The sequence below is a fragment of the Sipha flava genome, unplaced genomic scaffold (genome assembly GCF_003268045.1).
Source record: "Sipha flava isolate LNK unplaced genomic scaffold, YSA_version1 80_pilon_pilon, whole genome shotgun sequence".
NCBI classification, from domain to species: Eukaryota; Metazoa; Arthropoda; class Insecta; order Hemiptera; family Aphididae; genus Sipha; species Sipha flava.
In genome coordinates this window covers 1,144,189-1,266,084 of record NW_020273622.1, presented here as the reverse complement: position 1 = coordinate 1,266,084, position 121,896 = coordinate 1,144,189, and the positions used below count along the sequence as shown (strand labels likewise).

Genomic DNA, 121,896 nt, shown 5'->3' with positions numbered 1-121,896 from the left:
TTTTAAAGTTTGTATCATACATATAGATATATTTATATATTAAAGAGCAGTTTAGAGTTCAAATTTGTATTCTAAACATTGTATACATGTATATAATATGAACGCATTGTACATTTGAATACTTGATACTATAACGAGTATCAATTTTTTCTCATTTCTCATTTTGAAGTTTTAAATATATTAATAATATACACACATACATTGATATGTATAAATATAATAATAAAAAAAAAAAAAAATAATTATGATACCTAATAATAAAAAATATTCTAAAACACTGTCATTGTTTTCAACTAAGTCGTATTTGTTTAACAGAAGATTTCATAATTGTTTGTCAGAATAGTAAACATTGTATTTATAAAATATGTATATTTTATATACTATTTTGATAAAAAAGTAACCAACTAAAACAATGTAAGCGGCAGGTACACCATACTAGGTTTTACAAATGATTACTTATTATTTTACCTATTATGATGTACCTGTGATACAACAGTTAGATTTCGTTTTAGTACAGGTATTGTAATGAACAACATTAATAAATTGGTAGTAATTATTATAATGTATAGTATTGTTTTGGTCCCACTAAAGTATCTTTAAAAAAATAAAATAATAATAAATAATAAATACAATGTTATTAAACTATAATGTGTCTATGCAAGTATATATTGTATATGTGGTATGACAGTAGGTGCAACAATAAAGTTAGGCATTTATGTTGTCTATTTATTATAAATTATACATAACTGGGTGGGTAAAATAAAAATATTATGTTAAGTTGTACGTATACATAACTCTAAACTAAAACAGAATAAAAATTAAAAACATTTTGTTTTCTACAATACAAGTATGAAAATAAATAATTATTAATCCCCTCTTTGTTATAGCTACGTTCTATTTCACTGGAAAGACCGAGCGATTTGACTTGAAAAGCATGTTAGATTTGTTGAATTAAATAATAATTAAGTTTTTAGTTTGATTGATTTTATTTTTAATCAATTTTGATTATCTTGCACATCAACAACACCCAAATCGCTCTGTACAACCACGAGATAGAAGTATTACAAATTATACAAAATGTAATCTTACAATTGATTTACCAACAAATACATAGAAATAATATCTAAATCTAATTGTTTTGTTAAAATATTGTCTAAATTCGACTTATCTATATAATTAAATTCTGATTATTGAGCATTACAAAAGACAGAAATTGTCTGTACAGCTATATATTTTTAATAACAATAGATATTAAAGTAATTTCCATTATTATGTAAGATCGTCCTACTTAAATTTATAAATATATTAATAATAATAATAATGTATAAATTGCAATGAATATATTATATATATAAATAATTAATATAATAATATATATATATATAACTATATAACATAGATTGTATAAAAAAACAAGATAACATTTATTTTAGAATATATTATTAATTATTGCTAAAGAAAAAATTGTACAACAGTCGACTACAATAAATGGCCTTGAATTAATAGATATTTATTTCGATAAAAAAGGGTTTAGTCAGTTTTGAAAAAAACATCTATGAAAAATAGTATATAATATAAATATAAACACGAGATGAATATGTTGAAAAATTATTACTGCTATATAGATAACAATAACATGATGCATAATATTGAGAATCAAGGGATAAGATTGAAATATTTTTTGAAAGTTTGCACAAAACGCTATAGTCACAGGCAAATTTGCTGACCACTGTAATTCATTTACTGTAAAGGTATTGCCTACTGTTGCAATTGTTATAAAATATATATATTATACAATATTTATATATGTAGTATAATGTATCTGTATATACATATATTTAAATAAAAAACGTATTGCTTTATATGTATAAGATATAAAATTTCTTTTAAAAGAAGATAAATGTATAAAATATATTAATAATATATATTGAAAATGCAATGATAATGTTCAAAGTTTAAAAAGTGGATTGTCAGGTAAATTTAACTTACTTTGCTATGAAACTAAATACAACTCGTGTAAATAATAATCAATACACATATAAAAGCACCTAGTAGTATGTTCTATTAATTCGATTGTCAAAAGTAAACAAACATATTTTAATTAAATTTAAAATTTAAATTTATTTTATTTTAATAATTACCTACAAAGTTATTGGCAAAATCGATCTTAATCTTAATTTTAATTTAGAATACTAATATCGAATGTAATGAATTAAAAAAGAAAAGAAAAAAAACAAAATACATGGCAATAAACAATGTGGTCCATTAAATATGCTTACTACAAAACGCAATACATAGCGATGGGAATATATATGGAGTTATGGTAATACATTATCTCATCACTAAGGTATTATTTTGTTTAACAATTAACTCTGTATATGTATATATACATAGATATATGTTTTTTATATTTGAAGCAATAAAGTAAGGCACTGCATATTATATTGAAAATTTAAAATGAGAATTCAGGGTTTGGGTATACATAATAAAATCATTAATGATTGTCAAGTTGATTTTAAATTGTTTACAAATGTATTTTAAAATATTAAAATTATGTAAAGAAATATATAACTTGGCTGTTAAGAAATATGAATCAAATAGCATGTTAAAACTTTTGCTCCAAACATAAGAATAATGTTGATGTATTGATTTAATAACAAAAATAATAATACAAGAAAAATAATTATCTAGAGAAACTATCACGTTGTTATCATCTAAAATATGTAAATAATAACCCTGTACAAGTAACTAATACAAATATTAACTGTGATGATGTCCAAGTGTCATGCCTGCTTTAAGTAAATATATATAAGAAGATAAACAATTAAAAATATAATTATGTATATGGCTATCTTTGGTTTCTGACACAGATCATAAATTACATTATAATATAGTTTTGATATGCGCAATTAGAAATGTTAAAATAGATACAATAATGAATATTGGCCAGAGTATACAAGCAGTAAAGGCATTTTTCAAGAAAGTTAGTAAGTGGCAGTGCAAAATTAAAATTCAACAAATGTATACAAAGAAAAAGGTCTAACATAAAAAATTTGATCAAACAAAAAGTATTCAACAACAATAAACATATTATATATAACAATAACAAATTGAAAAGGTTAGAAATTATATTGTACACATTAAAAATCTAACTGGTATAAAAAAAAAGAAGTTCGAGAATTAGGTTGAAACAAGAAATTGTGAAATTGAAATTTTAGTCCTCAACAGCTTCTTCATTTTCAAGTACATGTTTGAACCAAAATGGCTGGAATGCATGCCCGTTGCCAACGTAGAACTTGCTCATGAATTCCACCCTAAAATAATAGAACTTATTACTATAATTATATACAACTGTATGATAAACTGGTCATTAATTTTAACCAAAGTCAATAAGAATAAGAGTTAATTTGTCTTATTTGTATTTAAAACTTTAATTCTAATTTGTCATTAGAGGGTATAATTGGGGTTATATCGTTGAACTATATACAAAGCACATGCAAAGGGAATGTTGGTCAACTTTAGATTGTTTAAAGGTTAAATATCCAATTAATTGACATATTTAATATATTTAATAATTCAAATTTTTAAATTTGAGTTTAATTTCAAAAACGGTATTTAATTAATTCTATTATTGCATAAATGCTCATAATAATAACACTGCTAAACTAAACGTAGTTACCAATGTGATAGAAGAAATTAAATTAAACAAATAAAAAAATATGTACCAGTGCAATCGGAGTGTATGTAGGAATGCTGATAGGCCTTCCATCATGACCAATATGGCTAGTGTAAATAGAGACCACAAACCAAACATTATATACAATTTGATAGCACCCCAATGAGTGTCACTGGTCAAACCCATCCTCAAAACCATGTTCCACAGTACTTCGGACAATTCTGTAATATATAAATATTTAATATTATTAAAAAAATTGGGAACTCGAGTCGTATGCTATCTACCTGTACTTTAATCACGTTATATGTTATCTACCTTTCGGGTGATAACTACTTTGTACGGAGACTGATATTGCAGGTATAATCGTATAATTATAAACATCAACACTCTACAGCCTACACTTTACACATATCATAGCTAGTTGACATATGACTTTCAGTTTGTGCTTAAATTATTTTCAAATTAATTTGACGTGTCAAAGTAAAACATGGCATAAAAACACGTGGTGCCACTAACTTATTGGAACGGCAGTTGATGGAAGAGTGGTGACGTTCACTCAATGCATCAAAAATCATTTTGATCAGTTTTTTGAAAACATGAAAAAAAGTTCATTAACGTAATAATGTATAGATGCCCAGACAACATTTACAATCTACAGATTGCGAGGTGGAAAATTTTAGATAACATACAACGCCAACAAACAATTTTGGTAGATACATTTCTCATGTAGATAGCATACGACGCAAGTTCCAAAAATTGTATTTATTCATTGCTACCATTATACTAATTCATACATGTAGTCATCTTAGCATGTTTTATTTATATAAGTTATGAAATAAAATTATTTACTTATTATTTTCATGATTGGATTTAGGGTTTTAGATGTCCAAACAATTAATTTATGACTATGATGAATTTTAAAGCTTTTCAACAATTATAATGCTTATAATTATTATTATTTTATTGGATTAACAAATCTAAAAAAATAGGGCTTTTATAACACAATCAAATCTAGCAATGTTATCTTTAAATGACAAAAATCAGTACTTAAATGAGAAGATGATTAATTTTTAATAAAGAATAACTCACGTGCATGAGCTAAAGAGAGTGCCCAAAGCCTAAGGTATGAGGCTGTATGTGAAACAGTACTTAAAACATATTCAATGGTTTCAATTGACTGATGAATAAATATTTCTGAAGCAGGTTCTTCTTCTTCATGGCCAGCCGCCTCATTAAGCATGCCACTTAATTCAGTCTCTCTCAATTCGATGCTCCCATTCAGTTCTCCGGAGCTATCTGACTATATAAACAAATATTTTTAAATTATAATAATATATTGTGATAATTATTAAAAAAGTAAGAAAATTAATCTATAATATAAACCTTATGATGCCGTCTCTCATATAAAATTATGTACAATGGTTTGCCTAATAACATCACAGGAATACACAATATTGCAATCACAACAAATATCTTTTGTAAACGATCCTAAAATATAATATTAATTAATAAAATATTTGATCAGTTATATTTATATCATAATTAATAGCTTTACTTGTCCTTCAAACATGTATTCATCACATCCATCAAATGGTTTTGTGTGTTTAAAAAGCATCATATTGATAAACATAATTAACACAGACGGTGCACATCTAGGACTGGTCTTTAAAGCTATACAAAGAAGTATTTAAATTTTAAACCAATGTAAGTATTCAAGAAAGTTGATGATAAAAAGATTTATTTATACGTACAATTTTTAGGACCATACCAAATCCATTTCATAAACATCAAAGACACCATATATAAAAATAATAATACCAAAAATAACATTTGTGGTATAAACTGTAGTAGTATGTTGATTTTTTTGTTGAAATGGCTATGAATAAGAAAAAATTATGATTAATATAAACTACAAGCAGTAAAATATTTTTTTTTTACTACGTACACGTGATTTACAACACTGAGTACAACACCAAACATCATATGGACAACTCCAAAAATTATTGATAGTTTCATTTTGTACGAGTTAAGAAATATTATTTTATTGATAGCGACCTTCAAAAACATAAAATGTTAATTAAAATATTTTATATTAATTTTGTTACTATTGTAATGTTTATTATTAAAGAAATAAATATAGCTTTAAGTTTAGGTTACCTGCCAAACTGGATCAAGTCCCAATGGATATGGTTTTTGAGAATAATCGTTAGTAGCAGGGTCCAATGTAATACTTTTGTTTCCCATTATAGAACTTGTACTTTCATTGATGGACCAACTGGAGCCAAATAAATTTACAGACTTAGAAAATATGTCGTTGTATACAATGCCAGTATATATTGAGAAGAATCCCATGAGCAAGATTATGTAGCGACCGCCAAAAAATATGTTCCATATCTAATAAGTTTAAAGAATTTAATAAACTTACATGACAAACATTAAAACTTTTTTGTTTTGATATTTATAAAATAATAAACCAGTTTCATTCTCAGAGGTACATATGATGATCTCGAGGAGAACATAAAATGGGTATAGTGGAAAAGTAAAGAATTAAATTTTAAATTCTGTTAATTTCGGAAATAAACAATTAGAAATAATAATTACTAAAATTATTGGTTTTCAATAAAAATATTTAAGTATTAGTATGACTAAAGTAAAAAGTTATTTATTAAGTTCAAATTACTGTCCTTGAAAAAGGATTTATCCATAAAGCAAGGATTAAAAATAGTATAGCTTATGTTAGCCTAATATAGTATTGTTCAAATGAAATGCATACATATTAAATTAACTAACACCTTTCACCAATTTAAGTTTTAGAATATTAAATACAGTAATTTAATTTTCTTTGAAAAAATACCTATAAATACCAGAACCGCAATAACTTGTACTTGTTGTATTATACTTATATGAGTACTGATGTTCAGTAATACTTAATTTTATCTTAGTCATGAGTTTATGGTAAAAAAAAAAAAAAAATTAAAATCTTAAAAATATCACATGTATACATTAAACAACAATTAGGATCATAACTGGAAATATTTTTTGTTTTATTAAAAATGATTGACATTTTGACAAGAACAATTTGCAATTATGTAAACTTCTAATATGTTTATAACATAGATTAATTAATATATTATAAATATTATAAATAGTATTTTGGAACAAATTTACAACTGAAGTTATTCATAATCATAACATTTAATGTGACTACGAAAACATAGATATTACCTATGAAAATAATAACATTTTTTATCTATTTAGAACACAAGAAGTACAAGTAAGTACTTAGTATTTAAATCTATGTCATAACATTAGAAAGTTGTAAATACATTTTTGTTTTATTTTTATATTTACTTCATTTGAAGATTTTGTTTTGGACAGTTGTTGTTCATAAATGACCATATATGCACTAAACACTGTTAAAATGATCCCATGGCCAGCATCACCAAACATTATACCAAAAAGAAATGGAAATGTGATTATAGTGTATAATGCTAAATGAAAAAAAAAATTACTAATTACTGTACACAAATAAATAAATTATATAATTAAGTAAAATTAAATTAAAATTCACCAGGATTAACTTCTCGATAACCAGAAACGCTATATGAATCCACCAAGTTTTGGAAGCCCTGCGTGAACCGATTAGTTCGATTAAACGTTGGTGGTTTTTCATTAGTGTCAATTATATTTAAAAATGAAGGTATTGAGCTGCCTACGGCTTTCTATATAATGAATATCAGAACTAAAATTAAAATGTTGATAAATAAAACTTATTAGACATTATGATCTTACACTGCCTTCGGCTAATGTGTGTCTGATGAATGTTAAATCTTTAATTGGTATCCAGCATTCACCAATCAGACATTTTTTGGTAACATCCATGTTGAATAGGTTAAGAGTATGATATATGGCTTTCATTTTGCGTACCATAACACCCCAATTGTGCAATTCTTTTGCTACAGTAGTCAACACACGTTGCCTATGGTCTCTAGTTTGATTTAGCACCTATAAACAAATAATATATAAATTACAAAATAAACAAATTACTATCAGTAAGACAATTTACCATATTTAAATCTTCTAGTCTAGTTTTTACGCCCTTTAACATTTCTTGTCTTTCAGAGTGCGCACTTGGACAATTATAAAATGACGCATGGAATCCAGAACAAACTTTTTTAACACGGGATTTAAGCTGTTCCCCTTGAAAGAATGCCACAAACACAGTTTTGAAAATTTCATTTCCCTAAAGCAATTGAGTATTTATTATAATTTATTCATTATACCAAAAATAGTAAGTAGTTTTAAAAGTAAATACCTAAAGCTAAGATAAAAAAAAAAAAATCTTTTAACTTTCATCATATTATTGCATGTTATACAACTAAAGTAATAGTAAAATCATTGATTTTATAATATACTATAACTATATACTTTGATAGTCTATTATAAAATAAATGGTAAAAGTATAATTTATTATAATTAAATCTTACTGTAGCTGGGTCTTCAAGGGATTCTTCAAGTTCAGCTCGTCGTAAAAACACATTGCCTCGACTTATACGCCATAACATACGCTCAAAACCAGGTACTCGCTCTCGGGGCACGACTCCGGCAACAAACCTAATGTATTAAAAATACATAATGTAGTTAATTAATTTTAAAATATAAATATTAAGCTTAAAATGAAGAATAAAAACACATTTTTATTAAAAAACTGAATTTTACAGGAATATATAATAAACATGAATAATTGGTACTTACTTAATATATTTAATTAAAATATTAAAATTAATATTTTAAAAATATTTTATATACTAAAAATTATTAAAGATGATTTTACATTGAATTCATTTTTTGATAGACAAAATGTACAGATTATTTAAAAAATATCATTCTATATTTAAATTTTAATCATTGTTAATTCTATTATAATTATAATATACAAAATTAATTTATAATAAAAAGAAATTGAAAACGATTAAGAATTTGTTTCCAAACTTCCTAGCTAGTTAAGAAATTAAAATAAGTACTTAAAGTACTTTAATTACTTTTGGTTCATTTATAGTTAATTTATCTGCCATAAATAATATGCAATAATAAAACCAGTCATCTTTATGTTACACAAACATAGTTAAAATAATCCCTATACTTCATTTAAGTTCATATGTTATAGATTGTTATACAATTAGCCAAGAAAAATGTTATCAATATTTTGTTAAAAGCTATTTTAAAACTTATAATAATTTATAAAATGGTCCCTTAATTTTAACCATGAGTTACAATAAGAGATAATCAGAAATCAGTTTAGAATATTGTACGTAAAGATAAAGATTAACTAACTTAATTCCACTGGTGGAGACAAAGGTAGGTATGTAATTTATTATATAAGTATATAATACAATCTTATGATCAAAATATAATTTTAAAAATATCTTATACTTTTATGGTTATTTTTTAATACATTATATACTTTTAATTTAAAGGGTTAATATAATGAGTAATAAATTGAGTAGCATTAAAAAATGTGTAAATAATTAAGTGTACAAATATTCAATATAATAAAATCTGAAAAATGAAAATTAATATAAAATATACAACTAAACATACATTCTTAATTGATAAATAAATCCTCACATGTTAATTAAATTTAAAATATTTTAAATCTCGGTCCTAGACTTCTAAAAATTAATTTTATAATAATAATAATATACAAATATTGTAAAATTTAAATTCTAGAAGATAACAAAGGCAAACAGGAAATTCAATTTAAACAAACATAATATAATATTTATAACTAGGATTGCCAACCGGCCGGTATTTCACATGTTTAGACTTAAAAAGCCAGTTCCCGTTATTAACCTATACAAAACCGGTATTTTCAAAGTAATGTTTAATGTAATATTTTCAAATATAATATAGTTATCACATGTTGCTGTCAATAAATCGTATATCTTAATGACTTCAGATATCCATCGTCTACTTTGAAATTTTTATGAGTAGTACCTATGATTAGTATGTACCTTGTTCCTACTATGCCGTACTCGTATGTGAATATATGATAGATGATTCATGATAGAGTTCAGTTTCGTTATTCTGTTCGGACTGTTCAATAGTATTATTTTTACATTGCAAATACACGAGTGAAAAATTATACGCATTTTTAAAATGAACGAAAATGAAAATGAAACAAAAAAAAAAAATTCATAATTGTGTTTTTAACGATGAATGGTTAAAAGATCGAATATTTTCTGATTGGATCTCTAAACACAATAACCCTAATAAAAAGCACGATATTTATTATGTCAGACAGTTTTTAGTGTAAAGTATGATGGCATTAAAGCTGTAAAAACACATCAAGAATCAATAAAACACGAAGAATCCGTCAATTCTATACATAAATCGTCCACCGTAAAAAAGTTTTTTCTTACAAAGAATTATAAAGATGAAAACAAAATAGCAGCCGTTGAACTGAGTAAATGTTTTAATGTAGTTAAACACCATTATAGCTATCTTTCTAGCGATTATGGAGTAAAATTAGAGTAGAAACATTTCTCAGATTCAACGATAGCTAACAAAGTCCACCTGGGTAGAACGAAAATGGAAACTATGTCAAAAATATACTATGTCCGTTCGCTACTGAAAAAGCGGTAATAAAATTCAAATGTCCTACTCCTATTCCCTTTTCTATATCTACAGATGCTTCAAAAAAAGGGAAATAGAAAATTGTTTTCATTAGTGGTTAGGTTATTTAATTTTGAAGATGGAATGAAAGATTATCTTTTAGACTTTTACGAAGAACCGAACGAATCTTCACAGTCAATTTTTGACACGATTACTTCTGCAATTGAATCGCTTGGCTTAGATATACAAAATATAACAGCTTTTGGTGCTGATAATGCCTCTGTTAATTATGAAAAAAATTGTTCGGTCTTCAAAAAATTAAAAATAAAAAATCCAATATAATTAAAGCTAATTGTAACTGTCACATGATTCATAACGCAGCAAAGCATTCCATGAGTTATAAAATACGATGTAGAAAGTTAGTATTAAAAATTTTTAATGAATTTTCTATGAGCTCAAAAAGAGTAGATGAACTTAAAGAATGTTCCGAATTTGTACAACAGGACTATCATAATGTATTGTGACGTATTCCTGTGAGATAGCTTAGTTTGTTTAATGCCGTGGACCGATTAATTTAAAATTGGAATGCAATTAAAACTTATTTTATAAATAAAGGAAAAATGAATGTGATAAAATCATATGGAAATTTATTGAAAATCAGAAAAATTAACTTTCTGAACAGTTAACTTTAAGTGAATGTTACATTTGGTTTGTTCATCATGTGTTATCTATTTTCAAAAACATATTTTAATATTAGAAAAAAAATAATTTAAACGCTCCAGTAGTCTATGATGTAATGTTAAGTTTAAGATCTCAAATTTTAAATCGTAAAAATGATAATTTATTTGGAATTGCAGTAACTACACGATTACTCAATCTTACTATCAAAGAAAACGATGTATTTAAATCTGATGCTCTAAATACTTACAAACGTGGATTGGAATACCTCGAAAAAATAGTTTGATTATGAAAATTCTCCATTTAAAATGTTTTCATGTTTGAAATTAAGTGAATTACCTAAATTAACAGATTTACTTGACTTGGCCAAATTAATTAAGGTTCATGACAATGGAGATAAACTGTATGAAGGGTTAATTTAATAAAGTTATTACCAAATGATATCCTAAATAACATAGAATTCACTAGTTCGGAAAAATGGGTAATATTTTTCCGATCATCTACCGCACAATTAAAAAATATTAAACAAATTATACAGTATGTATTATCGGTGCCATGTAGCAATGCATTTGTTGAACGCGGTTTTAGCCACATGAATAGTTTGTGGACAGACGAGCGCAATCGATTAGGAGTTGATACGGTTAAAGTCGAACTAGTTATAAGAAATAACATAACATACAATTGTTCGGAGTTCTTTGATGAAATACAAAATGAAAAACATTTATTAAACGCCGTGAAAAATGCCGCTAAATATAAATTTAAAAGTTTATAATAGTTTAATTTATAAGCTTATAATTAAAGTTTAACATAATGTAATACTCGTATTAATATTATTAAATTTTTTATTTTAACGTATGGAATTAATTAAATGAATTATACTATTCGTCAATTTATTATATTAATATTTAAAAATTCACTGAAAATGATGACTTTTTTTTTTGTACACTTGGGCCGGTATTTTCCAAATTTAAAGTTGGCAACCCTATTTATGACTAAAATTAAAGTATTATTGACTCATATTATAATAAATAAATGGATTTGAAAGTACAATATTTATCATACTACTTTAAGTCGGTTGATATAATTTTATAGAACATTTTTGGATAAAATCTGAAAGCTAATTTGAATTTTAAGATTTACTATAATGATAATGTATTAACTATATTAGATATCCATATAATCCATACAGTCAGAAATAAATTATCCGAACTTCAAACAATTAAAATCATAAAATTTAAATTTAAAATTTTTTATTGAAATATAAGCTGTATAAAACAAGTAATAGGGATAATTATAACATATCATATAATACAACTTTATAAACACAATTCATTGTACTTTCAAATTATATTTGTTTAATAATTTTCATAATTCTTATACAATATAGGTATATTTATAGTAGATATTATACTCTAAATTAATTAAAGATTTTAAATCATTAAAAAAAAATTGGTCGTTTTTTACAGAAAATAGTACATTTTGTTATAGATTAACATTCGTGTATAAAGATATTTAATTGTTATGCTTGATAGTGTATTAATTTATTTGGGTCACAAAAATTATCAAACTAGTCACACACAAACATACACACATTATAATATTGATTGTTAACACAACATGCAACATCAATAGCTGGGTAAAACAAAATATGATATACCTAAAGACTGAACTGTTTTCATATATTGTTAATAATGTGAAATATTTTTTGAGTTTTGTAAAACTAAATAATAATAATTATATAAAATATTTAATAAGTAGATAAGTTTAAAAATAATTTGAAATTAGACTTTTGAATAAAATAACAATAGTTATAAACATAATCTGATCTTTAAAACTTAAGTAGTATGTTAATTACTGGTAAAATTGTTTCTTTTTTGTGTATATTAAACTTACTTTTACCCCATGAAGAATTAATGAGTTAATACAAATTACATTTTGTGTTTGTAAATAATGAAAATAAATCACTACTCACCCGAGGCGGCCCCGAGTGACTTGGGACTGACTATTAAGAGCTTCATCACTGATAAGAGCCTTTGTGAGGGAATCCGTGCCTGATGCGCTCGTACCATCTTGCTGTTGAAAAGAGAAACTCTAAAGGACAAATCAGAAAAACGTCTATGTCTATTTCAACACTACAGTAACTAATCTACACAAAAATTTAACTACTTATGAAGCACATGTAATTTAACTAAAGTAAAATAAGTATACCTATTGTATGACAGTAATTTATGTTTGTAATCTTAGTAAAAATATCTAAAACAAGTGCGAGTTTTAGCAAAAAACAAAGAATTAAATTGTGGTCATTTCAAATTTGGTACACAAAATATTTTTGAAATCAAAAAATTTTAATAGCAAAATGTAAGCATTTTATAAAACTATATATTATCTAATTTCTATTCAGATTTGAAATACATCAAGACCTAGAAAAACATGCATTTTAGACTAAACCCAAAGTTACTTACGTCTAAGAAATCCATATCAAGCTCAATTGATGAACAAGAAAAAAAAAATCTAGTTAGAGACATTGGAAAAATCAATAATACTATTTAATTTAAACAACAATTGTTGGTATTTAATTACAAGTAATTTTAAAAATTCAGAGATATTATAAATGTTTATTATATAAAATGCATTTTACTGTAATGCTAGGTACTAATTTAAGACATTTTACTTGAACTATTGATATAATATCATATGAAAATATAACATTATAATAATTTAAAATAAAAATAGGAATAAAATATTTTATATATAACAGGAAACTTATACTTTAAAAAAGTATAATTTTATTTATTTACTAACAATAGGTATACATAAAGTATAATTAATATGTTTGAATAATTTTAAATATATAAAACATATTTGTAAAAGTGAAATTTAATTTTTTATGAATTGTAATAAAAAAATTAATCTTATTGTAATGTATACCTATTTGGTTTATTAATTATTTGTAAATTATTTGATTTAAATAAAAATATAATATACAAATAAATTCCTATAAATAGAATTTCTAGTAATATCAAACTATACACAAAGAAATATAATTTATAATAATTCATTGTTGACTATTTTTAAAAGGGTAGTTTAAAATAATATATTTTTAGAGTTGTTTGATAAAGTTTGTGTACCAAATTAGATTACATAATAATATTTGTGACATTTAAGTACACAATGAAAATTATTTTCAAAATTAAAGAAATAATATAATATGTAACAATTGAAATATGTAATCATTAATCATGTCTTATGATAAGTAAACATTTGCATTAATGAAATTACTTTAGATAAATAATTTTGTAGATAAAACATTAATTAATTAGTTACCTTTTTGTGTATCTTTATTTTGATAAGAAATTTTTAAGTTAAACGATAAATTTATTCATCAAATGTGTTTAATAAAAATATATATAAATAATTTTTTAATATTGATATTGCAATCCAATAGATCTCGAGCGAGAGGACTTCTCTCCTCTCAGAGGGGAATTTAGATCCGTAAGAGAAGCAGTATAGTGATGATGAAATAACAAGATTTTATTGTAATTTTAAAATAACTTAACAATTTTAAAGTTAGTTAAATTAAAAAATAAATTAATTTTCGAATGGTAGCTCATCAATAAAAATATTACGAGTATTGACCTCTTTGCAGGTTAGGTTACCACTTATCCAAAAGTAAGTGACAGAAAAAGATTTCCGTGCATTTATTCCATTTCTATCTACTTATCTTTGTGAGTCTGGTTTTTCCATACTTTTGCAAATAAAAAGCAAATAAATCAGCTGAATGAAAAAAAATGATATGCATTGTACATTGTCAAAAATATCCCCATGGATTATGGACTTGATGACAAAAAATAACCCAAAATTTATTATTACATTTTTTTAATTATAATATTTAGTATAAGAATATATAAAATTGTATTAAAAAAATGTAAAAAATAATATTATTAAGTTGATTTATAAAGTTTATAATTTATATTTGATTTTAGAATAATGAAAAAATGTTTGTCATTATGACTATTTATATAGTATATTGGTATTATGTATCTCTAAAACGAAAAAAAAAGTTTTTTTAAAGGGAGGAGGCATAACATTTTGAAAATTTACTAGGGAGCATAGAATAGAAAAGCTGTGAACTACTGCGGTAATCTAATAATCATATAAAATATAATTATTAAAATTCCTAAGTTAAAAAAGTTTTAAATTAATCACCCAGAATTATTGTCCATATTGATATTTATATAAATATTAAATAGTTAAAATAACATTTTCATTAATTTAAATCTGGAAAATTACAATTACATAATAATATAAAGAAAATTAATTTTAGTAATACACTGTATTTGTACAAACCGAATTTAAAAATTATATCTTATGTCAATACATTTTAGATAATAAATACAAATCCTAACCTAAGTATTTATATTTCTTAATATACCTATGTCTAATAAAAATGAATTTTAAATAATCTCTCCTAGAATTAATTATCTCGGTGTAAAATACCCACTTTTTCCATTTATTCCTTCCTTTATTTTTTCATATTCAGTCGCGATTGTATTGAGTTTTTACATATTTCACGATGCATTTTTAATTCGAAACCGGTCATACTTTACAAATATAAAAATACTCCAGACTAAGCATTTATTTATTTATTTATTTATTTTCTATAAATATAAATGATTTGTTCATTTATATATTAATATTTATTATCAGTGGAACTAATTGACTAATGAAAATCAAAGTCAATTAACCAATGCGTAAATGCATAAGTAATATTCTATAATACTAATAAATTAAAATAAATTTTTTTTTTTTTTATTTCTAATAGTTACCTCTTCAAAAAATGCATGTGTTTTTTCAAGAACGTGCCTGAGTTCAGTGAGCTCAAGGTAGTTAGATTTTAGGTTAACGGCATTATGGCTAAGCTCTAGAATTTCACTCTCTGTGCGTTCTAATTGTGACTAAAATAAGAAATACATAGATATTAAAATACAATGGGTATAAAAATTAAGACGTGATGTTTAATACCTCTAGGTTAATAATTTCTCTAGGATTTGGAGCAAATGGGAAAACGCTGCTTTCGGGTACAGGAACGTGCACATGGTCTTTGTGCACTTCAGCTTGAATGTAACGTAATTTGCGTTCTAGTTCATCACAACGCCGTACTTCGCTGACGAATTTTCGCTGGAAGACGTTCATTTCGCTATTTAACTGTAAAAAAAAAATTCAATCAATTGTTATTACTGATTACGATATTCGATTATAATAATGACGGATATTAAGAGGTCCTTCAACGTACGATTTATAGAATTTAAATGTTACTAAGTAAAAATAAGGGCTTGAATAATACAAAAGAAAAAGAAAAAAAATTATTTTAATTGAAACTACAAAATAAGCTACTTTTTGCGTGTCTGAGTTTGTATAATTTGTTTTGTAATCGATTAAAATAATAAAAAAATTTAATTTTAGTATAAATAAACTTTTAAACATTACATTCACAACATATGGACATTTATTTTAAGTGATGACATCGAATATTAAGCTAAAATATGAAAATAGAATCTTAAAAATGCATTAACGTTCAAAATATAGTAAACACCATTAAGCATTAGTCTAAAAGAAAAATATCACTACCTGTCTACAGTGTTATAAAAATAAAAATAAACTAGAAAAGAGAGATAAACATTAAAAATATGTAAATTGTTTGTTCCGTAATGTCAAATTGACCACAAGTCAAATGTTCTAAATTAATATTTATTAATCGTAAGACGGTAAAGAATTTTATGATTTGCTGTCAAGTCAATAATGAAAACTTAAAATGTTTGATTATTATATATTACTATTTTAATACTTCATTATTAATTTTTTTTTTTTTTTGGATTTTTAATATTATTATATATAATTGTTAGTGGTTTACATTTAAGAGGTTTGAGGTATAATGGATAATTATAAAATGAAGTCAGTAAAATTTTATAAAAGAAAGTCAGTTTAGATAACTATAGTACACTTCATAGGTTTGTTAGACATACCAATATTATTATTTATTCATCTATCAAATACATTATCAAATGCACGCAATAGTTTACAGTGACCTTTATAACTAAAATATTACATTAGTTATATAATTTAATGATATAACCATACAGAGTGCAGTTAAAATCTATTTCAGATATATTTTATATTTATCATTTTAATCATGTGACTAAAATTAATTCTTATAAATTATTAGTGGATATTTAGTTCTAACGTCCTTATAGCACAGAATAAATAATTTATAATTGTATACTGTTTCTCAAATTCTAGTCAATATTTTTAAAATTTGTACGTGAAGATCAATTTTTTTAATAAATATTTAATGATATCATACTTATGAAATTATAATAAATAAGTTCAACGTATTATTAAACAAATTATAACATATGTAATTTAGAAAACTCATGTAAACTATATGCTTAACATTCTGTATACATACGCATATCGAATTATAGTAGTACAGAAGGGTAGTAGTCCAAGATAACTCATTAAGATAAAAAAATAATCTTTAAATACATTCGGACTAACGAGATTATCCTAGGAATTTAATACCGTTATTAATTTTCATGTATTAAAAATGAATATATTGTTAAAGTATGTAAGTATGTTATTAATTTATGAGGCAATTAAAAGTATTATTTCTTCTTATTCTGGCTCTAAGAGTTTTTGCCATTATTAATACATTTCTACATTTAACTATCATTAATAATTGTAAGTACTGGTGATATTTATTTTAAAGATTTAATATGTTTTATAAAACAACATTAATACATTTTGTATTAACATTAAGTGCAACAGATAAATACAAGTTGTAAGCTATAAAAATGTTTTTATAAAATATAAAATATATAATATAAATATAAAATTAAAAAAATAAACTGTTTTAATTAATAATAATGTAAAAAATAATAATTCAAATTTTGTTAATTTACAAATTATTTTTTCAAATGTTAGAACTCGGAACTCCATTAAAAATTGGCTCTTAAAAGTTCAATAGTTATTTTTAAATTATTGGTCATAAAAAAATCTCAATAATGATGTATAACTTGCTGTGTAATAAAATTTAAACATCATTAAAAGTTTTTCATTCTTAATTGTAATAAAAATACAATTTCGATAAAAAAAGGGCAGTGTAATGGTTTATACAAATAGTATTACTGTACGTAATTCTTAATTTATTTATATGTATTTTATACTCATATATTCACATTTTTAAGAATGAGATACACATAAACGTTATAATATTGTTTTTGTAGTAACCACTCAACATTTGTATTCAACGAAAGAATCAAAGGGTTAAAAGTATCCAAGCTGCATGACTTCAAGCCATCCAATCTTATAAAATATAATTTTACGAATAGGTCAAAAATCCTAGATCTAGGCTAAGAAAAATAATAATTTTTCAAAAATATGGCTTGAATTTACATAAATTTCTTAGTAAATACCAAAATATGTTGGTATAATTAAATGAAGCTTTTAAAACAGTTATTTTTTCGAAAAATTAGAGTTAGTAAAATCAAACATTCTGAAAATCCAGTAACTTTGATTATTTTTAATTTAATTTTCTCACAGAGAGGGATAATGGTATTTTTTCCTGTTTTTTAAAATATAAGGTTATTGTTAAATTCTTATGTTAAATAATGTATTGATTTAATGTGACTAAGTTGTATTGTTATAATTGGTGATATCTAAGAACTATGCTTTAAAAATTCTTTTAAAATTAGGAGTTATTCTATTAAGTACTATAGCTTTTTTATTATCATTGTTAATAAAAAAAATACTATAAATTAAAAATATTTAAATACGCCCTTATGATTAAACAAACAGTTGTTCTTAAGATAAAATATATTTAACTGGGATAGGATTAAAATAGATTTATATTTTAAATAAACAGTACACATTCACATTTCATAGTGTACAAAGTGTGTCGTAGAGCACCAAGATATATAACTTTTGGTAAATCAAATCAATTGATTCAAGAGATTTAATTCAGAGAACAATAAATGTACTGTTATTTTTATTTCATATTGATAATAAACCAATGATATACGTATCAGTGGGAGCAAAATTCTTCAAATATGCCAACTGCAATATAAAAATGGACCAGAAAATAATAATCGATAAGATTTTACAAAAAAAATCTATAAGTTAGACCATACATACAATAATTTTCAATATTTTGAAAGCTTGATAATTAGAAAAAAAAAGAATAGTGTAAAAATATATGTGTTTATTTACCGTTATATAATTAGTAAAGTATGATAGAGTCATAATTTTATAATAAAAGATTGTAACCATCACAATAATTTAAATTCTATAAATAACATAGAGATAAAGGCAAGAATAATAAAGTATATTGTACATAAATTATAAAGCAATTGGATTTTATTCAAGTCACTCATATTGTTTTGAAATAATTATAATAGTTGACTCTTTTATCGATCATAAATCATGATTCGTGATCAATCAAAATTTTTACTATGTAATTATAATTGCTTTATGCATTTTGACATCGAGTTAATTAATAATCTATTGTTTTGCATTTCAAGAAATAGTATACGAAAATATCAACATGGCTGAATTTAAGAAGAACTATATTTGACTAATTATAAAACATTAAATCTATAAAAAAAATCTATATATATATATATATATAAAAAAAAAAAACAAGGAATAGATTATAACGTACTCGTATTTGATTATAATTTGTTTTACTCATGGATAAAATTATAAAACTAGGAATAGATAAAATAAGAATCGATAAAATCTAACTAATTGCGTTGTTCACTTTTAGGTCAATAATTTTCTAGATAAAGATAAAACTTCTTATAGTTAAGAAGCGTTTTCATAACAAATCAAAAGATGATTTAAGTAATTAAAAAATACGACTGAATGACCCAATATGATGTGTAGTGTTAGATGCAAAAAAAAAAAAAACGTGTTAGTAAAATTGTTCATTGTTTTTGAGATATAATGGTCAAATACTAAAATGAACTTACATAGAACATATATTGTAAGACATTCATAATATGGATATAGTCTTATATAGCATATATAATTTATTAATAAATCAGTAGAACAACATACTAGCATACACAATTGACAAAAATATAGAAATATGCACTATAAATAAATATATAATATATATAATATTATAATATAATAATATTATTATTACAAGATCATCCAGAAAGCTTATTTTCATTTTTAGAAATTTTAAGTAGAATTGTAAAATAAAATCGTAATTGATTAATTATTGTAAATCCATAAAACAATCCTTAACTTGATAATATTGTTAGATAAACGTATGTGACTAACTGGAAATTAAGCTTGATAAGATCTACAATGTATTGGTATCTTATTTTATATACATATTTTTATGTTAAAAATAATGTTGGTAGTATATTTTTAAGGTTTAGAAGATAAACTACTGGCTTATATTGGTCCTTAAATGTTGACAAAGACTATGATACATGAAGAATTTGGTACTTATTTTTTAAGCGATAAAATATAAGTACAAGTAAAAACTGAAAAATTCTATTGAAGAGAAAAAATGTATTATCATTATTCATGCAACTTTAGTAATCGTTATTAGTCAAACTTGTGCTACTTACGTCTCGAAATTGTACAACACCTTCTTCCCCCATTGTGGCCACAGATGCATAAGCGGCTTCAGGCTGTATGAAAAGCTGACATAAGGCCATTTCCTCACTCCTGAACATGGATCCCATTTTCTGTCAATGCAAATAGTTAAAATTATACATTTTTGTACATTAAAATAATAATAACAATTATTAAAAATAACTAAAAACTAACCAGAGTAACGTTGGGAAAATCAACTAGTAAATACAATAAGTATTTCAGTCATAAATATGCAAATAAAAATAAGCTGACATCAACGTACTGGTTTATCATTACAATATGTAAATTAAATAAAACAATATATAAATATAAGAAAACAAACATAATTTATTTAATATAATATATTCGTAATCGTATACATATAAATTTACTAGGTATAAGTATTCATATTTAAGAAAATAAAGCATACACTGTACATATGCACTCATCTATGCAAACATCTATGTTTTATTTGATTCTTTATAAATAGGAAATATATGTATTAAATAAATAATATATAAGTATTATATATGTATTACCAAAAATAATTAATTGTAATTTAAAAGTACCTGCAATTGTATCTCTCGAATGTATTTTTAAAATATTATTTAATCCATTATAACGTATTTTATATTTTATGAAAATAAATATTGAGCACTTTTATAATAGATAATGACTTAAAAATACTATATCTTAGTTATATACGTTTTATCTGGTTTGTTTTGTATAGGACTATATAAAACATAATATAATAACACTAATAACTAATAAAATATAAGTGAGTCCAGAATATATGGACTATGGTCTTTGGTTTTTTTAATCTTTTAGTAAACATTAGATATGTATTATATAAATATATAATGTACATATTATAAACATTATTTTTTCTATATTATACATTGCTAAAAATTAGCAAAATTGATATGTTATTTTTATTTTTATATAAAAATTTTTTTTATAAGACCATAAGTGTTATTATATTATAATACAACCATGTTATGATATATAAACCTATATTATAAACATAAGTTTATAACATTCACAGACCCTTTCATTTTATAGTTCTAAACACGTATGACTCCTAATATTATAACTATTGATTATTTTTAATAACTTGATCAATATATCATTATTTTCAACTAAAATATGTATAAAGTTATTAGTTTTAGTTTTAATGGTGAGTTTAAGCCACAGACATTTTGGGTGTAGATGAAAGGCTTTAATATAAAAATCATTTTACATGAAAAAATCAACGGTTGCCGAAAGAAGTAATAATAACAGCTTAAATAATTGTTATTTATATAAAAGCATAATAGATTTTTGTAATTATTTTCTTTTTCATAAAACACGCAAGCACATATATTTTAATTTTTTTATTTTATAATGGGTGAAAAATACATTTTATATGTTCGAAATAAAATAAAAGCGATTTTGTAACATTCACAAAAAAAAAAAAAATAAAATAATTTATGGTATGTATATGCCTTAAGAGCCCTTATGCTTAAGACCTCGGAGCAAATATCTGGAAGTGCTGGTAAATCACTAGGGAAAATTATTTTTAGTTGGACAAAATTATATTATTTTTTTAAAAATAACTACTTACACAAGAAATTGAGAAATATATAAATAAACTACATAATACCATTGATTATAGAATAATTATTCTATAATCAATGGCAGGGCCAACAAGAACTTTTGAGAGTCCCGGGACTGATCGCTTTCAGGCCTCCTTTACTTCCCCTTATTTGGCCATGATATACATACTACTTGTTTATAATTTATTTTTTATATTTCATACTTAAATAAAAATATTGTATAAAAAGCTGGGACGACGGGCCTTCTCGGATATACGGGCCCCGAGGCTCTCACCTTCCCATCATCACCCTCTCACCGGCCTTAATCAATAATACTATTCTACACTGTAGTTTTTATATATGAATTGAAAAATTAAAAACTTTTCAAATTGTCATAATTAGTTGTCTAATTTTTGTAGATACAAATCCCAAAAATGAATACATAAGAGAATTTATCTCGAAGATATCACAATAAACAGCACAGCAAACTCGTATGAACGATAAATTATTACGTTATAAGTAAAATTCATCTGAATTACCGACTTGCACGAGATAAATACGAATCAATAGATCACTGCTTCCAATCCCCAAATTGAAACATTGATAAGTATTTATATTTTTTAAAATATTTAGAAATTAAAAAACCGTGTAAAATATCCGGGACATGTTTAATAAGGTTTTTATAATTTTATAAGCAAATAATCTGGACGACTACAACTGATTACAAAAATTATAATCGTGTTGTTAAGGTGCACGTGATTAGCAAACTATTCAACTATAATGTTATACGTAGAATATTATCAGCTTGTTCAAATACACTCTTGATACAAAAAATAGGCTATTTAAACTAATACCAGAATACTGAGGAGGGGTTTACGTGCGTGAATTTATACATAAGGTGTGCATGCACGAAGATAATACATAATTATTTTATATACTATTAAAATGAACAAAACGAATTATTATATTTTTACGATTTTAATTTTAACAAACTTGTATTCATCGTTAATATGAGAATATGGGCTTACATTAATGCAACGTTCTTTTGTCCAACTACCGTTAACAAAAGATAAAAAAAAAACTTGAAAAAAGCCATTTAAACCTTATAGTCTATAAAATAAAATCGCACCACATAATAAAACGGTGAATGCTTTTAAGTTTTTTTCCATATAATATGAAAAAAAATACTTTTCCGATTCCACGTAGTCGATTAAAAATTTCGTCATAAATACATTAAAATCAGGTATATTTCAGTTTCTATAGATCGTTTAAAATTAAATACTGATTATATGGTATTGTTTTTATTTATTGAAAAATTTGATATTAACCTTTTATTAATACATTTTCTTTCCTTTACTGTACAGACAACACCTAATTATTTCCAAATCAATTATTCGAAGTTTCATATATCTTAAAGTATATATTATGTATTATATGCTAAAATTTATGTTCCACAGGCGCAGATCCAAGGGGGGCTAAGGAGCTTTAGCTTCACCCTTTGAACGTATTATATATTATGTAAGTATGTAATAAATATTTAATAGTATGTCTTTAATTGGAGATTAGTCAAAATACTAATGAATTTATTAATATTTCATATTTTATAATTTTAAAATATATTATAACTAATTTATACAAGTATTTACTAAAATTATATACTTTATCTTTCGTTAAATACATATTACTCCCCTCCCCCTTACTTCTTATTTTTTGATCCACCCCTGATGATATATAATAGATTTGTCTTAATTAAATGACTATTTTGAAGCCAGCGTCATAGGTACTGATATTTATTATAAATTAATAATAATACGAGTAAATATTAAAATATAAACATTTATTAGTTAATTTGATAACTGACGACTTCCAGATATTTTCTAAATTTATATAGACACTTGCCAATCATAAACTAAAAAGTATTTATTTTATACTCAAAACAGGTACATAATATATTAACTATTATACTGAGTTTAAATTTTTAACATATTGTAGGCCTAATTTTTAATGTTTAACTGTTTGATACAAACAAAAAAAATTATATAACACAAAGGTAATTTTAAGCAAGGGTTTAAAAATATACAATAGAAATGTCCAATACAAGTTAGACTACCTTAATAATAAATTAATAATAAGCTATAGAATCAATACACAAAACACATTTTACTATATATGTTAAGACAGAATGCACCTTTTTAATTCGTTACAAAACTGATGAATCCGAAAGATTTTTATACGAGTACGTCTATCCACATTAGCAAGCAACGACGGAAAAAATTAATTATTCTTTCAATAATTCATCACTCAGTATGAGTATATATTATGTTCAATATATAAATATCAAATAGAAGTTCATAGTATATTATTATTATTAATAGCAAAACAAAATATAAAATTGAATTTCTCAATCAAGATACTCCATAAGGCTTTAAATTAGTCATCATATTTTTACATCATCTTTTTTTTTAGCAATAGTTTTGTAATATTTTATAAATTAAAATAAAACTTGACAACAATTTGTAGGCAGAATATTCTAATAATAGCATATAATTGACTAAATTTCAGTTATGCTTTCAGTATATTAAAAAAAATTATTAAACGAACTTAAATAGTATACGAGTATATGTACTTACGAAATATTATCTTAAAAATTACTACCGACCTTTTATGAGAAAAAATGAACACATATAAATAAAGTCAAGAGTTCAATTAATAAGTCATTTTTAATAAGTAAACATTTTAAATTTGATCATATTTATAATTAAATTAAGAGTAGAGTAAACATAGTTATAAATATGAATATTATTTCTATTATCTACTCAGAATACCGAATTTTAGATTTGTCCTGCATTATATCATAGTCTAACTTTTTTAATGAAATCATTAATTATAATAATTTTAAGATAAATTCTTTAAAAAATGTATCAATTTTTTTTTTATATTTACTATTGAATAGTAAAAATATATAATTAAAATTATCAACCAAAGAATCTATTGGTCTGAATATCGATGTATAATGAATTTATTTGTTTACAAAAAAATGTAGGAAAAGGAGAACTAAAAGAGATGGTTGGATACGATTGAGAATAATTTAAGTGTTATTGGTGTGTGCGTAGGGGATGTAAAAAATCGAGATGGGTGGAGGTTTAGGACAAAGGTGGTCGATTATAAATAGTTGAGAGAAAGGCGAAGTAGAAGAAGATTCATATACAAATCAATGAGACAAAATCTATTTTATTTTCTCATTGCTACAAAATGTTCAAAAGTAAAAAAAAAACCTAGTTCGTAAAGTTTACCAACAATATTTTTTATAAAATATTGATGGATAAGATTATATAATGATTTAATGATTAACTTAAACAAGTGTTTAGTAAGTAATATAAAATAAGTATATACAACTAATTCAGTTATACTCGTATACTATTCAAAGAAATGTTATTAAAATATTTTAAGTCGCAATGAAGAAAAAATTATGAACCACATAATAATCATAAATTTGTCAATAATAATTGACTCTTATACAAATTTCTAGACATTTAACACTCGTATTAAATTTTAATTGGCATTTTTTTAATCAACAAAATGGCAATTTATTTTTATTGAATGACACAAACTATAGGAAACATAAAATTAAAATGATACTTTAGAATTATACACAACAATTATACATTACAAAATTGTAATTAATTGGATGGTATTATTATACTTACACGCATGGATAATTTAATATTTGGATAAATATGCATATATATATATATATACATACATACTTGCGTTGGATAGAACACCACGTTGAGCCGTCCAACAAGCTAAAATGCCAACGGGACAAGTGGGGTAGCCTGTTGACGTCACAGGACACTTCCTCAGTCTGGGTCAAAGGGAGAAAGCGTCCACCCAGGCCAATCCGATAATACGGCATTCACTACGATTTCATTTACGTGACACTAGTTGTTATTTGTTTTTAGTTTATTCGTTAGTTATAAGGTGTATTAGTATATGATTTTTCTAATACATATATATATATATATATATATATATATATAAATATATGTATTCATGTATGTATGTATGCGTGCGTGCGTTAGACATTTTAATACATATAAAGGCAAGTTTCAATAAAAACATATCCATAGAAGGTTGAAATATTTAAACATTTTACGACTGATATTGGTATAGGTAGGTAATAGAGTTGTTGAATAGTTATATATAGAAACTAAAAATTAACTTTTAATACATTTTGTTTAAGATTTTAATTATTTATAAATAATCGTATAAATTGACGAAAATTTAAGCTTCTAGTATATTGTAAAACATATATTTATATTTATGTCTTCGTTTAAAAATGAAACATTCAAATTTTAAGTCCGGTAATCAAAATTAATGTTTCAATATTATTTTAAGTGATTAATGATGATAGCGTTAAAATGAATAATTCACACTAATCACTAAACCTGTCACTTTGGTGAAAAAAAATGAACTAAGATGTCGAAAGCAGACTGTTAATTCATTAATTTTATCATTGATCATTGATTATAAATACTTGTATGAATAAGCAATGGTTTTATTCAACACGTTACATGTATGTAACTTATCAAAAAAAAAAAAAAAAAAATGCTGTGTTACATTGATAAATATTTTATAACATCAAATTTTCATTTCGTGTAATTTAACTTCTATATTTAGTTTAAAATCTTTTAACTAAAACACCACAAACCTACTAAAAGACAAGGAAATTATGACCCTGGTATAAATTGTTCTATAATTTTCATTAAGCTTCATTTGTACATGCTTTTTAATAGTATGGGCACTAAAAACATTAGATATGAAATTCAGGTCCATTTAATTTGATATATTTTTTTTTTATCGAGATATATATACCTATATATGTGTGTGTATCCAAAAGTTTATAATCGAATAATGAAATTAATATTTAATAGTTACTTGAAACAAAACAAATCATTAACGATACCTAATAAGTTAAAATATTAATTCTTTTTAGGTTTTATTGCTCATTCGGGGTCTTGATTTTTCTACTACTACTTCGCGCGATCTTTTTCATCCCTAATCGCTTCAAGTTTAATATCCTAGATTTAAATTAAAGTGAAGACAAATTAAATATAAAATATATTGGGAGTTGACTACTTATATTTAAAGGGATACTCAAGTTTTAAAATCTATAGACAGAAATAACTAGGTATGTCAGTAAAACGTTGTTATCATGTTTTCGGTGCATTTGATAAAAATACCAATGCATTTTTTATGAAACTTGGCACGTGATGTCAGTCGCTAAATATTGAGTAGTAGTTTGGCGACATACCTAGTTAATTAATCATGAAATTGGTTATCTTCGATTAACATGTGTGATATTGTACAACACATGTTCGTTCTACTGAATGATCTTCAATAGTATAATCCACTACTAATAAAACCGATTGTAATTCGTATAATTATTTTAACTTATTTTGTTAATATTTTAAAATATAAATAGGTTTAGTAGTCAATTATTATTAATACAACGTTTAATAAATCAAACTACTAGTAAAAGTGTCTTAAAATCGAATATTAAAAAATATAATAGTTACATTATTTTAGAAATTAATGTTTAAAATAATATATAAAAAAAAGGTCTTTTCATAAAGAATACCTATTAAATGAGTTTAAGAGACAAAATATATAATTTGTATTACTTATAAGAATCGACCATGGGTATTGACTTTTTTATAAATACATCAGACATTGTTTAAAAGTAATATTACCTATATATATATTGGAAAAAATAAATGCACATTGTATTTTCTTAGGTATTTTTAAAGATTCTATGTATTTAATTAAATGTAGCCTACCTTTTAAGTTAAAATATAGTGTTACAATTTTAGTATATTGTATTTAACGATCCGTTATAATACAAATTAAAAGTTTAAACAAAATTAATCAATTATATTAGTAAAATATTACCTTCTACTTCATTAGCAATAAAATAACTATAATTTATATTTTTTCGTCTTAAGTATGATAAAATCCTGTTTCGTATCGTCTATGTAATACATAACATTATCTCTCAAATTATTATTATAAAGCTGTCTCCAGAACACAATATAGTATACTTCATAAGAATTGTACGTTGTAACTCAATAAATTACTAAGGACATACAATAGAGATGTTATTTTATTCGTTAATCATAGAAATACGAAAGGGAAAATAAAGACGGAAATACGAATTAAAGCATCAATTATTAACAATTTAAAAAATAAGTACAGTTAAAAATGTTTACGTTATTTAGATGCACAAGGGTTTTGAATAATCATTTTTATAGATAAAAAAAAGTATTTTCGAAAACAATCTTATAATTTTAATTTAGTTATTTTATTTGATCTTAAATATATGAGCATTACACTAACATTTAAAATACTTATCTTAGTTCTAGATCAAATTTAAACATAATTATCGATACATTTATTTTTGTGCTTATAGAAAATGTCTTAAATTAAAAAATATATATTATTTATTACGACAGAAATCTGTAAATATTAAAAAAAAAAAAAAAAAAAAAAATACCAAAAGTAGAAATAAGATATTCAGTGACCTCAATCAAATAAAAAAATTTTAAGTCAAAATAAAATGATTTAATTTTTTTTAATTTATAATGAAAATTCAACGTACCTACTTGCAGGAGTTTAACATTCATTTTTATTTATTAACATATTATTGTGTAACAACGATAGCAACTGTTTTTGGAAGCGAAATAAACTTATATGTACATTCATACATAGTACAAACAAAACAATATTTTTATTGTTTAGTAACAGATAAATACATTAATACACCTCACTTGAACAAATGTTTGCATAGAAAGAACCTTGAGGAGCTGATAATATATTATATAACCTATAAACTATATTTATATATTTAATGAACTATATATATATATATATATATAATATATAACACACGTTTATACATTTTGAAAATATTTATAGTCAAATATATGTTTACTAATAGGTATGTATAATTGAGACTTGTTAAGTATTTTTATCATGAAAATGTATAAATTAAAGAACAATATAACTGAAATAATCAAAAATATCACGGTTATTAAAGCAATGGTTAAGTTATTAAGTATTCAGGTGTCTTTGATTATTGACGTAGTAGGAAGGCTTGGGCGGGTCCTATTAAACAGTTCTAAAATCATGTCAAACATTTCGAAAGTATTATAAGTATAAATTACCTTCTATTTACCATATTGAAGAAAATATATTTATTTTGAAAAATATATTGATTGAAAATCAAATTTCCGAAAATTATTAAATACCTAGTTATCTTATTAAATATAATACCTACTACTAAAAATATAAAATTACCTAAGTATCTAATTGTTTTGGGCACAAATATTATTTGAGATAACTTTTAAATTATTTTGCTTAGAACATTTTATAATAATGTTATATAATAGGCTTTTATACATTTTTTCAATATTAAATTGTGTTTTGTGAAAAATTAAACATTTTTTTATTATTTTAAAGATGAAGTTTATTTTAGATATATTTTTAATACCTAGTTAGTTTAAAATATTATGAATATAAATTATAAAATCTGTCACAAGTTATGACACATTAGACAGAGTTGATTAAGATTCAGAATAACATTGAAGTTTAACACGTAATTCGTTACCTATAGTTAAATACCCCATTTCTTAAATATATTTTAATAGTAATAAGTAGCACATCACGAAAGAATTACCATAACATGACCTTGTTTGATTAGTAAAGGTTTGAACATTAGTATTGACCAATTGGGGATGGTTATGAGTTATTAACCAAAGTGGATTACCGTACTGCACATGCGAATATCCTTAGCTGCTCATTAAACTTAGAGGTCGCTAGTCTCGTAAAATCGTAGTGTTTTTTCGAATAGGTCATTGACATTAAAACATAAAAAAAATATAACGTGTACAAATTTTTAGTTTTATATCACTAGTCAGTTAAATGGACAAAACTAGAAAATGACGAACAATACATCTTTGATTATTATGAGGTCATTATTAAAATTCGTATTAAATCAATGAATACACACATTTTTATGGAAAGCATACAAATGGAAATAATAAATATTTTGATAAAAATGACAAACTAATAAAATATATTAATTTATAGCTTATTAACCGAAGATGAACAAAACAACAAAATACACCCATGAATAATATTAAAATATTATTACTAAAATACAATTGGTAAAATAATTTAATATGGTAAGATTATCTTATTTATATATACGAGAATAAATAAAAAAGTATACTTGACTGCGACAAATAATTTTTAAGTTTAAAATATTATTTTATAATATATATATATAATAACTATACGATATAACGGAACACATTAAAATCGAGATTAAAATAAATATTTCTCAGTAGACATAGATAAATCAGTAAATATGTAATAAATAAGTACTACTACGGACATACATATTATGTACTACGGACAGGGCCGTGGAGAGAAATCAAGGGCCCTAGGGGCAAATTAATCCAGGCCCTTCTCATACGAGGTATTTAAACTTGCCACTGACATCCAGTGTCGTCTTTTAAAATGTGTATACCAAGAGATAACGTAATCGCAGTCACGGTTATTCCACAGATTTGATGAAAATAATTATTTATAGCCTATAGGTCTTTTTTGAAAATGTTATTTATATCAATATTGTAGTGTTCACTTTATTGTAGACTCGTTATAACTAAACAGCATACGTTATAATTATTTGGGTAGGTTATTAGCACGATTCATGTTGGTGATCCATAAATAGCTCGACACCATGACCGAGACGTAGTGGACTTGATCAGGCCCCAGAACCCTGGGTTACAGCCCCTGCTACCCACCCCTCTCGTCGGGCCAAACTATGGATACATGTGATACATGTAAAGTGGTATCACAGTCAATGCATATACATATAACGGATAAGTTCACATGGATAGGCTTAGAAATCCGTAAATATAAATAGTATTTATTATTAGTAGATGTAGGCACTTATATAATAAATTAAAATATTAATCAGCGGATGGGCATACAATAGTAAGTAGGTATGGACCACATACAAAATAACATCAAAACAGTAATGATTAAAAATTAGTCACATTATGAATTATCAGGAAAACAACTCCATACACGGGAATTATATATCACTGCCAAATTCTGTGTTGGACATGTGTTCACATAAGATCAGAGTATATAAGAAGGTCCTGAACAGACCCATTTTGAAATATATTTTAGTCCGATTGTAACATCTTCACGGCAGTCAACTTAATAAATTAAATGTTTTAGACTTAGAAAAATTTTTATGTACTAATAAAGTAATTAATTGAACTTAGAATATTTTACAATAAAAAATAGTAACTCAATTTAAAAATTGAGTTATTATTTAAAATACAAAACTTTTGACTTGACGGCACGCAACACAATTTGACTAATATACTAAATTTGTGCTAATATTGAATTTTCAACAATTGTCATTATACATACTTGTAATTTTTGGCATGTAATATTCGGTTCCCTTTCAATACGAATAAATCTTTTGCCTTGGCATAGAATGAATTAAAATTCCGATTTTTCGGGAGTTTTAGGAAAAGATACTCCCGAAATCTTCCTTTCCGATTTCACATATGATATTAATCAATAGATGGGTGCACCATGTAATTTATAATATATTTGCGAGCTATTATAATATATTAATGAACATAAAATTAAGTAATTAAGGTATAAATTAATGAAAAATCATTTGATTTCCTGCATTTTTTATAAATATTAACGGCACTTTATTTACAATTTCATCCCTCTCCGTAAAGAGTTCATATATACTGCAATGTGTGCAAGATAGTCTCAAGGGTTTAAAATATATACATTTTTAAAATAAATTAACTCGTTAAAAAAACACAGCATGATACCTGTACTCAATTTTCATTTCACACCCTAATAAAATTTGGCAATTATAAAAGCCTCAGGGAAAAAAGGTGAAAGGTATAAGGTAGAGCAGTCAGAGTACAATAGAATAACATTTATAATATAAATTGTGAAAGAAATATTTTATCATCAAAATCTATTTTATCAAAATAAAAAACGTATACTATATATGCTTTAAAATAAACAAAAATAAGTTTTTTTTGATTATTTTAGTAACATTACTAAAAATATAATATAATTATAATTCAAATATAAGTTCTCTTATAATTATTTTAGTACTTAAAACGGATTTATACGATTATTCATAAAATATCATATGATTCTTAAAAAAGTATAACAATATATTTCACGGTATTTACTTATTCAGTTTATTTTCTAGTTTAATGAAAAAAATAAAAATTAGATTTTGTATTAATTTAGATAGAATTATTAATTTAAAACTTTTAATTTTGTTATTTACATAAATCATTAATAACATAATTTGAACAAAAAAAATGTAGGAAGGGAAAATCAAAACAATAACTTTAAAATTAGATTTAAAATTAAAAGCTGAAAAAATCAAACAAGTATAGTTAAGTAAAAAATCAGTAACTTGAATGTGAAAAATAAATGTAGGTGTCTATCTAACAATCTAACCAAGAATATTATTAACAAGTTTTTCATTTGTAGGTTTTCAGTTATTACATATGCTTAGACGTATTACATATAATACTGTTTTCAAATTAACATAATGGCCGTTAGTTTAATTTATTCTAGTATTTTTAGATAAAAGTCATAGTAAGTAAAAAGTTTTTTTTTTAATTAGCTAAATAGTATTAAAATGTTCATCATTATAATTATTTGAAACCGAGATAAAAACCACTAAACTCAATTTGTGCTTCGATGTTTAGCAAATTAGTGTAAATATAATTATTAAAAGTAATACTCTCGTGGATAATACATGAATATTTAGTACTTTATAAGAGTAATTAAGTATTTTATAAAAGACGAAACTCAAATAATATCTAAATCTTTCTATAATCTGAATTAATTTTAAGTAAAAATGTAGTTATTAAATCTGTTTTGAGTTAATTCAATATTCAATATATATTTATATATATTATTTCTTTTATACAAAATTAATTATATTAAGGTATTACAGGTATCCTAGGATTATAAAAATGAAAATTCTTATGATTAATAATAATAATTAATATGACAATAATTTTTTAATACATACATATCACACGTTGCAAAATTATATTTTAATTTTTTACTTTTAAGTATGTACATAAAATAACAGTAAATTTATTTTTACATTTTTATTAAATTAAAAGTTATTGTAATGAAAATAAACCTCAAGTGATAAATACTATACATTTTAAATTTTAGTAAAAATATAGGAATTTCACAGCGTTTGTTAAGAACCTGGTTAAATATTTAAAACTATAAAATACTTATGCTACATGAGCATTGTGTAATTTTGACATGTCTATAGTCCAACAAGCTATATCCATCATTCAATCGATAAAAAATGCTACTAGGACAGCGTTTAGGGTATTTCACTGCGTAAAATAATTTATTACAAAAGAAGCACACGACTCGAAAACCAATAGTTTTCTTAAATTTAAAGAATGCAATTCAACAATAAATAAAATAATACCAGATTTAAATTACAGGGAAAAATAATTTCACAAACCTGGGGTAAAAATTCTTAAAGTGAATTTAATTCAGAATGTCAAAATTAATTAACTAAAACGGGAGTATGCATCATTACATCATATTACGAACATAATATACTAACTTTAAATGAAGGCATACAATACAGTTTTATTACAATAAAGCTATAATAAAGATAAGAATTAAAAAACTACAATAGGTTAGAAGATATTATAATTTATAATCCCAATTATAATCAGTAAATTTTATTTTTTAGCTTTTCGTCCATTGTTTTTCACTGAAAGCTTAATAACGAGCTTATTATTGAAATATTTATACATCAAAAGTTCTATTTCCTACTTTAAATTTTCAACTAACCATTATTTTAGCATATTCGTAAATTAATTTATAATAAATATTAAAACTGCAAATATTTCAAAAAATAAAATTTAAACAATATAATATAATGATAATAGGACGCAACCTCGGACTAAAATTATTATTGTTTCTATAAATATTTTCTACGGAGTATTGGTACCACCCGTGTCTGATTTTAAATTCACAAATATATTTACATTATATTTTCGAATTCTTTTATATTTGAAAATATAACAGTAATAACAGTTAATCTAAATCTAAATCTTTGAGATATCAATAAAAAACAGACACATAGTAGATTATATTTTAATTCTATAATATAATTAAAAAATATTAGTGCATATGATTAATTAATATATTATAAGAGTTTACTAAGACATGTAGTATTACTATATTTACCACTTCACTATATAATAGGTTAACTATTTTATCTAAGTAGGTACTTAATTAGTCATCTTGACAAAAACTACGGGTATATTTAATTATATTACAATTTCATTTAAGTATTATCATTGATTATAAATAGTACTATTTAGTTACTCTTTATAATCAATCATATTATTCATAACCTAGATGTTTTAGTCTTTGCTAATTTGTTGAACTTACGTATGGGTAATATAGCACAATATACAGGGGCATAATATTCAGAGATAAAATACATTAAGAAACTGTAATACTTTTCTGTTGTAGTTCTTTCTTATATCAATTTCGATTATTATAATTTATTTCATTACGATAATAATAATTTAGATCCATTCAATTAAATAGGTTTATTTTATTAAGCCTATTAATATTTACTTTCTTACCTATTTTGTTGACCATATGAGGTTTTAAAATTAATATACTCGTAACTTACCGTTATAGTATTTTTAAAATGTTGTTATATTATTTTATATTCGTGTATATATTTACATAAAATAATGGAAATAAAACAATCGTTTTATTCACGTCTTTTTTTCGTTATTACAAAGGATGTAATTTTGATAATCTGCAATTGGTAGGTATATAGATTGGACAAGTTTAATAAAAACATAATATATAGTTCTACAACGAAAAAAATCAATAGGAATCAAAATTAACGTCACATATATCCGTCTTATACGGTAATCATCAGAATCCAAACTATTAAATTATAATATATAACAGAGATGAGAAACTCAATGTAACAAGAGGGCCAACTTTTAGAATTTCAAATTCTGGCAGGCCATAGTAAAAAAATGAAACATGAAAAAAGGTCACCGAAATTGACTATTAGCATTTATTTTCAACAACTTAAGTTTACGTCTAAACCATTACAATAAAATAAGTACCTAACACATATACCTAGCTATGTTAGCTATACCTACCGATATATAGGTATATATTAAACTTAATAATTAAATGATTTAGCTGGAGTTCAATGATAGAGAAAATATAATATCTACATTTTACGATCAATGTGATAAAAATTAAAATGTGATGAATTGTTTTGAAAATATAGTTTGAGCCAAAAAAAAAAAGTAAGGGGCCGCCAGTTACCCATCCCTGATATATAATATTAAATCTGATACTCGAATCGATATTATATTCAAAAACAATAGTGGTGATAGAAATTTTTATTTATTTGGTATAAGATTTGGACTTGTTACTCATACACTATTATATATTGTATTGTTAATGTTGTTGATTCGATAATTTTATTGGAAAACTTTTTGTCGACTATTGATTTATGTAAAAACATAAATGTCCAACAAAATAACAAATTTAGATAAAAACAAGAACCTACAACATTTAAGGTTAACATATAAGGTAAACAGTCTTCAGGGTTCAAATATTATTAATTTAATGTTATTTAATAATATATATATATTAATTTAATTAATATTATTAATATTTTATTGTTACATTAGTTCATGTTAAAACATATTTTATATTTTCAATATTGTATAGAATTGAAATGTTAACAATATATAAAGGCATACAAATTTAAGAATAATGTCTATACCAATAATTATTTTTTAAGATATATTTGAACCTTAAAACCAAATTAAAATACTTACTACAAAATTATTATAATATACCTGCATAAATATTGAGATAAATATCAAATAGTATAGCTTCAAAATAATGTTTTTTATTTAAAATTAAACTAACAAATAATAAATAATAAAATAATAAATTACATGAACATATCTTAATATCTTAAAATTATTTCAAAATTGTTTATTGTTTTTTTTAACAATTTAAACAATATTATGATTGTTTATGCATTTATACTATACATTTTTTTCAATGTTAATTAGACTGTGAAACTACATAAATTATAACTAAGCACATCACACAAGTAGTCATAAAATAACTATAAAGTTAGCAAAATTGGTTAAATTGTTTAAAAATTTAATATGTTTCTAGAAGCAAACCATTGTCATCAGGAAAATGTTTTTGGCAAATATTCAATTTGGACTTCACCCAGAAAAATCTAAACTAATATTCATTACATTATGACTTCTTAATATCATTTACACATTGCCATTAAAATATTTATCTTTTCTAATTTTTTTATTTTGAACATCAAAACTTCTTAAAAAACAAGACTTATTTAAACATTAATAAAATAACAAAAATGAATATTTAGATATTAAATATTTTGGCCCCAAAAACTTTATTATTATTAAATAAATAATTATAATATATAAGACTTACAAAAAACTATAGTAATTATTTCAAATTTTAATTTTTTAAATAATAATAACTATAATTTAAACTTAATTTTTTAAAACAATTTATCACTTAATTAATTGTTTGCTATTTTTGATCTGTACCAACCTAACTGAAGTGTATTGATTAATAACATTGGACTTTGCATATGACTAGATATGAATATAAAAAAAAATCACATGGTTAAAATCTAGCATTTGTTGAAGAATACAAAATAATTGAACATTTTTAAGTAATAAAAACGAATCCGAATCTATTAATTATGGTAGAATGCTTTTTAAATTTTATATTTTTCATATTTAATTTTTATTTTAAAAATTAACTTTCAAAATATATGAAATGTAGAATAATGTAATTGTTATACATTTTAAAAAATTGAGCATTGATAAATATAACCAATTTTCAGAGTGCATAAAAATATTAATTCTTTAAGTTGAATTCCAAGTCAAAATTTTATTTTTTGTAAATGTTTTTTTCTTCTGTTCTTAGAGGTTTGGTAGGATTTGATAGGATAATATAATTATTTTTTTAAAGTCATATCTATACTATTTTCAGTATATGAAACCATTAAATTTGAAATATAATCATTTCATGAAAATTTTAACTAACAAATTTATACAACTATTAAGATCAAAAATATTATTAATAAATAGTACCAAAATTATGATCTAGCCTAACTGTACTTACATTTAATTAATACTTCAATAGTATAAAATATGACTTAAAATAATAAACTATACCTATTTAAAAATATTTTAAGAAATTATATAATTTTATTGTCTCTACCCTGTGGCTAGGAAAAACTATTGATATCACAATACCTACCTACTGGCTACTGAAATAGAGTATACTGATAGCTACTTAGAACCAATTTTAAATACAAATATGTACAAAGTTTAAATACAACTAATTATAATACCAATATAAATAATTTTGACGAATAAGTACTTTATCTTTACAATTATTTTTAACGAATAAAGTACCAACCGACTTAAGAGCTACATTAAAAGTTAGCAGAGCATACAGAGAAAACATAAAATATAATAAACAAGGTATTTTTTTTTTTATTTTTTTTTGGTGAATGAAATATAATGTTAATCATTTCAATACAATAAGGAAAAATGATTTAAGAAAAAAAAAATTCAAACATTTTTCTTAACTAATAAAAATTACTCAAAAAAAAAAAATATTATACAGAAATTAAAAAACTTAACTAAGTAATCTTACCGTAGTGTTTGTGCTAGCTACTGTCTTGATTAACGATGAATTATTCCAAATTGTATTCTCTACAGTTATTTCACGTCACTTATAGGTAAATAGATTTTAAAAAAGGAACAAATTTTGAAAATTATTTTTATTTAATTTAACAGATGACCAATCGGTACGCGTTTCATACCGGACACTTATATGGACAATATTCAAACAGAAATGTTAGGATAGAACAAGCTAAGCAAAGACTCAATAACATTAATTGTCTGATAAATTGGTCGTCCAGTACTCGGAGCGTAGACTTTATAAATATTGGTCATGTTCTCTGTGTTGAAACTCAGCAGACCACAAATCAACGGACAACGGAAATATTATATTAATTTAACAGGTTAGACACACACTTACACACTTACACTCACACACACACACACACACACTCATACATAAATGAGGATACGAAACTGTGCGATACTTTTTTCTATATTTTCTCTACGGACGTTTGTAGCGGAAAAAAAAATAATAACAAAAACAATATTAATAAAACAGTATTAAAAAAATAATAATTTAAACAAAACTTAAAAAAAAAAAAAAAAAAAAAACAAATAACGAAAAAAAAAACCAATCCCACGACGTAAGAACGCACAGCGCACGGCACACGACGACTACCTACGGAACGTACACGCAGACTTGAAATGAGACGGGAAAAATAAATAAATAAATAAATAAAAAATATACATACGATACGCTCTATAGGTAATATACATAATGTATACACCTATACACGCGCGTACGCGAGCGCTCACTTATGTTGTGCGGTGCACGCGCACGCACGCGCACATGTGTGTTATGACATGTACCGTACGCGCGTGAACCACTGGTGCACATAAGCTTTTATCACTGGGCTGTTGTAATTAATGCGGACGACAGGTTGTGCACATCGGACAATCGAAAGTTTGCTCAACCCTTTCGTGATAAGAACTCGTGCCCGGCGCCCACGTCCGGGCCACCAACCGTCGTCGTCGGGGCGCCAACGATATCTCTTCACCCCTCCGCAGCATCATCCTTATCATCGTCATCTGTGGAACGTTACGCTCCGCCGGTGATAAGAACGCTGTTCCGCCGTTTCCGTTCACTCCTGCGCCGAACCCAGCCGCGTAATTCAACATACGGACAATCGCCTCCACCCTCCCTCAAAAACGTGTTGTAATAACCGCGAATTAATACACGCGATATACTCCGCTTTACAGCACTTTATTGACCCAATCATTTTGAAGGAGTGCAATCACTCCACCGTCCCCAAAATAACCTCCTGCCGCAGGCTTGGAGGAACTGAAACGTCCTGAGCCGCGGAGCTCGTAATCCGTAACGGTTCCCGTGTCCGGCGATCACCGCAGCAGCAGCAGCAGCGTCCAGTGCGCGGAACCACGGAGGTATCGCGCGAAATCGGTTAACGCCTCGCCTGAACCATGCACTGTGCGGGCACCCGCGCCACAACCACCACCACCCGGAGCAGAGTGCACGGATGATAGGTGTTATCTGTTCCGCGGTGATACCACAGGTCCCCGCATGACACGCCGTCCGCCAGGCAGAACTGTGATTTTCGACGCGTTTTCCCGCCGTTTTTCCCAACCGTCGGTTCCTAATGATAGGCTGATAACGTTGTTCTTCGAACGTACAAGTCGTCGCGCCGTGTTGACATTGTTCTTTTACTGTGACAACAGTTCTCGTACGACCGAAGTGAAAATAAGCGAAAGCTACATTATATTGTTATGCGTATGGTCGCGTTTCGTTGCACCGCCGTTTAAAACAACACCATTCGATCCGTGTCGTAACGGCACGGTGCCGTCGAGTAGGATGAACGGTTTCGGACATGACAACCCCGGCCAGAGCATATTTCAGGGCTCAGACTTGGCCAACATTCAAGTGAACAATGACTCTCAAGACGACAACGAGGACCATTTGGACATTCTAAGGCTGGACCAAGAGGTATTCTCATTTTTATTTTATTAGTACGTTTTCCAGTGAGTGGTTAATGATTGTTTTCCTCGTGATTTGTATTGCAGTAATTTGCACGGCTCTGTTCCGTTTTCGGGTTCACATCACCGTGTGTTAATTTCTTTTTAAAGGCCGACGATTAAATGCTTTGAAAACCAAGATAATCTTCCTCAAATTAAATATGTTGCTCAAAATTATTTATGCATTTCTAATGAACAAACGTTTGGACAGAGTCAAATATTACTGTTTTAAAAAAAATATCTAAATATTTATAATCATATTAAATTATATACATAAATATTTAAGATAAACTTTTTAATATTTTTTGGTTTTCGTATATTATAGATTTCAAATTTATATTTATTTTAATGTATCTGTAACAAATCAATTTAAATTAGGGCATTTTCATATATATCCTACTATAAAAAAATGTTGGTTAATAATTGTTTGAGTTATGTATTTTAGTATTGTAATTATTATTTTTAATCTAACGCAATTATTTTGTTTTGCATATTATTTAATAAATTTATGAAAATGTACATATAAAATAATAGAACGTAATGTATAGCTTGTAAAATGATTAACATTGTTTTAGCTTAAACTTGAATTGGACGAAGTATTCAATGAAAGTGGAGCAAACATGAGTGTTATTAGTTCAAGTCATTGTAGTGATGCTTCTGAAGATGGTAACTAACTATTGAATTATTTGAAAATATTATTACTATTTTATTTCGATGGACTGCTTAGGTATTGCTTTAGAGATAATATAATTTATTAATTTTTACTAATGTTCAAACAAATTCTTAATTCATGAAAAATAACTATCAACTTTACTTCTTGGATTTCTAATATCATTTTATATTATTAGGGTGAGTAAAAGTTATTCATTTTAAAATGTACAACAATTATCAACACCTAAGAAAATATTCATAATAAGTTTTTTTTTTTTTTAATTATAAACCTGAATAATTTAAATTACCTACCTCCTATTGTTTGATATTTTAAATTGCATAATGTTGTGTATTCATATTGTAACTTGGCAACCATATGCATGCATATTAGTCTATCTTTAAATGTTAATACTTTTATTATTGATAACTATTTTTCAGAGCTTGAAAGTAATTTAAGTCACTCGCGGTCTACTCACAAATTAAAGAGAAAAAAAGCACCAGTACTTTCTAATCCGGCATTTGAACATTTACAGCATTATGTAAACACTAACTTTCAACCTGATTTTCATACAGATGGTAAACAACAGACATTTACTAATTCATTACTTTAGTTCTTATTGATTAAATAACTTATTCTTATAATTTTATTGTAGGTTCATATCCTTCCCCAATACCACAGTATAATTCTCAACTCAAAAATGATAAACTTGTTACTTCCAATGATGTTATAGAAAATGTTAGCAAACAATATATTTATGAAGGTAATGTTACTTTTGAAAAAATTATGTATAATAGATTAAACAAATGTGTTAAAGAAATATTGATATTTCATACTACTTATAGTTGTTTATAATAACACTATTGATTAATTAAAAACATTTTAAACTGAATATATACTTATAATAATAGGCATCAATAAATTATTGTCATAAAATATAATTATATTATGATTTTATAGTGAACAAATCAAAATATTATTGACTTTATATATATAAATATATCATACTATTATTAAACGTTAATACCCTTTTATGAATATTTTAACATTTTAAAATACAGTTTGTTTTTTAATTACATGTAGAATTTGTGTTTCTTCTTCTTCGTATCTGACCATTAAAATGGTATACTGCCATACATAATTCTTGCCACTTATTTCTATCGCTAAACCATTCGAAATCCAGCTCAGTCCTTTTTACGTCCTTTTTTACTTAATCCTCCCACCTTAACCGTGGACATCCCAGAGATATTTTTTCATTAGGAGCCCCACATTGTACCAGACGAATTTGTGTTTATTTTTCATAAATTGCTTCTAAAGTATGTTGTTAACATAGTAAAAGTGCCAGCCTCATATATATATATTAATTAAACCGTTATTATAAATTGATTTAATGTATACACTTTACAGGAATATCAAATGAAACAAATTATGAAACTTTGCAAGTTCTCTATGAAGTGAAAACTAAAGAAGTAAAAAGATTGGAAAAAGAATTGTTTGAATTAAAAACACAATCAGAAGCAAATATTGACAATTTTCGTAAACAATTATTAATGAGTGAATCTGAAGGTCAAAGAAGAGTCATGGAGTATCAACGTCAATGTGGTAATAAAATTAAATTTCTGTACCAGTTAATTGATATACTTAACTATTATAAACACTACAAGAATTTAATGGTAATAATATCTTACTCTATAATAAAAGAACAACTTCATACAATCTATTAAATGTCTACTTGATTAACATTTTATGTGCAAATTATTCTGAAATTAATGTTAGTTTTAACTTTTTCGTTGTTGGAATATTATTTTTATTATAAGTTGAAAAAAAAATTTTGTTTTAAATATTATAAAAAAATTATAATTTAATTAAAATGTAATTAAAATATTTGTCTAATGTATCTCCATGACAACTTTTGTTTTACTAGTTAATTAAGTTATTGTTATACTTATACTAAAACTGTTTTAAACCAAAACATTTTGCTAGAAATAATATTAAATATTTAGATTCACCTTTTAATATTAAATAATCATAAACTTTTATGATGTTTCTGTAAAGTATTCTGAATCCTTTTTTAAAAGAATATCTCCTTTTTTTAAATAATTTTACAATTTTTCCATCATATGAATTGCATTCATATTTGTATGAAAAAAGATACATAATATTTTATAATTTTATTATTTTGCTTTCTATTATTTTTAATGGGGCTGTATTATTACTTTTAAATTTTGTTGCAACTGTTTATAAACTATAAAATATTAAAAAATTATTAGTCTTCAGAGTATAATTTTTTATAAGTATTCAAGTAATTATTCTAATTACTTTTAAAAAGTATTTTATCCTATCTGATACTTTGAAATTTGGTTATCTAATCATACACTAGGACATAACTTAAAAGTTTTTTTTACATTAATACAATTATTATTTACAAATTCTATAACTTGTAATCAAAGTATTATTAGTGCATCACTATTTAAAAGTTTTTTAAAAAAACATTTATGATTTCTTGAGTCATTATTCATAAAAATTTTTTATCTATATCAAAAAAATTAATAATACTGAATAATCGTAGAAAAATATAATTTAAAAAAAATAATAATAATAACATAAATAAAAAAAAATAACAATTTGGTATACTTATAATGTATATGGTTTTATCATATATTTTAGAAAGAGAAAAAATACTATATATGAAATAATATTATTTTTGTAAATAAATATAAAGAGTTCTATGATATATATAGTAGTATGTGATAAAAGTATATAAATTATAAATGTATCAAATTTTTATTTTGTTTTATTTCGTATGTAATATATAATTTAAATAAAATAAAGTATTAAATGAATAAAAGAAATTCATTGTCAGATATATACATAATCAATAAAATTGTGACTGTTAATAAGTCATAAATCTGATAATGAATTTTTAATTTGAAATCCTTTGTACTTTAAAAATATAACAATACTTCAGGCTAAGCATTTATTTATTTATTTTTGTGTATGAACCATTTGTTTATTTATTTAAATACTTAAAGTTTTATATTATTCATTTTAAAACCACAACATTTAGCAATATTTAGAAAGCACATTTATTTTATAATAGAATAATAAAATATTATTATATTTTAGAGAATTTAAAAAAACATAATGAACATTTGGAAAAAGAAAATTTAAAGTTGAAGGAGAAAGCAGAAACTGCTGAAGCATCCAATTTTAAGGTTAATTTTTTGAAAATTATTATTTGTAAATTTGTTTTTACTTTATGGCTTAATTTTAAAAATCAATATTGATTATAGTTAACCAAAGAACTAGAAAAAATTCGCATTAATATGATAAACCTTGAAGAACAGCTTACTAATCTCTCACGTAATAATGGATCTAAACAATATGACACAAATGTTGACTTTATCATGAATGATTTAAAAAAGAAACATAATCAAGAAGTAAATAATTTACAGGACCAATACAAAAGTATCTTAGAACAAATTAAATCCAAAGTACTGTATTATTTGTTACTTAAATATATATATGTAATCATTATCTTATATTTTATAGGATCATCATTGTGCATTATTAACTAATGAATTAAGAAAATTACAACAAGAACATCATAATACTATAGTGGAAAATAATAATATTATTAGTAACTTAACTAAAGAATTAAGTATGGCACAAAAAAAAAGACTATCAAATTCCAATAATTCTGATGAAATTTTAATCTTAAACAATCAGCTTATGGAATGTTCTAAACAAAATCATGATTTAAATAGTACATTGAAGAAGTTAACAGTGAGAATATAGTATAATATTAAAACAGTGTATTTTTTATTAATTAAGTTTTCTCTTTAGGCTGAAAATGAGAAACTTCGTGCTAATTTAAGTTCTTCAAATGTAAGCAATGACAAAAATATTGTAAATGATGTAAGTAAATTAGAAGAAGATTATCAAAAGAGTATAGAATTGTTACAAAAACAAAGAGATGATGTAAAACAATTAACAGAAATTCTAAGTAAGAAAGATAGAAGTATTGCTGAAATGGAAAAAAAAGAAGTAACATATCAACATTGTATGCGCAAAATACAGGTAAAACAACAATTATAAATTTTCCAATCTAATAAATTATTTAAATTTTATTCAACATATTTCAGCAAGAATTGGAAAAATATTCACATGATAAAAGTAATGGTGATAGTTCTAATCATGATTGTGAAACACTTCGTAATGCTCTTGAAATGCAACTTGAAGATACTATGTGTAAGCTTATTCGAACTGAAGAAGATATGTCTTCATCTGCAAATCAAACTATGGAAAAAGATAAGTTGATCAGCAATAGTTCAATTGAAGAATACATGCATTATCATAAGTCTTCATTGGAAAATGTTACAAAACAGAAAAATAAAGAAATAGAACTACTCAAGTACGTTTAAATGTTATAAAAAGAGAACTGCATCATTTTTCCTTAACAAGTGTATTAAAATATCAAAATTTAAAAATAGTGGTAGAAAACAAGTGGTTCTTTTAAAGTTAAAGCAAATGCCAGAATTATTTATTTTGTTTTCCATAACCCTATAGTTAAACAATTAGTTAATTAATTAGTACTGGAAAATATCTGAACATTTTGATTTTCAAACCTTATAATTATAAAATAATTTTTTTAATATTATTATTTAATATCAACATCTAATCAGTTAATTTTATGTTTTACTTAATCAGAATATTAATTCATTCTCAATTTATTACTATGTATAAAATTGGATTTATATCATTGATAAAATTAATACTTCAAAATAGCATCCACATTCAAGTATTTTTTTTTTTTTTTTAGTAAAAATGTGAAATCCATACATTTGACTATATTACATCTAAGCTATCAATTTGATAAAATTAATTCCCAGAAAAAATAAATATAATGGATTTTTGGGTATTTGGATTTAAATTATTTTCTAAAGTTTATTTTTATTTTTTGAGTACTTAAAGTGATTATAGTGTAATGTATACTAATAATTTCATAAATAATATCCAATCACATTTAAATTTTTTTTTTCCATTGATTAAAGCCTCCAACTTTTTTTGACGATGGGTCAATTCTGAGATACATTTTGGCATCACAGACATAACATTTTTAGAGGAATAGAGAGGTAATGAAATTAAAGAATAGATAAGATTTATTTAGATTTTAGAAAAGTTTACTTCTTATTTTAATAATTTAAAATTGATTTTATTGAGGTACGAATAATTTATTCAATGAAAAGTTTGGAATTACTGTTTTTTAAATTTTTTGATGGTTTGTATTGAACTTTGTTATGCCAATCAACAGAGTCGCTTACAAATTTTCATTGCTTAAGTTACTTTTATACTTATATTTGACGTATTTCATTTTTAATAATATCTGTTCACATAAGTAGAATATAAAATATTGAAATAATTTAGTGTGCACATTTTTTTCAAATTTTAAATAATATTGACATAATATCAGGAAACTTGGTGGGCCGGTTTAAAAAGCTTAATGGGCCCTAGTTTGACTAGCTTGACAATAGGTTGGTGACCCCTGGGTTAAAGTATTAATATTGTTTAAAATGTCAGTTTTACTGAAAATTATTTTATATTATTTACCTCATTGAACAATGGATAGATATATTATAATACATTACTTAAGTATTTGAAGGATCATTTTTTTCTTTGGTATTGTGTTTGTACAATTTTAGTAGGTAGCAAATTATAAAATAGTTATAGATAAGTTAATCTATTACTATAATATATAATATAAAACAACCAACCCTATGGTTTGTTGTAAATTTTAATTAATATTTTTTTTACTGTGCTTATTAGTATTACTTTATTCGTATAATCTGATCTTAGCATTTATAAAATAAAATTATTAATAGTAAATTATTAATAATTAGTGTTACAATTACGACATTATATATTTTTATTCCAATCAAATCAATGTGTACAATTTTTAAAAATTTTATTTTTCTGAAATAATAATTACTGTTTTCTAAAATTCTGAAAATAATGTTTTATAATTTTAATTTTTCAAATTCAAATATTTAGAGACCGAATAGAACATTATATTAAAGAAATTGATGAACTCAAACAACTCTATGTTAGTGTATGTTCAGAAAAAGAGCATTGTTTACTTGAAAAAGAAAAATTAGAAAAACGTTTTGATGAATTATCTACCCAGTTTGAAACACTTGATAAACAGTATGGCTCTGTAGTAAAAGGTAAGTGCTTATAAGTAATATAACCTATCATATGATGATTAGTTAAAAGAACAATTGCATTAATAACAATCCTAAATTATTTAGAAAAAGAAGAATTAGCTATAACTTTGATTGGAATAAAAAAAGAATCAATCTCTAATCAAGATCCTTTGCAAAAAGAATTGGTAAGTTTTTATCTACTGATGATATTTTTGATTACCTTGACATGGAAACTAAATTGAAAACTAGTATTATGTTAAAAATAATAGTTTTAAAAATTGTAAAATTGTTAACATTTAGTAATTCTAGAAATAATTAAAATATTTAGTATTAATTGATTATTAATTAATTTTATTTTTACATATTTGAAGTTAGAAAAAGAAATAATGGATCTAAAAAATGAATTAATGTTACATAAACGTCAAAAAGAAATGATTGCTCAATTGAAAATTGAATTGAACCAATCTAAAGAAAGAGTATTATCCTTAGAAAAACGATTACAATTAGAATGTGATTCTAAAGTTGCTATTTGTGTAGATGAATTAGAAAATTTAAAAAAACAATATGACGTTAAGGTAATTGAAAAATTTTAGTTACCAATTGTTCATTAATATTTTTTAAATCCAAATTGTATAAAACAGGTTGAAGAATTAAAACAAGCAAAAAATACAATTTCCAAGTTAACCAATACAGATTCGCAGACATCTACAAAAGTGATAGATGAAGAAAAGATTTTAAAGGCAAAATTATCTGACTATGAAAATTCAGTGTCTAATTTAGAAAGGAAGCATAAACTAGCTATAAACGAAATAACATTTAAGTATAAAAAAGAATTACATGAATTAGAGATGCTTTATAATAAAAAAATAAGTATGTATACATTTTTAAAAAAATAAAATAAAAACATGAACATAAAATTGAACAATTTTAAAATCAAGGTGAAGAAAAAGTTATTTGTGCAAAAATGATTGAAGAGCTTAAGAGCAAACATGAGATTGAAATGGAGAAACTGAATTCTGTGGCCAAACAAAACGCAGCACATTATGCTTCTCAAGAGTTAATACAAATTGATGCTGATTATCAGCAGAAATTTGAAAAAGCTAATGAAATTATAACATTAAAAAATAACACTGTAAAAATATATTATATTTGTTTATTTTGTATTTATGTCAATAACTTACATATTTATTAATATATTGTTTTACGGAATAGATCAAAGAACTTGAAATGAAATTAGAAAATGTTCAAATGCAGGTGTCAATGAAAAACAACCAACTACAACAATTGAAAGAAATGCATGCTAGTTCTATAGATGTGGATATATTGAAAAAGCAAATTGAAGAGGAGAGGTCTAAATTTGCCCAAATAATGACTAATTGGGCCCAAGAAGTAAGTTGGTAATCATAATAAATGATATTTTATAGAAATAATAATAACTATAATTTGATAACTTTTTTTTTTTTAATCTGTTATCTAATAATTTATGTATTTTAATTATGAACATATCTTAATTAGGTTTAAAATATATTTTTATTAGATGCGTCAAATGAAGGATAAACTAAGTATAAAGGTGTCAGAGTTAGAAAAGTTGCAGGCTAAGTATACAAAAGTTAAACATGCTGCATTGGGATATAAACATGCCAACCAAAAACAACAAATTGTTTATAATGAACAGTTGGTGAATTGTATTCGTTTCTTAGATCAACTTAATACCAAAACTGATCAACTATTAACATCCAGAGAAAATGAAATTCAATTAGCACTTAAGGAATTTGAAAATGATTGTAAACAGAGACGCCTAGCATTTAATAATGTTAACAAATTATCTAGTTTCAACTCTAATTGAGTTTCTGTTAAAACATGAATTTTTTTTCTGTGTACCTTATTGTGATTTTTTTTTGAATACTATATGTTGAATTTTTTTTAAATTTTATAATTTTTTTTTATCGAAATGATATTTTTTAAAATAAAATCATTTAATTTTTTACTACCACTAGTATACCATTTTTTTTTTTTGTTTTTAATTCAGTTATTCTTGTACATATTGGTAAGTTTCTATTATTTGTATTAGGAAACATTTAAATATGTAAACAATAAACAAATATCAATTTTAAATAAATTTTTTATGTTTCATGGGTTTAAATTATTTAAATTTTTATTAAATTCAATGTCTAAATGACTTGTTCAAAATTTCATACTTATGTCATGAGTAGGGAACAGATTTATATGTAAATACATATTTTTATTAAAACGAGATATTTAAAATTTGATAAGAAATGTTCATGATTTAAATCATTCCTATTAATATGATGCTTCTTTTATTTTACATATTTTTACATATTTTGGTATAATTACATATTTTTACATATTTCACTAATTTGTAAATATTTTTAAACATATTTTATTATTTCATCATTCATACGTCTTCTTCGTACAAAAATACAAGAAATTATTTCAAATTTATATCCAGAACTTCTATCGCTATTAGAAAAGCTCAAAATATTATGCAAAATGAAACATTGAAAACTAATTTAATTTTCATCTCAGTGAATTTTAGTTTTATTGCACATACATTTACAAAATTAGAAACAAAAATATGTCCTTGAATGAAAGTATGCAAATTGTCGAATCAAGGATTGCAAAATGAAAACTCGTAAACGGACCAATAGGAGAAGTAGTAAAAAAGAAAATTCCTATTTTTACCGAAAAAAATTTCAGGCCATATTTATTTTAAATCAATCAATGACATAATGAGTGGCAGACACCCTTCTAAAAATTTGGAATAATCGCCTTCTAATATTATGCCTTTCAAATATGCTTTAATGAACCGACGTAGGTTGATGTGGAACGATCATTTAACCGTTTAAAAATATTTTCAGATCTAATAGGCGACATTTAATATTTGATAATTTAAAATATATTGTAATAATTCAATGCAACAAATCATTTTGATAATTTGATAATTATAATTTTTTTTTTTTAATTAAATTTTTTTCCTTCATATTTGGATGGTTTTAGTACATATTTTATAAATTATACTTACATACATATGTACATATTTATGTATTTTTATTACATATAAATCCGTTCCCTAGTCATGAGAAAACTAAATTTAAGAAACTGATAAAAAAGTAGGAAAATTTAATATTTCAATTAATTATCCAAATTGATGGTTTATTTAATTTTTGTAAGAATATAAGCTTAAATTTCATAGGATACTGTAAAATGTGTATGTGACTCTACATAGCATATTATCAGAGTTCTATGTTGTTATTATTTATCTATCTATACCCTTTGTATTGTGTTCTAAATATATATATATTAACTTCTATGTATTTGTTAGTAATAAGTAGTATTTTGTTACTATAATTAATTGTAAAACTGTATATATCTAATTATTTTCCAAAGTGTTAGTCCTGTAAATATATATAAATAATTTATTAAGATAGCTTTTTATAACTTTGAAAAAAATTGTTTATAATATAGCATTTTAAAATTAATTAATTTAAAATAATAATATATATAGGGATTTAAAATATATTTATTAATATATTATAACTAGCCGAATCAATAGGAGTTGGGTTATCCGGTAAAATAATTGTGATTATTCAACTTCTTTAGGTTGTTAATCATTGTTACTACCTAATAATAGTAATTGACTCGATAGCATTGAGAGAGATGAGCTCATGAGGTACGTATCAATTAGGATTCCGTTTAAAATTGTTTTCAAATTTCAAAAACCTTTACCCTGTGATTATTAACTCAGTGCAATATTGTATTCACAATTGAGTTAGGAGGGGTTGGTTACAGTTTCTTATTCATACCAGTTGGACTAGGTACTTTTTTTCTCCATGTAAACATCACTTACCAATATATTTATATAAGTCAACTGATAATTGGAGTGTATATATTTACATTTTAAATAAAATGTGTTGTGTCATGTATAGCTTATATAATAATTGTAATTAGGCATTATTGAATGTATGTAAAGATGAAGTTGGTATATCCAACACTATTTTCATTCAAAGTACTGTATATTCATAAACTTGTAGTATGAATATATATATATATATATATTATATTATAATGCAAGCATTTGCGTTGTACGAAAATGTTTTCAACATGAAAGAAGTAAATGTTTAGGCAAAGTGGAGTTATAAAAATTTAAATGGGTTCACCACGTGTTCTTATAATGGATGCAGTGGTATGAGAATTTTTTTTTTTTGTTTGAATCGATGTATGAGCGGATGCTGTTTTCACATTATTACTGCTAACTGAAGTAGTGAGGTAATGTAGGTATGAGAATAGCTATTGTAATCTACTATTCCATTTTGAAAATCTAACGTTGTACTAATTTTACTCGAGTAGAAATATCTTTTTACATAGGATATCATTTATATATTTAAAAAAGTGAAATATAATTGTGTATTCGATTATTATTTATTTTAAAATAAAGCCATTTTTCCAATTATTCTAATAATCCCATACATGGGCGTAACTTGGAAATTGATTAGGGGGTGGAGAGTAAATCTATTGTTACATATCAACTAGTCTATATAGTTAACCTTACATTATTTACTTGTAAATATACGTTAACAATACCTTTTGATTTATATAAGTATAAGGTGATCAATATAATAATTAAATAATAATCAATATAATAATGAAATAAATCAAACATAAATAAATAAACTGAAATACATTAAAAACATAAACATTTTTAATATTTTATAACTTCTAAAAAAAAAAAAACGCCGCTATATTATAGTATAAAATAATTCATTACCTATTCATTAGGTATCTAACATTATGTTAGATAAGCTAAAACTGAAAATAATATTTAAAAATAAAACTATAGTAATAGTTATAACCAGCTCTTTTGTACTTATTTTAAAACAAGGTATGTTATATATCAGAGGGAGCACTGTTTCTCCTAATTTATTTTAGAGGAGCAATGGGCCCCCTTGCCCCCCAGTCTACGCCTATGATTACACATCATTAAATTGTTGTCGGTGAAATAAACTAAACGTCGAACTTGCAAGTTTATTTATAATATGAATGGTGGACTAGTGCCGGCCGTAGAGGAGGGCAAGCCGTGCGATCGCACCGGGCCCCGCGCTTGTTTGGGGCCCCACAAATTGTGTGCTACGAATATCACTTTATCTATAAGTAAAAATAATAAAGTCTTAGTACGCAAATCACAGCCCGTGTGGTCTTGTAATTTTCTCAGGAAACGGGTTATTATCGACGAAAATTAAGACGGTAGATACCAATTACGCATAGCTTTGAAGTATTGCACGCACATGTACTTGTAAAATTGTACATCGTCGACGACGGTACAAAATATTATTTAGTTATATAATAACATGAACGTAGATTTTTATAAACAATTGATAAATCAGTAAATTTATATATATATATATATATATATATATATATATATATATATATATATATATATATATGGGGACCTGCAAAATTCTGCACCATGCCTCGAAAACCGTCGAACCGGCACTTTGGTGGATAGTGTGAATATGTGGTTAGAATCCCGAGATAATTTACTTACCAGACGATCGCGCAACGATTTTGATCACATGAAAAAATCAATTTAAAAATAAATATTTTTAGTATACATGGAAATGATTAAGAACACAATCAAGGATATTATAATATATAATTTGTATTCAAATACAACTGTGTAAGCATAATAATTGTTATTTTTTTTAAACCCTGCGATATACAATATCGAACAAACAAAGTTAAAATACATTAACGTCGTTTAACCTTGTCAAAATACTACGGATTAAATGGTAAACTTGACTATAAACTAAACACTAGTATAATAGTGACAATTATATCGAAATCGTAATTCACAATATTTTAATAATAATAATGTCTTTATTAAATGTAAGACGTGTAAATTAGGTATAAGGTACAATAATATCATTATTTTTAAGATAGAGAGAGAGAGAGAGAGAAAGAGAGAGAGTGATACAAAGAAAAACAAATTCTAGGAGTTACAGTGACTATAATTATTAAGCTACTGGATTAATGTGAATATCCTTATAACTAATAAGTCTAACTAAAACAACTATACAATCAATATAATCTAAAAATGGTTAATAGGTGGTTAACAATAATAATAATAATGATAATAAATCATGTTTTTGTGACAAAATAATTGGGTTTTCAATAACAATTCATACCGTGTTGTTCGTCGGTATAATGATCGGTGACTTTTAATATTATATTTTCCATTTTCCAAAACTGCAGTGTATGAATGACGTGTTAGCCGCAGATCAGATTAAAAAATATAATTATTACAGATATAAAATCACTCGATTTGTCTAATATGATATGGTCATGTGCGGAATTAAGGATATGCTGGTATACGCGATATGCTATGTATAATCGTCATAATGTAATTAGGTTATGATTGGGATATGTTAGATTCTCGAGTATTATTATTATTTATTTTTTTGCCGAAATCAAGATTAATAATAAAACTAATAATAATAATAAAGTGTATATATAAATTTTTTTGTTATGGATATTGTTGTTTTTTTTATTAAATTAATGAGATCAAACAAAACAAATATGTATACATCTATTTATACACATATAAAAAAAAATTCTTACCCTTTTTGTGTTTCACAAAAATTATTATTATTATTTTTTTTAGCACGCGCTTAAATTACTTTAAATAGCTATATAAATGTTTACAAATATAAAACACTTATAATATGTTGTACGTTAACATTAAAAAAAAAATATATTTAAATAAAAAAAAACATGCACTTGCGTATATAGCGGTCATTGATTCCAATAATTGTGTTGCTACACCACAGAATCGTATTTGCCATACTTTTCGGCATTATAATGAGTACTGAATAAAACATGTTTACTTTTCAAATCTCCTAAGTGGCTACCATTAATGATACCAAAAAAGAAAAAACAATTAAATGTAATATCTAAAATAAAAATTAATTTGATTGTCTCTAATATTTATGATATTAAACAGTATTATTATTATTAAAATACTACATTTTAAAATTTAGATAAAATTATTTTATTTATTTATTTTTATTTGAAATTTCATGCTACCCTCTACCATTTAGTCCAAATTATCAAACTCTATTAAAATATAATATATGTGCTGCATTCGGTAACCGAATTGTAGAGCTCGATACTAAAGTTTAATAATTTATGCGTCCCTGACTAATTATTATATCACAAACTTTATTATTTTTAATTTTAGTTTATGGAAAAATAAAAATAAAAATTATTAAACTATATAAGAATACGTTAAAAAAATATTCTTAGTTACGTTTTAAACATTATAAACAAAAAATAATTACAATAAAAATTATAAACAAATAAAAATATATTGAAGATAAAAAATTGTGCACGCCAAGAACAATATAATATTGACGATAAGTTTGTATTTATTTTCAAATCACTAACCTTTTATTTGCCACCGGTGGCATACCCTTTCGCCTTTGACACAGTGTTGATTCACCTAGTATTGGTATGACTTTGGTGTCTAAACTTTTTTTTATAAAATAATATATCAAAGAGAAAATGTTTATAGTTATATATAAGGTTATGTTAACGAGTAGAGTGCGTCTAAAGGATATTTAAATAGCGTTTAATGTTTCTAAACAAAATTGATTCATCGGAAGTAAATCATTATACCTATAAATATATATTAAGCACTAATGCATATTAGGCTGTCAATTTATCATTTTCATAAAATATATTTGTTATTGCTACGTTTTATTATTCATAATTTTCGTATTTGGCACATTTTTCACATATCAACCTGCGATGGTGATTTTATATTTTTAAGATATTTTTGGCACTTATAAATTTTCATTGCCAATCATTCCAATCTAAAAACTAGGTAAGCTAAGAATAAAATTTATACTTTATCGCGCGTTGACTATACATTATACATAGCAGCCAATAACTACGAATTTTATCCACGTTATATGGGGTTATGAAGATCGGAAATAAATATTCAAATGTATAATAATTATATAGGATATACTATACAGGGTGGAACGGTAGAACTAATTAATGGTTAAATGGTATCCAAACATCAAGTAATAGATTGGTTATATATTATTTGGCTCGGTGAATCGGGTGTACGATATTTTTCAACACCCAGTTAGACCGAATGAGGTTTTTATGTGTTTATACAATGTAACATCTATTCAGACGGACTAGGCAATCGTCCGTAAAATTTCATTAGTTCTAATATCTATAATCCGACACACCCTGTTTACGATTAACTAAAGAATTTAATTGTTTTATACACATTAATTAATCTATAAAATGTATTGCTTTTATCTGGTAATATTATTTTATATGTTTATAGAGAAATGAAGTTTGACAACAACACAAAAAGACCAATTCTATTGATATAAAAAATAAAAAATAAATAAATATTAATTCCTATTTTGTATACATTATCTAATAATTATTTGTGTGAAATGATTTGGTACGCATCCAAAACATCAGTAACAATATGTGTAAAAAAAACATCTTAAGCATTTACCAATAGTACACTAAATAAATAATACAATATAAATAAAAACAGTGCTAACGCACATATTTAACTTCACTAACAATTATAATAAATTAATATTAAAAACATTAACACTAATATTGTGATTTGAATAAAACATAAACATAAAATTATACGTATTATTTAGTTAAATAATTATAATAATAATAATAATAATAAAAAAAAAGATTTGTTAAGTTAATTAATTAATTAATTAAACAGGAAAATATTTTTTTTCTATCTCTGTTGGATAATATACAATACCTTATTATTTTATGATGTTCATAATCATTTTTATTTTCAAATGCCCAAGTACAAATGAATCTGAAACAAATACAATTTTATTTTTTAATTTGTAATATCAATATAACTTTTAATTGGTAATTAATTATGACATAACAAAGAATTAGTAATCGTGTTTGGACGAATTAAAAAAAAAAGTCATAATTCAAGTAGAAATTTTTCAAATTGATCATAATCTATAGGGAAATGATTGATTTTTGAAAATTGATAGTGTGTAACTTACTTATTTTTTAATAATTATTTCAGAGTTATACATTTTTATACTAGGATATTGCAGTATATTAGTAAATCAACTTTTAAAAATTATTGACGATATATTGTATTAGAATTTAATAATTTATAATTATATTATTTCATAAATTATTTATGTAAATAATTTTTAAAATTAACATACATGCCCTTAAATTGCTTTTATATAGTACCGTCATATTACACTTTATTGGAAAACGAAAATAAAGTGTAATATGACGGCACTATGTATATGCAATTTAAGGGCATGTATGTTAATTTTAAAAAAATTTTTTACTTTATTTTTTATTTTTTACTTATTTAATATTAAATAAGTAATTTATGAAATAATATAATTATCAATTAAAAATTAATTAAAATTAATATAATAATACATTTAAAATATTTTAATCTTTATATAAATATTATGAAAATAAATTTTCTATATGTAATTTGAACACTGTTTTACATTTTTTGAAATTTAAATTTAAAATAAATTTAATTATTTTATCAACATTTTCGAAAAAATATTAAGATAACACATTATTACTTATCTTTAAGTAAAAAAAATAAATAAAAATATTTTGAAAATTATCTCATTTGTATTGAATGGTTATATAAGTTATTAGTAAAATTTTCAAGTTTTTTTTTCGAAAACCAGTATGCCATGAATTTTTTCGATTTGTTTTATAAATTTTCATCAATTTTTCGTATTTATTTAGAAACTGTTAAGATATTGGTAAAACAACAGCCAATAATGTAGCAACTAGACAATATTTTCTATAAGAAATCTTACTTTCATCCTCTCGGATGAAATCATGTACAGAGAAACACACACGAAAATAGTAATTGTATTTCATAAAAACTAATAAAACACGGATGCGATAATATTGGTGTTTTCAACTGTGCAAATCGAAACACATTATACACTTCATAGGCTAATGCCTATTGCTGTGTCCTGTAGTTCGCAGAAAATTGTTGGGAACTAATTGTGGAGATAATTGAATGAAGATCACATTTTGTTTTAGAAAATACTTAATGGCCTTTACATGTTATCGATTCATTCAAATTTAAATATTACTACCAATAAATTTATTGATGAATTGGCAAATAAAAGAAAAAAGCCACAGTTTATCATATAGTTTATAATTAATGAAATTCAATTTTTTAATAAGAATATAGTAAAACAGATAAAAATTTAATTTTGAAAATTTAAATTTAAAATTGTTTTCTTTATTCGAATTTATAAAATTAACAAATTTCAAACTGATCAAAGTTTAAAGAATCCAGGTCTGAAAATTCTTTGGAGAGGGGGGTTGGAAACCCCCAACAACCCCCACCCCCTCCCATAAATGCTCCACTACTTACTTATATTTATAAAAAAAATAAAACGTGTTTTAATTCATTGCTAAATAAACCTATGTATGTATATTAAATATATAAAAATCTCTTTTCCAATCTATATACTTAAATTATAAATAGTTACCTCAATTGTACATCGATTTAGTGGATTGGAGATTTGACAATATGATTAGGCGATACGTAGTGGTATCCGGGCAGAGCTAGTCCAGCAGTTTCCATTGATATCCTGGTAACAAATATAAATACGTTAAATAAAAAATGTATTCATATGATTAGTGATAAAAAATATGTTGAATATTATTGAAAAATATATATTTATTTATAATGTCGAACTTACTGACCTTGATTTATGTTCAAGTACAAATAGTTCGTATTGATTTCAAAATAAAATAATTTGTTTGCTGACCATGCATGCTAAAGAGAATAATCAACATAACAAAAAAATAAAACTGAACTCCATAAGAATCATAGTATTATGTAATAATTACATGCACATATTCTTAGAGGTATTTAAATAGCGTTTTGTTTCATGCATATTGAACGAATATCAAATAGAGTCTAGATAATCAATAACAAATAACAAACAACGGAAATAAATAAATACATCCAAATTTATATATTATCACAAATAATAAATTCTAAAATAAATATTACATTGACAAAAATAATTCTTGCTACCATGTATTATATTGCTTAGAAAAGTATTAAATTATAAATATTGTATAACATAGTACATATTTTATAAGAAGTTGATTTTGAAACAAATAAATAGGCTTTTAACAGTCTTAATATTACAAATATACACATGATGATTATTAACATTAAGTGAGCATTTAATGAGAGTACATAAGTAATGTAATATAAAACAAATGATAAAAAAAATATACAATAATAAATTTGAATAATTAAAATTTTGGTCCTTAAAATTTGTATAAAAATTAATACGGTTTAATAAACGATCAAATTAATCGTATAAGGCACATATAATTTTGAATATAATAACAAATTAAATGAATAGCTATTCGCGATCAATAGAGAACAACAAGAAATTGTTACTATCATTAACTAAAATCGAAATATGACTAGTAAATATATTATACCCTACCATAATTATATTCTATAGTTTAGAGTTATAAAATCTTCGTAACATTTTTTTAACTTAGACTTTTAATTTAATGTACCTAATGAAATCACAATGTCATAAACAGAAATTATCCATTTTATTATAATATAATGTTTTGTTAATTACCATCCACAAAAGTACTCGCAAAATAACTTATACATATCTACGTTTTCGAATGAATAAGTATCTTTATCCATCCACGTCCTATTGTACGATTGTATTCTTACCGTCGTAGTCTTCCAAGTCTGAAATTTAGTTCTTACGTAACACATAGGGGAAGAAAATATTACTCGTACGAAATTATGGGATAATCTATGACTCGATAAATATAGTTTTAACTGAATGATTCGATGAATAAATGAACGATGACATTAATGTGACGGAAACATTTGAAGTCGTGGTCGTAAATAATGTTATTTAAGTGGAATCTTAAGTTGAATATTTCAAATATAATTCATCGCGGCGGTACTGGTCGGGCGCGATTTCGTATAAGAAATGCATGTAATTACTTGAGCGCAGTCTGGAACCATATTTGGTCACCACGTTGCAAATACCTATCAGCGGAGACCATCAATCCCATTTCTATTCTGTTCATTTGCGGCCAAGTGAATTAGAAATTTGACGAAATGTTATCATAAAACGCGACCGAGACGAACGCGTTTCCCGGAATTTTCGGTATGACCATCGTCGACATACGTCGTATACGCATTCTGTTTCGTCGATACGGAGACTCGTCTTGTGGTTTTGAGATGAAGGGGATGTTTTGTGAGTGGTGGTTATAGTTTTCAGAAGACGGCGGGGAGCGTTTGAAATCGATCTTGGGACTGGGCAGCAATATATATTTATTTATTTATTTTTTCAGTAAGGCATGAACTTGACGCGGTCCGGTTTGTGTTTGGCGACGGCCGGCTGTGGCGACAACAGGGCCGCCGCGGAACTGTGGAAATGGTGCTGGATGGGTATGTCGGCTGCGGTCACGTACTGGTGGTGGGACGGCTGCAGTGAGTGGGTGGCGGCCGGTGGATTTGTGGTCTGGGTGTTTGTGGCTGTGGATGTGGTGGTGGTGTTGGTGGTAAGCACGTGTACGGGGAACGGGTACTGGTGTGGCGGCAACACTAGCTGTTGCTGCTGCTGGTGGTGTTGGTGATGGTGTTGGATTTCCGATTGCAGCATCGTTGCTCGCTGTATGTCCAAGCTGATATATCGTTGTCGAAGGTGTGGTGGGGAGTGGTGATAAAAAAAAAAAAAAAACAACAACGTAAGGATAAAGAAATAAAATAATATTTTTTACGTTTTATCTGAGCGGAAACAATAATATTTCTATTTTTGTACAATAATCGTGTAATTATATAAATACACATATATCAATATATGTGAAAACATATAACACATAGGTATATCCGTTGATGGTGAAAAAATAAAATAAAATACAGAACGGTATAAGAATGTGGACGAATATCGTCAACGTCCAAACCTTGTGGTGTGGTAAAGCAATCACAATTGTTTACGCTCTATTGATTATAACAATGGTTTTTAAGATTTATCTTTAAACATGGTACGCTGTGCTTTTCACAAAATTTCCTCGGCAATTTTCTCAACCACGAAAAACTTTTCAATACATTTTATTTTTTTAGGTTTCTGAACTGTATTGATATAAAATATACTCTACACAGTATTGTTTACCGTTAACTGCAGATAGTTAAATGCAAAATATAATGGTTTAAAACTCAAACGAGTAATATGCAACATCGCAAAGATCTAGGACGAGTTCAAAATTATTTCTGAAGCTGTAACGGTGTGCATGGCATACATTTTACGTGCCCATTAGTTGGTACATTTTATAATATTTCAATCAGTTATATCTAAATGGTGTAAACTTTTTCCAATTTTATTGAATCAATTTTTTTTTTTTTTTTATTACTTTATTGACTTTTAATAAACACTAACGGTTGCAATAGTGTAATGTATAAACTAGAATATACGCGTTTTATCGATGGTTAAAAATTATATAAATAAGATTAAAAAATACTATAGCTAATATATATTTGTATGTAAATGTTGAAGGGTCTTAACATGACAAATCGTTATTTATTTTCATGTTTTTTTTGTTTTTAAGTTCAAATATTGTATTAAATATAAAAATTAATTTTCAAATATTTTGCATTTATTTAGACTTTAAAGACATTGTGTTCAATGTATTTGCCTAAAAAATTAAAATGTTTGGACAAATTAATCTGAAGAATACATCCATGGCTTAACCCGTCAAATTTATGACTGATTGGCCATTGGATTTTAACTGTGCAATACTATATGATAGTGCACAACGAATAAATATTAATTATTTAAATTTATTATCAATTGATTCGACGCATACCGTTCGGTTTAACTATCTCAAGTCGTTTCGCATGGAATTCCTATTAGGAATATACTTCCAAATATCTTCTAAGTACATACATGTACTATATTAATATGACAGAAATACAAATTTGAAACCAATTCTAATATTTGCCTGATTGATATTCGCGTTAACTCCTAAACATTATTTTTATTTTATTCATTTTAATATATATTTTTCGATACAATTAAATAAAAATTAATAAAAATTAAATAAATTTAATAAATTAAATAAAAATTAAATAAAAAAAACATGTAAAATTCAGTGAAAATATGTAATTATAAATTATGGTATATAACCGATTAAAATTGTATTATTTATAAAATGTGATAAGTTAAGATAAAACTTCCGAATCATACTTTTTATACATGTTTTGAGAAAATATGATAAAGATAGAATGAATATTAAATATATAAGTATAACAATTAAAACTGTGGATGAATACATTTTAAGTTACTAAAAAAACATAAAGAAAAATAAAGAAAATGAAAATATTAACATATATTACAAATTAACACTTTTAAATTAAAAATAAAAGTGTTTTATCTTCAGGTATTAAATTGAGAATTTACTTTTTAAATATTATCTTTTAGTTAAATAATTTGAAATGTAGACTATTATGAAACTATAAACATTAAGTCTGACTATGAATGAATGTTGAATTAATTTGGTTTTTACTCTTTTTTTTTTAAATTAGTATAAATTACTTTGCCTTATTGATATACCGCATAGGAGAATTTCTTTAAAAATAAAATAAATTTCATAATTTTTAAAAATTTTAATTTAAAAAATATATAATTTAAGTAATTAATTTGGATCAATGATGCTTTCAATTTTTCGAAATCCATTTATCTAATTAAAAAAATTATTTTAATATGAAATTTTAGGTACCAAACAAAACAAGAAATTTATTGATCATACAATTACATTTTTCTGTTAAAACTTATTTAAGTAGTAGATATCGATCGTGTAAATTGCAAAAAATAAATTTTTAAATAAAAAATTTGACATACATGGTATTTTAAATGTGTCATATTTGGTTTTCTTCACGTAAAATAAGACTAAAATTAAAATTTGAAATAATATTGTATTGTGTCTAATTAGCATTGGTTTATATTTTTTTAACAAAATAAATAATATTGACCTCATATCATTCTACATACAGTTAAAATTTCAAAATATTTGATATTTTTTTCCTCATAAATGTTTTAAAACTTATTTTAAAGCTTTATATTATATAAAGTTAATATTTATACAAATTCTATAACACATTATAATAAATTATAAAAGTAAATCAATGTGTTTAAATGCGTTGTATCCAATTAATAAAGATATTAGAATAGTTACTCTATTCATGGACAATAAGTTATTGCATATAAGAATTATTAATTTATTTTGATAGTGATTTTCTTATGTTTATTTTATTCATTATATTTGGAAAGTAAATTTTGGATTCATTAAATGTATGTACACGAATTGAATCAATTGCTATTATACATCTAATTTATATATTCACCGCATAACGAAGTTACGCTACGTTGGTATTTAATCACAGCGACGATGCCTCAAACGCATTAATGGCTTACATGATTCAATTAACAAGCTGCATACAATTTCGACTGCAAATAGCCACGCTGTAACAGTGCAGCCAATTCTAATTGAACGCCTACCAGCTTTAAAGCCAGGATCTGTGTTCCACGGCTTTATATTCTGGGTCAGCTGAAAACCGCTAGCATTTAACAATATTATAATTCTTGATAGCTTTCAAGTGCACGCTACTGTTGGTTATTGCAAGCCCCTAATGTCCACTTTGACCCAGAATCACTACCAAAAAAAAAAAATAAAAAGCCGAACGAGAACGCAAAAGCGAAAGTGTGCCCTTGCCAAAAGGTATGGCAAACGAGTAGAAGTTGTGATCATGCTGTTATCTAAATACTACTAACCTCATATTGATCAAGTACTGAGCTAATGCCACTGAGTCGGGATTTCCGGTTATCGTTATAGTCCTATCCGTACTCGCACTACCCTCGCGGTCTTCGCAGTTTGAGATTCGTATCATCGCACCACTGATTTGTCTGGAATCACAATCAACCATAAATTACCATGAGAACCTAGTGACCTACAACAGCGATAATGTACCTGATTTCTGCAATTTTAGTTCCACCTTTGCCAATGATGCAGCCAATCAAGTCATTCGGTACAGTCATTTCATGAGTTTGTTGACCACCTCCGGATCTGTTATTGATATTGGCTCCAGAACCATTAGACCTCAATTGGCTACCAGCTAATGCTGCCAATGCTTTAAAACCATATTTTATGTTAGTTAAAACGTTCCTTAATGTTCTTCAAACAATTTATTGACTTACCAGCGGGATTAAATGAATTTGCAGGTCCTCCCAAACTTCCGAGTCCAAGTGCAGCAAGTCCAGCCAACGGATTTCCAGCCAATTTTCCCAACTAAAACAGATCATTTCATATAATAAAAATATTTTAATGTATCATAAACAAATTTGAAGTAAAGTGATATACTTGTGAAGGTCCAAATGCGTTTTTCAGAAGAGGATAGTCCAATGGATCAATCAAGCCTAGACTTGCTGCTGCACCAGGAGTTGGTGGAACCATAAGCATTGGTGCATTATATGGTCCTCCACCTACCATCATGGTACCCACATCACACCCAGCTGCAGATCCTGCACTCGCCAGAGTAAATGCTTGTCCGCCAGCCAAAATAACTGGTGCTCCCATTTGAGGTTTAGCACGATATGGAATTGTAACACCTTTCGGCGGAGACTGAAAAAATTAATGACAATTTAAAACTTTAAATATTGACAAGTATACAAATAAATACCATTTAAAATTTTACACTTATTTTTTCTTTTAAGGTCTATAAATTGTTATTGTTTATACTTTAATATTGTTTAATCAAATAGAAAATATAATTGTATAAATTCAAAACATTATATAAGATACAAAATTTCAAAACTCAATAAAAATTTATTTAAACTTAGAGGATATAGTTTAATATATAGTTTTAACAAATAAAGTATTTTCTATCATAATCAAATTTAACATTGTTATTTTTGTAACGATTACTTTATAAATAAAGTTCAAAATTTCAGCTCAGAATACACAACAAAAATTAATATTAATTCCAAAAAAGGAAAAAATGTAGTATGGATATATTTTGATTCACTTACTTCGACCATAACTGCGCAAATATGAAATATGCACTGTGTTATAGAATCTCTTGTACCAGTTAATGTAACTGCTCTTTCTGTAGACTGAGGAAGTACATCTGAGGCCACCTGTATTTGTGCACCAGTGGCTTCTCTTATTTCTTTTATTTTATTACCCCCCTTGCCAATCAAAGATCCACACTGTGATGCTGGGACAATTAACCGTAGTGTCATACCACACTTTCCTATTGCTGTTGCACCAGTTTTACCATTTTGCATTTCAATAAACTATAAACAAATATTTATATAAAACATATAAAAATACAAATAAAGCATGTATATATGAATACACAATAAATGAAATATTAATATTATAAATAAAATATTTATGTACCTACAAGTACAATTGTATTGTAATAATTATTAATTTCGATTTGTATAAAACACAGGTAATAAAAATAGAAGATTGAACACAAAATTTCTGATATTAAAGGTACTGCAATAAATGGCTGAACAAGTATCAATATACGAAATAATGATCACGTACAAAAAAAAAAAAAAAATAATAATAAAACCAGTATTAAATGTTTTAATATGAATCTAAAACTTTGATTTGGGTTGAGTATTCGATACATATAACTGTTTCATTTGAAAATAAAATTTGCGCCACTCCTGGTTTGGGATATACTGACAAACCATTAAAAAATTTAAAAAAATAGTATTTCAAATGTATTAAGAAGAGATTATCTGTTTATAAAGTTAATTTATACTGAATATTATAAAAAGTAATACATTCAATTTACAATGATAAATGATTCGTTAAATAAATGTTGACAACAAATGTGTCTGTTTAGAAAATGAAATTCATTATTTTAATAGTTCGAAAAAATAATGCCAATGACCAAACGATAAATCGATGAATGAAATAGTAATTTTAAAATTATTTTAAATTGATTACGGTGTTAAGTCATCCTATAGGAGTATACTGTACTTCAATTTTAATCACTTTTCATTATAATTCCAAACTCGGGATTATCGTTCGTATTGATTTTTCGTAATGGTTTGAAAAACATTAGTATAAAAATACTTTTCGTAGAACGCAGGTGTGTTAAATTTATCATAAAATCCATTGAACTTTCTCATCATTTCAACTATCTCGAATCATTAATTTAGTACGTAAGGAAGCGTTAAATACGTGGAAAAAGCTTACCTCTTCAACTTTTGTGCATATTAAAGAAAACGCTTTGTAGATGGCTTCGGTAGATCCTGATATTGTCACTATCCTTTCAGGACAAGAACCGTCAGATATATTGATTTTGGCACCAGACTTTAAGAAAAAAAATACTTAATTATTAAAACTGTGATAATCGAGTTTTATTTAGTGTATTTAAATGTAATAGTTATCATGACCGAAAATATGTCTTATACCAACATTTTTAAAAAAATGTGTATTATTAAAGCTTACTATAGTTTTGAAATATAATGAAATTTTTTGATTAAATTTAGAATATTATAAACTTTATTTCTACTGTATTTTTTAAGAATAACACCGTTTTTATAGAACATATTTTACTTTATAATTATTAAACAGGACAAAATTTCTATTTACTAACAACAAATTATTAATTTTTGTGACCTTATCAAGTTTTTTTAAACTTCATTGTTTTACAAATATATAAAAAAAATTGTATGTGCCATAGAGATATTTAGTGTTTTATATTGATACCATTAATGAATTGATAGACTGATGATAAAAATATATTCTCTCCAATTTTTTTTTGAAATCAATACTATCTAAATATATTTTAAATATTTTATATTTAATATAATTATTATTACTGTCTTTTCACGCTGAAATTATTACTTAAATATGTTCATCAACGTCTATGAACTTATTATATTTAATCTAAATTAAAATAAATTTTAAGACAACATTTTACAATATCATTATTTCTCAGTTATTATAAAAATTATTAAAATTAAATTAATATCGTTTAAACTAATAAATAAAGTGTTATTTTATTTATTACATAATATTTCTAAGTAAAATTTATACAATATATATTTCATTATAATAATATGTAATTATATGCGTAGGCATATTATGTAATTAAAATTAATCAAGCATTAAATGATTAATTTTAAAAAAAATAATGTTTATACATTATTGTTAATATACTTTATTTATTATTTAGAAAAATATCTTCAATTTTCTAATTATTATTACATTTTTGCATTTATCATATTCTAAAAAATTTCAGTTCCATGTTAAATAGGATATGCGTAAATAAATGTATATTTTCTCACCAGACTAAAACCGCTAAGAATATTTATATTAGAACGAATAATAAAATATTTCTCAGATATATTTCTAGATTCAACCCTGCTACCAATTTTTGAATCATACCATGATTTATAACCTTCCGAGATTATTCGTATTAATCTTATACTCAATAAATAATTGCCAATTAAGATTTACGTACCTCTTCTCTGAACCGCTTGACAATCTCTCCTTTTTTACCTATTATACTACCAACTTCCTGCAAAAAAAAAAAATTATTTAATTAAAATCATATGACTGAATTTATATTTAATGAATATAATGTCTAACGTAGTTTATATGCATATATTTAAATAGTTTAAGGTAACATAATTTCACAACATAGTTTATTAACAAAATATACATTTACATTATATTATAATGGGTGTTGGCATTTGAATCAAACTGGAGAATGATTCCAACGATCAATATACATACGTCGTACACAACGATACAAAATTAATTACGAGATTATTATTCAATCAATTGTTTAGTTAGAAACTACCAAATTGTAATTCAATACAATTCATATATGTTTCTAAATGGTTTCCATGTCACGTATAATTTCTTGTTAATAAGTTTGTTTTATTTTTAAAGATACTTAATACAATTATACATATTAACTACATTGCAATGTAATAACTTTTTATTTATAGTTATAGCTCATAATTTAAGATATGTTTATTTAATATTAATTTTGTATTCAACGAAAAAATACAATAGGAAAACCATAAATTATGAAAATCACAAAAAAAAAAAAAAAACCTATTTCCAATATCGAAGGCACACTTACATTTTTAATAAACAAATATCAAAATTGAAAAAATTAACAGGAAAAATTTATAATAAATTACTGCCAACAATATAGAATCATGTACAATACGTTGTTCATTATTTAGATATTGTAAAATATAATTTAATTAATAATATGTTAAAGTTAATGATATTTATAATTTGTACTTTAAAATGATATAAGAATTTTTGATATCCTTACCAAGTGTGAAATGTTATTTATTTTATTGGTATTTTGTACTTGTTAAAAATTCTACATTCTACTACATTCCTTTTGATATTAAAAAAAAAAAAAAAAATCAACATCATGGATTAAAAATAATATTTAATAAACTTATAGATGTATGTATCGTACATGTACACTATTAATGAATTCCATAAAAAAATTAATGAGTTTAGTTATTTAGAATTAAATTATTTACTTATTGTTTTTTAAATTATTATTTAAAATTATTTAGTTAATAAGTTATTAAATTTCAAGTAAATAATTCAAAATATTCGATCACGTGTAAGCAGATCAAAAGAATACTATTATTAACTATCGTATTATGTACTCGTAATATTCAAAAAAAATAAATCGTTAATGTGAATAGTCTAAGAGATGACGTAAAGATATAAAAATATTAAAAATGTAATTTCATGGGATAGAAAAATAAAATGATGTATATATAGTTTATTTTATGTAAAGTGGTTTAGATATTATACTGACAAGATGTGTCTTGGGTAAAACACAATTTGTTACGCAGCAACCCAAATGCTGTCCTGGGAGTATTCAATAAAATTGAACCAGATTTACCATTTACAATTTCCACAGTATTTTTGCTTCACTTTTAGAAATATTATGGAAGGGCACTTGAGGGAATATTATTCATATTCACTAAAAATGGATTTGCAATTGCTCTATTGCCTATAATCAGAACTGTTTTGAAATAACGTGAAAATAAAAAATAATCAAAATAATGTATAGATAAGAAAAAACAACTTTTGTCTTACAAAAACAAAAAACATAATTTTTTCATACAAATATCAAAATAATTGCTATATTATATTTGAATTTAGACAAATGTCAACATTTTACTATAGATAAGTAAAAATTTGGCCTATTTATATACATTGTTTACCTTAAAAAATTTTATACTTTAATGAAATATCGAAAGACCAGGTTTTCGGCTGTAAATTTGGTACAAATTTGGTTATCTTTTCAATTTAATTAAGAAAACAATTAAATATTTTTTTCCAACGTTGCTGAAATAAATGATTGCGTTTAGTACATTTCAAACTCAACTTCAGACGAACTTTGATGTTATTTTTATAATTGTTTTATATTTTTTATTTTAAAATATTCAATAATATAAAAATTATGAATGATGAAGTGATATTATTCGTATATGTAATAGTAAGCACTTCAACACAAAAGTTATGTTTTCCATTCAAATGTATATAAGGTCTTTCGCAGTCACCAAATTATTGTAGGTGAAATATAATGTTTAAATTAATATAATATATAGCAAAGTATATATGGTTTCACTTACGAGAATATTCTAAAGTAATGATAACGATGCTAAATGGATTATTCACTACGTTTTTTAAGGTTTCACGCGTTAACAAGGGAGCAGCAAAATTAAATTATTAGTTTATTTACTGTACACATACTTTTGGATAATTATATTTACATTGTGATTTCAAAATATTGAAAATATTTGAAAATCAAATTAATGTATTTACCTTTCCTTGCATAATTAGCCGAAGTGTTAGGCTGATGTTTGAATCTTCTTTTGATTTGGCGTCCATTTTGGTCCTTTTGTTTAAATCCCTGTAATCCTTGATTATTCGAGTTACTGGAACAAAAAAAAAAAAAAAACGTTATATTAAAATCTATAATTATATATTAATGAATTATAATTTATGAACAACAAATTACCGATTGTATTTATAATTATTTAAATTAAGTGTCATTAAAGCCAATTCTTTCTTTCTTTTTAATATAATTCGAGTTAATAAATATATGAAAATCTACGATAGCTAATAACATATCCTCATTAAAAATATAACTAAAACTTTAACTTTATTACTACTGCAAACTTAAAAGTTTATGTTTTATTTATAAATTGGTATCAACGTGTTGTATTAATTAAATTAATATTATTATTTTATAAAGTACGTTTAATGAGTAAGCCTAGAATGTAATTTTTAATTCGAACAATGATGTTTAAGTCGATATTTAAGAGTGTAATCCATTTAAATATTTTTTTTGGTACAAGTTATTAATATTATAACAAGTTTAAATTATTTAAAAAACATATTTTTTTTTTTAACATAATAAAAGTATAAGTTATTCCAGTATAAGTTTAATACCTAGTTAATAATACAAGCTATAAACTATTTTTTCGTGTATATCAATATTATTTATGACTAATTTTTTATTTAAATTAAAACCAAATAAACTATATACCACTGAGTAATTTATAAAAACGATCTTGCAATTATACACACTTCCCTAACCTTTAGCTCAAAGTACTCATGTAAATTGAGAAAATATATCATTAATGGTTTATAATAACCGATTTCAATAAAGATTTGATTGCATAAATAATTATTTTTACATATTTTATTTACGAAAAAAATAAACTGGCTTATGAAATAATACACCAATATATTTTTTTCATTCCTTTATATAGTATATTTATTAATTAGACAAAACTAATAATTACGATCAACATCTACTGATTCTATTACAAATTATATATTTACATTTAAACAGGTTTTGTTATATATAAACATCATCTGTAAGATTGAATGTTTAATATATCATTAATACACTATTTGTATGAACACTATCCTTGATGTAGTTAATACGAAAATAATACAAAATCGTATAATTTTCACATCGTCTCTGAGAAATGAATATTGATAAAAAATAAATACACATACTTATGTAAATACTTAGAAACATACATTAAGACTAGAAGTTGTAGTATTAATATAGATGGACAAATTTTTATTCATTGAATACATTCTAAGATCACAAGATTGTACACAGTACATTTTATAATTTTATCCACTTTTATATTAGTATGCTACCTTATTTAAATTACATAAAGCAATATCCAATAATTTCTATTAATCACAATCCATTAATAACATTAATTTTGTATGTTATATAAACGGAAAATCAAAAACAACGAGATGGAATTGGTTTCAATAATTATAGTTATCATTGAGTTTGATTTCCGAAGAAAATGGTATATTATAAATTAAACAATTTCTCCCAGATAACCTTATTTGTTGATAGAAGACAATAGATGATTTTCCATATAATATATTTTTATTTATAAATAGTTTATAACTGAAATATTAGTGAAAGTCGCATCAGAAATAAAAACTTATTACTTTTAGGTATATCAAAACTAAAGTCTTCTAGAGTCCAATAGTGACTTATTTGAATTTTTTATTTTAATGGATAATAGAATAAATTACATTTCAAAATAAACACATAAAAGGTTATTGCCCAACAACAATGTTACAATCATCTATACTTAAATTTAATATAACTACAAAATTTCTTAGAACAATCAAACACAAAGTTACATAACTCATTATAAGTAATTGTGATATTTAACTAAAATATTCAATATAGATTATTTATACACAATTCAACTAAAACATTTCAAACAAAACTTCCATTAATTAATAAGTGTGCATTTATTAATATTAAACTAATTATAATAATTGCTAGCCATCAGATCGAAAAAATAATATCTGGATAAAAGTTTACTGCTGTATTGTTCAGTATAATGTTATAGTTTTCATAAATGTATGCAATATGCATATTACATCATTATTAATTATATACAGTGATGTATGTTTTATCATTTATATGTTGAGCTTTGTAATATTTCAATAAAATATGTTTGATGGAATAATTTTTCCATCAACCTTATATATTGTTAGTTAATTATTATATAAGTTAAAATAATTATACTTCACAATTATTTTATTTTAAATGTCTATACAATTTTTTTTTTCTGGAATAGTCTATAGAACTTAGTAATTTTTGTAGAATTTTAACTGAACCCTAGTAGAACTGAAATATTTGCTGTCTTCTTTTATTTGAAAAGAAAAAAAAATATAGAGTATCATTGCTATCTAAGTGGGAAAATGTTAGGGAGAGTTTTTTTATACGTATACGTATAGACATCAAGTGTGTCTACACTACTAGGGTTGTACTTACTGTCTAGAAACCAAAGGAGAAAGTCTCTATAAAGAATGGTACTCGAAATTTGTGTGTGACCTGTTTTGTTTGTTACGCACACATCGTACTTTATGTAAAATTCCAAGTATTTATTATTATTATTATAGTTTTATGTCAACTGTGATTGTAGTTGAGTCAAAAATACTTATGTCATTATTCCTAGGATAAACATAATTTTTATGTATACATATATTAATAATAATTTTAGAGACTAAATACATTACATATAATATTTAACGTCATTGCAACCAAGAACTTTAAAATCATTTTTTAATTTAATTCATCAATTTATCAAAAAAGAAAATTAGGTTTAAAAAACTACTTTATTGGCCATAAACCTTACTAATAAAAAATAAATATACAACAAGAATAACATAATTTAATTTTCCTGATTATTAATTCAAAAATATTTTTAAAATTGAATTTTGATAAGCATTTTTGTACTTCGACTGAAATTTGTTTATATTTTAGCTGAAACGAAAATATCTTACTATATTAAAAATTAAAAAACCACTTATTTTCACTTGCGATGAATATTTTATTTAAATAACGATGTTTTCGCAAACATTATTTATTACAGATATTAAATAAATACTTAAACAGATATATTATAAAAAATATTGACTGGAACCTTAAGTTTTTTTTGTATTTTTATAAGAAGCGATATTTTGTTTAAATTGCATTCGCTTTCATTGTATCGCATCATTTATTTAAACTACAAAACCATATGGATCAATTTTATTCGTTAAAACTTAATAGGTACCTATAAGCTAATAATTTAAATTAATAATTTAAAAATAATAATCTTTTGACCTACATCGCTCATACCTGTTGAAAAAAATGAATCAGTGAATTGATTTAAAACTCTAACTTACAGTAATTTCTACACACTTGTTATATACACATATATTTACCCTCTCGAGTGTGCCAGCTGCTTAACGTGGAAGATGACAGGGATTGGGAGTACGACATGAATAGTGTGTGGCTGATCGGAATTCTAAATCAGTTGGTAAAAATTGAAATCTTGTCCCTAGCCATGATTCTTATAGAGTGAAAGATTAGACACAATTACGTCAGCTTAGAATGTTTATGGACTATCGATAGTTTTGTTATCCGATATTGTTTCTAACGATAGTTTGTTTTTATAAAATTTATCTTATATAAGGTCGATTTGTTAGTACACTACAAATGCATTTTAATTTGGCGTATATCCATTTTATTTACTGTCAATTGAAACTTACCATTTTTAGACAAGCAGGTTCGAATACCTTTTCACATAGTTTTGGACTATAACCAATTCAATCTAAATCTTTAACTACAATTAAGATCAATGATCAGTGTTATTTATCAATTGTAGAGCTAAAAATAAAATTAATTCTTAATAAAGAATAGATGTTAGATTTTAGCTAATAAATATAAATTTATAAGATAATGGCAGCATCAAAAACAAGCTAAATTCATAATATTAAGAATCTTAATACAAAATGACATATATTTACATAGTTTACTGGTTTAATTTACAAGAGTTTTTCTTGCGTATTATAAACTTCTAACTTCTATATAAAAACATAAATGTTTTTATGAATGTAATAAAAATTAATTTTTCCGAATTTAAAATAATATATTGGTATGAACATTCAACTGTTATATTAATATTACCAAAAAATGTTTCAAAATAGAGTGAAATATCATGTTTAAAACCATGTGAGGTATTTAATGGTAAATCATATGTTGTTTTAAAGTATTACATAAAAATTATTGTACTTACCTATATACTATTATGTTAAACCTGTCTAACCCAAGAACGTTTAATTTCAAAAATATAATTTATTTTCCCACGGTAAATTTAGATGGTAATTTAGTTAAGTGAATTTTTTTTTTTTTTTTATTTGAAAACTGGTAAGTGATGAAATATTTTCATGAATCCTCGCCTCATAAAATGAGAAAAGTGTTAAAAAATCCGTAAAGCCTACGTTATAAAAAATATATTATATAATAAATGTTATATTAAATTCTTCATTGGGTTAATGGGCCGAGTAGTTTCAAAGAATTTCAACTCAATCGTTTTTTATCGTAACAACTATAAACTATCGAAATCATAAATATTAATAATTCATTAACATAAAAAGCAACTACAACAATATAAATATGAAACAATTATACAAATTTTAATGAATGTAGGTTAAAATAAACATTTTAATAATTTTCAATACTCCTTTTGGATATCCGTTGGAAATATTGAATGAAAACTCTTTTCAACAATTTCTTATTTTAATACATTTACGGATAATTTATACGCTATTTTTTAAATCAATAATAAACAATAATATATAATTCCAAGTTGTTTTATTTTTTACTATATGATTAATAGTTGCTGTGAAGCTTATACTTATCTAAACTAATTAAAAAAATTCCCTCAATTAGTAAAATGTTACTTAAATGAGGCTTTCTGTATTCAATATATGTATTTAAGGTGAAGTAAGAATATATAAATGATTAATGTCACATAAGTTATTATTATTTTTCAATAATTTAATAATATATTAAAATTTGTTCATAAATATAAATTTTCGATATATCTTAGGATTTCACATTTTCTAAGAACAGTTGTATTTAAAGAACTTTAATTCAAAGTATGACAACTTAAAAATGTATATTAAGAAATTAATATTAATATAAAAAAAAAAAATTAAATTAATATTAAGGAACTAAGAATATAATTAGATAAAACCTTCTGTGTATATATACAGAGTAACTTACCAGTACTAAAAAAGTCTTACACTACATATAGTATTATATTATAACTCTTTTATCAGATAACAAAGGTAAATTTTTAGTTATTCAATCATCTTTATTTAATAATTCTAAAGCAATTAGATTACATACATTTGTAACTTTTATTACCTATTTAATTATTATAATATACCTTATGTTTGCTATACAAAAACTCAAACTTTCTCAATTGAACTGATTAATTGAATGTATGTTCGTTTTATTTTGTTAAAATAATACCATTCAAATTATTACGTATATATAATTACATTATGTATAAAATATTTTACTCATAACCTAGACGAATGTAATTGAAATTCCTTTTTGTTTCTACAAGTAAAACTAGATGAATATTTACATTTGGCTATTGTATTATAATAAAGGTCAATTATTATAATATTTAATTAATAATTTATCAATTTTCTAATCAAAATTCAAATATTTTTTATCAATTTATTTTGTTGATATAATAATTATGGGATTTGATTAATAAAATAAAAAACAATAAATTAATTATTAATATATTGTAAAATATAATTACTTATTATGTTCTCGTTTCAAAATTATATTATAAATGTATAAATAATAAATTTAAGCTTCCTTAAACTTCAAAAACGAATCGGGTATTAGGTAAATAAACTTTTTACGTTTTATGTACATAAGATTGTAAGGCTGTATCATTTTGTCGAGTTGAGCGGACGAAAAAACGAATAAAACGAAAAGAGTTCGGCGAATAATCGAAGAATCTCGAACCTTATCAAACCGAATACATAACATCGCGTGTAGCTTTATAACATTACAGTCTTAGTATCCATCATTTAACGTGACAGCGACATGAAAAAATGAAAAAACTTTAATTTTTTTTTTTCATTATCTTTCTACGGGCCTAACATTTTTATTCTGTTCGTTGGCGCTGACGAAGACTGACGTATAAAAATATAAAATAATATAAAAACGAAATAACAATTTAATGCTACGCGGAGTTCCTTTTGTCATATACGTTTTTAATCGTATCCAAGCCGCGTGTGTGCGTCTGCTCGAGGTTCCCTGCGAACTCAAAACCTCTTACACACATGTTATTTCACACTCGCGCCTACACACACATCTGTAAGAACGCACGTACGTGTACACACACGCGCGCACACGCATATATATATATATATATATATATATATATATATATATATATATATATATATATATATACATTACATCCGAATTCACCGAGCACCGCTACCGCCTGCAACTCGATAAAACTTCCGGTGGTCGTCGTTGGCGGCGGCGGTGATGCTGGCGCGGAGTGCGTGCGAGACGCCAAGCAGGCTCCGTCGGCGTTATGAGTGGTCGGTGTGAGTGAGCGGGTGGGGAAGGGTCGGTAGTGGGTGACGGAATCGATGCGGCGTGCTTGGTTATCGATAGTCACAGGCTGCGGCGGCGAATCCCGGGCGTCAGGCCGTCTACGTCATCCTCGAGCGTTTTAACACAAACACATACACACACGCGCGCGCGCGCCCGCACGCATGCACGAGCGCCCGCACACGCACGCGCGCACCATGCTCTCTCTAGGCCGTTGCTATTGACTACGGCGGCAGTCGCGACCGCTGTGGCTGCGCGCAATGATCGGCGGAAGGAACACGGGATGGGTCGCAGGGCAGTGACGTGATGAAGGGATGCGGGGTACGGGAAGCGAGTGCGAAAAGTCCCGTCGGGGGGTCTCATTGATTCATCTCGCGCGCATGGAGCGTTCGCTGCACGACTGTCCCGCGGCGCACGCGGTCCCATTAGTGGGATCGGCGGCGGCGGAGGTAGAGAACTCTCGGGGCCTTTCCGTTTTGCACCTACGACTCCAGGACAACACCATCACTACCACCACCACTACCACCAACACCCTCTATCGAAATCGCCGCACTTACACCGCCACCGCAGCCACCAGTCGTCAAGGCAACGGTCGACGACGAAACGGCAACCCCGTCGGCAGCGTGGGCTCCCGTTTTGCCAAATAATATTACACTCCGCGGCAGGGCTCCGGACCGTCTACCATCTCCGCCGTCACAATCACTGACCGAACACCGCCACCCACGCACCCCATTTCGACCACCCACAACTCCACTACCGTAAACACCCCGATTACTCTCATCTCGTACCAAATTTACGTTTCAAATACTCACAGGTGACCGATGGAGTGCATGCGTGGGAATACATAAACATTATTGTACATATTATACGAATGTCCACTGCGTTGGTTAGGTGAAAGGGGGAGTCGGAGAGAAGAAGGGTGGTTAATATATGCGTACGAATCCGATACGACTGTACATAGACGCGCTATAAATGTACCCGATACATGTGTACGAAACTGCTATATGATACGCGATATAATTCAATAATAATTTAAGTGCTTTCTAACTCCACCAGCTATATAAATTTCAAAAATGTATTGGTGGTTTTTCCGGAAACTTGCAATCATTGATATTATCAATATTAATTGTAATAGAAATGTGTGTAACACTAATTCCAAATGTTCGCTCAATCAAACATCTAGCACAAGTTCGTTATAAAGTTTAAGATGGGCATCCGGTTGGTATTTAAACAATTTAAAAGTTATGGAACGGAAATTTACAGGTACTCTGCCTTATATATACGTTAAGTATATCTTTAATAACTTACATGAAAAACATACGTTCAATCGAAAAAATGAGAGAAATAAGTGTAAATTATATACATTAGGCTTTCTCGACAATATTTTGATTATGTATGACTATTATATGACTAACATACTCACTGCATTACGAATAGACCACATAATATTATCATTCAAAATATAATACGTTTGACATGCTACCGAGATGTGCATCAACCATAGGCGGTTTGACATTTTTCAGATAGTAGTTCAAAAATAGTTAATACCACCCACCCATCAACCAAAAAGTCATACTAGGTACAAAAACTTGCCTAATTTTTATTAAATTACCAATTTTATATTACCTACTGCTGACAGACGCCAAGACCAAGTACCCACCTATTAAAATGACACCCCCCCCAAAATTGTTGGTGATTCAGTGAACCACAAAATTCATGATCAAGCCGTCCCTGACATCCACTAGTAATACAGACTATCAAAGTATCATTTAACTTAAGTTATTGTTATCATGATTCCTCGTGTACGGTAATATTGTAGGTTTAATATCATTAACAAGTTTTCATTAATTTTATAAGAACCAACTGACACCTCAGAATTCTCAATATTTGTGTACACTTACATGAAAACCGTACATGTAATTTCCTAATATTTTTCCTCCAAGTGTTAATAACACATTATAATACATATCTTACTATATCTATACATTATATCTTACTAATCGTATACTTTACGTGAGCTTTATTATATACCTTAACATGATATAACAATCAAACGGTAAGTACTTATTCATTTAAGCATCAAATAATAATTATATTAGTTAATGTTATATCATTATACTTCATTCGAAGTTTAATAAAAAATGAACTAGGGTAGTAAAACGTTACACAAACCCTAAGCAGCATTTTCCCAACAATAAATCTAATTTAAATACAGACATTTTACAGATCAATTTTTATAGTTATCAAAGTTTGCTATCCAAAAATGCTATAACAATATTTTAAAATATATTTTCGATAAATGATAATAAATTTCAATCAAAATGTCACTTTTCATTCAAAATTTTATTATAATTTTATTTCAGAAAAATGTTTTAAATTACATACAAATACTTTAGTTGAAAATCTCAAGTGATTCATAAATAAGTAGTTACTAAAAAATGTACTTCACTTATCGAAACTGATAAGGTTCTATATGGCATATTTTTAATATACATAATTTTTATTAGAAACTGAGAAAATTTTTATTTTAGACATTAAAATTAAAATAATGTTTTTCATATCAATAAAATTCCTATTTACTTTTTTCCTACGTTTTATTTAGTGCCTTACTATTTAAATCGATACTAAACATTTTCTTGAAAGTAATATATTAATACAATATAATATCCATCATAATAAAATTGATGCTCAAAAAATACACTATAAAACATGAATAAACTCAAAACTAATTATAAAACGCTATATTATCAATTAGCTCAGTTGATTTATTTGAACTAAATCAATTATAGTGATGAATACAGAATTTTTTAAATGGAACAGAATTTAAATATTCTCTGGATACTTGAATGCAGTCGCTCAGTTCTTAAAAGACAAACTTTTTTAATATTTTATAAATTTACATAACACTATAGTACTTGAATTGTAATTTACATTGTATTAATTTCATTATCTAAAAATTACATACATATATATCAGATTTACTACAATCTAATACTGTTGGAAATTTTTTTTAAAATAATTTTAGTACTCTTGTTTAAAGTTGTAAGTTATGAAAAAATATGTACTAAAGAAATGTTAAATATTATTAACAATATGGTAAGTCAGTAACATACAGTTTATAACTACCATCGCAAAAATGACGGAACATATTTAAATTTCACATTTCAAAGTTTTCGTCTAAACAGTGTCAGGATAGGTGATTTATTAGCTTCGCAACGGAATACCAAATATGCTGATGATGTCAACGTTAGATAACTTTGGTTCATATCAAAAACTTCATTAATTATATTTAAATTATAAAAACGATTAGAAAATGAAATAAAATGTATTAGTTTAAAAAAAAAAAAAAATTAAATAAGACATAAACGAAATAAGCAAAATAATTTAATATTAAGTTCAATTGTATACATATAATCTTGATTACATTTTTTTTCAATTAAATCTAAATTTACAAATATGTATATACTATATTATACTTGTATTATTCATACATATTATATTATACGTATATAATTGATATTAATTTAAAAAAATATAACTAAATATTATACTTAATTATTTTTGTGAATAAATTGAAACCAATAAAATACAATATGGAGTATATATAGGATATACATTTGATACTAAATAAAATATAACCATAAAAACGTAAAAAGTTATAAAACATTTTTAATAAAAATGGTTCTATTTATACTCCACAATACTTATCCACGATAATTATTTTTATTAAATTCACCTAAACACAGTCAAAATAGAATATTCATATTTTTATTCAAATGTTATTGGTGGGTAGAATAAAATATACTTTCTTGTGTGTCGTTAAAGATTTAACGTACATTTTCCTTTATAACTTTGAGTTTAACTATCCATTTTTAAAATCATTATTATAATATCCTCTCAACTGGTCGTTTATGCTAACTGTTAGGGTTTAGATTGAAAATTCAACTTGAGCAAATTATCTTCGATATAAAAATATAAGTATAGGTATTAAAATTAAATATTTAAATCTTTAATACTCAAATTATTCTATCTCCATGTTACCTAATAAAACAAGACCTGGAACACCATAAAATCGCACAAAAAATGATCAAAACGCAAGTTAAATCGTTTAAAATAACTTAACTGCGTAAAATTCTTACCTTTTAAAATAATCAATTAGAAACTTAAATACCACTTTTAATTGCAGATGTATATTAATAATTTGAGTGAAAAATCTATTTTAAATTAATAAAAACCATCTATCGAATTGATAAAAAAATTATTAGATAATTTGTACTTTTGAACACTATTTAATTAGTCACAATGAGTTTTTTGGTTTCAACTAAAACATTCAATTTATATTTAATTAAATGGAACTACAGTTAGTTATAGAAGAAAAATTACTTGTTTAAAATTGCTATACATTTTAATTCATAAAATATTACTTGTCCATAAATCATTTTTGAAGTTATCTTTATTTGTACATTTTTTTGAATAAAAATAAAAACAGTTCAACGTTTACTTCAATATTCTAATATTTTTTGTTTAATTATTTAATTTAAACTGTGTAATGATTTTTTCAAGGAAATTTATTCATTGAAAAATTCTGACTTCAATAACCGATTATTTTGATTTTCAAATACATGCATGAAATCCATTTTACTTCTATTGCACTACTCCTCTCTATTATATTTACTACTGTCAAATCAATTAAATTAAAATTTACTGGAATAATCTTCAAATCATATGGTGAGCTATAACACGATCTATAATTCATATTTTTATATGCAAAAATAAATTTATTTAATTATGCATAGTTGAATAAATAAATAAAATTAATTGTTAAATAATTACAAAAACATAATAAAACATTTAAAAAATATTTAAAAATATCATAACCGACAGTATAAAATGTCGATGTTACAAAAGAGACGAAATACTTATACTTCTAAATTCAATTAATTTGAATTGTTTTAATTACTTTTTGATTATAATAATATAGAAAAAAATTATGAGGTATATTAAAAACTATTTTCTCGTGGATATTAACCATAACTTATAAGTTTTTATTTCAGTTTTAAATTTTATATTGAAAATGAATTTGAAATATTAAAATAAATTATTTTTCTTTTGATGACTTTATTTAATATATATCAACGGATCCAGTTTTTTTTATTTAATTTAGTCTCATATACATATTAAAACATTAAGTTTCTTTCAAATTGTTGTCGACATTTTAAAAGTCATAATAGCTTAAGAAATCCATTCGAAATAAATTTATCTTTATCGCTATATATTCTGAAGATTTGATTTCCGAAATGCACAATTGTAGTGATTGTAAATGTCTTTACATTTGTTTAAAGTCTTGTTATGGTTACGGAGAGGAACGCATTAGTCGCGAGCAACTGTCAGGAATATACAGCAAACCATTTATCGACAGTCTCTAATGGTCATGTTTATTATTCTGTTAACAAGTTCCATTTTAAAAAAATATCAATTTATATATTCTAACAATACATAGTTACATTTATAAAATATATATCCTATTTTACCTAATAAAATTTAAATAATAAATTTTGTTAAAAACAACAATATAAAGGAATCTATAAATATCTAAAATATAATGACCTAAATTTTGAGCTATTCAGTGTTAATGAAAGTATAGTAAAACTACCTATATAATATTAAATGATAAAAATGGTTTTAATAAAAAAAAGTTATGTAAGGTTTGGGTTTTAAATACGAATTTAAATAATTTCAGAAAGAACATTTTTTGCCATAAGATAATTTGTATTTAACTAGAAACTAAAATATTAATTAATGAAACCGTATAAAAAGTATCTTAGTAATTTTTTCAGTATTGGTTAAGTTGATTTAATTTTTATATTTTTAAACCGAACAATTTCAATTCTAATCTGATTTAAATCTTATAGATCTTACAAAAACATAGTAGAACCTAGATAGAGACACTTTATAAATGACAACAAAAATTTAATTATTTGATTCTTTATAAAAATAATAATAATCAAATAGATTATGAATTAATTTAACATAAAATAATTTAACATTAACTTTATGATATACGTTTATTCGTATGTACATTTATGCCATAAAGTATTGGTTATAATATGTTTTTGACGTTCTCTTGGACAGTAGTCAAATTAATGTTACAGGTTGGTAACGTTCGAAAAAAAATGTCACCATTTTTTATTATGTTGAGCTCTATATTTTACAATTATCACTATTAAATATGTTATCAGTAACTGAAACATCATATGAAACAATAACAAATCGTATATACTTACAATAACGAATCTCGTAAAAATATTTATTTAAAGCATATAATACACAATTTATAACTAGCTCACACTTTGACAAATAATGTTTATTTTATGATTAATAATGTTTAAATGGCCAATATTATACAGGAAAATAAAAATAAATCATTTTGTTGTATAAATAATGTCCATAGACAAGTGGAATTCAAAATAATATCATCAATAAATTAATTTCAAACCAAATTGACCACATTATATTTTTTTAAGATTAAAATTATTTCTGATTCCTAAAATACTTTGTTACAAAAATTGTTAATATTTTGTCATAAATCTGTACTTCTATTAACTTTTTGGGTATAATACAGTACTTAAAAATATTTTCCTTTGGTTTAATGTAAATTGTAATATAAAGAAATATAAATAAAATAATTTAATAAAAACTTTTTTTTTTAATTATTTAATGTAATAATATGTAATAAACCAATGAACGTTTCAATATAAACACCAACTATCACCAGTGTCGTATTTAGTAATTTTGCGCCCCGACGCAAAAAAAAAAAAAAATTGGCGCCCATCTAAGGGGCCTAACCACGGAAAATATAGGAGATAGATTCTCATGAACCTTATAGATATTCTAAAATCAATGCTATTTTTATGTAGTAGGCACGCCATCACGGGAAAGCACGATTGAGCATAGACCTTTTTAGTAACACGATTGAGCATAGAATATTTTATGCGATGTTGCCACATTCACGTTGTCAACATTTTGTAATTTATTATTTTCACTTATTATTACAGCAATTATTATGATATCTGACGTGAGCCGTGAGCCGAGCCCCTCAGCTTTATCGGCAATGCTATCGATTAATAAATTAGTTTCGGAGCAAAACGACTTTTTAAACATTTAGCATCGGGGGAAAATATAAGATAATTAAGATACAATTCCAAAATTATTATAAAAATAATATCAGTGTTCGTTCGTTATTTGCAAATAAACACATTTCATATTGATTTTGAAATTGGAGCTCATCAGGCAATAACAGACGTGTTTGGATATATTAAAATAATTGGATGTAGATTTCATTTAGGACAATCATGGTGAAGAAAAGTAAAAAATAATAATTATTAAAAAGTAAAAAAGTACTATATTATATAATAATTATATAATATAGTACTTTTTTACTAAAATATAATAATTTGTTTGTAGATTGTTGGCGAACCTTCTCTCAGAATAGCATACATGGACAACAGTTATTGACTATGAAAATATGATATTCTTTTGCCATGTTATATATTGAATTATTATAATTATTTAAATAAATATTTTGTACCTATAATACATTTCAAAATTGAAAATGGCAACGTTGCAGTGTTTTTTATGCTCAATCGTGTTGGTTTTCTTTTGTATTTTAATTTTCTTTGATACGCTGACAATTTATGCTCAATCGTGTCGCAAAAAAGGTGTTTTATGCTCAATCATGTCGCAAAAAAGGTGTTTTATGCTCAATCGTGTCTCAGCCCGCCACCGCACGTCGCACGCGATAACATAATACGCCGTATTATTATAATAATACATTGACATTATCACAACAAATTTGGGAACTGATATTAGGTATACTAATAATATTCTAGATCGCTAATAACTATAGTGTTATAAATATATTAATAAATTAAATACATTAACATTAATTTATGATACTGTTATTAAAAAGAAAAAAATAATAATTTCAAAATAATTTTAAAAGTTCAATAATTTACAAGTGAGCAAATTTCCGACCACAAAATTTTGGCGCCCCCAAAAAACTTGCGCCCAGGGCAGTTATAGCTAATGCCCCCCTTAAATGCGGCCCTGACTTCACTCTAATTTATCTAATCATAAAGTATTTATTTCTAATTAATATAGCACTTAGCGTAAATCAGATCATGATAGTTACAGTTTAATACTTTGAAAAATATTAATAATCTAATAATTAATGGATGTAAAATATTTAGAATATTCCAGTGATAATTCGATATTAGAATTTTTCTAAATACATTAATAAATAATTAACTATTGGTAAATCGAGATTAGTCTAATTTAACATTGATTGCTTTTTAACCACTTATTATTTGCCATATTAAAATGTATTTTCGAACAAAATACTTTATATAATATTTATAACTCTGTATAACTCTTGACAGATTTTTTAATACGTACTATACTAAAAATTGTATTTTATCAAAATAATATATCAAATTATAATACAAAAAAGGAGTACCTACCAACTATTTATTGTTCGACATTATTAGTTGTCGGAAAATAAAATTTATTTTCCCGTTTCCAAAACGCGTTTTATATTTTCTCAATAATTTTGTCAATCGATCGATTTTTTTTTTCAATTTTATATTTAGTTACTTTACATCAAGGCGCGTCCTCAATGCATGGTGAATTCCAGTGAAAGAATCATTGGGAGATGCAACAGCGGCTGGTGCCAAAACAACGATAGGAAATAGCAACGAATTCGCACGCCGATTAAAACGGTAAACTATTTAGGCCGCGACAAGACGAGTGTACACAATCGGAATGAGCAAGACGAAGATATGTGTCTATTTTTGTTACGGTAGAGAATAAAATGTTATTTTATTTATGGTGGAGAGAAACATCGACGATGTTCCGTCACACAGACAGCCAAAATCTATTTGTCGTATAATCGATCTAACTGCCTAGTAGATATTATTGAAATTAAAGATTTTAAAACATTTTATGGTAAACGTATTATCACGAGCTGAAATTGTACTTTCTTTCTATGATTAAACACTTAAACATAAGTATAGTTTATTATTAAATATTTGTATTCTTATTGTTTAGAATATTACTATTTTAAGTACTTATTCTTAAAGTAAAAATTGTTTAAATTATTATTCAACCTTAAAATAAAAACTAAATAATGAAATCTTTAAAATGCAATACAAATATAAAATTGTTAATGAGAAATGTTAGAAATATCAAATATTTCTTAAATCTAACTATAAATAAAGAAAAATACTAACAAACTATCAATTTCTATTGATACTTAAAACAGAATTGGTAAAAAACGGGTTTAAGTGATTCAATTGTTGCCTGTCCTTGACTGTTTTAGGTAGTTCGATTCTTATTATTATCGAAATCGGTCATCATTGAATTTAAAAATCGATATCACACGGAGTTCCACCAAAAGGATTATTTATTTTAGTTAAAAAAATGTAATAATAAGAGATTAAAATTATTTAAAATAGACATTCTTACTTTTGCATAGCATTTAAAAATACATTGTTTTATTTTAAAAAAATAATAATTAGTATCTTTGATAATTAGTATTACTATATAGATGGATATTTAATATATATATATATGAAAATCTGAAAAAATAAAAAAAATATATAGTACGTAATGGTTTTTAATGAGTTAAAATACAAATACAAATATAGGTATATTTCTTTGTAGATTAATTTTAGTATTTTTTCCGAGAAATACTATATTAATTTAAATTCTGTCAAACACTGACTGTAGCTATTTAGTAAACCGAAGTTTAAACAGGATAGAGGCACAATAATACTGAGGATAAAATACAATGACACTAACTTTAAAGCAATATTGTGGGACTTGTAGTTATTCATAATTTTATCAATTAGTGAAAGTTTAACGCATTGTTGTGTAACTATAACTTAGGAGTATAAATTTAATATTTTTCTTTTTTGTTTCTTATATAATATAATCAACTTTTAACTATTATAAATTATATTTCATAATACTTATTAAAATTAATTCATCGCAGTGAGATAATAATTGTTTCTAAATACATACGTATACATTGAATTATTCTTTGAATACGATAACTAAAAGAAGTTTTGAAGATAATCTATACTAAAAAATGAATACCAATTAAGTTTAGGAATATAAATTAGTTATAAGAAAAATCAAACAAAAAAACAATTTTATTATATCGTCATAAAATAACTACGTTTTTTACAAGCAAATAAAAAACGCATGTGAGAATTATTTTAATACATTATAATATCATCATTAAAAGATTCTTTAATTGTAATATAAATTTTTAAAACTGATAATATTAGAATAATTATATTCATCTATGCAATAAATTAAACACACAATACATTATATCATATTTAAATATAAATATAAACTAAAAGTTTATAATGGCATTTTATATATTAAAGAAAACATTATAAATTAAATAACTACCAACTAAATAATTTGTTTATACTTTATTTTAACTTACAATACCTGAGGATATTAATTCAAAAGTATGTTGTATTTATAAAATAATTTATCAACATTCAATATAAATTTCAAACTACAAAGAGAACAAATATAACGTAGAAACAGAATACATACGACATTAGCATTAATATTTCATGTTCAATCGTAAACTACAAAAAAGAAAAGTGCATTTATTTTTTATAAAAGTTTATATTTTCCCTATTGGGTTTTTTTTTTTTCACAGAATATCTTTAATCGCTCATCACAACAGGTAAACAATGAAAATTTATTTGACAACTTTTCCGTATTCGAATGGTTTATATTTTTCTCTTAAATTTCAATTTTTAAAACCAACTTAAATTTTTAATTATAAAACTTGTTTTTTTATACACCTGGTACAGTGAAAATTATTATTTAATAGAAGTTTCACCAGTATTTATTGATTGTTTTTTAAATTAGTTTTCGACAAAATTAGAAGAAAAATACAATTCCTATAAAATAAAGACATTATACACATCGTATTTCCAATAAAGTATACAAAACTAAGGTATTAATTTTTTTATAGTATTTGCTGTAATAATATAATTTTATAAACACGATTATAAAACAATGAAAAAAAATCATTAACATAAATTGCAATCAAGTTAATAAAGTCTAGAATTACACTTTAGGATACGCTTTATTTATTTTAAGTTTTCTTTAGAAATAATAATAAAAACATAATTATTTGTTACTAAAAACGATTTTTACTTTTGGAGGTTTAAAAATTGTATTATTTCAATTGTATGGGGTTTTAATTTAAAGTAAAACTATTCAAAAAGTCTATTAAAATAAAACTCAAAACAAATTCGTGAATGCTACAGACCATTTTCAATTTAATTAATTATTTTCTATACATATATTAATATATTAGTAGAAATATAATTATGAAAAATAATTCTTAAACTTGTTTTTAAATTTCTACAAAAAAAAAAAAAAATTCTACATACTATCTAGAACTAAGCACATGAGAGAAATAACTAATTTTTTAAACCGCATACTTAAAAATAATTGTAATCTAATGTTTTATTCTGAGATTTATATCGATCTGTATAACGAAACAGTTGGATATCTAAATTGATAGATGGTTGGTTAGATGTCGTTTTTATTAATTTCAATTGCTATCGTGTGAATATAGTTTATGTACACTTTGGAAACGTATAGATTATATGTATATATATATATATTTATTATTCTTTATATAACAAACATGTATATATAATATACTATTAGTATATACTATAGAACAAAATACAATTGACGTGCATATAACACAGTCAGCAGCGGATTGCCCTTCGCGCGCCATCATCATTATTTTCGCAACGTTATAATATCAAAATCATTACGATGGGCAATGGTTGAACGCGAGGTTTAATTTCCATCGTTATCCCTTTGTTGAAAACATAAACACATGTATAAATATATACCGTATATGTATATGTGTGTGTATTCGTCAAGATATGAAGTATTTAAAACCCTCTAACCCGAGATCCATTTTTCATGATTCATACACCTGATTTGTGCTGTATTCACGTACTGTTGTCCGAGAAATAATAATAATAATTACATGTATGTACAAGGCTTATATACATATATATATATATATTCATATTATATGATTTGCGTAGATATTTGAGTATTACATTTTCAAAAGGTACGAGGCTTATGCGATGTCACTTTATTTTTTTGGGGTCAAAGGGAAAATGTATCCATGATGTACACTTACACGTTGTATAGAATGAATGAATGACAATTTTCACTTCTCCGACTTTTTAGTTCACGTCTCAAACCCTCTACCTCTATCATCATCCTCTAGAAATCCCCAAACTCAAAGCGTACGTGTTGACCGTGTACGTGCTCTGTCAGTTTTCGGAAATCGTGAAAGAGTTTATACTATGGACCAAAGTAGAAAATCTGATAAAATAAAGTTTTTGTGCTTGCTATATTTTATCCGAATCGTTGATATTTTTCGGTTTCTCAGTTTTTCACGTTACAATTGTTAAAGGTCAAGACAATTCACCATTTTAGGAACACAAACGCTATTACTTGTTGCGTGAACCGCAACAACCAAACGGGCTCCAAATATGAAATAAAAATATAAGTAAAGAGTTCCAAAATGATTTATGAAGTTATTATGGTATGCTATTGATATCAAACTTTAATGCTCATTCGATAGTGATTAATATAATATCTTGTATGTCGATATACTCTAAATGTTTGATTGTTAAATCATACTACAATATTTAAACATATTTAATTAAATTCCAACGTTAATATATTATAACTAACCTGTTATGAATAATTGTAGTTAAATAACAACATATTTTAAATTTTTACATTCTATACTTTAATTTTATTATTATTATTATTATTTTTTTTTTTTTTTGTAAAAATTCTAATAACTATTATTAGAATCTTCATTAATTATAATTTTCTTTGATGTAAACCACAAACGAAAATTAAATTCAATGCAAAAAATAGTAAAAATAAATTGTACAAGCTAAATTTGATTGTAAATTTAAAAAATATAAATTAATTATTTAGATAATAAAAATTTACATCGATTATACAAATTTGCAAAAGATAAATTTAGAATTACTTTTCTGTGTGTTTAATGTAATATTCTATCATCAATTTTTAAATAAACTGTACTTAAATCTATTGTCATATATATGATATAGATGTTACGTGGCTTCTCATGAACGTATGGTTTCTTTTTTTTAAAAATTGAATACACCTTTAGTAATTTATACTGTTAATGTAGTTTTAAAAAATATAACTGTTAAACTATTTTTTGTACATTATTAACATAAAAATATAATATTAACTTAAAAATTATTAATTCAAATTACGTTAACTGCACTTATATGACACAAGACAAATAAAATACATTTATTATACATCGCTATTAATGTTATATAAAATATAAAAGAAATATTTTTTAATTATATTATTCTAATGTTAAATGATTGTTCTATGCTAGGAAATAAAACTAATAATCATCTTTTGAGATAAAAGAAATAATTTCAACTCAATTATTTTCAGTAAATAATTAGAAAATAACTGTATTAATTAACACATTTATTGAAAGCCAATATTTTGTTTTTAATTTTAATTATGTGTAACTTTAATAAGAGGTTAAAATTCTATTAAAAATTTGTTAAATAAATTGCAGATTTAAACTTCTAAGTAATACATATTTTCTTAGTGTATAGTATATATGTACCCGTATATACCTATTAACTAAATTATAATAATGATTTAATCAAAGGTTGATTGATGTCTCATACACTTTTAAATTGATTTAATATCTTGGATTTAAATGTATGGTATATTATATATAAATCATTTACCACTCACTATTTACATATAAAAACATAAATTCCCACGCCTAAAATTTCTAAGACTAGTGAATTAGGAAACCTTTTAAAGATTACAATTGTACAATACGTGTTTAACGTACAATTTGTAAATAATGTATTTTAACAATTTTCTTTAAAAATCAATAATACATAAATGATAAAAGTATAAAATTATTTTACAAAATCATAGCAAAAAACCTAAACCCATTAGAAAATGTTTCAGGTGCTTGAATATAATTAATTGATGTACATCAAAAGATTATGCGTTGTTTATTTTAATCCATGAACAATAACCTGAACAATAACTACAACGTCCAAACCTCTCGGAAACGATCGACTTCACTATTCTGTACATAATAAATCCATTATTTACATTTAGTACTGAAGATTTCGAGTTTCCAAGTGTTTCACACAGATCCTACGTAGTTAAAAATGTTGTTTTAACATCTGAACCAATTAAAATGGATAACACTTAATTTCGTAGTAAATATGTTTCGACCGTCTACGGGTCCGTGTTATTCAGAATTTGCCGTTTCCAAACACGGTTGCGCAAGTTAAATTTTTTTATTTACTAACCTTTGATTGACTGTCTGTTCTAGCGCCCGTTTGCGAGGACGCTAATACAACGTGGAGGTAATGTGGTCGATCGGATGTGTGAAAGCGGAGACGGAGATGACAATTGCGTGTGGCAAGTCGAAACCGGTTGAGTCGTGGGTGCTGAGCTTCAACGTTAGTGAATCGACGGGAATGCGTTATAGCAGACCTGCTAGCGTGCTTGAATATCAACAGAACACAAAAATGTAAAATATTTCTGTAAAAATGGTATTACAAAGTAATCTTTGTCGAGTTAATCTTAAAACGATCCGTAATCAGTCGATCGTTTTGCAGTAAAATAATAATATATTATTACGTTTGGTGGCCGCTGACCGTGCAACGGTTACTCGCGCGGACGGGTCACGGTGGTCGTCGCGGCTACAGTGACGGTGGAGATGATGTTGGTGGTGGCGGTGGTGGTTATGGCAATGGTGACCGACGGTTACGGTGGTGTTGGTGGTGATGGTGTTAGGTGCCGTAGGTTGCGTGGTGGCGGGAGTGATGGTAGGGGCGACAATTGCGGTGGTGACTATATGGTGACGGTAACGTTTGACGATGATGTGCGGTGGTGGGATGACGAAGTGCGAGTAAAGTCCGGCGAGACGACCGCGACGACGGTGGCGGAAAGCGCACGGAACACGCGCGCAACGACCGCTGTGACAAGAACACTCATACGCTCGCTCGCTGGCTCACTCACACGTGCAGCGCACACGCACGATTCGTCGGCGGAACGGAGTGTCGTGAGTATTGTACGTGGAAGACCGGCGTGCGTGATCGACGGGACGTTATTGTCGGCGGCGGCGGCTGCTGATGCGGCGGCGGCAGAGAAGTGAGGAGGTGATTGCGCGCCGCCGGTGAAGGTGATGAGCGCGCCGTGTGAACGCGAATGGTACGAGAGCGCGTGTCCACGGCGCGCGGGGAGGAACGCGCGCGCCTTTTTCGCCCGGCCCAGCACCGCTCACCGACCGCCCGGTGCGCTGCCGGCGGCCACCGGCACAACTACCTTCCGCGGCGCGCGCGAAGTCCGGAGCTTTTCCGAGGCGCAGTTTTTTTTTCCATTCGGTTACACACACACACACACACACACACACGCACACGCGCACATGGTGTTCCCCCCCCCCTCGCGTACGATCAGCAACGCGTACGTTACGCGCGATCGCAAACGCGCCGGTCGCCGTCAGCTCGGGATTCGCCTGCCGATCGTGTGTTCGCTGCGACGCGTACACTTGGCGTAAGCGCAAAGTGCGCACCTGCACTACCCGTGTGAACGCGCGACAAGATCCCGTTTTCGTTGGAGTCGCGAAAACAATTGTTCCGCGCTAACGGATCGCGTAGAAACGGTTCGCGCAAGAACGATATTCGTGACTCTTACGATCGCAGGCTCGTGTTCGACTACAGAGTACACGTTCGTTCCCGACAACGGGATCTTTTTATTGAAAACTCACTACTGCGTGCCACGAAAAGTCGAATAAACGTTCACCCCGAACCTACACGCGCACGCATAATGATCTTGTTTTTCTCCGTATTAAAAAAAAAAAAATCTCTATATTTTCACCCGTTAAGTTCACATTGATTCCAGTTTTTCGGTAAACCAGTTGTACGATTCACCCCATGAGTTCTTCTTCTATACACTTCGTCTTCTGTTATAGCACCGTGAATTGTAATCTAAGTATTCTTCTTTCCAAGCAAGCCGTTTTTCCTCCGTCACCTTCTGTGGCTGATCGCGTTTCGCATGCATACGTAAAAAAGTAGTTTAGGCGTTCTTTCGATTGTCTGGACAGAAGTTTTGATTGAAATCGTTTTTCCAATGCGTAGTAACCTTTTATTACCGGTGGATATTCTCAGTTTAATTTCATTATGCATGTTTTTTTGATTATTTATGTTTGCCCCAAGATATTTGGAATTTTCTATTCGTTGGAAAAATAATTCCCAGAATCGAGTGGTCTCTTGTACCTCTAGTCATGACTAGATATTTAATTTTTTTCCCGAATTACTTCTAGGTCCGTTGGATCTGCTACATCTGCATCTGCTAAATAGATGTTGTTTAATTATGATTATTTTACAATAAAAACCGTGTTAATTAATTAGATATGTGAAATAACAACAAATAAATTTGACCTTCATTTATCTCATACAAATCGATGTGTCACATCACATTTTTTGATCCTGGCGACTCGAGCGTGAAAAACGGGCGATAAGCCCAAAATCGATGTCACGCATGGATTCACGTGAGAAATGTGCAAGGAATATTTCACAATAATTAATTTTTAGATTCGAAATAATGTTCCAAATATAAATATAAGTAGATAAGACCCAGATTTATAGAAAAAGAATTTCAAAAGATTCTTCATTCTACCATTCCAGATAATACGCGTATGCTAGTTTCTTTAACCATTTCAGGAATACCCTGTATATATATTTTGCCGAATAGGAACAAATGGACTTAGCCGTTTGGATGTGGCCGTTTGGACGTGAGGACAAATGGACTTCAAAAAAAAATATATATACGAGTATATAAGTTATAAAGCCATTGATATTTTATATTCATAATATAACTAATGGTATCGTATCATAATATCAAACTTTATCGAATTTTATCGTTTTGGTAATAGGTACCTTTTATACCAGTATATATATCTTATTGATTTTTACAACTTGTAATAATTATCACACATTATCGAAACACGATAATACACGAGACACGACAATACACATCTATAACCGTGTTAGTTGTGTACAAACTGCATTCATGTAAGATGTCAATAATAAATTCAAATTGTGATGGTGAAGTTTTTTGAATGAATAATTTTAACATTAAAATTTACATATTATAATAAGTATAAATAATTTATTTATTTTATTTACTGATATATATATATTTTTTTTACGTCCTTTTGTCCCCACGTCCAAACGGCTATGTCCATTTGTCCTAGATCAATATTTTGCATACTGGAATTTTTTTTTCGACCTCAAATAATATAGTGATCGATGACCATACACAACACGACCATGTGTCGACGTAATATTTCTGTGCACTTACCAGTTGCGGTGATGCGCGATGCCGATAACCCTAACCAGCTCCTTGGTCCGGGATGCGTGGTGACGGTTTCGAGTGCGGCCGCAACGCTCCTTGGTCGTACCCCGCCCTTGAGGTCGACAGGATTGACTCCCGCAACCCACAGAAAGTGGCATTGTAAGACAATATTCATGCCCGGACCGACGGCCGGGAGTCACGAATCAGTCCGAGGCACACCGCAAGAAACCGTGGCCAACGGTTGTGGACCAAGTCCATTCACCATCGTCTTCTTCACCGCGTGCAGAAGCATCCCCGCGGTACAGGACGCGACTAGCATTGTTCCATGTTCTCAATCCACTTCTCGTCAAGACTTCACATCGTTCTGCGCTCTGTCCACGAGAGCCGCATTGTTGAAATAAAACCTCGACTGGTACCACTAGTGTGGTTGCAGTCCCTACCGCAAGACATCTTCACTGCCTACCTTCCTCGGCGCGTCCTTCTCCGACGAACCACTACAGTAGTGGTGGTACAAACACAGCGGTGATTCACCACCAATTCGCTTAATATGCATTATGCTTTTGCAAGCTTTCGAGGAATAATTGTTGTATTTTAATTAGAAGTCCATCTTATGAAGTCGTCATAAGTTCATGTATATTATATATATTACTCATATATCCATAATATATCAATAAATAAATATTTAATCTCCTTTGTATTGTGGATGCATTATTTCTGTTTTAATTTAAAACATTTTAGAAATTCTGAAAAAAATCATTCGATAAAATTTTTTTACATCACCACATTGACATTAATAAACGTTATAGATAAATATATATTAAAATGGTTTATATATATACCTCTGGTATACCAGAGTTGACAAATTCAGGTGCTTAACAATATCTGATTTCTTATGCTGTATACGGCAAAAGAAAGATATTTAGTTTTTTTATAACCAGTACTTATCTATAACGGTATAATGATATAACGATTCGAAATCAATTTTGAACAGCATTCAGAATTTTATAGAATTACTGCGAAATTCAAAAAAAGGAAATTTAAAGTAATGAATTTTATTTTTCAATCAATGAAAGAAAGAAAAAAGAAACCTTAGTTTTTTTTTTTTTTTACTGCCCCAAAAGGTATTGAAAAAGATTATTGCATTATAAATGATAGATTTATAAGTCTATGTTTTTTAAACAATTTTTTAATTTTAAATATAATGTTATTTATTTGAATGGATAAGTTTAACTGATAAACCTTAAACGTTTAATTTTCCATCGTTTTCTATAAACATTAGAATTTTTATAATGATTTGAGTGGAGAAAAAAATTGACCATACCATGCAATAAACTATACATTGAATATAATACTGTAGATATTTTTTGTTTAAAATGCATTTTAATATTAAAGTTGAATATAATATATATTGTAGATGATATTCGATTACCTATTCCATGCAGATGATAAATATTCATATCGTCACTATGTATACTACATAATATACTATATAAAATGCATTAATTTTAATATTTTCATTCAAGTGCTTTTGTGCAAAACCTATTGATATTTTAAAACATATTTTTATCCAATATATATATATATATATATATTTCTTAAATAAAACATATTCTATTGGTGTAAGGATATAAAATATGATCATACAATTATTATAATCAAGAAAAAAATATCGTTAACTTAACTTCTTCAACAAATCGTCTAACAGTATCAATACAGTATATATTTTTTTATAAAAATTCAGTTTTTACTGCAAATATATAATTTTTTACACAAAAACGTCCAATATGCTATAATATTTTTATATGAGAACTAATACTATTTTATTAAAATGTAAAACTATTATATGTAAAAATACAACAATAGCAAATTCAACTATAGAATTTCTAACAAAAAAACGAAAATCCACATATGTAATATTTATACTGTTTAGAAATTGAACTACTTTCAAAATAACTTTATTAATTCGAGATTATCAAGAACTCGTTAAAAAATTCTGTAAGAATTAATGGTTTTATTCGTATGTCCAAGAAAACCAATACAATTAAATTTATAAACCAGTTTCGTAGGGCAAAAATGAACTTTTTGATTATTTTCTTATTGATGAAATCTATTCCTATTTATTATTTATATTTAATTTTTTATTTTATTAATTTTATCTGAGGGAAGTATCCAATTTATATTTTGTCCAGAGACAGAAAACAAAGATAACTAACCTACATACAAGATCAATTCATTTCCGTAATGACCTTAAATTAAAATGAAACCTAGTGAAATAAATGTATGAAAAACCTAAACAATTCTTAAAAAATAAGCACTCATTTACTATAATTTTACAGCTTAAAACGAAAACAATAGCTATTAGTATTATAAGAAAATTTAAAATTAAGAAATATAATAAAATATAATTGATGTGACTTTTTTACCTTCCTATAATAATAAATAAAGAAATTAAATAAAATTAAATAAACTATATAATACCTATCAATTTATTCGACCTATAAAATTATTGGTTTTTAATTACTACATCTGACATCTAAAATCCGAAATGTACATGTTATTTTAAGTTCAAAATATTAATACGTACATATTAATATTAAAGATTATGTCAACTTTATCTATATAATACACAAAATTAAAATATAAATACCCACTAATCATCATGTAGCCAAAACTACACTATACTGATTCATTTTAAAATTCAAGGGAATGTACTTATCATTTTTATGTACATCATGTTAGAACTTTTCAAAAATCGCATTTATAAAAGTCAAAACCACTTTGGATTTTGGAACAGAAATAATTTTTTTTTTCATTTTTGATTATTAAAGAAATATTTAATTTAATTTCCTATTTTGATCTTAATAAATACTATTTAAGGTACTAATATGTAAATTAATATAATAAATATATAACAATTTGTACCATTAGAATAAACGATGATTGTGCGCTTTTTTCAACCAAACATTTTGTTTCATCGAAATAGTTAAAAAAAAAAAAAAAAAATAGTTAAGATAGTTAAATATTTTTCGAACGAGATTACATAAGTAATTTAGTTAGTCATAATAAACTTCTTTTGATGAATATTATAAAATAATTAAACTTACGTAAATAGTATTTTTTGTGATTTAATAATATATTTTATATATATTTATATATGAATATATTTTAATTTTAAATTCAACGATTTAAAATACTTTACTCTTGTTTGTTATTGTAAATGTCAATACATTTCGTTACATTTTTTATGTACTACAATAAGATTTTTACGTTAAAGCGATTTTAAACTTACGGTTGTAAGATATGTATATATACCAAGCATAAAATGTTATTTTCTCTGTATAAACCGAAATGGTTTTTGAATATAAAAACGTCAACCCAAATTTTCTTAAAAAAAAACTCGTTCACATCTAATTTAAAGCCAGAACACTTAACCGAAAATTTTTATGAGCAAAAATCAATCAACGCTTATATATTATGTTATTGTTTCTTTTATTTATAAAAAAAAAAAACAAAAATTGTATTCACATCAACATGACTTTAATATGTTTTGAGTGTAGTTTTAAACACTCATTTTTGTCATTCTATTTAATATAGTCATTATATCATATTAGTGATATATATTGATTAATTTGTTATAATTTCATATTATCTATATAGTCATATAAGCATTAATTATTAATATTAGTTTTTACGGCTTACTTATAATATGAAAATTTACAAAAGTGGTACTTCAACACTCTCGAATTTGCTTTTTATACTACATATTATACACTACATAATATAATCCTTCTCAATCTCCAACCTTCATCAAAATTGCCTTAGTTAACATAATACTGATAAAACAAATAAGTACATAGAAGCAACGTTGTTAAAATCAATTACCAAAATTAAAAAAAATTATACTTTATTGTCAGAGAATTAAAAAAAAAATTGTTTAGATCAATTATTCGGTTCATATTATTAATACAATAAAAGGTACAAAATAAGAAGAAAAAGAGATTGGAGATTTCAAATGAAATTACTTAATGTTTGACTTTAATTAATATTTATTTAAGTTCATTATGAAGATATGAATTTAATCTCCTGAACATTTGATTCATGATAATATTAAATGTCATCAATTATTTATGATAGTTTGACAAATACATGCTGTATTAATTAAAAACGATTTATAAACAAACTGAAACCGATAGTTATATATTTCGGAAGTTCTTTTATTCCACTCAAATTTATGTTTCGATATAAGCAACTAAATAATATGATTATATTTGTATACATTGGCATGTAACCTAAGAAATCTGTACCAATATAGGAACGTTACAATCGTTTTAAATCAAAATTCGTATCGTTTCGACATGGGTCGCTTGATGCTCCAACTCCTTAAATAAATATTGTTCTGTTACAGTTGTATAAATAAACAAAAATAATTCATATAAATATAAACTAGATGAACTTAGTATCGTCTCAACACTCAAAAAAAAAACAATGATACAACGACGATGATGATAATAATAATAATAATAATAATCGAATGCACAACTCTTTTGTACACCATTGTATGCATAAAACAATCTTTAAGCAATATAATTTATTTATTTTATTTATATTTATTATATTACCCAACATATACAGTCTATTCATAAATTTGCGTTATACATATAGAATATTATACTAATATACATTATACATGTATATATATAATTGTACTGGGACATGTATCTGCCCATGGTGATAGTGATGTGGATATAATTGAATATTATTATCGTCCCTGCAGAACACCGGTATTATAATAATATTATAGCCTATAAGTAACCTTCTGACCACGTCAATGTCTATATCCTATCGATCGTATATTACACTATGATACGAACACCGCTCCTCCCCACACACTGCCTCCAAACACCATCGATCTTATACCATCACTACAGACACTATATGCTTTATATATTTTCGGATGCATATAATCTATAGTACTAATATATATTAAACGCACAGCCGCACAGGGAGATATTAACATTTAAGTACACCCGTGTGTTTCCCGTTGCAATATAATCTATGAACTAGAGTCAATATATAATTATGATGATATGGTGCATTAACGAGGACAAGGCAGAAGCATAAGTCTAACTATGGTATTTTACAGGAGTAGCCAAAGTAAAATGTTTTCATTTTAAATTTCTAAGCGACTAAAATATATAATTATAAATATACGAAGATAATAAATATTATACTCTTCCGTGTACTCCATATATATAAATGTACTAACTATGAACAATTTAACATATATAAATATTTCGCTATTGTTTTAAAACTGTTTATGAATTGTAAATAATAATCTAATTTTATATTAAGGATATTAAAGTTAATTTTAAAATATGGAATTATTTTTTTTTTTTTTTTTTATAAATTCAAATTTCATAGTTAATTAAAAAAAGTTTATTATGTTGTGAAAGGAAAGAGTTACATCACGTAATTGTTTTTTTTATTCACACTATGTATAACAAGGTATTTTATATTTTGACTACTTGAGCGAACATGATAAAGTATGCTATTTTGACACATATATGATTACAATAATATGTTCATACCATAATTTATACACCAATCAAAGTACCTAATATTACGGCGATGTAGTTTGGTTAAAGGATAAGTTAAAGAAAACATTAAGGATTTTTTAATGTGAAATGGCCCGTAAATGACTTTTTTAATTGAATATAATGGAAAAAATGTATATTTTTTATATCATGAAACAGTTTCAGCATTTAAAAAGTTCATTATTATAAGACATTATGAATTAAAAAATCAAGAAAAATTCTCCAATTTAAAGAATAAAGTTTTTATTTTCAATCTGATTTGTTAACACAAACTAGATGTACTATATATAAGTTAACTAAAAGAGATACGTGTAACTGAATAATAAACACTCAAAAAAGAAAATCATAACCAATGTTTTCAATTTATTAAAAAAACAAATATTCTGAAAATGAGTTTATTGTAACTAATTTAATGACTAGAGTGAAAATAAACTAATCAGCAATTTTAAAAAAAAAATTTTTTTTAAATTTGGTAAAAGAAACTAATAATTTTCCTTCTACGTGAAAAAATTGAAAAGTTCATAACCGGGCAAAGGAAAAACAGTTTTAGAATATAAAGATATAATAACTAGAGAGATTTAGTATTTCTTACAGATATAACAACACATTTCAATATTTTAAACTATAAATTACGAGCACAAAACTGGAAAAATATATACTTGATATGTTTAATTGAGTTAGAGCATTTGATACGAATTCAAAATGATTTATTAATCAAATTTAGCATAGTGAATACAATCATTTTGAAAACTGCCAACAATTTGAGAACAAAACTAAACGTTTTATGTCCAACAAACGTTTTCATTTTGGTTTTCAGATGTATATAGCTACCCACATGAAAAATCGCTGCATTTATTTACAAATCCGTTTAATTCTGATGCAAATGATTTCTATACTTCTCTTAAACTTGAATTAATTGTGAGCTGAAACCAAATGAATTTTGTACAGATAAATTTCAATAATAAAAGAAAATTTCCAAACCTTTTAGAATTGTATTCAAAACTTTCGAATGAAGGATTTTCTGTTTTAAGAGAAAATGGCCACTGCATTTGGTTTAACGTATAAGTACACGTAAATAAATATTTCCATAGACGAAGAGAACGAGATCAGTTTATAGTTTGCGGTTAACCGATGCCCGAATACCTTGGTTCAGGTATAAGGATTGAAACAGAAAATGGCAGTTTAATTTTTCATTGTTAGCAAATGAAATACTATTCCAAGTTTTGTTTCGAAAAAAAATCACCAGATGCTATAATTTTTCATATTATTATTATTACTATTGTTTTGACGGTTGTTGTAACTATACTTTTCGAAATTATTAATAAAAATTATTGTTTTTGTATAATAAATTTACATATTTCACGAGCGTTTCGTACTACTGTAAGAATTCGAAAGCGGTCACATTACAAAGGTACAGTCCCCGGCCGTGTAAGACTCGGGGGTTGGTCACCACTGGTCTGCATAATAGACGCGGGGAAACGAAAGACTACTCCGGCGCACGCCACGTACAAGTGTTACAACAAACTACAATATATGTTTGTTTACTGGTATTGTTCACAACACACGAATTATTATGCGTATTATTACGTGGACGGTGTTATTCATGCACCGCGTACAAGCTGGACATGCTGACCGACCGACGAACACGATTGCTGTCGTAGGCAGGGTACGCGTAACACGCACCGGGGCATAACATAGGCGGAAGACCCGCAACGTAAATAGAAACGCGCACAGACCGAGCGTCTGCCCCGTGTCGAAACGGGATACTTTCGGTGGCGTGCACGGGGGGTAAGGATCTAGGGTTCAAACCTCTTCCTCCTCCCTGTCCCTCTCTCACCGACCGTAGAAACACGTCTTCCTCCTTCCAAAGTTTCGGAGCCGATGGTAATTTTTCGCGGACTGATTTTGGTAATGATCCACGTGCGGCGAGAACCCTGAAACCGAAATGAAATCCTGCATACGCTACCGGATACTCCGCGATCGTTGACGTGAACACGATAGCGTTTACCTACATTGTACATGCGGTACAAGCATAATGGGAATGGGTCGATGGGCCGACAACCATCGGGCAGACAGTACATGGCCCCGACAAAATACAATAATTAACAATTACTAAAATTTCAGCAATTTCACATTATTTGTTGTGTTCTTATATCTGCGTTTATCGAATTCACCGTATAAGCTAACCCGACCGAATGCAGCAAAATACCACAAAAACCTGTTAGTATTTATTGACTTCGATAACTGTCATACTTTTCGTATCCTATGCACACACGCGAAGTCGCAACAGCCAAGTACTCAAAGTTATCTGACCATCACCTAAAATAACAACTATTACAATTATTATTTTCTACAACAGATTTAAAACTGCATTCTTCGTTTTTCAATAAATATTGTATTCAACATTTTTAATTAATAAATTGTGAAATAAGCTTACGCAGTGCACTTCTTATACAGTGAATTCGATTAGCGTGGACATGAGAACATAAATGAATAATATAAAATTGTGTTTCGTTATATTTTGTCGGCCCCGTGGACTGTCTGCCCGATGGTTGTCGGTCCAATGTCGTGGATACCAAGCATAACACGTGTATGAGCGATATGAGATAATATATTGCACACGACCCTCGTCAGCTGCGAACGCGGCGTAGTCCGCTACCGGCTGGACCACGATTTCGGTGACGGCTTAAAACAGTACACCGCCGCATGCGTAGGTTTTCGATTTTTCACATCCATGCCGAGCGAAACGCTCCGGGTCGTAATATTTCACACGCGCTTCGAGCGTAACGGTACAGCTTTTAGCGCATTTATTCGCCGAACGCGGAGCCGTCCGAAAGTTTCTTCGGTGGTTTTTAAAAACGTGCATGGCTCTCAAAGGGCCACTTTTACCTACAGCTAAAAGTGTACATTATACCAGTTAACGGAACTGTATAGTACAGGCAGGGGCGGGACTAGGGGATGGAAGACGGGGATTCATCCCCGGACGTACAATTATAGAGGGTGTAATTTTTATAATCATTAACAACTAATTTGGTATTTTTAACTCTGTTGAACACCTATTGATATTAGGTTAAGACTCAGTAAGTATGATTGTACATTAATTATTGGAAAAAAATTCTCGAGAAGAGTATTTGATTATTGGTCTATGATAGGGCGTAATTTTAACATTTTCCCCGGGCGTAAAAATTCCTAGTTCCACCTCTAAGTAAAGGTATGCGGGTACCTATTAATGTTCATGCGTCGTTGTTACAATACACTTGTACCTACGCCACGGCACACGTGATTATTGATTATAAATCTGCCACTGCAGGCGGACACAGGAGCTACGTGTCAATGTAATTTTGTACGCGACAGCGAACAGGATTCAGCCTTTTTTTGTTTTAGTGTATATGAAACGTAATATATTTGATGATAGCGCTAACCATATAAATTGTTTAGATAATAATACTGTCCGAGATAAATTGTCCGTGAAGTACCTGTCTTCACACGCGTAGCACTACGTAATATGTATACGTCCTTTTAATGCTGTACGATAATCTCAAACGACCCTTTCATTTATTTATAAATTATCTATGATCTAAAGCTCTACCGTGGATTCAACTCTTTGGTTTTTTTTTTTTTAGAGAAAGTTGATGTTTTTCGCCATCACGTTTTTACTCAAAGCTATACTTCACGAGTCGAAAGCACTAATACGTGTCACGAGTACGTTTTTTGGTAAGGTACCTAATTAGTAATCCCATAAACAAAACTCAAAAGTAATTGCTGTTCTTTAATTAAAATCGAAACATGAGAGGACGCAGTCAATTAGGTTGGTACCTATTTCATAGTTTTGATGAATTCGTGAAATCAAAAATTATGGGCATTTGGGATTTAAATAATATTTAATTATATTATTATTTTATACAGTACAAGAATAATATATGGTATAAAACATAAGAAATATTACTAGAAGTTACTCTACACTGAGGAAAAAACCTTGTGTCGTAGAGTAAGAGTACTTATTAGTTAGTGAAATACAATAAAGTTGAAATTTTTTAATGCTAATAGAGAAAAGAAGGGGGGAAGAGAAAAATAAAATAAAATCACACAGTTCCCCGTTTAAAATAATTGCATATAAGAAATAAGTAAACAGTAGTATATAATATATGAAAATGGTGTATACATAACTTTTGTATGGGGGGGGGGGGGGGAGATGATTTGCAAACTAAATCATTATTTTTTTTATTACGTTTCTACACTCTCTCATTATTTTATAACATTCAAAATAAGGCCTAGGGGAATCTGACCCTCACATCTTCCCCTTCTATACGCCACTGGTTTTGAGATGATATACCTTAACCAGTTTTAATTGTTTGTTTATTAACAAATCCGTCTCAAGGGGGGCAAATGAGGCAAGTGCCTTAGGATGTACAGAGAATTATGAATTTAGGAAGCATCTTAAAAATGAATGATAATAAGAAAAATTAGGTTATTTTAGTTAGGTAAGCATTATTTTTTTTTTAAACTGAAATATCTGAGTAACAATAAAATTGTATAACATATATCATTAAATATGAAATTATGTAAATAATGTGTTACATGACTATATATATATAAATAATTTATTTTTAAACTACACAATCTCAAATTAATAATTTAACAAACAGTATTATTTTTATATTATATCAAAATAGCAGTACCTAGATCATATAACATCAAAATAATACTATTTATAACTTATAGTTTTATCAAAAAAATTTCCAAATGCAACTGACATAAAAACAATAATTTATAGCTACTCCTTTATAATTATATATGCATATATATATATAAAATAAAAACATAAAAATCTTTTAATATAAATTTTATTTTCATGGTTTATTTTTTAGCATTGAATTATTTATCATATTTAAGCAACAAGATAATTTCAAAATTTTTTACTTAATAGATAATTTTTAAATAAACTGTGAAAAGTTAAGTTGTTTTAACTGCTAATTAAACTAGTTAAAAAAATTAACTTTTTAACTAGTTAATGCCCACCTTTGGGCATAAATAATAAAAAATTTATTTGGACTAAAGGAAAAAATATGCAAATACATAGAATCCAGGTCCTAATTATAAATTTAATTTTTGTAAAGTGTCAACACTAAAAAGCATGCCAAAATCAAATGTTTCTTCCTGATGGGTTTTTTTCCAATGAGCAGCTAACCGACTTTTTTTGCGGAACTTTTTACAGCACATATTGCACGTAAAATGAGGTTTCAAATGAATAGCTGTATGCAATTCATAGTGATTTTTACGAACAAACTTTTTTTGACATACATCACATTCATACCTTAAAATTAAAATTTTTAGTTAAAAATTCATAAGTACAAAAAAAAATAAAAATATTAATTATTTATTTTGTAAACAAACTTACCGATAAATATTATCATGTTTTTCTGCAATGTGATATCGAAGACCAACACGGTTGTAAAATGTTAAATTACAAGATTCACGTGGACAACTCACACGTTTGCTTTCCTTCTTCTTTTCATCCTATAATTAAAAATCATATAACATAAAAACCATCAATAACATTGATCAACATAATTTCAAGAAATTAAATCAAAAGTATTGAATTTATTTAAATTAGAAAAGCCAATTGGAAATATGTCAATTACTAAACATTAAATTTGAAATTCTATAAAATAATTTATTTCTGAAAAAACACTTATTTTAAATCCAATAGTGTTTTTAATATCTAAGAAATAATGGGTTAAAATATAAGAGATTTAATAGATTTTAATTGTAAATATATAATTTAGTACCTTCATTAGTAATTTATATTATACTTGTATACATATAATTAACTAATAAATTTAATAACATTAACATTATAATATTTTCATTTTATTATATATTAAAATATATATTTTTACAAATTAAATATTTTTAATTTAATAAAAATAATAAAATATGAGTGGTTTTCTTAATTGTTTTTGATTAAACACATAACAGGATATTTAATTCAGTTAAATATACATAATAAAAATAATTTCATAGATTTGTTTTCTTAAGACACATATTCTACAAATAATGGCAACCTGAACAAACATATTCCTTATACAAAGATAAATAATATTCAATTGTAGTCAAATTTACAATTGTTAGTTGTCAAATTTACACTTTTGTGCAAGGAGTATTGTTATAGAATGACTTCTCCTATCAAGCTGTGCAGTTATATAATTTAAATTTGCATTAATTTATACTTTTTATACTTATATTAGTATAGATTGTATAAATTAAATAAAAAACAAATATTTATCATAAATAAATTAGCTATGAAATACTTTTAAATATTAAAATTCTATACCTTTGGATGAGATTCCATGTGTGCGTGTAACATAACATCACTATCAAAACGTAGGGGACACCGACGACATTTAAACTTTAGTAAACGTTTAGGCCCATGGACTCTAGCAATGTGTTTTTGTAAATAATTAGGAAAACTAAATGATTTTCCACATTCTGTACATATCACACTTCTGCAGTTATAAACACTTATTATGTAAATTTATTAATAAAACTAATAGTAATATTCAATTAATGTATTCACTTTTCTTTTATTTCATGCAGCCTTTTATAATGTCTATTTAATAATTGAATTGTTGTAAATTCCTTATCACATTCAAGTGTAGGACATTTAAACATACAAAATGGATGTTCTTGTTTTCTATGTGCAAGGAGTGATCTTCTTTTTTTAAATACTGAATGACATATATCACAATTGAATCCTAATGTATTCTACACAAATTTGATAAGTAGTTTATTACATTTTAAGTATTTTAAATATTTTGCACACATACCTGATCAGGATGTACTTTCAAATGATAATTTAAATACTGCTGAGTCGAAAATCGTTTACTACAAACTGAACATTCATATTGTGCTTCTTGATGAGTCTTCATATGGAATTCTAACTTTCCTTTACTTGGATATTTTTTATCACAGACATAACATATATATGAGTAATCACCTAGAGAAGAATTAACTATTATAGAAAAAATCCTTAAATTTATCACATTATTTGGTTATACATTTATAAAAGGAAATCATCAAAAACAAACACAAAATATTTGCTTAAGCAATAGATAAAAAATCAAAATAATGTCAATTTGTAAAAAATAAACAACCTGTATGTTTAGTTACATGTATATCTCTTGTTGATTTTTGAGTAAACTGTTTATTACAGTATGGACACGTATAGGGTTTGACATTCTCATGGATTAGCATATGTAGACGTAGATTACTTTTTTGGTAAAATGTTTTATTACAATAATCTGAAAAATAAACAAAATTAATTAATTAAATATTAATAAAATATAAAGATTTACTTTTATATAAAATTTATTTTACTTTTTTTTGTCCTTTTCCTTTATACAATTGTTTCTAAATTATTTTCAGTAATTTAGTTAAAATTTAGGCCATATATATTATTTTTAATACATTATATTTAGTGTTTTATGTTATCAATATGTAAATAATCCAAAATAATGATAATACAATTATAGAATTACCACATGTTAAATGTAAATTTGTAGATTTTGACTTCAGTTGGTGTTCTTTTAAATGTTCTTCTAGTTCTTCAAATGTTTTAAATTCATTTTTACACTTTTGACATGAAAATACACTTACATCTATCAAACAAAATTAAATAAATACTAATATATAAATTGAATTAAATTAATTAATAAAATATATTACAATTTACCTTGAATAATCTCATTTGGAAAACATGCTGAATTTGAACTCACATCTTGTATTGTGTCATTTTCTTCTTTTCTATAAAATTTAATATTAGGAGTTTGAGGACCTTTTTCATCCTTAAAAATACTTGGATAAGTATATTGATTTTATAGGACATATATTATGAAACTTTTAGTAATAATTACAATGTTTGTTTGATCCAAATCATAACTGGATACTTGAAAAACATTCCAAGGTTCTGATGAGGGACTTCCATAATCACCAAACGATGGTGCAACAAAATCTGTAGGTAGCCGTTGATTATCATCTATTTCAAATCCGTCCTTAGAATTGCAGTCTTGAATTGGTCTCAGTCCAACACTCCATAGAATCGGACTAACTGGGTTTCGAAAACCTAACACAGAGTCAATCTTTTCTTTTATTAACGGTGTTATATAGTCAGGGCCATTAATGTTTAGATCTATATTGTTAGGAGTCATTGGTGGCTCTATCACATTGCCAAGAGATGCTAAATCTTCAGCTTTCCATTCTGTGCATACATTTCGTAACCATTTCTATAAAAAAATAAAATGATAAATTATTGTTTTCTAATAAAATTAATATTAATACCTTTAATTCATCAATTGATGATTGTATTCTATTAAGAAATTGTTCATGTTGCGAGTTGAGATTTATGGCAGAATGCATAAATGTAAAAGATTCTAAAACTCCAACTTCAGTCATCTATAACATATTCATTCAATTTAATATTTAATTACTAGATTTTACATAATTTATACTCAGTTTTAAAAAAGGACACAAGATATTTTGATATAAGATATTATTTTAAATGAAAAAATTATAGATACCTATATAAATATATATACTATTCAAAATTGCAAGATAATAACTTTGAAACACCTACAAGGACATAAATACTTTGTTTTTAACTTTAACACTTAATATGTAGACAAACAATATGATCAAATAAATAATAAATTAAATAAACAAACATAATTTTAAAAGTAATAGCTGCCAACTATGCCAATCAAGCAAGAATTATTTTCATAAATTTGTAAATAAAATATGTGGAACAAATATTAGAAAAACCAATGGACTGGTTTACATTTTTTTGGTATGAAATTTTTGAATCACCAATCACTTTAATTGTGAAAGCTGACTTATATAATTTTTAGTTTTCACAAACTAGGTACATAAAATATAATAATGTCAATGAAAAATAATTATAAACAAATATACTTACAACATTCAAAAGCTTATTAAATAAATCAAGTAGATCAGAAATTACTTCCACATACATTTTGATACTACTTATAATGAAAACATATTTTTTAAACTGATAATAATCAAAACATTCAGATTCTTATGACAACACAATTTTTACAAAATAAAAAATTGGTACGTTAGAACTTCATAATTTCAAAGATCAATGGTAACAAAAAGAAAACTTGACAAATTTAGTGTTAAGACGCAGATAACTTGTACAAAAAACTTTATTTTTTTTTGAGATATCGAAATCGCCGAGGCATAAACACAAAAATGTAGACATGTCAATAAAAATGAGAATGAGTATGTATTTGAATAAAAAAACGTATTTAAATGAGGAAGAGATAATATTTACAATATTGTTACATTGTTTCTATCAAAAACGTTATCACATTTAGGGACGTTGTGATCATAGAAAAGAGATTAGATGCGTTGTGATACTAACGATACCAATAAAGTATATATATAATATAGTAACAATAAAGTATATATAAAGTATCGATACTTTTCTTTCGTTACAAGTACTTTTTGTATCGAGACCTTGGTATCGTTACTTTACTCATATTGATAAAAAAAATACTGGTATCGAATGAATAGTATCGAATCATTTTCTAATCACCATAATGGTTCAAAATTCAAAAGTACTCGAATAGTCGAATGGTATCCAAGGGTGTATTTGAGGGGTGGGCCAAGGTGGCATGTTTTCTGTTCCATTTTGTTTTTAATATTCAAAATTGAAGGATATACTTAAAATTAGTCTAACTACTTGTAATGTTTTTGTTGATTTAACTAATTTCACAAAAAGGGTACTGTGTCACTACAGATAGATACATATAAGTACTGACAATACTGTATATAATATGTATTCATGTTATAAAATATAATATTAAAACAAATGAAAGATAGTATTTAGGTAATGCAATTTATCCATTATTATTAAACTAATTTACTAATTAAATTAATTTAGTAATGATTGATAGTTGATTAATAATAAAACCATGACAATTAGAGATTTATCTATAGATATAGCTAGTCTTCATAAATAAAACAATAAGCTTATTGATAATAAATTATTTCGATATTATAAATACGCCAAAAATTTGAATTTGGCTGATGAAGACACGATATTAAAGAGACGCGTTGTGGCGTCCTGGGTAACTTAATACGCAGCAAGGTCGCTGACAAGGCCGTATTATGCCTAAGCCCGTGAGGTCCGGTCCTAGGGCGGCAAATTTTGTAAGAAATAAAAAAAAAAAAATCATAAAAATATTTTATGTATTTATGCAACAGCGTAAATTAATATTATATAATATTTAATAGTAATATAAATAATATTTAATATTATAGTATAGATATCTGTGAATAAAATATATGTGCGCATGACATTGAAAATGTCAATAACACGAAATCAATTTTTTCGTAATGTGAGCTATAAAGATAAGATACCTACCTAGGTACATAAGGGAATTGTTTTTAGCATTTGATGTAGTTTTGTTTTTGTTCTTCTGCTTTTTTTTATGATTTATTTTAGGTTTTTGTTTAATGGATTGTGCTTTATGTGGTACTGGATATATTTGTTGTCAATTTTTATGAAAGGTAGTTTTTGGTTTTTTCTTAATTTCTTTTTTAAATGTTGTTCAACTGTTTTAATTTTTATTTTCAGAACTTACTTTTTGTTCCAACTTAAACAAAGGATTCTTCGGGAGCCAGGTAACCCCTTTTCATTTTTATTTTTGAATTTTACACTTAAATTAATTAATTGTATAAGAATCAAATTCATTTAATTTACATAAAATATCTTAAAACTTTTAAAACATGATTCAAATTAACTAATAATAATCAACTCTTAATGAATAGTGTTCATAATTATAAAATATAATTCAATTTATATTAATCAATCTAATTTTATATTAAAATATTAAATTTTATTTCGTTTATTTTTGTTTTTTTTCAGAACTTGGATTTTTTTTTTGCTTCAAGCCAAATCAATTTTCCTCTGGGAGCCGGTGATCTCCTTTTCATTTTCATTTTTGAGTTTTCCACTTTAAATATTTAATGGTATAAAAATCAAAAAAAAAAAAAAATCATTTATAAATTATATAAATCTAATAATAATATAACAAATTAACTATATAATTGTATATAGGTAACATCCGAAATATGTTTTAGAAGTGACAAAATGCATTTTATAAAATTGTGTTACAAACCATAGTGAAAAGTAATAGGTAATTTAATATTTTTATTAGAAGGAAATATTTATTTTTACAAATTTTTATAGCCTTCAGACCTGGCAAATTCTTTGATATCATCTTTAATATCAATCGGCAATGAGAAATGTCTATTGCTGGATCACTCTGTTAACTTGATACACCACTATTTGACAAAGGCTATATCACCACATCAAGGACACTATGCTCAGGAGCATTTCTGAAAATGATTATTGATCAATAATTGCTGTATATGGTGCAAAGAGGATATAAAATAATTTAATGGTATTTTTTACTTTAGAAGGTATAACAAAAATATATTTATTTTTCTTATTTTGAATGGAAGATAAAGTTTAATATTTACATAAATTACCTCAAGTTACCACTATGCTGAATATTTGACATTTAGTTGTTGAAGTAAAAAATTTAATAAAATCGGGTGTAAAGGGAATAGGAAGCAAGTTCCACCATACCATACATGTAGGGGCATATTTAAGGGGGTGATATGAGTGTTAGAACACCATCCATCGACCATATCCTATGGTATTTTATTAAATTACAAACGTACAGTATAATTTGAATAAATGTTGTATACAACTTGTCGATTTTACATACACTGTTTTAATATAATCATTTTCATTAGTGTAATAATTTAAATAAATACATGGTATTTATTTATGTATTATAGGAGGGGGTGGCAGAGCCTCCCACTTACCATAAATCTATTAAATTTTAAAACACCACCGTTAAATGAATCCCGGATACACCACTGCATACATGTGAGATGTTTCGACCTTGTTCCTCTTCTACTGGTTAAAAGGTACACTTAGTCATTGATCTATAGAAGGGCAGCTATGAAACATTATTGAAACAAACATTGTTGAACAACAAGATTGGTTGACGAGGAAACAAATTATAATGGTGAGTGAAACATTACAGCAACTATCAGCGTCCAAGAAAAGACAACAATTTACGGAAGAGACCACGTGATTAGGAACGTTGCCATACCACCGATACCAATAATGTATCAATATTTTTCTTTTGATAAAAGTACATTTTGTATCGATACCATGATTTCTATACTTTAGCCATATCAGTAAGAAAATATTTGAATCACATGAATAGTATCGATTCATTTACTAACCGCCTTATTGTTTCAAAAATCAAAAGCACTCGAATGGTATCGAACAATAATTATTTTCTAGTAAAATGGTTGGCGCGTGTGGTAGAGGATTTGTTTACATAAATCGGTCATCACATTATAGTCTATACTCTATACCATTATATTATTATTTCCACGGACCAGAAACCACAATCCACAATACAATAGCGTCAATAGGTTTCCTCTTAATCGGAACGATTATTCATATTAGTCGTTTCGATAATTTACTTTTATCGATAATCTCATTCGATAAGATACCAAATAAATATATCGATACTTTTCTGTCGATATCACGTTCCTAATCACATTATCTCAAATACGTTATCAAAGTTATCACGTTATCGAATATATTGATTCGTTATTATGATTAGAATCACAGGAACTTTTTGATTTGGAAAATGCTGTTTTGAAATTCCATTAAGTAATTGATCATACATTTGACTTTTTAATTCCAAGAATAAGATTGGGTATAGACTCTGATTACAATATAACTTGGTCTAATTCAGGGGCGTACACAGGATTTTTCAATGGGAGGGGTGGTCTTGAAAATAAATAGTTACATTTGGCTTATCAAAATAAAGTACATACATACTTTTAAACTGCTAGTTTAATAATACTTTACAGTTTACATCAATAAATACACATGAATATATGACTTTTAAAATCAAAATTTGATCAAATATGGCGATAGTAGGAATCAGTGGCGTACATTCAATCTTTCTCTGGGGCAGTAGCGCTATCAGGAATTTTTCATGGGGGGGTCTGACAAAATAAACTAATATACAAATAATAAAAAATTATAATATATATATATCTAGAATATGATATTAATATACTATTATACGTACCAAGGGGGAGGGGGGTCCAGACCCGGAGTCCACCCAACTGGTTGCGCCTCTGCTCTGTGGAAAGGGGGTTAGCAAAAATAATCGTTATCTTTTTTTTTCGTTGCACGGATAAATAACTGCTATAAATAGATATTATTTTATACAACTTTTTTACCAATTCTCAGTTTACATATATATTACAGTAAATTGGAGTATAAAAACAGTATAGTTAACAAAACTTTTCAATCGCCTATCAATATACTTATTTAATAATTATAATACAGAAGGGTCTCGATAATTCGAACAAAATCGGGGAAAGAGGTCGTTCGGATAACCGATTTGTTCGGATTATCTATGGCTTAATAAGATCTTCAATTTTATTGTAATTTAAATTATGAATTTTTTTTTTTTTTATCTGTATTAATCATGTAAAAATTCATAATTTATAAAGACAATGTATACAAAAAGTTATTATAATTATATATATGTGTGTATGTACAAATAATATTTATTACATAATATGAACCTTATTATTTAAAATATATATTTACTATTATTATGACACACATACATATGTATTAATATAGTGATGCGATATTTCTCAAGCTCGTTTGGATTACCTCGTGTTTCGGATTAGGCTGTGTTCGGATTATCAAGACCCTACTGTATTTGTATAGTTGTATGTTTTAAGTCTAAATTGTAATAATGAATTTACGAATATATTACATGTCATTAATAATATAATAATTGTCTTCTTTTTTTTTTTTTGGCCCTGGAGTGTTTGATCCCCCCCCCCTCTCTCCGCATGTATGTCACTGATAGGTATATAATCAATTTTAAGAGTTTACAGAATAAATGCATGATATAATTAAAAAAAGCAACAGTAATGTATCATTGTATAAAAGTAATCCGATTTCCTTCAAAGGTTGATAAACCCGGATATTTTGTATATATTTTCATTATTAATGAACAGTGATTTATCGGTAATTATATAGAAATCTTCTGAATATTTTTTTTTAAAAAACTAAATCATGAATAAAATACCATTTCATTTGTTACACTAAAATTTATCTATAAAAAATTTGGCAGCTATGCTAAAATTAATTTAAATGTTTGACTTAATCCCCAATAAATTATTAAAATCACGATATTTCTTGTTCAGGCTTATAACATACTTAGGTAATAGGAATGAGCCAAATTAAATATTTATTGATTTTCGTTTATAAATAATAATTTAATTTCCTTTTATTATTATTAAATGAAAAATATACTAATTATATTTATAATTCAGTTATATGTTTCTATTAAAAAAAAATATTAATCCAAACTGTCTAATCGTAATTATCGTAGTATTTTTGGTGCAAAATCAATACCAATATTTTATAATAATAAATATAGTATAATCATAATAAATAACAATTATTTTCCACGACAGTTGTTTGGCTTAAATGATCAATTTTCTTTATAATAAGGGTATATAAATAAGTATAGATACATTTAATATTTATTCAACAAATGTTTTTTGAACGATTAAACATTTTATTTACAAATTAAAGAATACATATGTGCTATTTAGAACAGCGTAATTGTATATTACATTATAATATTGATAATTCAACAGAAAATATTATTAATTATCACAACGCTTATTATTATTATTATTATTATTATTATTATAAGTAGTTTGGAAAACAGCAACCACAACAGCAAACAAAATCCAACAATTTTTTGACCGAATCGCAAAACCCTTTGGGAGGATTGGGTATCATTACTGTAATAGTTTCTTCCGAAAAATGCACGTGCTTCTTGCCGTCATTTTTTCGATCATCGAACGCGGAATCATCTTCAATGTCTAACACTGTAACATCTTGGTTTTCTTCACTCCCTATGTAACACAAAGACGTTATTAATAACGATATTGAAAGATCTGTGTAAAAAAATCTGTGCAAAAATCGTGCAAAATTAACTTGATGTTTCACGTACACATGTCAAAATACTCGATGTTATTATTATTTCAGACCGTAACCGAATGATTTAATGAATATCAACAAATAATAATCGAGTTCAATGTCAAATAGAAGTTTTATAATCCGGTAAATAAAGCGAAATGTATACGATGACATAACCCCTAAATCCTAGTTAATATATGTCTTCACGTAGTATACATATCAATTACCATCATTTCATACAATTAAGTACAATTATCCAATTGTATTGTTATATTTTGCAAATTTATTGAGATATAAGTACAGTTCTATTTGATTTTTAACATAAAATATATCGAAAAAACTTAATTATAAATTAAAAAAGAAAAAGAAAAAATAACTTAATAAATAATCATACAAAAAATCTTTTATTACACAATATTTACACATATGCCTACAAATTTTCGAAATTGGCATTTATTATACTCGTACAAGCTGTGAGATATAAATTATTTTTGGAGTTTCATAACCATCAATAAACGGGACATTTTTACTACTCTGATTGAAAAGGTCATTAGGTTGTGCACTTATTTGTAGAATTTGATATAATGTTCTGATATTTTTTATGTATTTAACCGATCAATTATGACTAATCGGAATCATGTTATTATACCCTAACTGAAAACCACTATCAAATTAAATTAATTGTTTTTTAAAAAAAATTAATTTATGGCAAATTACAAATTTGTCGTTGGCTAATAGTACTCTACATTCTTTCTGGTTCCTTAGAGTATTACTTGACCAAATTATATTTTAAAATATATTCCAATTAGATAAATTGGTTTCGATTTGTTTGAACTTTTTAGAACTGATCTTATCTATGCTATCTCAGTATAAAGTATATCTAAGTTTATTTATGTCAACAATATTAAGTAAAGATTTTTGAATTGTTTATTTCATATTCATTTTATGGATATTTATACAAAAAAAATGTCTAAATATATAATTAAATTGTAATTAAGTAGCAATTATGTAAAGTTTTAAATAATTGAAAACAAATGTTATGCAAAAAAAATAAATGTCGCTATTCACTTGACATTAATGATGGTTGAGCTAATTTATTCCGATGGGGTTTTGTTTATTTATATAGTTATCTACGAAATTCAATCTGATAATCTAGTAAAGTATTTTTATTCTACTTGTAAATGTTACCGTCAAACCATGTGATTTATGGCTAACGTTAATTGATAACATTGCCATACTAATAAGTGTTCTGTATTTCTCCATGTGGAATTTTCATCAGTTGTTCTATCATTTTAGAAAATTAGACATTTTATGATTTTTATGATATGTATAAATAAGATACATCTCATATATATCATTAACAGTTTATGCTAGTAACACGTAAAAAATACTGACAATAACACTGTGGTAATAATTAAGACATGCAAGCAGTAGTCCTATTTAGTAGTTAAACGTAACAGTCGATTACTTTTTCGGTAAATATCTAATATACGTGTGAAATATGATACATAAATACGTAAATTTATGCAATATTGTAGATCGAAGACAATGTATTTTTTAAAATATGAATTAATAATGTATTATCAACATGAATTGCAGTTTTTTAATTAATAAATCGTGTATGCATGCGGATTAATATATGAATAAATAAACAAATATTTTAATTTTTTATTTTTATACATAAACTAATTTTATTTATTTATATTTTATTGTTATACGTTTTTCGTATCGCTCCCTTCTTATTTCATTTTACAATCTTTTTTTCTAGTTTTTGAACTTCTGTAATATTTGTCATTTTCGTTTTTTTTAGGATGATAATTAATATTATAATATATTAACAATGGATAATTAATGGATAATTATATGTTATATTTTTTGTGGAAAAAAAATATCAAAGACTTCTTATAAGATATAGAGATATACAAATTGTTCGAACTTGTTTCAGTTAGATGCCGTTTCGTAGATATTTTCTCAAATGTCACCATTGAAAAAATAGCCCATCTAGTGTATACACTTCTAAAACAAACTTAAGTCGTGTCGTTGAATGAATTATTTGGCGATATGTTCACCACATAAAACTTCTTCTGGCTTAATCTACTTTATAAAAGATTTTGCCGCCATCACAACTTTACACTACTTCTTTCAATCATGAATTATATTAATTTAATTATTCACTACTATCTTTTCTAAAACTTCCACGACTAGGTCCATCGACCTTTTTCTTGGACGTCCTCATGGCCATTTTCCTGTTATCTGTCATTGCAAATACAAAAAAATATATGTTTATTTAGTTTAGAATATATCATATAATAATGATGGCTTCAAAATTTAAATAAAACATAATAAATGGATATTTAGCTGATTTTTTTTATAATTTTTCTTATAGACATCAATAGTAAGGGGTGTCGTGACCGAGTGGTACAAGGAGACCATGATTAAATGCACATTCACCGTTTCGAACCCGATTTTCTGGTTTCTTTTTCCGTATAGGACTACCGTCCTGATAGAAAATACCACCTCTCCTATCAATCAACTAAATTATTCTAATATGAGTTTCACCCAACCAGTCTTTCCTATCACACAATACAAAAAGTACGAAGCGATAATGGTTTTAGTTGATTATGTTTCTTAAAAAAAAGAAAAAAAGTAGTAAAACAAAATTAATAACCTAACTTTTAGGCAAAAATAAATTTCGCTATGTTCTTTTTCTCTTGGCGAAATCACTCACCGAGAGACGCCTACTGTCTTTATCCTGTATTATATCTTTCGAGTTCTTAATATCTAGTATCATTAAATCTTCCATTAATTTATCCAGTCAACTTTTTCTAGGTTTGCCTTGTGATCTTTTTTCTTGAGGTACCCATTCGTGAGCTTACTAGGTACCCTTACTAGTTTCTTTTCTTTTCAACGTATGATATATCCAAGCCATTGTATTCTCTGGCCTTTGATGAAATTATTTATCGTTCCCATTTCTACAATATCCTGTAACTCTCTATTGTATCTCTTTCATCGTTGTCTAATATGGGTCCACGGATTTAATAAATTCTAATATGGGTATCACGGATAAGTTCTCTGCTTCCTTTCCGTTGTGTTAGTCATTTTTCTAGGCCTTACGTTAAAGTTGGTCTTATTATAGCTACGTGTAGTCTGTGTTTTTTTCTTCTTGACAGCATCGCATATCTGAGGAATTTTGTCAGAGCGTAGGAGATATTTTCGAAAAAATATGATGGTAAATGTATTACCATAAGAATATGAAAATCTCGACATAAGAAACTGTGCAGCCACTACAAACCATTCGAAACATTTGTAAGCTAGTTTCAGTCATGGAATATTTAAATTGAAAATTTATATCGATAATATTATTATGTGTAATGACCAAAAAATACCTTTCTAATTTGTCTACCAAAACATCGTTTTATATGGTTAATTATATATATATATATATATATATATATATATTAATATTTTAATATTGTGAACATTCTTCATAATCGAAGTAGCAGCTATTGTTTAACCTGTAGTAAATTGTTTGAACACGTTATATCGTGCTATATTTCAACCGTTCGAAATTACATTTGTATCATCATTTGATTATATCGTTATATATTCCAGGGTTCACCTTTGACTGGGTCAACCAGATAACTAACAAGATAAAGAAGCACCACAAAATGTATTTAAATACGAACTATTTACGCAACAGGTTTACAATAGGATACGACGTCGGTCTTCGCAAATCCGTTGTTACAGTTCACGCAAATATCAAATGAGCTCATATAATGCGTGATGAGCGTAGGTATATGAATTTATTTAAAAAATGACATGAGTATCATATTAAATACGAATATAAATAGTTCAGCTGCTGCTTACAAATATTATATAATGTTTGATTTTAAATGTACACAAATAAAATCATTACAATATACTTACTCAGAAATATCGAATATAGCATTTTTTTTTTAACACTAATGCCAGAAGTTAAAAGTCTAATGAACAAACTCGAATGAAAACAATTTGTAGGTATTCATATTTTTAAGTTTAAAATATTTCTTTTATTACCTATTTAATATTTCTTGTAGTTTATACATTTTTTTTACCAAACGGTTTTTTATGTCTTCTTATGATTCTTTTACCAGCATTTCGAAATGAATATCGTTAAAATAAAATATCAAATTGAAATAACCCTGTATAAATCTTTACTAATGTCAATATCTAATATCTGCAAAACCCAAACCTTTCAATCTGTTACTCTCTTGACGATAACGGAAGAACGCATTCGATTCAGACTTTCAAATCAGTTATTTCTGAATATTTATCGCTGTGATTCTGATATTATTCCTGATTATTCTCTACGACGATTTAAACGCCGTCGGTGAAGATTTTTAGTTTTATTTCTTTGAAACAAAAACAAATAAATTATAACAATATAAGAGAAACAAAAAAAAAAAAAAACATAATAAAACCTAAAAGCACGATGACTGTTGAGTAATATATTTTATTAATATCCAACATCACACACTATACTTACTGTTAGGTACTTATATTTTTCATATTTTCATACTCATTTAATGTACGTTAAAAATATAATATATTCTGCATATTATATTAAATACGATGAATCGGCGAATTTAATGATTATAACAATTTGTTTTTCATTCTGTAATGTTGTAATTGAAATATTTTATTTACATTATGTTGAATAATACCGTTCGTTGTCATAATAAGTTTATATTTTATTTATCAAAAATAATTTATAGCTCATCATGGATCATAAAATATGAACTTACACTCATTCATGTTAGTGAAATATTGTATTCTAACTAAATTGTTATCATAACATTATATTAATCAATATTTATAGTCCACTGGAACTATATTGTATCTTCTGTTTTCAATGCATATGAAAAATATATTTATTTCAATGCTTTTACTATTATTATTTTGGCGCTTGCGTAACCGACGTCCTATAAATATGATGGTTATTTGGAAAACATAAAATTCTTCTCATTTAAATAACAACTATTTAATATTGTTTATGGCGAAAAAATAAAAATACAATAACTGTTGGAAGTGTTCGAAAAAGTTGTTTGTGTTACGCCGTTATGCATGCATTTGAAATGTTATGGTTTGTCATGGTACATACGTGGTTGAAATATTAAAATATTTTATAGTGATTGTATTTCGACGAATAATACAATTTATATACAAATATACATTTGAACCACAAAGCGTCTTAGTATGACCAAGATGAAATAACGCATTCAATTGTTTCTTACGTGAAGTGCTGTTGCTGCTGTTGCAACACGCTTTGTCGATATTGTGCAACTCAAGTTGTCGTACATACACCTCCTCTTATCACATATGGCAATTTAATTTCTTTATGTTTGCATGGTGTTATTGTCTTTTTTTTTTTTAAAGTCATGTCGATTGCATGTAGGTACATCGTTTAGGTGGACCACCGTGTACGAAAATAATTCTAAACGCAAGTTTTTGTTAACTCGACAGTAATTAACACGTGTTGTACCCGAACACACAGAAACAACAATATTACATAGTCATTTTTCGGTAGAAATTAATATATGTAACCTCGACGATTCCGCGACCGTCAATCCGCACGTACGTCAATAGGATGTGCAAAATAAATATGTATATTTATATTTAATTACGTACACGACTTTGCGCGATTATTGGATAATTTTTTGGCCATGAAACCGGTGCCAATCGTTCAGAACGATTCGACAAGCCACAAATTTTGTGTCGAGATAATAAAGTACTTTTTCTCTATTTTCACAAAAGCTCGAAAACGTACGGATTTGCGTGTGTGGATCAGTATGTGTACTAGTGTGTTTTATGCATGTCCGTCGTACATAGACGTAATATTAATATTCGTAACCAAGACAGGAACAGTTAACTTGGTTAATAATGCACGACAAATATTATTTTAATTCCAAACCACCGTGTCAATCGATTCTAAATTATCTATAGAATAAAAAAAAAGAACAACTAATATCGGCACTGTTTTCGTATACAGTTTGTTTTCTCAACCTAAGTAAGTATACTCCGTCAATAGGTTTCAACTCAAATAGTCCATTTTCATCTGACCATCAAAGATTATCGTTGCAGATTATCAAAATTACCGGGCTTTCGAGAAAACGAAAAAATATAAGATACAGAATATTGGCTGTTTTTATGTACACCAATCAAACGCCGATATCCTGTTATGACTGTAAACATTAAAATATAGAGACGATTTGTGATTTTCTTTTTAATCAAAAAATGATGACTGATGAGTATAGAAAGACATTTAATAAAGATACTATAAATATATTGTTTTTCGTTTTAATGTTAACGATGGCCACAATTAAAATATTCGTAAAAGTATACACAAAATTAATGTTTAAATATTTTGTTATGTCACAAAATATCAAACTGAAAACAATTTAATTTAAATGAAACAGAAGTTTAATTAATAATACGCTCTATAATCAATAGTTTCCGTGAATAGTTTTGAGTAACTTATGGTCAAAATCATATTGAGTGTTTCAGTAAATAGTATTAAATACTTTTAATTTAAAATTAAACTAGTTCTATCAATTTAATTCAGATGTATTTTAAAGATACCAACATAAATTATTTTAAAACTAAATCACCTTTAACAATACATTTTATCTTAAGTTTGACACGTAAATTATACAATTAACATTTTTTTAAAATGACAGTTTACCATTGTTGTTCTCAACCATCTAAAATACTACATTTTTTTTTTTTTTTACATTAATAAATGTTTATTTTATTGAATTCACAGCGGATTCGAGTTAAATAAAATTGATTTCGGAGTTTTTTTTTATAATTTTTTGAAATAAAAGTTATTTGATGTGCACTTAAACGAATAATATGATTTTAAAAATAAATAATATTGTGTTGAATTACCTGTACTTTTTATTCTGGGTGGCGTACCCGGCGGCGTCATCACGTCTATCCCCCGGGATCGCTCATGTTCCCCTACACGTAGCTACTCCATCCCGCGATGATATCCGTGACGGTTAAACGTTTTTGCATGAATGAACGAGAATCGCTTTTCGCGTTAACAGCACGCACACGCACACAGACAGACGCGCGCGCCTTCGTCCAAATGTGTATTAAAAAATATAACCGTTGTATTTGTGGGGTTTCCTAGGAAAGGCTAAATCGATAGTATGAAAAAAAAAAGGACGAAGGAAGACGAGGAGAAAAGGGCCACTGTGAATGTAAATTTTCGCCGAATTCAATGCGTTGCATTGGCAAACCGTACGTACACACGTACAAACGACCGCACGCAGACACCTGACCCGACAATAGGCCGGGTGATCATTAATTTCGCCGACGACGACAAACATTAATATCGACGATAGGGCCGCATACGTCGACCCCACCAAGCGTAACCCGTTATAAGTTATTGTACTTGAAAAACTGTATACCGTACATGCAGTAATAGTGGTAGGCTTGTGAAAACGCAGGGTATACCTACGGCCGAGGGGGACGATGGTATAATGAAGGAGTAGAAAACTGTAGAAGAGGGACGATTAAAGCGAATAAAAAAACAGACAAAGAACAAACAAATACATCTCAAGCGGAAGAGTATATAAATATTATCTATATATATATATATATATATATATACGAGTATATATAGATAGGTATCACGCGTGTGCATCGACGAGTAGGTATTGCAGGAAATTGCGGAAGTATTTGGGGATACGTGACTTGAATAAATATCAGGAAATTATGTTTGAACAACCTACACAGTTACGATTATCATTAATCGAAGGTTAAGGTAAAAATAATAAACATGCACAATGTGTGCAGTGGCGCCACTGCAAATACCGATGCAGAATACATTATGGGTGCAGGTAATCTACATACAGGGGTTGAGTAGATCGTAGAAAAATTGCATCTATTATGACTGGAAAATGTTTAGCGTTAGATTAAAATATTTTTAACCTGAACACCAAAAAATGAATTAGTTTATTTGTTAAACAAACGAGAAACCTAATATTCTTTAAACAATATACATACATTTTTGTCGAT

General features: G+C 26.0%; 4 protein-coding genes across 9 annotated transcripts; 1 reads left to right on the top strand and 3 right to left on the bottom strand.

The window, feature by feature from the left end:
* Positions 1-3,113: 3,113 nt before the first annotated feature.
* LOC112693108 (V-type proton ATPase 116 kDa subunit a) lies at positions 3,114-38,606 on the bottom strand. Of its 4 annotated transcripts, XM_025568027.1 has the most exons (19): positions 38,077-38,606; positions 20,611-20,730; positions 15,992-16,174; positions 15,796-15,924; positions 13,432-13,452; positions 12,942-13,042; positions 8,164-8,290; positions 7,743-7,919; positions 7,469-7,681; positions 7,248-7,398; positions 7,028-7,167; positions 5,834-6,070; positions 5,622-5,731; positions 5,428-5,552; positions 5,232-5,347; positions 5,060-5,164; positions 4,766-4,976; positions 3,726-3,897; positions 3,215-3,314 (listed from the first exon to the last, which is right to left on the bottom strand). In XM_025568027.1, the coding sequence occupies exons 2-19, from the start codon at positions 20,725-20,727 to the stop codon at positions 3,215-3,217; spliced, it is 2,535 nt and encodes an 844-aa protein (XP_025423812.1). In that variant the 5' UTR covers positions 20,728-20,730; positions 38,077-38,606. The 4 variants fall into 4 exon arrangements, with proteins under 4 accessions (XP_025423813.1, XP_025423812.1, XP_025423814.1 ...); XM_025568028.1 differs by lacking the exon at positions 38,077-38,606 and having other exon boundaries at positions 3,114-3,314; positions 20,611-20,727; XM_025568029.1 differs by lacking the exon at positions 13,432-13,452 and having other exon boundaries at positions 12,942-13,060.
* LOC112693107 (intracellular protein transport protein USO1-like) lies at positions 38,604-48,834 on the top strand. The gene is made up of 17 exons (XM_025568026.1): positions 38,604-40,044; positions 40,649-40,739; positions 41,163-41,300; positions 41,378-41,485; positions 42,130-42,324; positions 43,849-43,937; positions 44,016-44,216; positions 44,275-44,508; positions 44,569-44,802; positions 44,868-45,136; positions 46,774-46,946; positions 47,031-47,110; positions 47,297-47,500; positions 47,567-47,795; positions 47,864-48,057; positions 48,138-48,314; positions 48,463-48,834. The coding sequence occupies exons 1-17, from the start codon at positions 39,625-39,627 to the stop codon at positions 48,769-48,771; spliced, it is 3,345 nt and encodes a 1,114-aa protein (XP_025423811.1). The 5' UTR covers positions 38,604-39,624; the 3' UTR covers positions 48,772-48,834.
* Positions 48,835-55,725: 6,891 nt separating this feature from the next.
* On the bottom strand, positions 55,726-90,474 carry LOC112693060 (poly(rC)-binding protein 2). Of its 2 annotated transcripts, XM_025567948.1 has the most exons (12): positions 90,382-90,474; positions 90,048-90,245; positions 68,919-69,031; positions 66,565-66,621; positions 65,292-65,408; positions 64,103-64,369; positions 63,435-63,695; positions 63,272-63,362; positions 63,045-63,204; positions 62,849-62,980; positions 57,512-57,613; positions 55,726-55,818 (listed from the first exon to the last, which is right to left on the bottom strand). In XM_025567948.1, the coding sequence occupies exons 3-11, from the start codon at positions 68,982-68,984 to the stop codon at positions 57,529-57,531; spliced, it is 1,236 nt and encodes a 411-aa protein (XP_025423733.1). In that variant the 5' UTR covers positions 68,985-69,031; positions 90,048-90,245; positions 90,382-90,474; the 3' UTR covers positions 55,726-55,818; positions 57,512-57,528. The 2 variants fall into 2 exon arrangements, with proteins under 2 accessions (XP_025423733.1, XP_025423732.1); XM_025567947.1 differs by lacking the exons at positions 55,726-55,818; positions 57,512-57,613 and adding an exon at positions 58,565-59,705.
* Positions 90,475-103,775: 13,301 nt separating this feature from the next.
* On the bottom strand, positions 103,776-110,864 carry LOC112693043 (gastrula zinc finger protein XlCGF57.1-like). Of its 2 annotated transcripts, none has more exons than XM_025567925.1 (11): positions 110,610-110,864; positions 107,031-107,144; positions 106,607-106,975; positions 106,426-106,537; positions 106,232-106,351; positions 105,848-105,994; positions 105,521-105,690; positions 105,271-105,458; positions 105,028-105,199; positions 104,092-104,210; positions 103,776-104,007 (listed from the first exon to the last, which is right to left on the bottom strand). In XM_025567925.1, the coding sequence occupies exons 1-11, from the start codon at positions 110,667-110,669 to the stop codon at positions 103,788-103,790; spliced, it is 1,791 nt and encodes a 596-aa protein (XP_025423710.1). In that variant the 5' UTR covers positions 110,670-110,864; the 3' UTR covers positions 103,776-103,787. The 2 variants fall into 2 exon arrangements, with proteins under 2 accessions (XP_025423710.1, XP_025423711.1); XM_025567926.1 differs by lacking the exon at positions 110,610-110,864 and adding an exon at positions 107,665-108,057 and having other exon boundaries at positions 103,788-104,007.
* Positions 110,865-121,896: the final 11,032 nt, after the last annotated feature.

Coding starts and splice junctions, on each gene's coding strand:
- LOC112693108 (XM_025568027.1), bottom strand. CDS start 20,727: ATGGGATCCATGTTCAGGAGTGAGGAAATGGCCTTATGTCAGCTTTTC. Junction 13,453..15,795: donor CACATGCATTTTTTGAAGAG/GTAACTATTAGA, acceptor TCATCAATTGAG/CTTGATATGGATTTCTTAGA. Junction 3,898..4,765: donor ACTCTCTTTAGCTCATGCAC/GTGAGTTATTCT, acceptor TATATATTACAG/AATTGTCCGAAGTACTGTGG.
- LOC112693107 (XM_025568026.1), top strand. CDS start 39,625: ATGACACGCCGTCCGCCAGGCAGAACTGTGATTTTCGACGCGTTTTCC. Junction 42,325..43,848: donor GGAGTATCAACGTCAATGTG/GTAATAAAATTA, acceptor ATTATATTTTAG/AGAATTTAAAAAAACATAAT. Junction 43,938..44,015: donor CTGAAGCATCCAATTTTAAG/GTTAATTTTTTG, acceptor TATTGATTATAG/TTAACCAAAGAACTAGAAAA.
- LOC112693060 (XM_025567947.1), bottom strand. CDS start 68,984: ATGGACGCCAAATCAAAAGAAGATTCAAACATCAGCCTAACACTTCGG. Junction 64,370..65,291: donor TATGCACAAAAGTTGAAGAG/GTAAGCTTTTTC, acceptor ATTTGTTTATAG/TTTATTGAAATGCAAAATGG. Junction 63,205..63,271: donor AAATTCATTTAATCCCGCTG/GTAAGTCAATAA, acceptor ATGGTTTTAAAG/CATTGGCAGCATTAGCTGGT.
- LOC112693043 (XM_025567925.1), bottom strand. CDS start 110,669: ATGCAGTGGTGTATCCGGGATTCATTTAACGGTGGTGTTTTAAAATTT. Junction 107,145..110,609: donor TAAAATTTAATAGATTTATG/GTAAGTGGGAGG, acceptor AATATGTTATAG/ATGACTGAAGTTGGAGTTTT. Junction 104,008..104,091: donor AAACATGATAATATTTATCG/GTAAGTTTGTTT, acceptor TTTAATTTTAAG/GTATGAATGTGATGTATGTC.